This window comes from Dipodomys spectabilis, unplaced genomic scaffold, assembly GCF_019054845.1.
Source record: "Dipodomys spectabilis isolate Male_0828 unplaced genomic scaffold, ASM1905484v1 ptg000108l, whole genome shotgun sequence".
Taxonomy (NCBI): Eukaryota; Metazoa; Chordata; class Mammalia; order Rodentia; family Heteromyidae; genus Dipodomys; species Dipodomys spectabilis.
Genome location: NW_024870785.1, coordinates 14571403 through 14680354, shown reverse-complemented (window position 1 = coordinate 14680354; position 108952 = coordinate 14571403). Strand labels below are relative to the sequence as shown.

At 42.0% G+C, this 108952-nt stretch overlaps 2 protein-coding genes and 1 pseudogene across 8 annotated transcripts; all 3 read right to left on the bottom strand.

Annotated features, from left to right (window-relative positions):
* Positions 1-2273: 2273 nt before the first annotated feature.
* Positions 2274-22095, bottom strand: Ccnb2 (cyclin B2). The gene is made up of 9 exons (XM_042687705.1): positions 21930-22095; positions 19459-19581; positions 19242-19355; positions 12146-12316; positions 11880-12038; positions 9274-9510; positions 8598-8738; positions 3805-3915; positions 2274-2539 (listed from the first exon to the last, which is right to left on the bottom strand). The coding sequence occupies exons 1-9, from the start codon at positions 21951-21953 to the stop codon at positions 2429-2431; spliced, it is 1191 nt and encodes a 396-aa protein (XP_042543639.1). The 5' UTR covers positions 21954-22095; the 3' UTR covers positions 2274-2428.
* A 3259-nt stretch (positions 22096-25354) lies between these two features.
* Rnf111 (ring finger protein 111) lies at positions 25355-91944 on the bottom strand. 7 transcript variants are annotated; one of them, XM_042687666.1, is made up of 16 exons: positions 91869-91941; positions 86593-86687; positions 61578-62470; positions 53911-54037; positions 51174-51337; positions 48376-48570; positions 45741-46060; positions 42449-42707; positions 40873-40923; positions 37564-37912; positions 34707-34859; positions 32897-33023; positions 30585-30677; positions 29843-29938; positions 27460-27584; positions 25355-27032 (listed from the first exon to the last, which is right to left on the bottom strand). In XM_042687666.1, the coding sequence occupies exons 3-16, from the start codon at positions 62449-62451 to the stop codon at positions 26915-26917; spliced, it is 3051 nt and encodes a 1016-aa protein (XP_042543600.1). In that variant the 5' UTR covers positions 62452-62470; positions 86593-86687; positions 91869-91941; the 3' UTR covers positions 25355-26914. The 7 variants fall into 7 exon arrangements, with proteins under 7 accessions (XP_042543600.1, XP_042543603.1, XP_042543604.1 ...); XM_042687669.1 differs by having other exon boundaries at positions 27460-27560; XM_042687670.1 differs by having other exon boundaries at positions 34707-34832.
* LOC122114441 lies at positions 90805-98168 on the bottom strand (annotated as a pseudogene).
* Positions 98169-108952: the final 10784 nt, after the last annotated feature.

The window sequence follows — 108952 nt, the reverse complement described above, 5'->3', positions numbered from 1 at the left end:
AATGTGAACAACAAATGCTGGCGGGCATGTGGGGAAAAGGAACCCTATTACACTGTTGGTGGGAATGTACAACCATTCTGGGTGGCAGTTTTGTTGATTACTCAAAAAACTAGACATAGGAATGGCTTAGTGGTTAAGAGTGCTTGCCTAGCATGCATGAAGCCCTGGATTCGATTCCTCAGTACTACATAAACAGAAAAAGCCAGAAGTGACACTGTGGCTCAAGTGGTAGAGTGCTAGCCTTGAGCCAAAGAAGCTCAGGGACAGCGCCCAGGCCCTGAGTTCAAGCCCCAGGACTAGTAGAATAAACCAACAACAACAACAATCAAAAACTAAACATAGAACTTCCCACCCAGCCATTCAGGGCATCTACCCTGAATATTCCAAATCAGGTTACAGTAAAGACACTGGACATCCATATATTCATTACTGTTCTAGTCATTATAGCCAAAAGTACAGAAACAGCCCAGATACCGTACAACAGACGAATGGATCAAAAAAAAATGTGGTACATATACAGAATAAAATTTACTTATCAGAAAGCATGTCATTTTCATGAAAATGGATTTGGAAAAAATTATGCTCAGTCAGGCTCAGAGACACAATCAGCACATGTTTTCTCTCATATGTGAACTTGGATCTTAATTACACACATACATGAAAACAGCCTCATCTGCAGAGATATACACACACAGGAATTCAGGAAGCCAAAACACGTTTTCTTAGGGATGGGGTGTCCGGGGAGGGGAAGGACAGGCATGTATACATGAAAATGGAAAATGGATTCAGGTCACTTGAGAAGAGGGGTGGGGAGAAGATGGGAAGAATGAGGAACGGGGTGACAACCATCAAGATGCATTGCACTTATAAACTGACATGCCCCTTAAGTTTGCAATGTTTCCAAATTTACTTGACTGTTTTTCTCTTGGCACCTCATTGAAAAGTTTTGAAAGCCTTGGTTCTAAGAGGTTATGTTAGATTTTTCTATGCATCTACATTTGTGCTTGGAATCTGGGGCTATTTCCCCTTGAGAAAAAAATATTAAAGGGGTATACCTCGGTGAGGGAGTGTTTGCCTAGCATGCACAAAGGGTAAAAATGATGACAAATCACCACTACATGATTCAGTGTCCATATACATGCCTATGCCCACCACCACACTCCACACTTAAACCTTCTATAGCTAAGACAGGGCATTGGGGAAAGAAATTCCAAGTGTCGAGCCGGGTGCCAGTGGCTCATGCCTGTAATCCTAAACTACTCAGGAGGCTGAGATCTGAGGATCATGGTTCAAAGCCAGCCCGGGCAAGAAAGTCTGTGAAACTCTTATCTCCAATAAACCACCAGAAAACTGGAAGTGGCGCTGTAGCTCAAACAGTAGAACGCTAGCCTTGAGCTGAAGAGCTGAGGGACAGCGCTCAAGACCAGAGTTCAAGCCCCATGACCGACAGAAAAAAAAAAAAGAAATTCCGAGTGTCACCATTACTAGGAAGTGGTAAGTGCATTACCTTCCTCCAGCACACTCTTGGTCTCACCGTCCTCCTGAGCTCCTTTACTGGGTTATTTTGTTGACCATCACCCCAGAGAAATGTTCCTAAGCAGGGAATAGAGAGCAGGTGAGGAGGTCCTAAAATGTATCCTGGTATTCCTTGAATTTAAAATCTGTATAATAAGCTGGGTGCTAGAGGGGAAGCTCCTGCCCATAATCCTAGCTACTCAGGAGGCTGAGATCTGAGGATTGAGGATCGAAGACAGCCCAGGCAGTCAGTCCTTAATTAACCATCTGAAAATGGGAAGTGGAGCTGTGACTCAATTGGTAGCGCAACTAGCCTTGAGCAAAAGCAGCTCAGGGACAGCACTCAGGCCCTGAATTCAAGCCCCAGGACTGGCTAAAAAAAAATAATAATAGGGCTGGGAAATTGGCTCAGTGGTAGAGCGCTTGCCTTGCATGCCTGAGGCCCTGGGTTCGATTCCTCAGCGCCACATAAGCAAAAAGAAAAAAGCCAGAAGTGGTGCTGTGGCTCAAGTGGTAGAGCGCTCGCCTTGAGCTGAAGAGCTGAGGGACAGCGCCCAGGCCCAGAGTTCAGGCCCCACGACTGGACCCAAAAAAAAAAATAATAATAATAATAATAAAAAGCTCAGCTAGCATTCCCTGAGGACAGGATGCCACGAAAGCAATGACATCCATGCACTTATCCCTAAGCACTTTTGAGAAATTAGTCCAAGCAGGTGTCTGCTGATTTCTTTCTTTTGGCCTGGACTAGACACACATGGGAGGATCAATAGCTTTTATTTTTCTCAATATACAATTTAGAAAAAAAAAAAAAATCAGTCTGAGGAAGGGATTTTGTGAAAGAGGCCAGAGGATACTGTACAAAATGAAGAGTTCCAAAGTAGGGAGAAAGCATGGTGGGTGAAGGCTCAGAGGCCTAGGACCTTTCCACCAGGGAGGCGGCCAGGTCTTTGATGGTCTTGGAGTTCAGCTGAGGGATTGTGCTGATCTTCAGGAGTTTGCTGCTGGAGTACTTGTTCTTGATGGCCTGCGGAAGTCATTGGTGAGTAAGCACATGTCAGAACGCCATATTCCCACTCCTTAGTCCAAGTTAATTCACAGCTATTGAAATACAAACACCTGACTCACTGTCCACAGGCCCTGTGTGAGCTGAGATTTGGTGGAATGGAATATAGGCCCAGGGCAGTCCCAGGACGTCCTCTGCTCCGATTTTGCAGGTGTTTCCCATGAGATCTACACCACAGTGTCCAGGAAGGGGTGTGTGTGTGTGCGCGTGAGCGGGCGCGTGTGTGTGTGTGTGTGTGTGTGTGTGTGTGTGTGTGTGTGTGTGTGTCAGAGAGAGACAAAGAGAGAGGTAGAGAGAGAGGGAGAGCGAGAGGGAGGGAGGGAGGGAGGGAGGGAGAGAAGGAGAGAGGGAGAGGGAGAGAGGGAAAGGGAGAGAAGGAGAGGAGAGAGGGGGAGAGGGGGAAGAGGGAGAGACAGGGAGAGGGAGGGAGAGGGAGGGAGAGGGAGGGAGAGGGAGGAAGGGAGAGGGAGGGAGAGAGAGGAAGAGGAGAGAGGAAGAGAGGGAGAGGAGAGAGGAAGAGAGGGAGAGGAGAGAGGAAGAGGGGAGAGGAGAGAGGAAGAGGGGAGAGGAGAGAGGAAGAAGAGAGAGGAAGAGGGGAGAGGGAGAGAGAGAGAGAGAGAAAAAGAGAGAGAGAGAGAGATACTTGAACTCTAGGCTTGAGCACTGTCCCTGAGCTTTTGTGCTCAGAGCCACACCCCTACTTCTGGCTTTTTTGTGGTAATTGAAGATAAAGAGTCTCATAGACTTTCCTACCTAGTCTGGCTTTGCACTATGATCCTCAGATCTCAGCCTCCTGAATAGCTAGGATGACAGGTATGAGACTGGAAGTTCCAGCCCTCTTCACTCACCACAGCTTACTTTTAGTCCCTGTCATTGGAGCTGGGGTAAGGCCCTGAGTGACATCACCTAATACACAAGGCTCTACACGGCCATTTCCAGTGGCCCTCACTCTTCCAGTCCCAGGCCAGCTGGCCAGGCTGCCATTCCAGTGTGTCCTGAACCAGCCTGGAGTGAAGCCATTTGCTACTAGCTGACCACGTACCAAGCTAAGCTTGGAGGAGGCTAACCCTGACCTTGTTTCAAAGCGCATGTGCGATGCTTATGAGGGGTCCCTCTCCCCTGCTGTACCACAGAGAGAGTGCAAGAGCTGAGACTTGACCCTCAGGTTAATTACACACACACCCAGAAGGCAAGGCTGCCTGCTGCTTCACAGTCACCATACTCACGATGAATTTTGTTAAGTTCTCGTTGAGTTTCACCACGTTCTTGGCCATGTGCTGCATGACTTCTAATACTTCATGCTCCGTGTAGCCCGTGTAGTACTGCTGCTTTAAATTCTGAAACATGGCAAAAAAAGAAGCCCAGATGAGGGCTGAGAGACCACAGGCACAGAAGCCAGAGTGAGCAGCAAATCATGCAGGATGCGGGGCCTGAACTAACTCAGGTACCAGAGGTCCATGTCGCTATTTTAATTTTTATGTGTGTTTCAGGTTCTGGGGCTTCAACTCAGGACCTGGGTGCTATCCCTGAGCTTTTCTGTCCAAGGCTAGTGCTCTACCACTTACTTGAACCACAGCTCCACTTCCAGTTTTCTGGTGATTAACTGGAGGTAAAGAATCTATTGGACTTTCCTGCCCAGGCTGGCTTTGAATCACAATCCTCAGATCTCAGCCTCCTGAGTAGCTAGGACTACAGGCGTGAGCCATTAGCAGCTCAACATGTTGATACATACACACACATTTATATGCATGCCAGTTCTGGGGCTTGAACCCAGGGCCTGGGCGCTGTCCCTGAGCTTCTTTTGCTCAAGGTTAGTACTCTACCACTTGAGCCACAGTGCCACTTCCAGTCTTTTCTGTTTATGTGGTAGTGAGGAATCGAACCCAGGGCTTCATGCATGCTAGGTAAGCACTCTACCACTAAGCCACATTCCCAGCCTCTGCTGCCGTGTGTGTGTGTGTGTGTGTGTGTGTGTGTGTGTGTGTGTGTGTGTGTGTGTGTGTGTGTGTGTGTGTGTGTGTGTGTGTGTGTGTGTGTGTGTGTGTGTGTGTGTGTGTGTGTGTGTGTGTGTGTGTGTGTGTGTAGATTTTTTTTTTTAGAGAGAGATTACATAGGAATAAGGGTACCTCAAGTAATAAAGCTTTTGGACTTACTTCTGCCCCATAATGAAAAGGAAAGGGAAATGAGGTAGAGTGAAAATAAAACATGGTAAGCATGTTTCACAAATCAATCCCTTCATAATGCCAAGTGGTACTGAACCTAACACGGGCCCAAACAGGGGCTGTGATAGCCCAGGGATGCACAGTGGCAGACAGGAACAAAGCTCAGAATTAAGAGGAAAACTATGAGCAAAGTGCTGATGGCTCAGGCCTATAATCCTTATCAGGAGGCTGAGATCTGGAAATTGAGATTCAAAACCATCCTGCTTAGTAAAGCCTATGAGCCTTTATTTCTTTATTTTTTTTGGTTGGTTGTAGGGCTTGAACTCTGGGCCTGGGCGCTGTCCCTCAGCTCTTCCGCTCAAGGCTAGCGCTCTACCACTTGAGCTATAGCACCACTTCTGGTTTTCTGGTGGTTTATTGGAGGTAAGAGTTTCACGGACTTTCCTACCCGGGCTGATTTTGAACCTCAACCCTCAGATCTCAGCCTCCTGAGTAGCTAGGATTACAAGTGTGAGCCACTGGCACTGGGCTGCCTATGAGACTCTTATTTCAAATTACAAAAAATGCTGAAGTGGCACTGTGGCTCAAGTGGTAGAGCTCTAGCTTTGAGCACAAAAGCTCAGAGACAGCACCCAGGCTAGTACAAGACTGGTACAAAAAAAAAAAAAAAAGAGGAAACTGAGTTAGGTGCTGATGTCTCAAGCCTGTAACCTTAGCTACTCAGCAGGCAGGCAGAGATCTAGAGAATCATGGTTTAAGAATAGCCCAGGCCTGGGAATGTGACTTAGTGGTAGAGTGCCTGCCTAGCATGCATGAAGCCCTGGGTTCCTCAGTCCCCTATAAACAGAAAAAGCCAGAAGTGGTGCTGTGGCTCAAGTGCTAGCCTTGAGCAAAAGAAGCTCAGGGACAGTGCATAGGCCCTGAGTTCTAGCCCCAGGACTGGCAGAAAAAAAAAAAAAAAGCCCAGGCAGAAAAGTCTGCAAAATTTTGTTTCTAAGCCGGGCACGGTGGCTCACGCCTGTAATCCTAGCTACTCAGGAGGCTGAGATCTGAGGATCGCGGTTCAAAGCCAGCCCGGGCAGGAGAGACTGTGAGACTCCTATCTCCAGTAAACCACCAGAAAACCAGAAGTGGCGCTGTAGCTCAAGTGGTAGAGCGCTCGCCTTGAGCTGAAGAGCTGAGGGACAGCGCCCAAGCCCAGAGTTCAAGCCCCACGACCGACCAAAAAAAAAAAAAAAAAAAATTTGTTTCTAGAGCAATCAGCAGACAGCAGGGCTGGAGGCATAGTTCAAATGGCTGAAAGATAAGACCCTTGTGCAGGAAGAGACACAAATTGACTTTTGCTTCAACATTTGGTGATACAATTCTAAAGACTAACCCACTACCTTTCATATGCATGTTGTAACTGGCAAGCTCAACCACAATTTTGTGACATTCCCAAAAGAGATCAAGGCAACACAGATCTGGTCAGGAGGAAATAGTAAGATCATACACAAGTAGTATTGCAAAAATCAACTCCCAGAAGACCAGGAGCCTAATTGTTAATAGTCTAAGAGATCAAGACAACACAGTGAAGGTGAACTGGAAGCCAAGCATGATGGCTTCAGCCTGTAATCCTAGTTACGTGTGCCATTCCTGGGGCTTGAACTCAGGCCTGGACGCTGTAAGCTTCTTTTTTTTTTTGGGTCCGGTGGTGGGGCCTGAACTCTGGGCCTGGGCGCTGTCCCTCAGCTCTTCAGCTCAAGGCTAGCGCTCTACCACTTGAGCCACAGCGCCACTTCTGGCTTTTTTCTTTTTGCTTCTGTGGTGCTGAGGAATCGAACCCAGGGCCTCACGCATGCAAGGCAAGTGCTCTACCACTGAGCCACCTTCCCAGCCCCCGCTGTAAGCTTCTTTTGCTCAAGGCTAGCATTCTACCACTTGAGCCACAGCACTACTCCTGGCCTTTTCTGTTTATGTGGTACTGAGGAATTGAACCCAGGGCTTCATTTGTGCTAGGCAAGCACTCTACCACTAAGCCACACTCCCAGCACAAGATCAAGGTTTGAAGAAAAGTCTGTGAGACTTTTTTTTTGAGTCAATCAAGGGCTTGAACACTAGGCCTGAATGCCACTTCTGGTTTCCTGAGTGGTTTATTGTGGTTTATTGGAGATAAGAGTCTCATGGACTTTCCTGCCCAGGCTGACTTTGAACTGTGATTCTCAGATCTTAGCCTCCTCAGTAGCTAGGATTACAAGTGTGCGCCACCAGTGCCTGGCTTGTGAGACTCTTCTCTCCAGTAAACTGTGTTAAAAAAAGAAAAAGCTCAAAGTGGTGTTGTGGCTCAAGTGGTAGAGCACTAGCCTTGAGCTGAAGTATGTCAGGAAAGTCCTCAAGCCCTGTGTTTAAGCCCCAGAAGCCAGTCAGGCACACGTACAACCACAGTAGAAAGTTACAGAAAAGTCTTCCCATTCATTCTGTCTTCTATCCAACTCCCACAGAATATCAGTGTCCTTTTTCGTTAGTTCCTGTGTCCTTTTTGGAAAAGGAAGTAAACTATTTACATCTGCAGACTCCTTCACTAAGTGTAACTGTGCAGAGGAAGCCCCGCCCCATGCTGCCATGGCAACCTTGCAGCTAGGGATGTGTTTTCTGAAGCCCAAGGTTGTCTGGGTAAAAGGCTTTGTGATCCAGCCATGGGAGAGGATGACAGCAGGCTTAGGAAGAGCCAAATCCAGGCTGTCTATACCCTTTCCTCTCTTCTTTCTCCCTTATCTCCTAGCAGGAGATGAGTCTGCAGAGAATGAGAATTAACTGGCTCTCCCTTGACTTACATTCCCTCTTAGGATTTCCCTGCTTTGTAGACATGGGAGCTCCTCATCGGAATCCCAAAGAGACTTTCTATCTTAACAATCTCTGAGTCAGGTCTTGGCCTTGCTTTGTCCACTGTGCTGGACAATTCATCAGTTCTTAGTGGCTTTCCTCTTTCCTGACACCTCCACCATCCAACTGTTTACTATGGCATAGTCTGCAGGGTATGAATGGCTCCTGAGTGGTTTTGTTTTGGCCACACTGAGGTTTGAACTCAGGGCCTTACGTTAGTTCCATTTGCTTGCTTGGGTGGCACTCTACCACTTGAGTCAGGCCTCTAGCATGGCTTTTTGCTAGTGAGTTTGAAAATGGAGTCACAAAGACTCTTCTGCCTGGGCTGGCTTTGAACTGGGAGCCTCAGAGCTCAGCGTCCTTGAGGATCTAGGATTACAGGCATGAGCTTCTGGGTGCCTGGCAGGTCTTTGAACTTTTAACATTTCTCCAACCGCACTGTGAAAATGCTAATAATCATTATCCTCAAAATGCTCACAATTGCTAGGCACTGGTGCCTCAAGCACTATGATCCCAGCCACACAGGAAGCTGAGATCTGAGGATCAAGGTTGAAGCCAAATCCAAACAGATTCTTTTTTTCTTTTTGGTCAGTCGTGGGGCTTAAACTCTGGGCCTGGGGCTAACCCTCAGCTCTTCAGCTCAAGGCTAGTGCTCTACCACTTGAGCCACAGCACCACTTCCAGCTTTTTCTGCTTATGTGGTGCTGAGGAATTGAACCCAAGGGCTTCATGTGTGCAAGGCAAGCGTTTTACCACTGAGCCACCTTCCCAGCCCCACAAGGAGACTCTTAACCTCCAATTTCCTAGCAGAAAGCCAAAGTGGAAGTATAGCTCAAGGGATATAGTATTGTCAGCCTTGAGCAGAAAAGGCAGAGTGCACACAAGGTCCTGGGTTCAAGACCCAGTATCAGCCCATGTGCATGCACACACATAAAACTGGTCATTTATATCACGAGGATTGAAAATACAGCCTAATGTCCTTTTAAATCACTCACCCATTTTCCTTGGCCCAGCACCTTCTGCGACAAGCAGGAAGCTGCAGCTGCCACCTTAGAAGGGTGGTAATGCACCATGTCATAGTCCAGGAGAGTCAGCTCCATCAAGTACTTGGCTAAAGTGTGCTGTTCCACGTCAACCTGGAAGAGACAGGGAAAAGTCCCTGTGGTTATCACTGGGGCAGAATTCTAGGGGAAGGCTGAGGAAGTGGGTTCCGCTTCACTCTCATCCTTCAACAATTGCTCATGTCCACATCAGACAACAGACCAGATCCCGTGACCTTCACTCCTGATACCGCCAAGACGAGCACCAAGACTTCACGAAAGCAAGACATCGGCGGCTCACACCTGTAGTCCCAGCTACTGAGGAAGGGAGATCTGAGGATCAATGTTCAAAGCCATGCTGGGCAGAAGAAAAGTCTGGGAGACTCCGTCTCCAATTAGCCAACATAATGCTGGGCTAGAAGTGTGGCTCAGGTAGTAAGAGCGCCAAGCTGAGCAAGCCAAATGGGCCAACTTGAGATCCCAGAGTTCAAATCCCAGAACTGGCACACACACACACACAAAAAGGATAGATAGGAAAAAAGTTTCCTGATGCTCTCCCCAGATCAACCAATGCTTCTAGATATTACATCAAAAAAAAATAAAATAAAATCTTCAGATCTGAGGTACTTACCTCCCCGGCTTTTGATGCTCGCCTTAAGAAGTGGAGGGGTAAGGGCCGACCCAACTCAAACTTGAGTTCTTTCAAGATGAAGGTCTCCATTTCGCGGATCTGGGAGCTGGTGTAAGCGTTGTCTGTGATGTACACAAAATCTTCAATATTTGGAGAAAACATCTCCTCGTATTTGGAAGCCAAGAGCAGAGCTGTAATTCCAACCAGCTGAAGCTTCTTCCGACACACTGGCTGAACCTAAGTGAACACAGACATGTCTAAAAAAGTCACACCTACGACCATGCATATGGCTCACCCCTGTAATCCTAGAGACTCAGGAGGCTGAGATTTGAGGATCATGGTTCCTGGCTTGTTTTTTAAGTACCTCAGACTTTTATTTTGTACCTGAGACTTTTGTTCTTACTTCAGCAATTCTTACCAAAAATTACTGTACTTTCCATCCGATGGAGATTCTGCAGTGATAACCCAGAATCTCTGGCTAGCTAAGACTTTGTAATCTCTGAGGGTCATTAGTAGAATAATAGAACTATTATTATATTGTTTGGTCAAATTGGGATTTGACCTACACTCAAATGTTGACTTTAAATAAGTAAATCCTTATCTTCAAGGCTACCATTTGGTAGGTAGCATACCAGTAATTTATATCCAGTATCTCTGTGTAACAGTTGATAAAAATGTTCAAGATTACTTTTACATTCCTCTTTATATTCCATATTTTCAGTCTACCCACACACACACATATACTTGCTATTTTTTTCTTTTCTCTCTTTTTCTTTTCTTTTTTTGTGAGGGAGGGGGAAGGTAGCACTGTGGTTTAAAATCAGCCTCATACTTCTCAGGCTGGTGCTCTGCCACTTCAGCCATAGCCCCCAGATTTATATTACAAAGAAAACGAGCAAAAACAAACAAAAAACTGTGGGCTGGGAATGTGACTTAATACAGTGCTTGCCTAGAATGCATGAAGCCCTGGGTTCAATTTCTCAGCACCACATAAAAAAGTTCAAAAATGGTGCTGTGGCTCAAGTGGTAGAATGTTAGCCTTGAGCATAAGCAGCTCAGGGACAGTGCCTAGTCCCTGAGTTCAAGCAACAGGACTGGCCATAAACAAACAAACAAACAAATAAATAAATTCTGCCTAGAAAAAAATCATTCCTCGAAAAAATTTCTATGGTGATTTCAAGTCACAACTAGTTAACCAAACATCTCATTTTTTCAGATGAGGCAACCCTAAATAAATACCAAACATCAGAAATGGTACCAGTAGGACTGGAGAGCTGGTGTTCAAAGGTACTACAGGCTGGTTAGCTTGGACGCCATCTGCTGGTTTATTTCAGCTGAGGAAGATGGCTATTCAGTACACAGTGAGTACCCAGAATCTCAAACCCCAAAATTTTCTAACATCTCAAACACTGCATGCTTATATAGGATTCGCCCAGTAAGAAATTTCACACTTAACCCCAAGTGACATGTTGAAAGAAAACAATAAGAGCACTGAACATACTACATAAAGTTACCTTCGGACTTGCACACAGGGTGAATATAAATGAATATAGATTTAGACTTGGGCCCTGTTCCCAAACCTGGCCAAATAGCCAAATAGATAGCCAAATGCCCCAAACTCTGAGGGGGAAAAAAAAAAGTCTATGCTAGATGCCAGTGACTCATGCCTGTAATCCTGAGTAGCTACTCAGGAGGCTGAGATTTGAAGATCTTGGTTCAGAGCCAGCTTGGGCAGGAAAAGGCTGTGAGATTCTTCCCTGATTTTTTTTGCTTTTGTTATTTAATTGTTCACTTTATATATACATATACATATGTATATATATTTGGTCATGGGGTCTGAACTCTGGGTCTGGGTGCTGTCCCTCAGCTCTTCAGCTCAAGGTTAGCACTCTACCACTTGAGCCATAGCTCCACTTCTGACCTTTTTCTGCTTATGTGGTGCTGAGGAATCGAACCCAGGGCCTCAAGCATGCAAGGCAAGCACTCTACCACTGACCTACCTCCCCAGCTCCAAAGTCTGTGAGATTCTTATCTCCAAGTAACCACCAAAATGCTGCATGGAGCTATGGCTCAAATGGTAGAATGCTAGCCTTGAGCAAAAAACAGTTCAAGGAAAGTACCCAGTCCCTGGGTTCAAGCCAGGCATAATATTTCTGATAACACTTATTTCAAATATAAGACACTCAGTGTGTATGTTTCTCTCAGTCCTTGTCTTCAACTACTCTGAGCACCTGAAGTTCTCTGGCTTCTCAGATATTGACAGTTGAAGCCAGAAGCTGGTGGCTCATACTTCTAATCCTAGCTATTTAAAGGGCTGAGATCTGAGGATCTCAGTTCAAAGCCAGCCTGGATGGGAAAGTCCCTGGAGATTCTTATCCCCAATTAATCACTGGAAAACTGGAAATGGTGCTGTGGCTCAAACTGGTAGAGAATGAGTGTTGAGCAAAAGTGCTCAGGGACAATGCCCAGGCCCTGAGTTCAAGCCCCACAACGGGCCAAAAAGAAAAAAGAAGCAACAACAACAACAAAAAGAAATTGGTAGTTGCTTTTCCCTTCAGAGGAACCCCCGGCCCAAGTGCCATGTTCAACCCCAAATCCACACTGACCTGTAGAAACCGGTCCATGATGGCCACACACATGTAGAGCGTTTCCTGCAGCAGCCTGAACTTGGAGTGCACCTGCACCAGCCAGTCCACTAGAATGGCACGCATGCGCCCGTTGATATCTCGGCCATCCAAGAAACGTGGCTTGATGCATTGCAAAACCTGTTGGTGAAGATTTGAGAAGATGACCAAGTGGCCCCCCGCCCCTGTAGTGGCAGGCTGCCGAGGCTCCCTGAGGCTCGTGGAAGGCGGGGCCCAGGCAGACCCACCTCCAGCTGCCGCAGGTACTGGTAGATGTCCTTCACGTAGTCGCTGCACAGCTGAGGGTTCTCCCAGTCTTCGTTGTCAATGTCTTCGATTTTGCAGAGCAAAGCATCCGAAAAAGCTTGGCAGAGGTTCTCCTCCTTCATGGAGACCTCCTCAGGTGGGGGAGAAGACCCCTAAAGGAAAGCTCAGGGGATCAGTGCGTTCTCTCATAGATCTGAGAGCATCGTTAATAGCCCACCGCCATCGCTTCTGTGTTCTGTGCTATTATTTTCTCTCTACCTCGAGGCCAAGCTAAAATTATTCTGAAGAACCTCAAATACCAACATTCATCCTCACACAACAGAGGTAGTACTCAGCCAGAGGCTGGTGGCTCACACCTGTAATCCTAGCTACTTAAGAGGCTGAAATCTGAGGATTGCCACTGGAACCCAGCCCAGGCAGGAAAGTCCGTGAGACTCATATCTCCAATGAATTACCAGAAAAAAAGAAGAGGAGGGGAGGGAAAAGGAGGGGAGTGGAGGAGAGGGAGGGAAGGGAAAGAACAGGAACAGCAGCAGCTAGAGCTCAAGTCATAAGAGTGCTAGCCTTGAGCAAAAACACTCAGGGACAATGTCCAAGTTCTGACTTCCAGCCCAGGACTGGAACTAAAAATAAAAAGGTGTTCAATCAATGAAAGTACTTGACCACGTGGGTTCAGGAATTACTGGAGCTGATTACTTTAGCAGTAGCCTCCTTTGCAAGCATGGGTTTTTCAACTACTTTATTATATATTAAGAAACTAGGGGTTGGGAATGTGGCTTAGTGGTAGAGTGCTTGTCTAGCATGCATGAAGCCCTAGGTTCAATTTCTCAATACTACATAAACAGAAAAAGCTGGAAGTTGCGCTGTGGCTCAAGTGGTAGAGTGCTAGCCTTGAGCAAAAGAAGCTCAGAGATAGTACCCAGGCCTTGAGTTCAAGCCCCAGGACTGGCAAAAAGAAAAAGAAAAAGAAAACAAGAAAAAGAAACTAGCAAGCCAGGAACCAGTGGCTCAGCCTGTAATCCTAACTATTTAGGAGGTTGAGATCTGAGGATCATGGTTCAAAGCCAGCCTGGGCAGAAAAGTCCCTGAGAGACTCTTACTTCCAATAAACTACGCAAAACACCAGAAATGGAACTATGACTCAAAGTAGTAGAGTGCAGCCCTGAGCAAAAGAGCTGAGGGACAGCACCCAGGCCCAGAGTTCACAGACACACAGACACATGGACACACACATACACAAAGGAAGGGAAGAAGGAAGGAAGGGAGGAAAGAAGGGAGGAAAAAAAAAAACAAGTAGCAAGCCAAATGCTAGTGGCTCATGCCTATAAACCTAGCTACTTAGGAGGCCAAGATCTTAGGATCACAGGTCAAAACTAGCTTGAACAGAACAGCACAGAAGACTCATCTCTAATTAACCACCAAAAAAAAAAAAAAAAAGCCAGAGGCAGGGAAGGTGGCTCAGTAGTAGAGTTCTTGCCTAGCATACATGAGGCCCTGGGTTCAATTCCTCAGCATCACAGAAGAAGAAAAAGCCCGAAGTGGTGCTTTGGTTCTAATGGTAGAGTGCTAGCCTTGAGCTGAAGAGCTAAGGGACAGCGGCCAGGCCTAGAGTTCAAGCCACACAACCAACAACAACAACTACAAAAAGCTAGAAGTAGGGCTGTGGCTAAGTACTAGAGAGGTATCCTTGAGCAAAAAAACACATTCAAACCCCAGGACCAACACACTGACACAAACAGAGACAGAGAGAAGACAGACAGGCAGACAGACACACACACACATACACACACAAACAAAACTAGCAACTAAAAAAAGCAAAAAGGTACATTCAAGCCTATGAATAAAATCTGAGGAAATGGCAGACTTAGCAGTGGAAAGCCTGGGTCTTTATTTTTCTCAGCTGGCTGGGTGGTAATGAGAAAAAAATCACACATGTTAAAATTTTGTAATATTAGGACACCTATTCAGTAATGAAGTATAAGCTATTGCTTTGAAAAAGGAAAAAGAGGTACTTCTCAAAAATAAAACCTACCAGGGCACTAGCAGCTCATGCCTGTAATCCTAGCTACTCAGGAGGCTGAGACTGAAGCATGACAGTTTGAAGTCAGCTGGGCAGAAAAGTTTGCTGGACTCCATTTCCAAAATAGCCAGTAAAAAACTGGGCTGCAGACATGGCTCAAGTGATAAACCTTCAGCTGAGCCAGCAAGGTGAGCAAGTAATAGGCCCTGAACTCAAGCCTTGTTAATCAAACACTAAGGTCAATGATAATTTCCAGTCCTAAAGGGAGATAGTGTAACAGTCATCAAAGGCCTTTTAGTGTGTGCTGATACATACTTATTCGTTGAGATGGAGTCTCCCTTTTTGCCCACAGCTGCCTCAAACCACTACTCTTCCAAACTCTGCCTTCTAAGTAGCTAAGATTGCAGGATTAAGCCACAAAGCCTGGTCCTTAGATGCATTTTTTTTCTTTTACTAGTCCTGGGGTTGAACTCAGGGCCTGGGCACTGTCCCTGAGCTTCTTTTTGCTCACGGCTAGAACTCTACCACTTGAACCACAATGCTACTTCTGGCTTTTTCTAAGAATCAAACCCAGGGCTTCATGCATGCTTGGCAAGCAGTCTACCTTTGAGCCACCTTCCCAGCCCTTGATGCATTTGAATAAACACACAGCTTCGGCTTAACTTTTAATTTGGGCAGGACTGGGGTTTGAACCCAGGTCCTCGTGTTTGGATCAGCAGGCTCTCAACCAGTTAAGACATAATACCCTAGCTCTCTTTTGGTTTTCTAAATTTTCTTTCCTGTAGGGTTCCACAGTTTGCTAGGGCTAGTCTAGACTGCAACCCTCCTAGACAGACAGACAAACATGTGCCCAGCTTTGTACTGGTTGACAAAGAGGTCTCATGAACTTTTTGGTTAAACTGATCTCAAACCACAATCCTCCCAATCTCAGCCTCCCAAGCCACCTCACCCAGTTTAAGTTTAGCTTCCCTAAGGAAATGCCTTCGGAAACTTGCCCCAGGAAGGCAATCAGTGCCAGGAAGTTTGCTTAAAGGAGTCAAAGTTATCCTGCACTTTGACCACTGTCTCCAGTCTGGAAGGCTTGTGTACTATTCCAAAATGGAAAGATACAATAAGGATTATTTACCTCTTAGCTTAGAATTGCTTGAAAGCACACTTTTTGGGCTCCAACATAATTTCATTATTTTAAGATCCTTTCTAAGATCCCACTCACTTGTTTAGACAAGCATCTTAGCCCTGCAGGCTAACTGTACACGCCTGTCCAGGGTGGGCCACATACCTAGGTGGTCAATCATCAAAATTGTTCAATGAAAACCACATGTGGTGGTACCCACATATAATCCCAGCACTCTGGAGGCTAAGACAGAGGAGGATGGAGAATCCATAGAAAGTCTGGGGCTTCCATTTGTTAAGAAATAGACTTGGAAAAAATTGTATTAAGTGAAGTAAGCCAAGCCCAGAGAAACATAAGCCCCATGGTTTCCCTTATTTGCAATAACTAGTATACATCTAGGACAAGCAGAGAAAGTCAAAAGCTATGTACATATGACCATATAAGATGATGCTAAGCGAAATGAACCCCAAGAGGTTTTATCTTTGTTGCTGCTGTTTTTAGTGTACTTATACTGTACTGTGTGATTTTTTTTGTTTCGTTTGTATGTTCTTCCCCTATGGTATAACCCGTTGTCACTGTATTTGATTCTGGTGTCCTGCATCTTGTATATACATTTTTCTATTTGGGGAGGGAAAGGGAAATCATAAAATGCTGAAATAAGGATACAGGTTGACCCATTGTAACAATGAGATGTACAGGACACTATGTTGAAAACAAACTTTACAGCTTGGTGGGAGGGGTTGGGGAAAGAAGGGATGGTAGAGGAAAAAACAAAGGAGGGGGTAACAATGTTCAATAGGAAATGTTCTCATTACCTTACTCATGTAACTGTAACCCCTTTGTACAGTATCTTTACAATAAAAAAAAATTAAAAAAATTTTTAAAGGAAGTCTGGGGCTACATCCTGACACCTTGTCTCAAAAAATAACTAGCAAGCAAGCACCAACCAATCCTACAACTTATAAATGAGCCACACACAGAAAGACAAACACGGATCTCCCAGCTTGAGAGAATTTCAATCTCACAGAATTTGTGGGTACAGTGATGGTCCCAGAAGATGACAAATGGGCACCCCATTATGCTACATAGGAGCCAGGTGCTAGGGTGCTCTTACACAGCAATGCACAGTACACTTCCAAAAACAAGCTAGGAAAGGATGCTGAGAATACACCAGAAAATACCAAATTTGAACACCATACTATGTATATGCATTTCAAAACTTCATACAACTTCCCTGGATTTTGGGGGTTTTTTTACATCTAAGACTGGGACTCGAACTCGGTACCTAATGCTTTTGCTCATTGGTTCACACTATCAACTGAGCCATACCTCCAATTCCAACTTCCCCGTTAATAAGCACAATTTTCACATACCAGTGCATAAAACAAAATGTAGACATGTCACTCTACCTCTTCCTTTAAAAATGGAGGGACAAAGGGTGAACAAATGCAGCAGTGGTACTCACTGGACACTGGATAGACAACTTGTGGGTAGGGATGGGAGGGAAAAACTGGGAAGAGAGGGAAGGAGTAACAGTGTGTAAAAAGAAATGTACTCATGGCCTGGGAAGGTGGCTCAGTGGTAGAGCGCTTGCCTTGCATGCATGAGGCCCTGGGTTCGATTCCTCGGCACCACATGAGCAGAAAAAAGCCCAGAGTTCAGACCCCACGACTGGACCCCCCCCAAAAAAAGAAATGTACTCTTTACAAGATTTATGTAAGTATAACCCGTGTGTACATCACACTTATAATAACAAAAAAATTTAATGTGTGTATATGTCATATATTTTATAGTGAATTTCATATTAAATATTTAATATTAAATCCTGCTAGAATTACAGGCATGAGCCAGCAGTGCCTGGCTTCACTCTTTTTTTTTTTCTTTGCTGGTTGTAGGGCCTGAACTCTGGGCCTGGGCGCTGTCTCTCAGCTCTTAAACTCAAGGCTAAGGCTCTACCACTTGAGCCACAGCACCACTTCTGGCTTTTTCTGCTTATGTGGTGCTGAAGAATGGAACCCAGGGCCTCATGCATGCAAGGCACGCACTCTACCACTGAGCCACCTTCCCAGCGCCTTCACTCTCTTTTCATAGTTGTTTGATTCTTGATGATCAAAGTAACCAGAAACAGTAGTACAGGCTTATAATCCTTACATTTAGGCTGGGAATGCAGCTCAGTGGTAGAGTGCTTGCCTAGCATGCATGAAGCCCTGGGTTTAATTCCTCAGTACCACATACACAGAAAAGGCCAGAAGTGGTGCTGTAGCTCAAGTGGCACAGTACTAGCTTTGAATACAAAAGTTCAGGGATAGTCAGGCCCTGGGGGCTCATGCCTGTAATCCTAGCTACTTAGGAGGCCGAGATGTGAGGATTGCAATTCAAAGCCAGCCGGGGCAGGAAAGTCCATGAGACTCATCTCCAATAAACCAACAGAAAACCGGAAGTGGTGCTGTAGATCAAATGGTAGTGAGCTGAAGAGCTCAGGGACAGTGTGCAGGCCCAGAGTTCAAGCCTTATCATCATCATCATCATCATCACCATCACCATCACCACCACCACCACCACCACCACCACCAACAACAACAACAACAAAGTTCAGGGACATCACTCAGGGCCTGCGTTGAAGCCCTAGGACCAGCATGGAAAAAAAAAAAAAAGAAAGAAAATCGGTCAAAGAAATTATAAATAACAGAACTCTAGCATTAGCCAGGCATCAATGGCTCATACCCATAATCCTTGCAACTAAGCAAGCAGAGACCTAAGAATGATGCTTTGGAGCCAGCCCAGACAGACAAATCCCAGACACTCTTACCTACAAATAACCATTAAAAAGCTGGAAGTGGAGGGCTAGGAAGGTGGCTCAGTGGTAGAGTGCTTGCCTTGCATGCATGAGGCCCTGAGTTCGATAACTTAGCACCACATAAGAAGAAAAAGCCGGAAGTGGCACGGTGGCTTAAGTCATAGAGCGCTAGCCTTGACTGAAGAGCTGAGGGACAGCGCCCAGGCCCAGAGTTCAGGCCCCCATGACTGACAAAAAATTTTTTTAACAAGCTAGATGTGGAGGTGTGGCTCAAATGATAGATTGCCAGCCAGGAGTGAAAAAAAGCAAGTGAGAGCATGAGGCCCTATTTTCAGCCCCAGTAATAGCACCAAGAAAAAAAAAAAGTATTTTGGCTTTACATTTCCAAATCATGGGCTTCTAACTATGAGCAAGGTCATTTTTACAGTGGGTTATTTTCATCAAACTCACCAAATTTTACTCAGATCATTAGATGTGGTTATTATCATTATGGAAGGTGGCAAACTTAAATAGTGTATGTCTGTGTATGATTATATATACATACATACACACACACACACACACACATATATATATTTTTCTTTTTTGCCAGTCCTGGGGCTTGAATCCAGAGCCTGGGCATTGTCCCTGAGCCTCTCTGTGCTCAAGGCTAGAGCTCCACCACTTGAGCCACAGCAACACTTCCGTCCTTTTCTGTTTCTGTGGTACTGAGGAATCGAACCCAGGATTTCATGCATGCTAGGCAAGCACTCTACCACATTCCCAGCCCCCCCTTTCTTTCCCCCTATTTCCTTCACTGTTGCTTCAAATCATAGCTATAACTTTTGTAATCCTAGCTACTCAGGAGGCTGAGATCTGAGGATTATGATTCAAAGCCAGTCTGGGAAGGAAAGTCCTCATGAGACTCTAATTAACCACCAGAACACCAGAAGTGGCACTGTGGCTCAAAGTGGTAGAGCACTAGCCTTGAGCAGGAAAGCTCAAGGACAGTGCCCAGACCCTGAGTTCAAGCCTCATGACCTCCTTCTCACCCCTCTCAAACAAAAACCCCAAAAACTTAAAAGCAGAGTGCAGAGAAGTACCCTCCAGTCTAGCTGAGCCCAAGCCAGGCAATCAGGTGTGTTCTGTGAACTGGGAACTTCCTACCTTTGGGGCCAACATTTCCATCTGCACTGGTTTCACAGAGGCCGTAGGTTTCAGATGTTTGTTGACATTGGTTGCTTTGGCGGGTTGAATGGGCACTTTGGTGTTCTGAGCTTTCTAGAAAGAAGAGAGAAACACATGTAGAGCAAGACAGCCAAGCATCATCTTCGATGGCACACAGAGCCAGCATCGAGTGTCTGCACCGCCTCATGGCTGTTACCTTAGCTGCCCCTCTGGTGGTCACTCGATTCCCAATTTCTTCTAAAACCGTACGTCTAACAGTCACATGGCTCTTAGCTTTCAGATTAACACCTGTATCAATATTCTCCAACTCAGTGGACACCTAAAAAAAGTAGAAAAAAAAAAAAACAGAAAAAGAAACCCTGTTAATACAGTTTAAAAGACTTGGTTAATGTCAGATATTCCCCTTGAGAAATGTGTTGGGCACTGTGAATATGATCAAATTAGTTTGCAAAAGGAATTGAAGGTACATTTATTAGTGACTAACAACATACCTCTAAATTAGGCAAATTATTCATTTACTTTATCTATAATAAAGATCCTTACATTGCAAACCTTTTCTGCCAAAACTATTACAAGTATTCAAGTAGGCCAATAAAAGGATCTCAAAGGATTCCCAAATAAATGACTATCTCAAGTGGTGCTGTGGCTCAAGCGGTAGAGCGCTCGCCTTGAGCTGAAGAGCACAAGAACAGCGCCCAAGCCCAGAGTTCAAGCCCCATGACAAAAAAAAAAAAGATGACAAATAAATGACTGTCTCATATTACCGTAGATTTCTAAAGTCATCTAGCTAAAAGCTATTATATACAAAGACTGGTAACATGTATATTTAAGATAAAAACCAAAAGACTGTAACAAGTTATTGAACAGCCTGGTTGTTTAAAATCCCAAATTTTGAAAATCTAAAATAGCTTTGAATATTATATTGTTCTACACATTGGGGGTTTTTGTTTTGTTTTTTTGTTATGGTCGGTTTTGGGGCTTAAACTCTGGGCCTGGACGCTGTCCCTCAGCTCTTCAGCTCAAAACTAGCACTCCACCAGTTGAGCCACAACACCATTTCCAGTTTTCTGGTGGTTTATTGGAGATGCCCAGGCTGGTTTTGAACCACAATCCTCAGATCTCAGCCTTCTGAGTAGCTAGGATTATAGGCGTGGGCTACAAGCACCTAGCTACACATTTTTTTTGTGTGTGAAAATACTGTACAGAGGGGTTACAATTACATGGGCAAGATAATGAGTACATTTCTTATCAAGCATTGTAGCCTCCTCCTTTGTTTCCCCTTCCCATCCCTTCCCATCCTCCCCCCACCCATTTTTTTTTCAATTCAGAAATACAGATTTTAAAAATAAAGTGGCCATAGCATACACTCATACATTAAAGGCATTAAAACTGACTAGTTTTCATGGGCAAAATAGTTTTACCACTCAAGTTCTGGGAGAGTTGGAGCCATATGGGGGGAAGGCAGTTACATTTGCCAGGAAATGATCCAAATGACACCTCTGTGAATAGGGTGTGCTAATCCTAAGGAAGCTCCCAATAGCGGGTTTGAGTTGACCTCTCAGGACAGACAGGCCGACTAGGGAAAACTGGAGCCTTTCCTGAAAGAATTTGTCTTCATACAAGATAAATTAGCCACATTCACATAAAGTACACGCACACAACTTAGAGTTACAAGAAGGGGGTACTGATGCTGAATCATTTATTCAATGTTTAGGATTTGGATCTTGAAAGTCTCAGTGCTCAAATTTTCCAGCATTAACTGCCAATGTAAAAAAGGTGAAAGTACTTGGTTGAAGCCGGGTGATAGGTCTTAAGTTAAATTCACTTGGAACAGGAAACTGGCAGCTTTTAAGTAGCCTTGCAGCCAGGGCAATAAAATGCAGCTGTGTCAAGGCACTCTCGTTTTAAGCAAACGGAAAACAAAGCTAACAACTCAAGCCCACAGGAACAAGGTCAGGAATGCCAAAAACATTTTAATTTTTGCTAAGTAGATTAAGTCAGTCACCCTCCCCCTCGCCCCCTTTCCTTTGTGGGCAAAACCGGTTCAAGTTGCATGCATTATTAGTTCCTGCTCCGCCTTGAAGGGAGAAACTAATTTGTAAGAGGACAAACCCAGTAAGCAGAGCCTAAGGCGCAAAATTAAGTGGGAAACTCGTATGAAGCAAAACGTGAAAGCAATCAATGGCTGCTGCTGAATCAAACGAGGGAGAACACTTTATCTTCCGCCCATCAAATGTCCCGCAGCCCTTCTCCCAGCCCCCATCACAGATCCCACAGTAGATGAAGAGGAAACTGGGGGCGGGGAGGGGAGGGACCCCAAAAAAACCAAAAACCTGCGCTTAGCTCGGTCACTGTTTTAGGGACAAAGAGAGCCAAGATCTGGGATCAAGGGGAGCGTCAGGCCCCCTGCTCCCCAGGTTCGCTTGACAGACAGATGCCACCTCACTCTGCTTCTCCCGCCCGAAGCAGGAACGCGGGGGAGCCGAGGGGAGTGGATCAGAGACCAGCCAGGCGCCAGGCCCCGACGCCTGGGATCGGCTAGGCTGAGAGGAAGGAAAAGCTACCCAGCTGGGGCGAAGCAGCGACTGCGGAGGGAGGAGAAAGGTGGGGGAGGCGGTGCGAAGGCCCGGCTGATGAGGCGGGGGGTCTCCGGCCAGGCCCACTCACCGTCGGCCGTCGGAGCAGCGCCATGGGGCAAGGGAAAGGCGGGAGTGCCCGTCCTGCCCAGGGAGGGCCGAGGACTGGACCACGAAAACACGACTAGCGTGGCGGCGCCGTTGAGGGCAGCGCTCCAGACTCGCACCGCCGACCGCCGAGGATCTTCTGCGAGCGCTCCGCGTTTCAGGATTCAAATACCGCGCCGCTCGCGCCCCTATTGGGCAGCCTTACGCACGGCGCGCCGCTCTCATTGGCTGAGCTGGGACGCGTCATCTTATGCTGATTGGATGAAGTTTCTATACTTGTTTGGTTGTCATAACAACCAGATGGCTTTCCTCCCTTCCCCACCCCCAGTTGTGGGGGGGGGTGGGTTGTGGGTTGTTTTTTTGTTTGTTTCCTTTAGTTTTGCTTCTTCAATCTCTTTGACACAAACAAAAGTCGACTCTCATTAGGAAAGCTCAGAATTTTGACAAGCACTCATCAACGGTATCTTTCAAAGTTTATTGGGTGGATGGGAAATGGGATCTGTGGAACACATTTGAAATACCAACTCGGACCTTTATTCCTCTTGCAGAAATGTCGGCTTTAGGTTGGGTTGGCCTGGGTAGTGGCTCCATGAAAATGTGTGCTAAAGATGGGGGATTTATGGTGTTTACTCAAAATATTCCCAGCAGAAGCAGAAAGGAAAACCGAGGATTTGCATGTCTCTTGATTTAGCATCTAGTACAGCCGGAGCTAGTAAATATTTGTCCAATAAATGATCCTATGGCGTGTACAAGATTTATAATGAAAAACGAGGTGTGGCCTAGTCTTTAGCAAAAAGGTGGGAGAACAAAGTGCAAAGAAAAGTGGCTCTGGGAAAGAGAAGGTGACTATAGAACAAGACAGAGCTGGAAGTGGAGATGTCATGGTAATTTAGTGGTAGATTTGTTTCCCAGCACCTAACTTGAAAAGGAGAGAGAGAGAGAAGGAAAAAGCAAGCAAGCAAGCGAGCGAGCAAGCGAGCTGGGGCAGGCACTGGTGGCTCACACCTCTAACCCTACTACTCAGGAGGCTGGGATCTGAGGATCATGGTTCAAAGCCAGTCCTGGCAGGAAAGTCCGTGAGACTCTTTGTTTTTTTGGGTCTGGTCATGGGGCCTGAACTCTGGGCCTGGGCGCTGTCCCTCAGCTCTTCAGCTCAAGGCTAGCGCTCTACCGCTTGAGCCACAGCGCCACTTCTGGCTTTTTTCTTTTTGCTTATGTGGTGCTGAGGAATCGAACCCAGGGCCTCTGGCATGCAAGGCATGTGCTCTACCACTGAGCCACCTTCCCAGCCCCAAGTCCGTGATACTCTTATCTCCAATAAACCACTAGAAAAACCAGAAGTGGCACTGTGCTCAAGCGGTAGAGTGCTAACCTTGAGCTGAAGAGCTGAGGGACAGCGCCCAGGCCCAGAGTTCAGGCCCCACGATCAACAAAAAAAAAAAAAAAAAGAGAGAGAGGGGCTGGGAAGGTGGCTCAGTGGTAGAGCACTTGCCTTGCATGCATGAGGCCCTGGGTTCGATTCCTCAGCACCACAGAAGCAAAAAGAAAAAGGCCGGAAGTGGCGCTGTGGCTCAAGTGGTAGAGCTCTAGCCTTGAGCTGAAGAGCTGAGGGACAGTGCCCAGGCCCAGAGTTCAGGTCCCACATCCAGACCTAAAAAAAAAAAGAGAGAGAAAGAGAGACAAGAGACAGAGACAGAGAGACAGAAAGACAGACAGAAAGCAAGCAAGCAAGCAAGCTGTGGCTCAAAGTGTAAAGCACTAGCTAGCCTTGAGCAAAAGAGTTCAGGGATGAGTTCAAGCCATCAAAAAAAAAAAAAAAAGAAAGAAAAAGTATTAGGCATCCTTACAGAATAGTGTCTGTCTGTAGTGGGTCTGGAAACTCTGGGCCTGGACACCATCCCATAGATTTTTCACTAAAGGCTGGCAGTCTACCACTTGAGCCACGGCTCTACCTCTGACTTTTTTGTGGATGACTGAAATTAAAGAGTCTCTCAGATTTGTCTGCCTGTGTTGGCTTTGAACCTTGATCCTGAGATTTCAGCCTCCCAATTATTTATCTCCTACTAAAAGCCAACATTATTTCCTCTTCCCTTAAATCTAAGGTAGCCTTGTTACTTGTCTTGATGGACAAAATGAGATTAGTAATGTTTCTGGAATGCTCTAGATCTAGATTTATGTCTTAAGTAGCCTGACAATTCCTGTTCTCTTCCTTGCAGCCCTTAAAGGTCTAGCCTTTGTTAAGCGATGTCATTGAAAAAAATTGTTCAACAGCTGTCCTAGTTAAACCAAATGAAGCCTCTTGTACATGAAGATGGCTATATTAGACATTCTTTTCTAGAAGGTGGAAGAGGAGCCCAGACCTGTGGTTTGTTGCCACTGCTAGGTAACAAGTAACATTTACCTAGAGGCACTCCTGATCGCTTCCCCAAATAAGCAGTGGCCTTATCTTCTTGGTTTCCTAAAAGGTTACAGTTTAAAAATACTTTGCCCAGCCAGCCCACCTGGTGGCTTACATTTGTAATCCTAGCTACTTACTGAAGAGACTGAGACCTGAAGATCATAGTTCAAAGCCAGCTCAGGCAGAGAAGTCCACGAAACTCATCTCCAATTAACCACTCAAAAATCCAGGAGTGGAAGTATGGCTCAAGCAGTAGAGCACTAACCTTGAGCAAAAAAAGCTAAGGGACAATGCAAAGACCGAGTTCAAATTCCAATGCAGGTACACACACACACACACACACACACACACACAATTTTACAGTACTCAAACAGTAACAGTTATCAGTGAGATGTTCATTCTGACAGGGTCTTGTTTCATTCCTTATTGGTGCAATTAGCAGCAGTAGCTCCTGCACAGTGTTTTAAGGTTTGTGTCATAAATACTTGTTTCAGATTTTAAAATTAACTATAAGAAAACAACTATCAAGTACAAAATAGGTCGGTTTTTTGTTTTTTTTTTTTAAATCTGGACAACATCTGCACCATGATTATCTTCCTATCCTACTTGTAATCCATCCCAAGACAGGGACCCAGGGCAGTCTTACCTGGATCACAGGCTACTTTATTCATTTCCACAGTAAGGTAGCCAACATGGGTCATTCTCCCTCATTCTTCCTTGACCTTCATGATGCTACCTCCATGCTAGGCAAAGTGCTCCACCACTGACCGACATACCCACGCATCAAGTATACTTTTAAGACTGTTATTTTATATCTTCTAAAATATAACCCACGCCCCATCTGCACACACTGGTAATTACCACAGTGCATCACTTACTAAATATTAAAAAGGCACCATTAAATATTAACACCCAAATCATGCAAATATCAGTTTGAGCAGGAGTGCTGCTTATGACTTCCAAGATGTTTAATGTAAACTACTTAATAGAAATTAATTATGAAACACAAAGACAATAGAAATATAAGTTATTTATTAATCAATCCACTTACAAAGCAGGTGGCTTAATGCAAGCTTATTGACATCTTCACATATGATCCATGGGAACATGTCTTCCACATACAGACAGTGATATTACTGACTGGATGCATTTGCAATCTGGGGCATATTAAGCATATTTAAACAAATAAAATTCGGCTATCCTGTATATGAAAGTATCTTGATAATATGCATCCTGAAGTGGATTAAAACTTCCTCCAAAGGAGAAATGTTAGTATGTTAACTTAGCTTTATATTCTATATTATGCTGTAAATCTTAACTATAGATATTAAAAATTTTAAATCAGTGATCGACTCTTGGTAATGTCTGAAGTGGGATTCTATAATCATAGCAACAGTAGGTTAACAGTATAATTTGTGCCTCACAGTATCTGCAGATTTATTGTCTTCAAGTTTAAGAGAGAAATAAAACAAGAGACATGTAGATTCAGCTGACTTTATTTACCTTTAAACTAGTAAAAATCCCTTAAACGTGATCCCGGGGACCTTTAGAAGTTCTACCAATGCATAGATACCTGCCAAATGACTGAAATCCTAAATATTAACTGAATGTGATTACAAAATTAATGAAAGCAGATATCTTAACTACTCGTGCTTAGCAGAGGACTGAACAACTTGAAGTTCTACATGTCCTTTTCAATTTCCCTAAAATTTTTATTAAATCTGCAAGTATGTACAATTCAGCTAATTGAAATTAGTACTTAGTGTTCATCAAAGCTGTTTCACAGCAGCAAAAAAAAGAAAAAAAAAATCAGGGAAATAAAAAGTTCTAGATGATGTAGAAAAAGATAAATACAATCAGAACAGCAGTCTTAAATGTATGATATCAATATTCATCTCTATCTGCACTGTGCTGGAAGGAGAAGGATACACCAAGAAAATTTCTATTGATCACTCTGGTGATGTGAATGCCACCCACATCTGACTGATCTTGGTTTATATACTGTTCCCAGCATTAGGATGGTATTGAACTCAGAACTCCATATTGTAAATATACAGCAGCCATTTTGTCCTAATTAAGGAATGTCTTAATACACAATATTATCATTTTCGAGACAATCTTTATACATTAAACTAAAGTACATGATTGATTAAATTAAAGGTTAGTAATGGATAAAAAAAATTCATAATTCTCAAGACTTGGTACTAGGTAAAAAATAAAAAGACCACAAAATTCTACTTACTAAAGCAGCTAATCTTGCCTGCAAGTTTAGGGTCACAAGCCCATAATGTGTGCAAAGAAATGCAATACAAGGAACCATGCAAAAATACAGTAAAATGATACAGGAAAATGTCAAAATCTAGGAGAAAAAAAAAAAAGCTTTTATAAATACATCAAAATCAACTGTCTCCATAAGGTGTAGGTCTCGCATTGGATGTACCATGTAGCAGAGCCAGCACTCTAAGTTCAGTGCTTCCAAATCTATGCAGGTAAGTCATGCCATCTTTGGTTGACTGCAGTACCAGGAAGGATGAGAATGAGAGGGAGGGCAGGAGTCCTGAAGCACGATGTCAACTTTCACTTGGCAGCTGGGCCTCGATGTCCACTCTGCATATGGGGCACTTCTTGTTGGTAATCAACCACTGGTCAACACACACTTGGTGGAAAAGGTGCATACATGGAAGGCGCCTAATAATGGCAAAGAAAATAAAGGCAAAATTACTTTTATGACAATGGTGTGTGACATTTGTAATTATACATGGGATCATTCTGTAGTGTTTTGAAGTTCATTGTTAAATTAGAATTCTGGACAATATAATGTGAGTGACCAAAATAATTAATTGCGGAAACAAGTAATATAGAATCTGAATGAGTGTAAGAACAAGAGTCAAACTGATCATTATGACAACTTTTGGGGTAAGTTGTTTTGTTTGGACTGCTAGTGCAGCAGAGATGGCAGCACATTTCCACAGACACATAATATTAGAAACTTCTTTTGGGGTGGGGTTTGATCTCAGGGCCTTGTGCTTGCTAAACAAGCACTTTTCTTTAGTTTAAAGCTTATTATCAAATAGACTTGTAAGGTTTGAATGTTTAATAAGGAGTATCTAGTTACCTCACATCTTCACCTTCCTCTAAAATAGACAAACAGATAGTACACTTTTCCTCTGTGTCCTCCTCAGTCCCTTCTCCATCTTGTTTGCAGTGCAGTTTCCTCTGTGAGAACCAATCAGTTGTTACCTTATTAGCAGAGATGACATTATTGAACAACTGAGTAAAGTCTGCATTTATTTAAAAACAAAACACAACACAACCATATTCACAAACAATTTATATCTTAGAAAAGACGATCATGAATTAACGATGTATTAAGTGACTCAAATACTAACCCCCTCTAATAATCGGCAACAAAAGAAAAGCCAAATTCAATAGAAATGTGTTAGTCTGAAATCTACTACTATTATTTTTTTGATGCCCATTCTGGGATTTGAACTCAGGGACTGGGGGCTATCATGAGCTTTCTGTAGTGAAGGCTAGTGCTCTACCACTTGAGCCACCGCTCCACTTCCAGCTTTTTGCTGAGTATGCAGGACTACAGGCATGAGCCACTGGTACCTGGTTAAATCTATCACTTTTAATCTACACTAAGAATGATATATTCTACAGGCTATCTCTCCATCCCGTTATCAGTACAACTAGAGAAATCTCTTCTTTCTAATGAATACTTCAAACAACACTCATATTTAGTGAAAAGTGTATTTTGCTTAAGCAGAGAGAAGAACTTAAATTTAGTGGTATCACATTCATACTTTTAAAACATGACAAATACAAAGAACAACTATAGCCTCTATAGCATAAAGCACTGTTTCTTATAGGAACTTGTTTTAAATGTCCACTCTATTAACTTCCAGATATAATACAATACAAAAATGAAAAGTAAAATGGTTTACAAATGGCTCGTGTCTATAATCAGTATTTTTTTTTTTTTGGTCTGGTCGTGGGGCTTGAACTCTGGGCCTGGGCGCTGTCCCTCAGCTCTTCAGCTCAAGGCTAACGCTCTACCACCTGAGCCACAGCGCCACTTCCAGCTTTTTTCTTTTTGCTTATGTGGTGCTGAGGAATCGAACCCAGGGCCTCATGCATGCAAGGCAAGCGCTTTACCACTGAGCCACCTTCCCAGCCCTAATCTCAGTATTAAGGAGACTAAGATGAGGATCACGGTTCAAAGGAAGCCCAGGTAGACAAATCTGTGAAACTCTTATCCCTAATTAATCACCAAAAAGCCACAAGTGGAGCTGTAGCTCAAGTGGTAGATTGCCAGCTTTGAATGAAAAAGCTAAGCGACTGCACTCAGGTCCTAAATTCAAGCCCCACTACCACCACCAAGGAAAAACAAAACAAAAAAATGTCACCTCAGCACTCAAGTAGCTGAGAAGGCTAGCCTGTGCTATAGACACCAAGACTGCCAAAAAAAAACCCTACAAGGACTGGAGGCTACGTGGTTGAAGAAGTAGAGTACTAGCTATGAGCAGAAAAAGTCAGAACATCGAATGGCACTGGTCAGAAAACAAAATCAAGAAAAGAAAAAGGCTTATGAATATGGAAAAAAATGGAGTAAGTTGTTTTCTGTTGGTTTTAAAAATGAAAAAATACACATGTATTCTTTTTTTTTCTTTTTTTTTGTTGGTTGTGGGGCTTGAACTCTGGACCTGGGCGCTGTCCCTGCACTCTTCAGCTCAAGGCGAGCACTCTACCGCTTGAACCACAGTGCCACTTCTGGTTTTCTAGTGGTTTATTGGAAATAAGAGTCTCACGGACTTTCCTGCCCTTCCTGGCTGGCTTTGAACTGCAATCCTTAGATCTCAGCTTCCTGAGTAACTAGGATTACAGGTGTGAGCGACCAGCACCAGGCTATGGCTGTTTTTTCTGACTGGGAAAAATCTAATATTACAACTTGCTCCTTAAAGTTAATGCTATCACTTTTTTTTTTTTTTCACAAGTCCTGGACTGGGTGCTGTTCACTCAAAGTTAACCTTCTACCACTTTGAGCCACATCACTAGTTCCAGTTCTGTGGTGGTTAACTGGAGATAAGAGTCCCATGGACTTTCCTGCCCAAGCTGGCTTTAAAACACAATCCTCAGATCTCAGACTTCTGAGTAGCTAGATTATTAGTGTGAGACACCAACACCCAGCTCCCTGAGATTTTTTGCTCAAGGCTAGCACTCTACCATTTGAGCCAAAGCTCCACTTACAGCTTTTTGCTGGTTAATTGGAGATTAGAGTTTCACAGACTTTCATGCCCTGGCAGGTTTCAAACTATGATCCTCAGATGTCAGCCTCCTGAGTACATAGGATTACAGGCACGAGCCACTGGCACCCAGCTCACTTGTATTGTTTTAATGATAAAGCAGCTATTAAGACTCCATTACTCAAAAATTTGTAATATTGAATTCTGTGCATTTGGTAAAAGTTTGTAAGGTTCACAGGAAACCCTTACCTTTTTGTATTTATGTGGATATGTACATCTTTCAATTGTTCCCTGGGATGCTCCTCGATTGACATTTCCTAATCTTTCTTCCAAATGAATCAGTTCCTAGAAGTAAAGAATATCTAGTATTAAGAGTGTCAGTGATTATTCCTTGAAGAGAACTGTCAGCATTGTAAAAAAAAGAAAAATCCAAAAGAACAAAGCTAAAAACTTATATATTTACAAACCTACAAGTATGTTTTAAATAACCCACTACTGCTATGCAAATAGTATGTTTATTTGTTGCTATTTACTTATCTATTGGTATGTGTGCAGTACTGGAATTTGAACTCAGGGTCTTACACTTGATTTATATTCCCAGCCCATTAAATGACTGTTTATATAATTTTCAATAACAGTACATAGTAAGGCAAATAAAACATTTTCTTTTCAGTTTTTTTCTTGGTCAATTGAGGTAGGGTGGAGGCATGGCTCAGTTGGTAGAGCCTCAGCCAAAGATCAAAAGCATCTGGTACTAAGTTCAAGTTCAGATCTCAAACCCAAAAAAAGGATAATAGCATCATCATCATATGGCACTACATTAAGTCTCTAACACCCACAAGCAACGTCAGAAAAGCAGACATTTTACTGCTTTCTGAATACTAGGCAGTAATTGCCACAGTGTACAGAAACTAGCGGTGTATAGATAAACTATATAGTCTTTCTGCACTAAAGGGACCATGGTGAATGGCTCATTTGTTTTAGTACATACCTCAAAATTGCCCCTGAAAGGACCTCTGAATGAAGTTCCATCCAAACCTGATGAAATGTAACGTATGTGAGGATAGCCTGCCATGTCAGGAACCTATGTGTAATACAAGACAGACTAAATCAGTTCAGAAAGACTCCATTCAACTCACCAAATTCAACTGTTATAACTTCAACATCACTCCAACTAAGCCTTCTGTTACAGGGTTAGGTTCCTCTTAAAATATGAATTCTTATAACTCTTCAAACACAGAAGAAATAAAAGAAAAAACCTAGCTGTTTCGTGATTAAAAATGAACAATTTTCTAACAAAATGTAACTGCAAGGTAAGTTTTATATCTCTTCCTCTAGCTTCCTCACAGCAAAAAGAACATCTGCCAGCTTTTTAATTCTATGAAAGGCTGAGGTGTGTGTGTGTGTGTGTGCCCACGTGTGCGTGTGTGTGTTATGTGCATGTGTGCTGGTCCTAAGGCTTAAAACTCAGGGGCTGGGTGCTGTCCCTGAGCTTTTTTGCTTGAGGCTAGCATTCTACCACTTGAGCCATACCTCCACTTCTGGCTTTTTGCTGTATAATTAGAAATAAGAATTTCATGGGCTGGCTTCAAACCACAATCCTCAGGTCTCAGCCCCCTGATTAGCTAGGATTATAGTTGTGAGCCACCAGTGCTCTTATCAAGGTCAGTGGAAGTTTTATTAGAGTTTTCTAATTTTTTATCAGGTATATTAATAATCCTCATTGTTTTCAGATTCCAGTATCTGTACCCTTTGAGCCACAGTGCCACTTCTGGTTTTCTGGTGGTTAATTGGTGATGAGTCTCATGGGGGGCGGGGGCGTGCTTTTCTGCTTGAACTGGCTTTACACCATGATCCTCGGACCTCACCCTCCTGAGTAGTTAGATTTACAGGGTTAGCCATCAGTGCCTGGCACTTCCATGTTTATAGATAAATTTCCAACATTACTTTTTAATCTGCCTCTATTGAGATTAAAAACTTACTTTTAGCAGATGTACAGTTTTAACTGACTATGTGTAAAAGAACTTAAAATAAGTAGATAATGCCTTTTTTAATGTAATTTTATTGTTATTATTGAAGTGTTGTAGAGTAAGCTTTTAACCTTGAAATGGCTGATATTTCCATTATGACAGCTTTCCTTATAACCAAGATCAATACCAAGCAGACAACTAAACCTCCTAGACAACTCTAACCATCTCCTTAGCCTCCTTCACTTCTTAGATTCTACTTGAGGAGCATACTTATTTAGGAGCTCCTGGTACTTGGGCTGACTGCTAGCTCTTTCCATAACGCAACCTCTGCAACAGCAGGTCCAAAGCTGCTGCATGTCGCCTGTCCAATGAAGCTTCTCTGAAACTCCTGCAGTGATTCCACCCCAGACAGACAGAACCACTCCCTCTTCTGTCCCCATCTGTAACTGTGGGTATAGAAAATCCTTGGGACCCTATGGGCATATGGGGCCAAGAGAGCACTGCTGAGGAAAAACCACAAGTGCTCAAGATGCACAGACAGTATCATACCATGAACACTTGATTAACCATACCGCCTTCAACAAATGACAAGTTTTTGCTTTATCACTTAAGCACATTCTTTGCCATTTTTAACATAGGAGGCTCAACCATAATGTTTCCCTTGCACCTTTTGGAAGGCAGATTTTCATAAGACGAAGAGTGGGGAAATACACGAAACACACAACTGACTGTATCCAGAGACTGACGGCAAACTTCTCCCCATTAACTGAGGAGCTGTGTAATGTGCATGCAGGAATGTAAAATTCCTGTCTTACGAAATTTCATTTGATTTTATTATTTGACGACACTTGGTTATAACTGTGTGCAACAAATCCATAAGGAAGGCAAGTTTATAGTATTATGTAAACTCAACAATTTGTGCTAATAAGCTTTTTTGCTAAGCACTCAACATAATATCAACCAAATCTGAACCTGTTTAGTGAAAGGTGGAGAGTTCCTATTGTCCTTCTATCAATTAGAAGATGAAGAAGGAAAGCAGCAGCACAGATCCATTCTATTCATAAAGGAGAACATGTCCTAGTGACAGTAAATCATTGTTCCCTCACACAGAAAAGTTCCTTTCAGGTTATTTTATATATTAGCGGTACATTTTACAATGCAAATTATAAACAAAGATATGACTATATTTAATACCACTTTCTAGACCAACTTCTAATGAACAAGAGAAATTCTGAAATTCCATTAAGACATCGATAATATACCAAGGGATTTTAATAAGGCATTTAGCTTTAAAAAAAAAAAAAACAACATGCAGGAAGTCACAGAAGTGTACCATTAAAGGAAGAGCTCCTAGCTGCAGGTGGTGCAGTCGAGGAGGGGCGTGGTAGTGGGCCAAGTGAGGGTGCAATGCTCCAGGGGTGTATGTGGCCGCCGTAACGCCAGCTTCAATTCCCAGTTCCCTAAAAAAAGATGACAACAGCTCAACTCTGTGTTCTCCTTATGCGATCATTGTCAACACAACAGGGAGTGGATTTACATTTTCAGAAATAAAGTCTCTTAACTTACAAAGCTGTGAAAAATATGACTTAGTTAAAAAAAAAAAAAAAAAAAGTTACACTAACAATTTCAAATCTATTTCAGAAAATGAGAGCTTAAAAAACTCAATTTTGTGACCAAATGGGAGAAAACATTTGCACATGGTTTCACATATCACAAAAGAAGAAAATACACTGGCTCCTCCAATCTCTCCATCCTAAATGCTTTACTCTACTTGAGGAGCATAGAAAATAGTTTACTTTGGGGCTGGGAAGGTGGCTCAGTGGTAGAGTGCTTGCCTTGCATGCATGAGGCCCTGGGTTCGATTCCTCAGCACCACATAAGCAAAAAGAAAAAAGTCGGAAGTGGCGCTGTGGCTCAAGTGGTAGAGTGCTAGCCTTGAGCTGAAGAGCTGAGGGACAGCACCCAGGCCCAGAGTTCAGGCCCCACGACCGGACCAAAAAAAAAAGAAAATAGTTTACTTTGCTGGTGTATGTGAATGTTACAGATGTTTCCAGGGGTTTTGTTTGTTGGAATGGATATCATCTCTTGTGTTGTTGACATCCAGGATAGTTAGAATGGCAAATTCTTCTATACCTTATAAAGTAAGGTTAAACAATATTTTAGAAAGAATAAAACTGGGATATGCAAAATCCTTATTCATTCTGATTTTATATTCTGCCCCAAAGGTCATTGTAGCTTAAGATCTTAGTGACTGCCTATACGCAACGGATTCAATAGGAAAATTCAATGCAAACATTTCCATTTCTTTAGGATATATCATAAGCCTAAGAATACAGGCTGGATTGTTCTTGTGGATGGCAGAAGTTGAGGATGAAGGGTTGAGAAAGAAGTTGGGAACTGTAGAATCAGATTAAGGAGTTAACTTCAGGGAGATTTTGGTCAGCAGGTACAAAATTTCAGTTAGATAAAGTAAGTTCTAATGTTCTGTGCAACATGGTAGCTACTGCTAATAATTAATGGTATGGTTCAAAAATCAGTAGAGCCAGACACTGGTGGCATACTAATCCTAGCTACTTAGGAGACTGAGATCTGAAAGTCATGGTTCAACCAGTTGGACAGACAAAATCTGAAAGACCCTTATCTCCCATTAACCAGAAAGAAGCCAAATACTAGGGTGAGGCTCAAGCAAGTGAGCTGAGCAAGAGGGAGAAGTCTGGAGTTTAAGCACAAAATATAAAATAAATTTTAAAATTTTTCAGTAAAAATAAGGACTTAAAATTGTCATCTCAAAGAAATCATAAATTTCTGAAGTAATGGATATGCTACCAGCATGAGTTGATCATTCCGCAGTGTATACATGTACGGAATCATCATATTGTATCCAATGCACACTATTATTATTTGTCAATTCAAAATGGAATAAAACTTAAGGAGATGACTCCTGCTGGAGATGATTCCCTACTCTAGAACACAAGCTCCTATTCTTTTCTCTGGAGGCTTCAGCTTGTCTCATAGCTAAAGTGGGGACTGGGTTTCTTCACAGGACCCAAGCTGTTATAAGGCATTCCTCTCTACGAACGACTGCTTCCCCTAGTATTGTCAGAAGCTACTGTGCAGAGCTTTGAAATATACAAGATACTGACCAGGCAGATCTCTCTGGAGCCTGACGAGGATGTGAGGACATAGTCTGAGGCACATGAATATGGTGCCCGTGACCATAGTTCGGGTGCATCCTGTGGGGATGGGGTGGGGGCCGTTCATGTGCCCGCCTGGAAACACAGAACACAAAAAGACCACTGGAAATAAGTGAAGAATTGGTTATTCCTTAATGTATCAACAATTCTAGTGTTACTACAATGACTATCTACAGGCTAGTTCTAAAGTTAATTTGTAACAAGAAATTAAAAGCACCTATAAAATTATTTCATAGCAATGTTTGCAAATTACTAATTATAATAATTATCAATAAGTTAACTTTAATATAATGAATTTATTAACTGGTAACAAATTAAGAGCTTATAACCTCCTCCACAAATTCTCATTTATCCCAACATCTCAAATTTACATATAATCCTGGGAAAACAGCAATTTTAATATCATTTTATAAAGTTTTACAAGAGGTATTTTAATTAGGAGAATCATGGAAATTGAATAAATTAAAATTTTAAGTGTTTAACGTTTCAGTAAATGTCACCTCAACAACAAGTTATTTTATATACACATAATAAAGCAAGAAAATGGAAACTCTTATTTTCTTCACTTCTTGTTTTTTATTGCCATCTATTTTGACACTGAAGTCACCATTTGAGCTAGGTACCAATAGTTACTATATATAATCCTAGCTATTTAGGAAGCTGAGATCTGAGAATCCCAGTTCAAAGCCAGCCCTGGTGGAAAAATCCTAGAGATTCTTACTTCCAATAAGCCAGGAAAAAGCCAGAATTGTAGGCATGGCTCTAGTGGTAGAGTGCAAACTGTGAATAGAAAAGCTAAGCAGAAGAAGCATGAGGCCCCGAGTTCAAGACCCAGCCCAATACACACACACACACACACACACACACACACACACACACACACACACACACACACACACACACCAACTATTGTAAAGGTTAGAAATCTGAGACATTTTAAACCATATATATTGTTTTCTTAAAACATATGGTATATGCTAACATATCTAGGACCTTGTTTAGTTCCATTCACACACTATTCTGCATCTCAATTTATTATGTTCTCAATCTAAAGTCAGTCAAATTTACAAATACAAGTTGATCATAAAATTCTCAACAAAGAGCCAGACCAGATGGTTCATGCTCATAATCCCAGCTAGCCTAGGAGATGAAAGAGGATCTTGGTTCAAGGTCAACCCAGGCAAAGAAGTAAGACCCCATCTCAATTAATAAGCCAGGCATAGTTGCAATCAGCTGTGTTTTTAGTTACCTGGGAGGCTGGAATTCAATACACCCTACCTGAAAAAAATTGTAAAGCTAAAAACATGGAGTAGGGTTGTGGCTCAAGTGGTAGAGCACCTGCCTACTAAGTACAAGGTCCTTGTGCGCCTGTGTGCAAGACAAGGAACATTTTTGAAACATAGCTCAGTCTCAGGGACTCATTTTTGTAATCAAATTCTTTTCAATTCATTCCTAACCCTTTTGCAAATTTCACTTTATAGCCACTGGAGGATATGACTATTCACTTGTCAACTTCCTACATTAAGAGTTATTGTTTAGAAAGTTAGCAGTAGCCAGGTGCATATTCTGTATAAAACCTATTTAACAAAAGGAAGAACTCACACAAATGCTAGACCATTGATTAGATTAAGAATTTCATAAGCACTTTATGTAAAGGTTTAAAAAGTAAATTGGGGGGGGGGGGGTCTGGGATGTAGCTCAGTGGAAAAGTGCAACATCCAGTTTGATCCCCCAGTACCAAAAAAAGACACGACCAAAATCCGGTTTGACCCCCAGTACCAAGAAAAAACAAAAACAAAAACAAAAAAACAAACACTACATTTTTTTCATCTTTTCAGTCATGTATGATCTCTAATGTATAATTGCTCATCAGGTAGAAACAGCCAGAGATGACAAATGACAAAAGAAGGATCAGTTGTACCCCGTTTCCAGAAAACTTTATAGGTAGGTAAAAGTAAGGCAAAAGTTGTTTGTTCCAAATGAGAAAATTAGATGCTGATTTCACAATAGTGAATTCAGGTCATAAATTCAAAAAAGTAACAAGTTTGCCTATGATGTTTTCATGAAGTTCAGAGTATATTTAATATTACTTCTATGAATAAGATTATAATGACTTTTTTCTATGCAACTTTTTGGAAATTCTATTCTTTCCCCTCTCTGATCAGTAACATCAAATCTTCAGTATTTTTTATTTTATTCTTCTGTATCAATTTGTAGCACAATCATTAGTATATAGCAGAAATCAGCAAGGAGAGATTGCTGAAAGTGATCTGACTCTACTAAGTCATCTAACAAACTTTTTGTCAACAAGTGTAATTCAAGAAAAGACAAGGGAGGCCAGACACGATGGCTCACACCTGTAATCCTAGCTATTCAGGAGGCTAGGATCTGAGGAGTACCAGTCCAGGCAGGGAGCCTGTTGACAGACCCTCCGCCCTCCCCCCCCCCAAAAAAAAAAAACTGACAAAGGATGATTATAGTTAGCAAAAATCAATTTCCAGGCTAAGAACAGTAGAGTACCTGTCTAGCATAAAAAACGGCCTTGGGTTTGATCCCCAGCATTGCAAATAAATAATTTCTTAGTGAACCAATAAGTATTTTAGTATATTTACATTGCCCTCCCCCCACCCCCAATACTAGGGTTTGAACTCAGGGCCTTGCACCTGCTCAGTGGCTGCTCTACCGTTACCCTCAGATCTCAGCCTTCTGAGATGCTAGGGTGACAGACAATGTTGTAGCTTTAAAGATGAATGGAAACAAAAGGAAAAGTCAAGCTCCGTGCTCTTTGCAGAGACATGATACATACGTTGGATGCTGCATCATTCTCCTCCTCTGGACTTCCATCCTCTGCATCATTTCATGAGGGTGCAGTCTCTGTGCCGGAGGTGCTGGGGCTGGGAGATGGTGTGAGATGGGCTGGTGTGTAGGAGGAAGGTGCTGAGGGATTGGGGCGGCCGCAGTGGGTAAATGAGTTGGGGGTGGGGGGGCCACAGGATGAGATGTCGCATGAGAAGATATTTGAGAATGGAAAGCATGGACAGGATGAGGAATAACATAATCCACTGGAGGTGGGGGCTGAGTCTGAGGAGGGGGATTTCCATGAGAATGGGGGCAGGCAGAAGCTTGATGGTGAAGTGGTCTTGTCAAAGAAGCATCTGCAAGAAAAACCCTTCCGGTCAGTACATGTAATTTCACTTCATTCCCAGGGTTACATTGTAAGCTGTATTCAAACTTTCTGAAAAATTCTCGCTGATTACAAACTAAAAGTAATCCAGTAAAACATCTTTGTATACCATTCCTCTGTGGTGTCCTGCATATACGTGTATGTAGATACGTATATATGCTCAGAGCCTATTTTTGTGACATAAATTCCTGTTAGAAGGGATGGGTCTGAAAGATAAATATAGATTAAGAATACCCTTCCCAAAGGTTGTTATAATACTTCCATCAACAAACACTTAGGAATGTATTATTACTCCCATAAGATCACTACATTGTTTGAAGAACCAAGTATAGTAGTGCGTACTTGTAATCCAAGAATTTGTAATCCAAGGAGGCAGAGGCAGGAGGTCCACAAATTTAAGACCAGCCCATCAAAATCAGTTTAAGGCCAGTCTGAGCTAACATAGTAATAAGCCCAGTCTCAACCTCCCCCTACTTTAAAAACAAAAACAAATCTGAAAAAAATCTTTTATTAATGACTCACATTTCTTCTCAGAACCATCTATGTATCCTTAGCCATTTGTGATCTTCACCTTTTGCTTATTGATAGGCACTTACAGTTCACATGAAAGCTCTTTTCAATTGTTTCCTTTTTTTATTTTATTTTATTTTATTTTTTTGCAACACCCAAGTTTTCACTTCTCTGTACTCAAACGTGTGCTGAAGATAGAGTGCACTGAGAGAGCGGCTATCCAGTGGGTTTAAGGCCCTGGTCAACGCTCACCAATGCAACAACCAAAAAGAAAATTAAGCTTGGCTTTTGGGGGGTTTTTTTTGCTTATTTTTTGATAGTATCAAGGGTTGAACTCAGAGCCTTGCACTACTGGGCAAGCACTCTACTATGTGAGGCATATCCCCAATCCTATAATTTTTGGGTTTTTTGACGTGGGGCCTTATGATTTAAGATGTATCCCAGGCTGGCCTCAAATTTGCAATCCTCTCACTGTAGCCTCCTGAGTGCTGGAGTTACAGGCGCCTATACCACTATACCACAGCTTCAATTATAACTTTACAAATACCTTACTTTTCTGTTTGACTTGTTAGCTAAAGTGAGCCATGCTGAAAATTAACTGGGCAGAATTCTTCTTTTATTATGCTTCTATCTCCCCTGGACCCACGCTGTTTTACCGTGCTATATTAAGATGAAGTAGTCGTGGCTAGGAGCATAGTTCATGTGCCAGAGTACCATGCCTAGCAAGCATGGAGGCCTGAGCTCAATCCCTAGTACTGCAAAGAAAGTCTCCTTGATTTTACTGTAACGTTCATTCTATTAGGCAATATTCCTGATAATCTGGTATAAAGCTATAGTTATTTTTTACTTTGTTGCAGAATTTTCTTCAAGTTGTAACCAAACTGATTCATTCAGGAGCAGTCCAGATAACTGTATTTTCAAAGGAAGCCTTGTTAGCACTTATCTAAATATTACAAAAGACATAAATGTTCACAAATGTTACAAATTCTTAAAGTTTGTTTCCGAATGTGTTCACTTATTTAACTCTTTGGCTTTGGGGGGAGGGGTGACAAGGGCTGGAAATTTAGGGCCTTTGCGCTCCCCCTTGGGCACTCCACCAATTGAGCCACACATCCAATCTGACATTCTGTTGATTCACTGGAGATGGAATCTCAACGACTTTTCTGTGCAATCTGGTTTCAAACCTCAATCTTCAGATCGCAGCTTCTTGAGGAGCTAGTATTATCGGTACGAGCCATCAGTGCAGCTAGCCAACACTACACAAAACAGAATTGCTGCTGATATAGAAGAGTAGCATATTCTGCATTCTCATCAACCATTTCTATTCTTTTTCAGTTTTATTTGTAGGAACTTTTCCAAACATATTCTATTACTTATCAAGTATGCATAAGATAAAAATTTAAATGCTTCTGAAGTTGCTTTTATAAAGTTCAACATGCCACTTGTAGTTGCAATACTGTGTTACTATCTCATATCTAAATTCTCATAGGTTTATACTGAACGATTAATAATTAATAAGTAATTAATAATAAATAGCCTGTGCCACGCACATGGTGGTACATACCCATAACCTCAACACTTGAGAAGCTGAAACAGGAGAATCACAAGTCCTGGGTCAGCCAGAGCTTGCTCTATGTATCATCAATAACAAACAGACTTCTTTTTCTATCTACTATTGCACTTTCATAAGATACCAGAACATTTTAATGACAACATTTCAAGCAAATTTGTTTTATTACTTCATCAAGACCACACACATTGCAAAAAGCAAAGATTCTTTCTAGTTGCACTAGTACTACTGGTGTGTAAGCTACCTATAGAAGTCAAAGTTTCATAACTTAAAGACCATCAGGGTTACTGCTAGTTTGCTAACAGAAAGAAACTGAGGGTAAAGAGTGAATACTTTAGCTGAGTGCTGGTGGCTCATGCCTGTAATCCTAGCTACTCAGGAGGCTGAGATCTGAGGATCGTGGTTCAAAGCCAGTTCAGGTAGAAAGTCCAGGAGACTCTTATCTCCAATAAACTACTTAGAAAAAGCCAGGAGAGGCTCTGTGGGTAGAGCGTGAGCCTTGAGCAAAAAAAGGCTCAGGCAAAGCACCCAGGCCCTGAGTTCAAACCCCAGGACAGGGAAAACAAAAACAAAAAACAAAAAAACTAGTCAGAACTGGGAGACTGACCAGGATTTGTCTCATTTTAAACCCACTGCTCTACTACACACTACATACCAGCTTTCTCCCAGTACAATTTAAATGGAAAAAGGGTTTCATAACTCTGTGTCTCACATGTGAATGAAAAGGAAATATGGGAAGGGGGTTCCTATGCATATCTATTTTTAAAAACTTCACTTAGGAAAACAGGGCTAGAGCATGGTTATCACTCAAAATTTTTCTAATATAAGGGAATACAATTCAAATTTCCTACCTTCATTCTCATTCACAGACCCCCAATGAGGAGTATAAACTGGTGCAACCCCTTGGAGAGAAATTTAACAATATTTACTTGAAAGTTTATTTCTTTGACACAACAATCTCACTTGTAGGAAGTTATCCTATAGTTAAAACTCAAACAACTACAAGCAATTTAAATGCTCAGCAACAGAGGACTCATCTAATATACATACTGTGGAATATTATGCGAACGTTTAAAAAAATCAATAACGGAGAGAGTGAAAAAACAACAAATACCAGTGGGCTGGATTTTTATGAACTAACAAACATGGAAAGAAATCCAATGGACTGCTGAATTTAAAAACAGAAAACAAGAGGCAGAATATTATGTGCCACATGGTTCTTTTTTTTTTTTTAAGCATAGGCATGCATTTACAAAGGAAATTTCTCAAAGTTTTTATAGTAAGCTGAAAAAGAGTTGCCACCTCTAAGGAAGTAAGATTAGTGAAGTAGGGAGATTCAGCTTTTAACTTCTCATTTTACAATGTTCTGCAAAGTTTGAATTTTTTTGGAATGTACGTGAAACACTTTTATGATAAAAGTAAAAGTCTAAACCATTTTTATTAGAACATTTAAAGGGGAATGTTTTAATTTACTTTAGTCTATTATTTCTAAAGAGGAAAGATGAAAAACCACACAATTAAATTCTTAACACAAGAGAATCAATCAAAAATGAATAGCAACAAATATACAAAACAGCTTGTGTATGAGCTCAAGTTTCATGCAAAGAATTTGCCCAGTGGCCAATGCTTAGCAAAATGTAACCTGTTTCTAATCTATTGACCAACTTACACTTCCTATTTTAACTTGTATTATTAAGAAACCAAATAATGTACCACCAGTTTCATTATACAAACTCTGAGCTGACTCCAGTTCTGTCTACAGGGTGTAGATATTTTGAATCATTGGAATGGAGAAAGAAATTCAAAATATGTAATTGATATCACCCACTGCATTCAATCTGAACAAAAGACAAATTTCCCTGTCAACTTCCTGGCTTACCTAAATTTCCAGTAGTTATTATCAAAATGTGATTTAAGGTATTAAGTATGTACTAATTAGCTTATAACTGAACAAAGTGGTAAATAAGTTACATAGCCCAATGTTATTTATCATTTCTTATGGTATATAGTAGATTGCAATTTCTTTAGAAAAGCTCCACCTGATCCTATGGTAATAGCCTTCAACAAATGAATATACTAAAATCTTGTATCAATTGGCAAAGCATTCTGTCAAGGAACCCTATTATGCCTCAGATAACCATTTGAGAATTCTCAGACAAACTCACTTTACTAAACTTCTGCACATCTTCAGTTACTCCTAAAACTTTCAATCCTATAAAACTTCCTTTTAAAATAATGTTAAGGTATCAGTACACTTAAATTTCATTGATATTAGCATAGGAAAAACACATCCTACTCTTAAGCCAAATAAATACTAAAAATGTATGAATCAGGAGTAATGAAAAGATTGTTTCAGAGAAGACTGAACCACCCATAATGCTTCACTTATAGGGTTCTAGGTTCTTGACTCATTAAATTCATACTTACAAGGAGGTGGCATATAATGCCGACATGATGAGAGAGAGGGCTGAGGAGGGGGCTGGGGCTGGGGCTGAGCAACCATGCTTGATCCGTAACCATCTATCGATAATGGCTGGCTCGGGGCGGCAGCAGCAGCCTGGTGGCCAAAGATTGCAGCCCGAGAGGAAGAAACAGGGCAGCAGGGGTCAAATGCAGAGGCGCCGTGAAAGCCACCACTTCCATGACTTCTGATGCCACTGCTGCTCAGGTCTACTGGCAATGCCTGCTAAATAAGGAGGAACTGCATTTTATCTTCTTAAAGATTCAGCTATGCGTTGATTCATGTTATAGTATAGAGGTAACCTAGAAATGTAATCTAGAAAAATAAAATCTTCAAATTACCTGAAAATGTGGTTCTTAGTATGAAGACCTATCAAACACCAAAACAACAAAACAGCTTGGATTTGTGAAAATTGTAGTGGTTTGATACTAATATCCTAAAATCCTAGAATCATTTTGTTAAGTTAACCTTAGGATCATAAAAGGATGAACAAATGCTAACATTATTTTAATGTCATTTCTCTTACATTATCTGCGTTTTACAAAGAGAAAAGGAAACTTAAAAATCACTTAACATAATTCTCCTTTACTCCCAAATTCAAACCAGTAATTTAGGACTCTTTAGAAAGCAAATTATCACCACTAAAAATGTTGAAGGTCTGGGATAAACTTGTCTATCCCAAGTTTTTAAACCATTATCACAAGTTTTTGACTAAAAGTCTAATAGTAAAAACAAATCTTATGTTATTCAAAAGGGGGAGAGGCCCTTAAGATTATTCAGGTTAATAGTGAATTCGTTTCAAATCACTTAAAAAAAAGAAGTACAATATAAACTAATTTCTTGACTTAGGAATGTGATTGGGGAAAAGCACAATTGGGAAATTAAACTCAATATGCCACTCAGTCATACAACACAATCATGAAACTGTAGTATCTTTAATTCCTCAGCTTTCCAAACTGTTCCCAAACAGGTCTCAAGTAGATACTATATAATGCTCTCTCATGAGTGTGCAGCTCATGTAAGTATGGAAGTCTACATAAGTTTCAAACTGTTACCTTCAAAATCTCACTCTGTTCACCTTCACATCCATTTATCACCACAGAATGTCTGGAATCCGGCTGATTTTTCTCAAGTTTTATTTATTCAGAGATGTGTAAACATGTTACAATTATTTTATACTAGAAAAAAAAACTCTGCCAAAAATTAAATGGCTCAGGCAAAACGGAATAATCACAATTGCTTTATCAAGCCAGCTGTATTACTAATTCACCAACAGACTATTCGGTGAATATTCATCTTTGACAGCTCTTTAACCAGTGTGGAAGAGGGCACCTCCCACCTTGACACTGATCAAAATGCACTGTGCTCGTGTTGAATTGAAAACTCTATGACTACCTAAAGATAACTTTCTAAGTTAAGTTCTAGTAAAAGGATGACCTGACTCAACCAAAACATTATGAAAAATCTTATATTTTATACAAAAGGAAATTTGGGGAAAGGGTTCCTATGCATATGTATTTTTTAAAAAAACTTTCAAAGCCAGGAGCCGGTGGCTCACGCCTGTAATCCTAACTACTGAGGAGGCTGAGATCTGAGGATCACGGTTCAAAGCCACCCCGGGCAGAAAAGTCCACGAGACTCTTATCTCCAATTAACCACCAGAAAACTGGAAGTGATGCTGTGGCTCAAGCGGTAGAGTGCTCCCCTTGAGCTAAAGAGCGCAGGGGTAGCGCCCAGAGTTCAAGCGCCATGACCGACAAAAAAAAACAACAAAAAAAAAACCAACTTTCAAAATTTGTCCTCCTACTAGTAGTTAGCTTCATTTTATATTTAAAGGGAAAATCTCTCCTTCTTGATTTGATTATTTTTCATTGGTATAAAGACCCAGAAAAGACTATCACTGAAATGCAAAAAGATGGTACTGGTACTTAAGAAAGGTCAGTTGATACAGAGAAGCAATTGTTCTGAATTTTCCTTTTGATTTTTTTACTCCCATATTGTGAGTCAGAATTACAGTTTTTCCCTGAAATAACAACTTTTATTTCTTTGAACACATAATATCTAGATTTATACCGTAATTATATTACACAGAGACAGCTCAGAAAAAGGTGAAACAGCGTATGTCATTTACTTCATGTGAAAACTAATACAATTTAATACCATTTCAACATTTTAAGCACTCACTATAATATCAACCAATTTACTAAATTGTAACCATTTGCTGGTATTTCAATTCTCTACCTGAAAAACTTCATTTGCTCCTGAGAAACTGGGTTACAGGCTGACCTTTGAGAAAGCTGTTTATTTCTTGTATGATAACCAGTGAGTGGGAAATTGAAAACACCAGGATAATTTTCCATTTTTCATAAATTACATTGACATAATAGTTTTCACACTTTGAAATATAATTCAAAAGATCAGGTTGAATTGCATTTAGCTAAAATCATCAAAAGTAATTTCAGAGTAAAAAGTTAATTTTAGATACTCTCATTTTCCATATTCTTATTTATCTTATTTGCAGTAATTCAAAACACCTGAAACCAATAAAGAATTAAATTTTAAAAAGTCACAAATCAAGCCCAGTACTGGGGTCTTAGGCCTTAAACCTAGCTACTCAGGAGGCTGAGATGGGAGGGTTGCAGTTTGAATCCAGCTTGTCAGGAAAATCCATGAGACTCATCTCCAGTTAACCACCAAAAAGTCAGAAGTAGAATTGTGGCTTAAGTAGTAGAGCACTAGTCTTGAGTTTAAAAAAAAGCTCAGAGACAGTGTCAGAGCTTTGAGTTCAAACCCTAGGACTGGAACCAAAAAAAAAAAAAAGCTACAACTCATCAAATGAAGTTATTTTTGCATGTAAGAATGACTTAATGCCAGGTGCCAGTGGCTCACGGCTGTAATCCTAGCTATTCAGGAGGCTGAGATCTGAGGATCACGGCTCAAAGTCAGTCCAGGGAAGGAAAGTCCATGAGACTATCACCAATTAACCACCAGAAAACCGTAAGTGGCGCTGTGGCTCAAGTGGTAGAGCACTGGCCTTGAGCTGAAGAGCTGAGGGACAGCACCCAGGCCCAGAGTTCAAGCCCCATGACCAACCAAAAAAAAAAAAACAAAAAAAACAACAAAGAATGACTTACTTACTTTATAAAACTTATCATTAGGATTTTCCCTCTCTTCCTGAAGGGTACTGCAATTAAATAAGGAAAGAACAAGGGGAGGAAGGAGAGGTGTGGGGAGACTAATTCATCAAAATTCACTTACCTGGTCATGGTAGCTGGAACTAGAACTACTATTTGCTCCACAAGGTGCTGGGACTTGCGGAGGTCTTTCCACAGGGCAGGTAGGATCACTAAAGGAAGGAGAAACTGGGACAGCAGGGTGGGGGGTATGATGGTGGTGGTGATGATGTTGAAAATGGTGGCTGTGCTGCTGAAAGCAACTTGTGTGCGGGTGTCCTAATGCATGGTGATTCTGTGATGACCCTCCGCACGGTGAGTGCTGGGGACAGCAGGAAGGTAACCTTGGCATTGCAGGAGGGCCAGGCTCCGTTACAGCACTAGATGCTGTTCTCCTTGAGTCATCTTGAAACAAAACAAATGTAAAGAAGATTAAAATCACAATTTTATCTTATGTTTTTTGGTGCCAGTCCTGGAGCTTGGATGCAGGGTCTAGGCACTATCCCTTAGATTGATTGATTGATTGATGCTTGAAACTACAGCTCCATTTCTGGCTTTTCTGTTGTTGCTTAGTTGGAGATAAAGAGTATCATAGACTTTCCTGTCTGCATTGGCTTTGAACCATGATCCTCAGATCTCAGCCTGAGATCGTGAGTAGGTAGAATTACAGGCATGAGCCACCAGCAGACCTGGCTCAAATCACAGATTTCTCCACAAAAATGTAGGTACTGTGTGTGTATAAATGAATAAAGAATTAGGAGGTGTTCTAGTGATTTTGAAATGGTGGCATATGTTTAACATATATATCATATAATTCTGACTAGTGGTCTCCACCAGATTTTCCTGAAAGTCTATATTCTTCCGGAGGTTTCTTATTTATCATGGTATACAACTTAGGCAATGATCTTCTTTTCCAACCTTATATTATTATTAATTACCAATGAAAGTGGGTTTAAAAAGTTCTACAATGGATGTTTTCCATTATATTCTACAACACAAAGAATCTTCTGAGTACCCTCAAACCAAATAGTATAAATCCTTCCTATGTAATTCAGCCTGCTATGTACTTCTAAAATATCACCTTCTTAAGCCATAACCACTTAACTCAGTATCTGGCTGAGTCTTTTTCAACTCCAACATCCTTTTTTCTCTTCCTCTGGTCTCTAAAGTCAGAACCAATGGAATACAAAAAAATGATGACTCTAATACTTACAAGCTAAAATGTGTCTTATAATCTAATAAACTGGTATGTATGGTAGGGCAGAACAGAATAGAATTATAGAGACCTAGGTTCCAATTCTGAAGGTGAACACATACTTAAAGCCAAAAAGTAATTAACAGTGTAGGTTCAAATACAAGACTGAACTTAAAGTGGTACCTACCTCAGGTACAAATTTGGCTCCTAGCTAAATACATGGCAACTTTCCTGCCATTCGGAAGCTGTTCATTTCTCAAACAGGCTTACAACCCAAAAAGAACTATTCTGCCATTCAAGACTTATTGTCCAGTTAGAGGTGTAACTCAAATGGCAGGCAGAGCCCTAGCCTAGCAAGTACAAACCTCTGGGTTCAATCAACACCACTAACAAAGAAAAAAATTAAAATATAAGGTTTCTGATCAAGTAAATAAAATGCTTCCTTTTATCATTAAAATTAAGCCATAAAGGGTCTACTGAAAATGAGATAAGTAGAAACCTCTACCAGGGAAATGAACTTCTTAACACAGTGACCAATATATTGTTGGTTAATGTGTTTTCAGGGTAATTTCAGGATGTTTCCTGCGATACATACATATTCATCCATCCACTTAGTAAATCTTACTCATAACAATGGTCCAGTAAATGATCTACAAGAGGCAATACTATAAAAAGGCAATGTAAGATACAGACATGAAAATGATAAAGTCCTGCCGAGTTCTGGTGGCTCATGCCTGTAATCCTAGCTACTCAGGAGGCTGAGATTTGAGGATCACAGTTCAAAGCCAGCCCGGGCAGCAAAGTCCATAAGACTCCTATCTCCAATAAACCACTAGAAAGCCGGAAGTGGTGCTGTGGCTCAAGCGGTAGAGCGCTCACCTTGAGCTGAAGAGCACAGGGACAGTACCCAAGCCCAGAGTTCAAGCCCCACGACTGACAAAAACAAAACAAAACAGAAAAACAGAAAATGAAAGTCCTGTACTTTAAAACAACGTATAGTGTTATCTGCCTTTGCTATTTATTTCTAGCAACTGGAAACATGCCTGTATAATATAGGTGGCTCAGTAAACACTTGTTAAGTTCACAAGGGAAAAGAGGCATGGATACGTGCTTGCAGCTAAGTGTCTAGGAGAGAGAGACTTCATCTTTGGCCCTTAAAGGAAAAAAAAGGTAGTTGGAGATATACAAAAAGTTCTTATGAAGATATTCTCCTCATAGTCCTGTGATGTACAAGTTTTAAATTTTGATAAAATCACTTAACTTTTTCTTGGCTGTTCATGTATTTGTTGTCAGCCATTTTTTCCCCTCAATCTGTCAGCTGGGCTATAATACTTTGGTCACATAAAACACATAAATTCAAATACAAAATCATACTAATTTTAATAAATAGTACTTTGCTTTCACAAGAAGTTTATAAAAATGTCAGAATACATTCTTGCTAATGTAGCTAAAACCTTAAGAACATAATACTTTTCCTAACAAAAGTAACCACAGAAAGTCTCCCAACACATGCCTTTTTACATACCCCCTGCAGAAGAACCAGCTGTACTATTGCTTGTAAGAGTAGCTGAAGTCTCTGCTGCTGTGGAAGGCTGGCTGCTGGAGACAGCGGGTGCAGTATCAGAGGCTTGCTCAGAGGTAGATGGGTTTGAATTGTTAATGGAAGCACTAGTAGTCTGTGAGTCCGCTCTTGCAGAAGTGGTTGGTACTACAGTAGGCTCTACAAGATACAAAATCTCTACTCAGCATTCATTACACAACAAATTAAATGAACTTAAGACATACAACATATTATAAAGAAAGCCTCTTTACAGGGCATGGGGATGCATTTCTGTGACTTCAATACTTGGGAAAAGCAAAGAACAAAGTCAGATCAACAAAGTTCAAGGTCAGCTTACATAGTAAGCCCCAGACCAGCCTGGTTACACAAGACTGTGTCTCAAAGAAAAAGTAAATAAAATAACAAAAAAATTAATGAGAAAGAAGAAAGCTCTTATTAAGCTAAACAGCAACATCCAAGCAACATATTATTCATATATACAACTATATTTATACAACTACTAATATATACAACTATAAATATAACCATATATATACAACTATAAATATGAGCTATAAATATAACTATTACACTACAAAAACTCTATACATATATATACAATCAAGTAAATTAGGTAATTTAAAGGTTTTTCACGAACCTTTAACACCAATAGCTCAGACCTAAAATCCTACCCAGGAGGCTGAGGTCTGGACGATTAAAGCCAGCATAGGAAGAAAAATGTGTAAGACTCTATCTCTATAAAAACATAGAAAGCTGGGCAGGAGTTGTGGCTCAAGTGACAGAGTACTAAGAGCAACCAAGTAAGTTAGCAAGCCTGGGGTTCAAATCCTAGTACGAGTACACACCAAAAACTTTTTCAAGTAAGACAAGGCAGAATGCTTGCCTAGCCTGCTTGAAGCCATAGGTTCAATCCCCAGCAACAAAGAAAAAAAAAAGGTTTTCAGGAAAATTCTTAAGTTTTCTGATCTATCACAAAAAGCAGTAAAAGTTCCTCTGCTATGTAAATAAACATGGCTACACTATTAAAACAACTTTCTTTTTCTTTTTCTGGTGTATATGTATGCCTGTCCTACGGCTGGAATTCAGGGCCTAGATGCTGTCCCTGAGTTTTTTGCTCAAAGTTAGCAATCTATCACTTGAGACACAGCTCCACTTCAGGCTTACTTGGTAGTTAATTGGAGATAAGTCTCACAGACTTTTTTGCTTAGACTGGCTCCTCAGATCTCAGCCTCCTGAGTAGCTAGGATTACAGGTGTGAGCCACTGACTTACAGCCAAACCATACTTTCTTAGGCCCAGTATAAATTCTATTGCTTAGAAGGCAATTCTAATTTACCACTTCAGTATGACTAAGGATATGTTACTTAAACACTCTCTATCTCAACAGTCCATGGGGAAACAATTCTGTGAATTTCCTTCACAAACTGAAACTACCCACAATGTATTTCTTTCACATGATCCTTTGTAGCAATCCTTTAAGGGAAGGTGGCTGAGTGGTAGAGCACTAGCCTTAAGCTGAAGAGCTGAGGGACAGCGCCCAGGCCCAGAGTTCAGGTCCCACGACAGGACCCCCCCCCCCAAAAAAAAAATTAGCTGTGATTTTTAATATCTATTCTAATCTCATGAAAATACCTGTTTTTAAGTTTTTGTAAATGTAAATAACCATATAAATAAAACGTGAGTAAAACATTCATGAGTAGTAGTATTCAGCAGTACTCTTAACAAAAAATATGAACAAGTTAAAATCTAAATATCTGGGGCTGGTAATGTGTATCAGTGGTAAAGTGCTTGCCTATTATGCATGAAGCCCTGAGTTCAATTCCTCAGTACCACATAAACAGAAAAAACAAGAAGTGGCACTGTGGCTCAAGTGGTAGAATGCTAGCCTTGAGCAAAAGAAGTTTAGGGACAGTGCCCCAGCCCTGAGTTCAAAGCCCAGGACTGGCAAAAAAAAAATCTAAATATCTAAATGATTGCTTAAAATATTTCACTTTAAACTATATTGAAAATGAATTATACAATCCGTGGATGAGGATGGAAGGGAAAAACTGGGAGAGAGCAAGGAAAGGGGTGACACTGTCCAAAAAGAAATGTACTCATGCCAGGTGCTGGTGGCTCATGCCTGTAATCCTACCTACTCAGGAGATTGAGAGCTGAGGATTGTGGCTCAAAAGCCAGCCCAGGCAAGGAAACACTTATATCCAATTAACCACCAGGAAATAGGAAGTAGAGCTGTGGCTCAAAGTGATACAGTGCTAGCCCTGAGTTCAAGCCCATAACCCCCTCCAACACACACAAAGAAATGTATTCATTATCTGACACATAACTCTAATCCCTCTGTACATCACCTTTATAATAATATTTTTTTTAATTTTTTAAGATATTTCACTTTAACCGGGCACTGATTGCAATCCTAGCTACTCATGAGGCTGAGATCCAGAGGATCTAGGTTAGAAACCAGCCCAGAGAGAAAAGTCTTAAGAGACCCTCCAATCTCCCAATTAACCAGCAAAAAGCTAGGGTAGAGGTATGATTCAATCTCCCAATTAATCAGCAAAAAGCTAGGGTAGAGGTATGATTCAATCTCCCAATTAACCAGCAAAAAGCTAGGGTAGAGGTATGATTCAATCTCCCAATTAACCAGCAAAGAGCTAGGGTAGAGGTATGATTCAAGTGGCAAGAGTGCCAGTCAAATAAATACCAAGTACAAACCCTGAGTTCACATCTTGATATAAAAGATGTTACTCCATTTTATCAACTTACCATCTTCATCAACAGTAAGGTCCACAACTTCTGCTGCGTTCTGCCTCAAGGGCTGTATAACAGTAGAAATTCGACTGCGGTTTCGTGGCTCCTGTGTCCGCCCTGTATGAGAACTTGAACCTTGGCTCCAATGAGACCTGGAGTGCCCCAGGGTTGAACGAGACCTTAAAGGATACCAGTATCTTAGTAAATACAAATAAAGGACTGATGTTGTAGTTACTCCTAGAATCCATAGGCCTTTCCTATAAAAATGAGACCTTCATACAAGATTTATGAAAAGAAATAAGGGTAATAATATTTTAAATCACTAGCACAATGCCTGGCACGCAAAGTTTGTTGAATTCATTCATGAACTTATTAAGCAAAGTATATAATAAAATATGGCTGAGAATGTGGCTTAGTGGTAGAATACATGAAGCCTAGCATACATGAAGCTCTGGAATCGATTCCTCAGTACCACAAACAGAAAAAGCCAGAAGTAGCACTGTGGCTCAAGTTGTAGAGCACTTGTCTTGAGCACAGAGAGGCTTAAGGACAGTGCCCAGGCCCTGAGTTCAAGACCCAGGACCAGCACACACACACACAAACACACACACACACACACACACACACACACAAATGCAATGTTAAATCAATCCATAAAAAACATAGGATTCTGTTTCTTTTATTTTGAGTATTCACCTGGATTATAACAACTGTTTACAGTATTGTGTAAACACTGTTATAGTAATGCTCAAAATGATTCACCAAAAATCAAGAAATTTTAAAAGAAAATAGGAACATGGCAATCCTAACTATTTGGGAGTCTGAGATCAAGAGACTCAAATTCCAGTCATCCCAGGCAGAAAACAGTTTCAGAGAGTACATCTCAATGGAAAGAAGCTGGGTGTAATGGTATACAACTGTCATCCAGCTACGACAGAAAGGGTTAAATAGAGGGACAGAGGTCCAGTTGCACCTGGGCAAAAAGCAAGATCTTATCTCCAAATTAACCAGTGCAAAATGGCTAGAGGAATGGCTCAGCAGTAAAGCACCTGACTAGTAAGAAACTCATGGTGTGCATTTAATAATGTCCACATGATGTTGCATGGTTACCCCAGGCTGGATTTGCAAAAATTAACTTCAAGATTTGTAACCTAAGCTAGTAAGTTAGTACTGTCCCAAAATAATAAAAGAATTAAAAAGGCATTAGCAGAAGGACTTACTATTTTGGTAGACATAGGAAACATCTCTAGTTTGAGCTGCTTTAAGTTTATTAAGCTTTATTATGTGATTGTTGGTATGAGGAATTGAACTCAGAGGCCTCACACTTACCTTGTTTGCTCAAGGCTGGAATTCAACCATGTGAGCCACATCTCCAATCATTTTTTGCTGGTTAATTGAAGATGAATTCTCCTGGGCTTTTCTGCCCAGGCTTGCTCTGAATACTGATCCTTAAGTCTCAACCTCCTGAGTAGCTAGGATTACAAGTATGAGCCACTGATGCTCAACAATGTATATGAAAGCTAAGAGTGTAAGACTCTGGTTGGAAATGAAATGTGGCTTTAGTAGTAGAGTGCCCTGGGTTGAAGCCCTGGGTTCAATTCCTCAGTACCATATACAAAGAAAAAGCTGAAAGAGGGGCTGTAGCTCAAGTGATAAGAGTACTATCCCTTGGGGGTGGGCGGGGGAGGATGGGATGGGAAGGGGAAACAAAGGAGGAGACTACAATGCTTAATAAGAAATGTACTCATGGGCTGGGAAGTTGGCTTAGTGGTAGAGCGCTTGCCTTGCATGCATGAGGCCCTGGGTTCGATTCCTCAGCACCACATAAGCAAAAAGAAAAAAGCCGGAAGTGGTGCTGTGGCTCAAGTGGTAGGGCACTAGCCTTGAGCTGAAGAGCTGAGGGACAGTGCTCAGGCCCAGAGTTCAGGCCCCACAACCAGACCAAAAACAAACAAACAAACAAACAAGAAATGTACTCATTATCTTGCTCATGTAATTGTAACCCCTCTGTACAGTATTATCACAATAAAAAAAAAAAAAAGTACTAGCCTTGAGCAAAACAAACTCAGGGACAGGGCCAGGCCCTGAGTTCAAGCCCCAGGGCTAGCAAAAAAAAAAAAAAAAGCCCTGAGCTCAAGCCCAATATTCCCTTACACCCTTACACACACACACACACTCATTTGAGTGAAATTCATTTAATTAGATGAAATTAGTGTGAGAAGACTAAAAGTTATTACATGCATCTTCACTTGGTGATATTTCTATTATCACAAATTTTACTAGAATCAACAGATAATACTTTGTAATAATCAGGTAACAGAATGGGTAATTTTTACATCAAGCTCGGTATTTTATGTAGCTTGTACTGTCCCAATATTTATGTATTACACACATCTAAATTCCAAAGGAAGTTGTTCTCTGTATTAGGAAACAATTCTTTAAAATACCAAGCAAGTTAGTTTATGTAGAGCAATTATAGTACTTAAAAAAATACTATCCCCCTAAAGAGTCTAGTTCAAATGGGCAGGAATAAGGTTATACAACAGTGTATCTTTATTTTATTAAGTCCCTACCACTAGATCAGTCTAAAACAGTCTGGTGCTTTGAGTACAGAGTTACTCTAACTAGATTTCTAACAGCATTGTCAAGTGGCAGAATGTCTGCCTAGCAACTGCAAAGCCTTAAGTTTAGAGCCTAGGGCTGGAAAAAAAATTGTGAATGTCACATATACATTAAGGAATTAAAATCTCACCTGTAGCTTTCTCCCACTGTAACGATTTCCACTTCACTGTCAGTTGAGGTAACATTGATTTCTTCATTGGCAGTGACCTGGGGGGCGAAGGAAGTTTCTATCACCACAACATCTTCATCAATACTTCCTGCAACAAAAGGGGAAGCAAACAAAACATTTTAAAAGGCATCTGTTTGTCAGCTAGCTGCTAAGGGGAAAGTTCATTTTTACTTTTGAAGACTGTGAAATTCCTACAAAACTAAGAAAGAACAGGTATACCATGATTGCTTTTGCATAAGATATTTAGTGAATTAGGCTGGGAGGGTGGCTCAGTGGTAGAGTGCTTGCCTTGCACGCATGAGGCCCTGGGTTCAATTCTTCAGCACCACATAAGCAGAAAAGGCTGTAAGTGGTGCTGTGGCTCAAGTGTTAGAGCGCGAGGCTTGAGCTGAAAAGCTCAGGGACAGTGCCCAGGCCCAGAGTTCAAGTCCCAGGACTCACCCCCCCCCCCCCCGGGCCAAAAAAAAGATACTAAGTGAAGAGTTCTGAAGAAAGAGTTAGAGGCACTGTAACTTCAGAAACGGTAAATGTAAATGCAAAGATCACAAATGCTCCCATTTGTGCTTTGGGTATGGCTTAAGCACTGGAGTGCTTGCCTGGTAAACGCAGGCACTAAATTCAAGGCTCAATACGGCCAACAAGAATAACAAAGACAAGAGGGGGAGGAGGAGGGAGATGGGAAGGGATGGGAAGGAGAAACAAAGGAGGAGGTAACAATGTTTGATAAGAAATGTACTCATTACCTTGCCCATGTAATTGTAACCCCTCTCTATGGTATTTTCACAATGAAAAATAAATAAACAAATAAAAAATAAAAGAATAACAACGACAGAAGTGGGAGCAAAAGCAACTTGTAGCAGGAAGACACTCTCAAATAATAACCAGAGCCCAGACACTGACTGGTTATGATACTGAAATTAGTTTACGTAAACACTCTGAGCTTTGGAATTGGAATCAACTCTAAATTCCAAATGTTTAATGTGTAGTTGGCAAGTCTTTTTAAGTTTGAAGTTTCCGTTTCTTGACTGGGCTGGATGGCACAAAGAATATGTTCACAAACTAGAAATGTGTACTTAAAAGTAGGTGAAAGAAATTGAAAGAAACTGAAAGAAATTGCAGAAGACACTAGGAAATGGAAAGACCTCCCATGCTCCTGGATAGGCCGACTTAATATAGTAAAGATGGTGATACTTCCAAAACTAATATACAAATTCAATGCAATTCCTATTAAAATCCCAATGACGTACATCACTGAAATACAGAAAACAGTCCAAAAATTTATATGGAACAACAAAAGACCTAGAATAGCCAAAACAATTCTAGGGGATAAAGACAATATGGGAGGGCTATCCATGCCGAACTTCAAACTCTACTACAGAGCTATAATCACAAAGACAGCATGGTACTGGCACAAAAACAGACCCGAAGACCAATGGAACAGAATAGAAGATCCAGATATAAATCCACAGGCCTACAGCCAGCTGATATTCGACAAAGGAGCCAAAGACATACAATGGAAGAAACACAGCCTCTTCAACCGCTGGTGCTGGGAAAACTGGGCAGCCACATGCAGAAAACTAAAAGTGGACCCCAGCCTATCACCATGCACCAACATCAACTCAAAATGGATTAAAGACCTTAACATTAAACCTGAATCTCTGAAACTACTGCAGGACAGAGTAGGAGAGACACTTGAACTAATAGGCACAGGAAGGAACTTCCTGAACAGAGTCCCAGGGTCACAACAAGTTGGAGAGAGACTCGACAAATGGGACTACCTTAAAATAAAAAGCTTCTGCACAGCTAAATCTATCGCAACTAAGCTAGAAAGACAACCAACTAATTGGGAAAAAATATTTACCAGCAATATATCAGACAAGGGGTTAACATCCTGTATATACAGGGAACTCAAGAAACTAATCCCTCCCAAACCTAACAAACCAATTACTAAATGGGCAAGGGAGCTAAAGAGGGACTTCTCAAATGAAGAAATAAAAATGGCAAAGAAACACATGAGGAAATGTTCATCATCCCTGGTGGTGAAGGAAATGCAAATAAAGACAACCCTGAGATACCACCTTACCCCAGTCAGAATGTCCCACATCCACAAATCAGCCAACGACAAATGCTGGAGGGGATGTGGAGAAAGAGGAACCCTATTACACTGCTGGTGGGAATGTACACTTATACAACCACTTTGGAAAGCAGTCTGGAGGGTCCTTAGAAAGCTAAAGATTGACCTCCCTTACGACCCAGTCATACCACTTCTAGGCATCTACCCTGAACAACAGGAACCAATATACAAGGACACGTGCACCTCCATGTTTATTGCAGCACTGTTCGCAATAGCTAGGATATGGAAACAACCTAGGTGCCCCACCACAGATGAATGGATCCAAAAATTGTGGTATCTATACACAATGGAATATTATGTAGCCATTAGAAATGACAAAATAATGGCATTTGCAGGGAAATGGATGGAGCTAGAAGGAATCATGTTGAGCGAGGTAAGCCAAGAACGAAGAGACAAACGGTACATGGTCTCCCTCATAAGTGGATGCTAAATCCAAAAGGTTAGGTGATACGACAAAACTAACAGGACTTAAGAAACAAAGAACTCCCGCTCATCTGGTTGAACCACTACTAAATATCCTCATGCTGCTGATCACAAATATGGTATATAACATGTGAACACTGTTATATATTACAGACTGTGGTAGACAATTTGCTCCAGGGAAGTTAGAATGAACTTGTGACTTTGAAATTATGTAATCATTTAATCACAATCAAAAAAAAAAAGAACCTCGGGGAAGGGAGGGAGGGAGGGGATGGTAGGGGGAAAAAAAAAAAAAAAAAGATAATCTATAATTTACCATATTAAAGATCACTTGAAATAAAAAAAAAAAAAAAAAAAAAAAAAAAAGTAGGTGAATATACTGGGCGCTGGTGGCTCACGCCCGTAATCCTAGCTACTGAGGAGGCAGAGATCTGAGGATCGTGGTTCAAAGCCAGCCCGGGCAGGAAAAAACATCGTGAGACTCTTATCTCCAATAAACCACTAGAAAACCGGAAGTGGTGCTGTGGCTCAAGTGGTAGAGCACTGGCCTTGAGCTGAAGAGCTGAGGGACAGCACCCAGGCCCAAAGTTCAAGGCCCATGACCGACCAAAAAAAAAAAAGTAGGTGAATATATGCACTCTATGACTTGAGCCCTGTCCCAAGAAAATACTGTTAATATTCTTCATAGGAAAAATCTTAACCACATATTGCTTGTAAAGTTAGTGTTTATACTGACAGGTGACAGTAATGAACTCAGAAGAATGATTTTGTTTTTCAGCTATGTATGTGTGTGTATATGTCTGCTGAGACCTAAGGGTAGTGGTTTAAAGCCAGCCTGGGCAGGCACGGTTCTAAGAACCTTATCTTCAATTAACCAGCAAAGAGCTGTAGCACAAAAAGTAGAGCACCAGCCTTGAACAAAAAAGCAGTGCCCAGGTCTTGAGTTTAAGTCCCATACCAAAAAAGAAAAAGGAATGAGCCAGATAGCAATAACTCACATCTATAATCCTAGACTACTGGATTACAGTTCAAAGCTAGTCCAGGAGGAAAATTCTGTGAGGCTTGCCTCCAAAATAACTACCAAAATGCCACTGGAGTGTTATTCAAAAGGTAGATTAGGGCTGGGAAGGTGGCTCAGTGGTAGAGCGCTTGCCTTGCATGCTCGAGGCCCTGGGTTCAATTCCTCAGCACCACATAAGCAAAAAGAAAAAAGCCAGAAGTGGTGCTTTGGCTCAAGTGGCAGAGCGCTAGTCTTGGGCTGAAGAGCTGAGGGACAGCGCCCAGGCCCAGAGTTCAGGCCCCACGACCAGACCAAAAAAAAAAAGAGTCTCACAGACTTTCCTGCCCAGGCTGGCTTTGAACCAGTACTGTTAAGAATGAACCCAAAATAGTTTGTAAATCTAAACATATGGAATCTGACATTACAGGTACAATTGGCCAGGATTTATTTGGAAGCTACTGCGATTATGCTTTTATAGTATATACAACACAAAGCAAATGGGTATTTGATATTAAGAACAAAGGATTTCAGCACAAGTAAAGAGAAAAATTAAAATTTGAATTAAAAACTAATCCTTGCTTGAAATGAAAATATTCACTTAAATTAACAGTTTATCTATTTCTAAAATATTTTTTTTTAAAAACCATAGTCTTGATATATAGCTCTGGCCAGCCTTGAACTCTGACCTCTAATGCCTCATCCTCCTAAATAAAGGAATTACATACATGTGCTATCACACTCATATCTTTCTAAAATCTTTACTTCTTTAGCTCAGCTCTTTTCAAGCCAAAAAGACCAGGCAATAAGAAGCCAGAAGAGCTATAGTCTCTAAATACCAATCCCCAGTAAAAGTAAGTCAGGACTACTTGAAGAAATAGCTGTTCCGGTCTAGAACAGGAAATGTATATATAGCATGAATCTGAATCATCTTGTCTGTACATTAGATAGTTCCATTTTTTTTTTTTTGCAGGTCATGGGGCCTGAACTCTGGGCCTGGGCGCTGTCCCTCAGCTCTTCAGCTCAAGGCTAGCACTCTACCACTGGAGCCACAGCGCCACTTCCGGCTTTTTCTGTTTATGTGGTGCTGAGGAATCGAACCCAGGGCCTCATGCTTGCAAGGCAAGCACTCTACCACTGAGCTACCTTCCCAGCCCAACATTAGGAAGTTCTAAAGAAGTATTAGGATTGCATCGTCTGTACCGTAACTCCTACAACTACTATCCCAATATTAATTCCTGCTTTTGTAATGTTGTCTTCCTGAATGTCTTTTCCCTGTGCTGCTTTTCTTTTTCCTTTTTGGTAGTACTGGGGTTTGAAACTATAAACCTCACATCTGCTAATAAGCAGGCACTCTACTACGTGAGCCATTCTACCAGCCCCTTTATGTGTTGTCCTTTTCAAGATGGGGGTCTCACTTCATGCCTGGTCTGGCCTGGGCTCTGAACTACTACTTGTGCCTCCCATCTAGTCATCATATTTCCTCTGTGGCTTTGAATGCCAGCCACTGGTTGAGATGGAGTCTCTCAAGGTTTTATGCCTAGACTGACCTTGAACTGTGATCCCTCAATTTCTGCCTCCCAAATGGCTGTGATTACAGGCCTGAGCCTCCACACTCAGTTTTGTATTGTCTTTCAAAGTACAGAAGTTCTTCACCTGGAAAAAATTCAACCTGCTAATTTTTTAAAGTTTATGATTTTTATATCTTATTACATCTTTCCCTCACATAAAATAAAAAAGATTTTCCCTGGGAATGTGCCTTAGTGGTAGAGTGCTTGCCTAGCATGCATGAAGCCCTGGATTTGATTCCTCAATACCATGTAAACAGAAAAAGTCAGAAGTGGTGCAGTGGCTCAAGTGCTAGCCTTCAGCAAAAGCAGCTCAGTGCCCAGGCACTGAGTTTGAGCCCCAGGATTGGCAAAAACAATAACAAAAACAAATTTTTACTTGCAGGTCAAAAAAAAACCCAAAAAACAATTTTTAGATTTCATGTTTTAGGTTTACAAAGTATTTTAGGTTCATTCTTAACAGTACAGGTATGAATCAAAGCTAAAAAAAAAATTTTGGGAGGTGGTGGGATGGGTCCGGTTGTGGGGCCTGAACTCTGGGCCTGGGCGCTGTCCCTCAGCTCTTCAGCTCAAGGCTAACGCTCTACCATTTGAGCCACAGCGCCACTTCCGGCTTTTTTTTCTTTTTGCTTATGTGGTGCTGAGGAATTGGACCCAGGGCCTCATGCATGCAAGGCAAGCGCTCTACCACTGAGTCACCTTCCCAGCCCCCCCCCCAAATTTTTTGTTTTTATATAAATAGCCAGCAGGATTTATTTAAAGGAACATCTTTTCTCCACTGAACTGCCTCGGCCATTGCTGAAAATGTTCTATTTTTAGTATCAATTTCATACTGTCATCAGTGCAATTTTAGAATAAATGCTGAAGTGAGGTGCTATAAAAATAAATAAATAAAATCGCTAGGGTGGTTATTCAGAGAATACAGAGTACAAAATGCTCACAATGGCCAAGGATGAAATCATCATTTTGATGAGCATCAAAAAAGAATATTAAACTGCAGCTCTCCAGGTGTCAGTCTCTTACTAGGAGTGAACCACTGGAGCTGAGCTGGGCCAAGATCCTGTCTCAAAAATAACCAGAGCAAGTCGGGCACCAGTGACTCACAACTGCAATTCTAGCTACTCAGGAGGCTGAGATCTGAGAAATGCAGTTCAAAGCCAGCTCAGGTTCCTGAGTTTCTCATCTCCAATTAAACACCAAAAAGCCAGAAGTGGAACTGTGGCTTAAGTGATAGAGCAGTAGCCTTGAGCAAAAAAGCTAAGGGACTGTGCCTAGGCCCTGAGTTCAAATTCCAGGACTGGAACAAAACAAACAATAACCAGAGCAAAAAGGACTATAGATATGGCTCAAGCAGTACAACACTGCCTAGTAAGCATGAATCCCCGAGTTCAAGCCCCAGTATCATTTTTAAAAAGCTAGTTAACATATTACAGAAGTATAGAAAAGAATATTTTTACCTTGAATCAGCAACTCATCTAAAATATAATCTAATCATGTGGGTTGTGAGGCTTGAACTCTGGGCCTGGGCGCTGTCCCTCAGCTCTTCAGCTCAAGGCTAGCACTCTACCGCTTGAGCCACAGCGCCACTTCCGGCTTTTTTCTGCTTATAGGGTGCCGAGGAATCAAACCAAGGGCCTCATGCATGCAAGACAAGCACTGTACCACTGGGCCAACTCCCCAGCCCCAAATGATTATTCTTAAAAAAAAAAATAAAAAAATACTGACCTTACCCTAAGAATTTACCTTGGAACTAGAGTCACAGTTTAATATTGCAGATGAGTTTTTACATGGTTTAAAAGTAAATTGTCACCTAGGTACTGGTGCCTCATGCCTGCCTACCTACTCTGGAAGCAAAGATTTGAGGATCACATTCCCAAGCCAGCCCAAACAAGAAAGTATGAAACTCTTATTCCAATTAACCATCAAAAAGCAGGAAGTAAAGGTATAACTCAAATGGGAGAGTACCAGCTTCGAAGAAAAAGCCAAGACAAAACAATGAGATCAAGCCCCAGTACTGCACCAAAAAAAAAAAAAAAGTTAATAGAACTTGATACTACTTTTAAAAGAACCGGAGCATGATGGCTCAGGCCTGTAATTTTAGCTGCTTGGGAGTTGGAGATAAAGGCATTGCATTTTGCGGTTAGCTTGGCCAAAAGAAGCTCACAAAACTCTTCTCAACTAATGATAGGCTGTTATCCCAGCTACAGGGAAGTACAATGGCTGGCAAGGTAGTGCACGCTTGTTATTTTCAAGGACACTGGGAAGTTAAAATAGGAAGATCCTAGGCACGGCCAGCTTGGGAATAAAGTGAGATTCTACTTAAAATTAAGCAATGAAAAAGGGGCTCAAGTGTTAGAACACCCACGTAGCAAGCACAAGGCCCTGAGTTCAAGTCCCAGTTACAAAAAAATAAAAATGTCTGTCTCAAATGCACTAAGAAACAGAAACAGAAAAGTAGGTACAAGGGCAATACAACAGATTTTATGTTTTACTTAAAGCTTCTCACCTGAGGGAGCAGCTGGGTTGTTTTGGTGGTTTTCACTGGCAGAAACGAACAAATCCTCTTCTCCTTCGGTTGATGAGCTGGAAGAGGATTCACTGCTGAGGTCATTCTCACTGGAACTACTAGAACTGGGTAACAATGCATATTTTTTTCGGGCTAACACTTCCCTTTTTTTCCTCTGCATTAATATCCTCTCTTTCTGTTTCTGTGTCCTCTGTGAGGAATTACTTTTTATGAATCTTTTTCTGCATGGAAGTCTCCTTAATGAACTGCTGTGGAAACAGGGTCTTTTCATTAATAATCCTGATACGGTCTCTGTCTCAGTTCGAGGCCACTTCTGGGACCGGGCACTGTGACTTCTGGTTTTTGTACTCAAAACAGGCTGGGAATGTCGTACTGAGACTTCTTTATCCTCATCTGAAGTCACAGTATCAGAGTCTCCAAAATGCAGACTAGATGAAGGAGAGGACAGACAATCACTGAAAGACGAGTCATGATCATCTTCACTTGCTGTTTCTAGGTGTTGCCTCAACCCTAGGATTCCCTGATTTTCTTTAACACAATTCTGCATATATGAGGGGCCAGCCTGCTGGCTTTTGCGTTTTTTCCTCACACTTTTTTCTCGTTCTTGCTGGTTCCCATTCATGTCCTTCTCTTGTTTCTGAGGATCATCACACAAGTGAGAGAATTCATTCCCCACTTTACTATGAATCATCTCAACTCCTGAAGGAAAACTTTTTGCTGCCCCAATGGGCTGTGGGGGCAAGAGGATCCCTTTTAGACTCTCCTGTGTCTTTGGTGCATCAGAAGGAACTTCACTCTTCATATCCACGTTTAAGATAAAGAGCTTGTTACATTCAGGAGTCCACTGACACATGGGAAACTTTAAGGCAGGCCTAGAAGATACAATTAGATATGTGAAATAGTTTAACATGCTTTATCATATTATCTAACTCAAGACTTCCAAAATTCCCCCTAAGAATTGCCCTAGCCACTAACTAATCAATTAGGTATGAATCATTTACTGCTCTTGTAAAATATTTTTCTCTAACACTTCTATGATAATTTGGAGATAGGTTGTAATGACCATGGAAACTTGTATTAACCTAAAGCTGGTCTTGTAAAACTTGCTAGCTTTGACAATACAACATACTTAATCAAAAAGCAAACAATTTCTTCAAAGCTAATTTTAATAAATCATAATTCAAAAGATCACCACTGGTCTTTTGAATTTAATTCCACCACTGAAATCAGTCTGTCAAGGAGACACTAGCATTCCCATGTTCATTCCAGCACTACTCCCAATAGCCAAGAAATGGAAATAACCTATGTACCTATGTGGTCTCTACGTACACTGGAATAGCAGTCATAAAAAGCATGAAATCTTGTCATTTATGATTATATGGAAAGAAATGGAATAAACCCGGGCAGAATGGCAAGTACAATATGAACCTAAAAGGTGATCTCAGAGAAGATGAGAGTAATGGTTTCTGGAGGATAGGGAAAAGTAGCACTCTACCAATATGTACAGGTTTTATTTCTTTATATGATTTAAAAGAAATTTATCTTAAAACACATTAAAAATAAAGTACAAAAAACTTCAACACATTTTCCCTTGTTATAATATTTTAACAAAATATATTACTTTTTTTTTCTTTTTTAAAGCTTTTTGCAGCACGGTGGTTTGAACACAGGGCCTTGTGCTCACTAGGCAGTCTTTTTACCCTACTTTTCTCCTAAGCAAATTAAATATTGTCCGTACATTTAGATGTGTGATATAATGGATTACTGTAATGATCTGGTATGGTACAGCCTCTTTGTCCTATAGTTCCTCCTTTCACACTACTGTACTCTCTAATAAGTATCTGAACTGTGATAGACAGGAGGACACAATTACATTTCAGTTTCAGAAAGATTAGATACAAGACCATGAGTTGCTAGAGATCATTCCATTAATAAGCAACACAATAGGAAACAAAATCAGACTTCCTAATCTAAGTGTATCTAAACCAACTGACCTTGAAAATTTTGATTCACTGGACTGGGAATGTGGCTTTAGTAGTAGAGGGCTTGCCTAGCATGCATGAAGCCCTGGGTTCCTCAGTACCACATAAGCAGAAAAGGCCAGAAGTGGCACCATGGCTCAAGTGGTAGAGTGCTAGCCTTGAGCAAAAGAAGCTTAGCGACAGTGCCCAGGCCCTAAGTTCAGTGCCAGGCCCAGGACTGGCAAAAAAAAAAAACAGAAAACATCTATTTCAATGTAATCCCACAACTACAAGAGGTGAGCAATGGAAAAGTAGTAAGCATTAAGATTCAAATGGAATGTTCATTAGAATGGCAGCTAATGGGACAAATGGAGAGCAGTACTAGGCAAGGTATGAAAATCTCAATGATGATAATATATTTTTGTTTGTGCCCCAAGGCTTCACTAATTTTCCCTGATCTCCAGACTTAATGGATCTTCTGCTTCAAATTTCCAAGGTGATGAGACCACAGGAGTGTGTCACCAACTGGGTTAGCCTATTTTTTAACTAAAGTTTGTATTATATATAACATACACACATTCTCAGTTTATAGTTAGTGAACTTTCACACAGTATTTATATAAGCAGCACCCAGATGAAGAAACATCAAGATCCCAGAAATCTTCTTGAAGTCACCACCACCAACCAAGAGTTGTCACCACTGTCCTAACTTTAATAATGCATGTAATTTGCCCTCAATACTTTTAAATCACTGCCAAGAGAGAAAAATCATTATTTCTGCAGCAAGCTTTTCCTTCTCTAAGGACAGCTATCAAAATACATAATCTTACAATATTATGATGCAACTAACTATATTATCAGAACAAATCACAGCAAAATGAGCAATAGCCTCAACCTACAGAAAGCTATTAAAACACCTATTTCCTATTACTATTATTATTATTATTATTTACAAGGATAGGTGGTGCTGTATTCCAAATCAGCCACCCAGGCCCATGTAGAGCTGAGAGCACAACTGGTGATAAGTTAGGAGCACAAACTGAGTGACTAATGTAATGACAGTGACAAAGCAGGAACAGGCAAGACATTCTAAAATGTTTCTCAATATGTGAAACTTGAAATTCTCATTATTACAGTTGCATTTTCAGTGCATCACACTGTTAACTGAAAAGGACTGAAAAGAGCCAAAACTGGAGGCAGAAAAAAAGGTTACATATACAGTGAGAAAATACAAAGATAGATAATAAAGACTAGCAATTGGAATACAAGCATGAAACTCAGAGACCATAAAAGAACCATCAGGACTTTGGATAAGAAACAACTACTTCTCCAATTCTACTGCAACTGAGTCATAGTTTTCTAATAATCCCTTTAATATACATGCAAATACTCTTAAGAATATATATCAGATCATATTACACTACTAGTTAAAAATCCTTCAGAGGTTTACAAATGGTTAATAAAAATAAAATCCCAACTAAGCACTGATCTGTTATACACTGGGAAATTATGTATGATTCAAGGAATGGTTATAGGAAAATCATTCAGTTGTGTCATATTCCCAAATTACTACTGGGAATTTTGCAAATCAACATATTTACTATGTTAAAATCTTCAGCAATAATGAATTTAAAAACTGAGCACATAGATGTCCCAGGATATGTATGTGTATGCATGTTTTCTCCATTTCTTGTGACACAAAGAAGAAAGAAAATCTATTATTTAAGAAGAACAACAACTAAGTAGTACTTCAAATCACCAAAGACTACATTAAATACTACAATTATCTAAGTGGGAATTAAGACAAAACACTAGAATTAAGTCACTTGTTCTTAATACCAGCTAGATATCTTTGGTCCCAACTTTTAGTTTGGTGCTGAACCACAGGAAATCATCTTTTTGGGAGCATAAGACAAACCTCTGTATCTGTGTGTTAAGGAGTGTCTGTATCCCCTGTTACAACCCAATAGGTCAAAATGTGACTACCAGTCACATTATTCTGTCATGTGTCTTAATTGGTAAAGTGCCTGTGTCTAGTAAGCATGAGCTAAAATCTCAGTACCTTTTTTTTAAAAAGCAGGTTCACAGAGACAAACGGCACATATTTTCTCTCATGTGTGGACATTATATGTAAAATTATAAACATACATAAAAACATCAATTTAAAAAGCAACATTCTGAAGGCTATTGCTAAACCAAGAAGAAAGCTAAGAAACCAAATTTGTTGACTCCCTGATCTTGGATTTTAGCCTCCATTAGAGAAAAAGTCAATCTGTTTTATGAACTGATACACAGTGCAACACATTCTGAATATGTATGCTACAATGTTCCAAGTATTATAAATACAGAGATAAGTAAGACACAGAGCAGATTAAGAAGTCTCGTGGCGATGGAAACAAATCAGGAGGTAAGTAAAGTACAGTATAATAGTACAGTTTATTATAAACATATGCGCTGAAACAAGTAGGAGTAGAAAACTTTATCTAGTTCTGAAGAGGGGGGATATACCAGGAAAGGTTTTTGAGGAAGAATAAAAGGAAAGAGTGAGGCTGGAAATGTGGCTTGGTGGTAGTCCTTGCCTAGCATGCATGAAACCCTGGGTTCAATTCCTCAGTACCACATACACAGAAAAGGCCAGAAGTGGTGCTGTGGCTCAAGTGGTGGAGTGCAAAAGAAGGTCAGGGATGATGCTCAGGCCCTAAGTTCAAGCCCCCAGGACTGGCAACAAAAAGGGGGGTAGGGCTGGGAAGGTAGCTCAGAGGTAGAGCACTTGCCTTGCATGCATGAGGCCCTGGGTTCGATTCTTCAGCAACACATAAGCAGAAAAAAAAAAGCCGGAAGTGGCACTGTGGCTCAAGTGGTAGAGTGCTAGCCTTGAGCTGAAGAGCTGAGGGACAGCGCCCAGGCCCAGAGTTCAGGCCCCACAACCAGACCCCCCCCCCCCAAAAAAAGGAGGGGAGGGAGAAGGAAATTTGATTGCCCTACTTTCTGTGGGTAGAGGCTGCCTGAATGAACCATGTATTTAGTGGTGAAATATAACTAAAAATGTATATAACAAGTTACTGGGAGAATGAAAGGGAAAATAGGATCTGACAGTTTATTTTTCAAAGGCATCATTCAATCTCTATTGGTCTAGAATGATTACTGTTGAGAAGGAAAGGATAAATTAGATGAGTTTGTAGGATACTTTTCATCACATAAAAGCCAGACAGAAATTCACTGAATTACAAAATTCCTGGGAATTCATTCTAACTTCGTAACAGAAGAGAGATCTACTAGATATGCAGCACCACGTTCTACTTTCATCTCCAACACTGAACTAAGCCCCCTACCTCTCCCATCAGGCAGCTCTCTCAACTTCATTTACGTTACAACACACTTAAAAGTTAAAAACAGATGTGGAATCCAGCTGTCTTCTATGTAGCTTGACAGTAAAGAGATCTACAAAAACACAAAATAAGGCAGGTCCTCTGTTGTTTTGGTTTGGAAAATATCTCATTAATTATATGTGTTTCTATGAAAGGTTTTTACAATGGTCCATAATTTAATTTCAAAATTAATTATATTCTTATTAGAAAATGAAACAGTATGGATCAACCCTAAAAGTTGTCTAGAAATGTATAGTGCCATCAGCACTGAGATTTATAATTAAGAATTAACCTGCAACACATATTGCAAAGTGATTTTGGCTATGATTTCATGTTAGGACATAAAGACAAGGTTCATCTTCAAAATGACTCAGTGCTGAAAAAGAGCTGAGCCTGAAGTAATCATACAAACTCAGGATTAGCAAAATTATGTAAAAGTAAAAATGTTAATAAAACCCTTATATATTATACTTTAATAAAGTGAGTTTACATACAAAAAAGAACAGAGAAGCTAGCTGGGCACCAGCTATTCCTAGCTACTCAGGAAGCTGTAATCAAAAGATCAAGGTTCAAAGCTTGTCTAGGCAGAAAAGTCCTCAAGACTCCACCTCTAATCAACTAGAAAAAGCTAGACTGGTGGCATAGTTCTGGTGATACAGAGCTAGACAAACAAGTGGGAAGCCTAAAGTTCAAACACCAACTCCAAAAAAAACAAACAATGGGTGGGGAAAATGGTAGAGTGTTGACTGGAATTCATGAAGCCCTGGGTTGGATTCCTTCCTACCACATAAAAACAGAAAAAGCCGGCAGTGGTGCTGTAGCTCAAGTGGTAGAGTGCTAGCCTTGAGCAAAAAGAAGCATTAGGGACATTGCTCAGACCCTGAGTTCAAGTCCCAGGACTGGCAAAAAAATAAACAAAACAAAAAGTAAACAAAAAACACATAGGGAAGAAGTGTTGGTTTCATTTAGCTTTAGTTTCTGCTTTTTGTTTTTGTTGTTGTTTTTGCTTTTGTTTTTGTTTTACTAATTTGCCTAACATCAAACCACTATGTTAATATCCTGAAACATTCAATCACAAATACTCCAAGTTCAGGGCTGGGAAGGTAACTCAGTGGTAGAGTGCTTGCCTTGCATGCGTGAGGTCCTGGGTTCGATTCCTCAGCACCACATAAGCAGAAAAAAAAGCAGGAAGTGGCACTGTGGCTCAAGTGGTAGAGCACTAGCCTTGAGCTGAAGGGCTAAGGGACAGTGCCCAGGCCCAGAGTTCAGGCCCCACGACCAGCAAAAAAAAAAGCTCCAAGTTCTAATTTTGGTATAGGTCCATAGCAAGGATATATAATCTTATCAGATTTCTGTCTCAGACTCTAAGTTTTTCTTCTTTATTTGTCAAAATCTAGAAATTTTGGCCATGAGACTCTTATCTCCAATAAACTACTCAGAAAAAAACCAGAAATGGCACTGTGGTTCAAGTGGTAAGAATGCTAGCTTTGAGCACAGAGAGGCTGAGGGACAATGCACGTGCCCTGAGTTCAATGCTCAGGACCAGCCAAAACAAACAAATTTTATTCTATTTTACTTTCACAAAGTGTTCAGAGAAGAAACAGAAGACATAGGCAAACAGAAAACAAAGAGTAAGCTAAGAGATTTAAAGTGCACTGGTACCAAGACTGTGTTTTTGGATAAGGATATATTACAGGGCTGGAGATGAAGCTTAGTGATTTAAACACACACACACACACACACACACACACACACACAGAGATGAAGCTTAGTGATTTAAACACACACACACACACACACACACACACACACACATACACACACACACACACACACACACACCTCGTCTAGCACACACACTCTGGATTTGATCCTCAGCAAGGCAGGAAAAAAATTCAGAGATTCCAGAAATGATTTTCAATAGGAGTACCACATAACTGAAAAGGAATAACTTTTTGAACAAACAGAGATCAAACAACTAGAGAGCAATATGGAAAGATATGAATCTCAATCCCTACCTCTTAGCAGACATAAAACAGCCTGAAAGGGATTAGAGACCAAAACCTACAACTGTAAAGCTCCCAGAAGAAAAATTCATGTAAGGGTATCATGAGCAAACACTTCATAGGCCAGAAAAGCACTAACCAAATCAATGATTTCTAATTGATTAACTAGACTATCAAAATCATTCTTCAAAAGCTCAAGTGAGAAGTGGTGCTGTGGCTCAGTGGTAGAGCACTAGCCTTAAGCTGAAGAGCTCAGGGACAGTGACCAGGCCCAGAGTTCAAATCCCACAACCAAAAAAAAAAAAAGTTCAAGTGGTTGAATGCCTGACAAGAAACAAAGATAAATAAGCAAGTTAAACATAGAAAAATTATATAATATACATGTAATTTAGAAGTATCTATATACACATACACCTCTCTAATATGAAAACTCCTATTTTGCTAAGATAATCCCACAAAAAAAGATTTTTAACAGACATTTCTCAAAACATACAAAATGTTCAGAACCTATTATTGGAGAGGGACAAATTTAATGAATAAGCTATAAATGCACATCCAATAAAAAGCTAAAGGTAAAAAGAAGCAAACCCATTCTGTCCAGCAATTGGAACTCCACACGTATTCTTGGACAGCTTTTAATAATATAGTAGTAACCCCATGCATGTCATTCTAAATACATATACATGAAAACATGAATGAATGCCCACAGCATCGTAGATTCAAAGGGTAGCAGACAGCAACCCTAGGGAACAGCTGATACATGTAACAATGTGGATCAATCTCAAAAGCATCAGGCTTCCAGATGGGAAGTAGATACAATTTACTCTGTATGATTCCATTTATAGAAGGGTTTTTGTTTAGCTTGTAGCATGTACTCAGTGCTTAGGGAACTTCCCTTAGCTTTTTTGCTGAAGTTTGCTGCTCTACCACTTGATCCATGGCTGCATTTTCCAGCTTTTTGCTAGTTAATTGGAAGTAAGAGTCTCACAGACTTTTTCTTCTTGGGCTGGCTGGCTTTGAACTGCAATATTATACATAAAGTTTTAGTGCCAAGAAATCTAATCTATAGTGTGCCAAGAATAACACTTGGGCGGGGCTGGGAAGGTGGCTCAGTGTAGAGCGCTTGCCTTGCATGCTCGAGGCCCTGGGTTTGATTCCTCAGCACCACAGAAGCAAAAAGAAAAAAGCCAGAAGTGGCACTGTGGCTCAAGTGGTAGAGTGCTAGCCTTGAGCTGAAGAGCTGAGGGACAGCGCCCAGGCCCAGAGTTCAGGCCCCACTACTGGACCCAAAAAAAAAAAAAAAGAATAACACTTGGGCTAGGCACTGGTGGCTCACACCTATAATCCTATTCAGGAGGCTGAGATCTGAGAATCGCCGTTCAATGCCAGGCAGGAAAGTCTGCCAGGCAGGAAAGTTTGTGAGACTCTTATCTTCAATTAACCATGAGGAAACAAACAACCACAACCACCACCACCACAACAAAAAGAATCACACTTGGGGCTGCTTGGGGCTGGAGGTAGCTGATGGCAAAGAAATATAAAGGAACTTTCTAGAGTTACGGAAGGTTTCACTTGGGAATTCATTACGTAGACATATACATCTGACAAAAATCATCAAACTGTACAGTAAATGTTTACCTCATAGCTGGTCTTTAAAGAATAAGTTCACTATAGAAAAGCCCAGATGTGGGGCTGGGAAGGTGGCTCAGTGGTAGAGCGCTTGCCTTGCATGCATGAGGCCCTGGGTTCGATTTCTCAGCACCACATAAGCAAAAAGAAAAAAGCCGGAAGTGGCGCTGTGGCTCAAGTGGTAGAGCGCTAGCCTTGAGCTGAAGAGCTGAGGAACAGTGCCCAGGCCCAGAGTTCAGGCCCCACTACCGGACCCAAAAAAACAAACAACAACAACAAAAAAAAAACAAAACAGAAAAGCCCAGATGTATAGATAAAAAAAAATACACATCTAGGAGCTGGTGGCTCATGCCTGTAATCCTAGCTGCTCAGGAGGCTGAGATCTGAGGATCACAGTTCAAAGCCAGCCCAGGCAGGAAAGTCCATAAGACACTATTCTCTAATAAAACTACCAGAAAACCAGAAGTGGCACTGTAGCTCAAGTGGTAGAGCACTAGCCTTGAGCTGAAGAGCTCAGTGTTAGCACCTAGGTGCAGAGATCAAGCCCCACATCTCTCACACACACACACACACACACACACACATATGCTGGGAATGTGTCTTAGTGGTAGAGTGCTTGCCTAGCATGCATGAAGCCCTAAGTTTGATTCTTTAGTATATACAAAACAGGAAAGAAAAAAAAAAAGGCCAGAAGTGGTGCTGTGTGGCTCAAGTGGTAGAGTGCTAGCCTTGAACAAAAGAAGCTTGGGGACAGTGCCCATACTCTGTGTTCAGTCCCCAGGACTGGCGAACATACAGCTTTTTCTTTCTTTAAGAAGTAATATAGAATTGGTGAGTTCCTCAATACTGGAATTTCTTACTGATTTAAACACCAACACTGCTTTGACTTTTTTTTTTGGTCATGGGGCTTGAACTCTGGGTCTAGGCCTGTCCCTGAGCTCTTCAGCTCAAGGCAAGCTCTCTACCACTTGAGCCATAGTGCCACATCTGGTTTTCTGGTGGTTTATTGGAAAAGTCTCACAGACTTTGTGGCCGGGGCTGGCTTTAAACTGTGATCCTCAGATCTCAGCCTCCTGAGTGGCTAGGATTACAGGCACTTGGCCACTGTGGTGACTAAGAATCACTTTGTCCCAAATTTCTGAATTTGAAAAACAGAAATATTCACCCCAATGGGTTGTTTTCAATATCAAACAAAATAATATATGTGCATGACGTTCGCTTTTATCATTGTGAGTTTTCTGTTTTGTTTTTTTTGGTCAGTCATGGGGTTTGAACACAAGGCCTGGGCACTGTTCCTGGACTCTTTTGCTCAAGGCTAGAGCTCTATCACTTTAAGAGTCTTACCGGGACTTTCCTGCACTGGCTGGCTTCAAACTGTGATCCTCAGATCTCAGCCTCCTGAGTAGCTAAGATTAAAGGCATCACCATTGGCACCTGGCCACTGTGGTTTTTAAAGTTGAAGATTGGCTTGTTTTTAGGGGGTGAGAGTAAGTGGGATTTCAATTCTCTAGCTATATATAACTTAATTTCATGTCTTATTAAAGTGGCAAAGCTCAAATCCCTCTTTGAAAATAAGACCAAAGGGCTGGGAAGATGGCTCAGTGGTAGAGCACTTGCCTTGCATGCATGAGGCCCTGGGTTCGATTCCTCAGCACCACATAAGCAAAAATTTAAAAAAGCCGGAAGTGGCGCTATGGTTCAAGTGGTAGAGTGCTAGCCTTGAGCTGAAGAGCTGAAGGACAGTGCCCAATCCCAGAGTTCAGGCCCCATGACCGGACCCCCCCCCCCAAAAAAAAAGACCAAAATTCAGAGTTAACACCTAAAGCAAAAGTTGCAATGGCAAAATAAATAAACTAAATTAGAAAACAAGGATCTAATTTAGGAAGCAATACTGTCCAAGGAAACAATTTTCTCCTAAGTCTAAATACTTTAAATACAATTTATTTTTGTTTTATGTAGGTCAGTGACAATATGCAACCTAGACAAAATTACTTAACAAATATATTCTAAAGTGAGAGAACAGTGTTAAGAGAAAATCAGGAAGAACTTTTGGCACTTAATGAAAGTAAAAACATACTGGTAGACATCATAAAGTGAAAAATCATCTGAGTTCTGGAGATGATGCTTGCCATTCCACTGACTGTATGAACAAAAATGACTAGAATGAACAAAAATGGAAGATGAATGCTTGCTGTTTTCTAGTTGGTCTGACTTTTCCTATCTCTCTCCTGATAGGAGCATCTAGCTGGGCTGTCTGAAGGTGACATCTGTTTATCTTCCCAAGTCATGGACCATAAACACAAGCCTACTAACTTCACCTGGTGTTTAACAAGGAAAATGTGATTTGTTCCAACACAAAAGGGAAAATAAGAGTTGTTGAACTACGAGACACTCTATGTCTCCATTTTTACATAAAACTTTACAGTTTTTCAAGGTTATTTTTTAACTAAATGCCATTTTTGCCTCCCTTGGATCAGTGTAATGAGACAAGTGAAAGAAAAATTCTTATAGCAAGAACTACAAGTTGCAAGCTGATAAACAATTCTGGAATACTACTTGGGAAAAACAAAGCTGTATTATTCTGTATGCTAACATCAGCTCCTTTAACCTTATTTTGTTTTTGTTTTGTTGCTACCACTCACTGCTCAAAAGAAATGATTAAGAAGAAACTAAGTATATGGCTCTTGAAAGTTCAAGGCCATATTCCATAACTCAAAAAAACAACAAAGGGGCTGGGAAGGTGGCTCAGTGGTAGAGGGCTTGCCTTGCATGCATAAGGCCCTGGGTTTGATTCCTCAGCACCATATAAGCAGAAAAAGCCAGAAGTGGCACTGTGGCTCAAGTGGTAAAGCACTAGCCTTGAGCTGAATTGCTGAGAGACAGTGCCCAGACCCAGAGTTCAGGCCCCACAACCGACCAAAAATAAATAAATAAATAAAATTATTATATTATCTTTCCCGAGGATTCCATGTTCTACACGGAAAGTGCTAGTCCTAGCACTCATCTGGATTCCTGTACATATGTCTGTTCTAACAGTTACATATTATTTGTGGTGAGTCATTAAAGTTTTGGTTTCAGTATATATAAATGAAGTTCTTCCACAGGGGAAAATCAGAAAAGAGACAACTGAGGATCAATGAAGATAAGGAATAATGCTGGCTTCAGCAGCACATACACTAAAATTGGAATGATAGACAGATTAGCAACCCTGTACAGGGATGACACACAAATTCATTAAGCACCCTATCTGAAAAAGAGAAAGAAGCAAAAAAGAAGGAAGAAAGAAGAAAAGCTATTTCACAATCCCAGCTACAAAGAAGTAATAGGAGCACAGTTCCAGGCCAGCCCCAAGCAAAAACATTAAGACCCTCTCTGAAAATTAACTAAAGCAAAAAGGGGCAAAGTGAAGCTTAAGTGATAGAGTGTTTACCTAACAAACACAAGGCCTTGATTTTAAAACTATAGTACTGCCCAAAAAATACAGGAAAGAAAAAGAAAAAAAAGAAACGTTTGCTAATTCAAGATTAGTAGGTTGTCCAAACTTTTTCAATCCCAAGCATCTTAGATCAAAATAGGACCAAGAAATGTAACCTAGATAACAGAAATTAATTCTATAGATTACTAATATTTAGACATACAGAATATCACTGATAGTTCATTATGTATCACTTGTTGTTTGTAAGTATTTGTTGAAAGTACCATTGTAGGTACTGCCTTGAGCAAGTCAGAGAAAAATCTTTGCTCTCATGGAAACTTCATGCAAAGGAAAATCAAGCAATCAAGATGCAATTTTATTTATTTATTTTTTGATCGGTCATGGGGCCTGAACTCTGGGCCTGGGCACTGTCCCTCAACTCTTCAGCTCAAGGCTAGTGCTCTACCACTTGAGCCATAGCACCACTTCTGGCTTTTTCTGCTTATGTGGTGCTCAGGAATTGAACCCAGGGCCTCATGAATGCAAGGCAAGCACTCTACCACTGAGCCATCTTCCCAGCCCCTCAAGATGCAATTTTAGAGACAAATATAGGGCTAGGAAGGTGGCTCAGTGGTAAAGCACTTTCCTTGCATGCATGAGGCCCTGGGTTCGATTCCCCAGCACCACATAAACAAAATTTTTTTTTAAAAGCCGGAAGTGGTGCTGTGACTCAAGTGGTAGAGCACTAGCCTTGAGCTGAAGATCTGAGGGACAGCGCCCAGGCCCAGAGTTCAGACCCAACGACCGGACCCCCCCCCCAAAAAAAGAAAAGAACTAAATCATGAGAATAAACTACTAGCCACACAGAAGTGAAGCCACAATTCTGCAGAATGAGTGATTTTGACAGAAGAAAATGAGACTACACAAAGAACTGAAAGAAGGGTAATGGCACAAAAGAATCAGAAAGGGTCTAAGGCCAGATCAGATAAGGACTACTAAAAACAAAAACAAACCCACCTCATCTCAACAAGGTAATGGTAGCTCATACCTGTTTTCCTAACTACTTGGGAGGCTGAGAATGGGAGGATCGTGGCTTGAAGCCAATTGGACAAAAAGTTTGTTAGAGTTTAGAGTCCTCAGCATATAGCTGGACACACAGGTACACATGGCTCTAATCCTAAGGTACACAGGAGGCCGAAAGAAGGATCAGAGTAGAGTACCCAAAAAGTCCAGGTAAAAAAGTACAGACTCCCTCTCCACCAAGGAAAGTTGAACAACTATGCACTTGTGATAGTGCATAGAGACAGATTCCAGCTTAGGCATGCACTTGGGGCAGGATTTGAGACTCTATCCTAAAAATAACTGGTGAAAAACTGGGCTAGAGGCATGGCTCAATGCTATCTCACAAATCTGGCAAGCATGAGAATAAGTTCAAACCCTAGTACATAATAATGATAATGATGATGAGGGGGAGGAGGAGGAGGAGGAGGAAGGTAACCCCTCTCCAGGGAATTGAGGTTTATACAAGTTGAGAGACTGGCCTGAGGTCTGATAACAAAAGCCTGGATGTAACGTACCTAATATTGCTGGACAATTGACGATGCAGGAGAAACTGTCCAGAAGTGTAAGAGCTGATTCTTAAGAACATGACTTAAAGAACAAGCAGCAGGCATAGCAGAGTTATGACAGGAAGATAACCAACCATATTCAATTCTTTTTTTTTTAAGTGATTTCATAGAAAATACAATCAGATTCATGATAATAAATTTTATAGGTATTCTCTAATAATATCTTTACCACATGGTTTTTGTTCTTGTTGTTGCTGTTTGCCTATCCTAGGGCTTGAACTTGAGGCCTGGGCTCTGTCCCTGATACTATTCTCTACCAAAGTATGCAGTTGTAAAATTTTGTAAAAGCAAAAGCACCAAATGTGTAAAAACTGTTTGTTCACATACTTAAACATAATTGTATCTCTAAAGTTAGGAGTATGGCTGGGAAGGTGGCTCAGTGGTAGATCGCTTGCCTTGCATGCATGAGCTCCTGGGCTCGATTTCCCAGCACCACATAAGCAAAAAGGAAAAAAGCAGGAAGTGGTGCTGTGGCTCAAGTGGTAGAGCGCTAGCCTTGAGCTTAAGAGCTGAGGGACAGCGCCCAGGCCCAGAGTTCAGGCCCACAACCGGACCCCAAAATAAATAAATAAATAAAATAAAATAAAGTTAGTAGAGCCCAGTTCTGTGATAGTAATACAACTTGATCCTGATAACACTATCATGACTATGAAGAGAAAAAAGTAACATTTTGTTTAAATATGGTAAATTACATATCTTTACCACAAAATGCTTCAAATTCCTACTAAGCTGAGCAATTTTTTTTAAATCCACAACAAAATAAGAAGCTAGCAGTAGGTAAAGAAATGGCAACAAATGAGCTGGGATGTAGCTCAGTGAAAAAGCACTTGTCTAGCTAACTGCCACATCCTGGGTTCGATTCTCCAATACCAAAAAAAAAAAAAAAAGAAAAGAAAAGATGAAATGAAACAAACATCCTATCATTTGACGAGCAGGAACTCCAAAAGATGAGAATAAGAGAAATCAATGGCTATGAAGCTGTCAAAGATTTAAGAATATTTATAATGTATATAATATGATACAAGAATATTTCCTTGAACTAAAGGAAATCACAGCCTTGCTACCTTTGTCTTCCAAGAAGGCCATTTACCTCCTAGCTCACACCATTCTGGCCCCAGCACCTCTTAGCTACTCCTGCAAGCAAGAACTGCTGTTACCTCAGGCATGCCACTGCTAGTCCAGCTACCCAGAGTGCTTGCCACCACATACCCACAGACTCACTCATTTCCTTTAGGTCTGACTCAAATGTTTCCTTCTCCATGAGACCTTCCCTGACCACTTTGTATTTTAAAACTCAATACATTTGTTTAAAAATTGTGGAGGGGCCGGGCGATGGTGGCTCACGCCTGTAATCCTAGCTACTCAGGAGGCTGAAAGATATCTAAGAATCACCTTTCAAAGCCAGACTGAGCAGGAAAGTCCATGAGACTCTTATCTCCAATAAACCACCAGAAAACCAGAAGTGGTGCTGTGGTTCAGGTGGTAGAGTGCTAGCCTTGAGCTGAAGAGCTGAGGAACAGCGCCCAGGCCTAGAGTTCAAGCCCTACTATGGACATACATACATACATACATACAATAGTGGAAGGCTGAGAATACGCATGCCTGAAGCCCTGGGTTAGATCCCTCATACCATATAAACAGAAAAGGCTAGAAGCGATGTCGTGGCTCAAGTAGTAGAATCCAGCTTTAAGCAAAAGCAGCTCAGGGACAGTGCCCCTCAACCCCTAGCACTTGAACTTGAGTTCAAGCCCTAGGATTGACAAAAATAAACTAAAAAAAATAAAGAAATAAAAATTATGGAAAAGCTGGGAAGGTGGCTCAGTGGCAGAGCACTTGCCTTGCATGCCTGAGGCCCTGGGTTCAATTCCTCAGCACCACATAAGCAAAAAGAAAAAAGCCGGAAGTGGTGCTGTGGCTCAAGTGGTAGAGTGCTAGCCTTGAGCGGAAGAGCTGAGGGACAGTGCCCAGGCCCAGAGTTCAGGCCCCACTACCGGACCCAAAAAAAAAAAAAAAAAATCACGCAAACGTTTAGCCGGGCGCTGGTGGCTCACGCCTGTAATCCTAGCTACTGAGGAGGCTGAGATCTGAGGATCGCGGTTCAAAGCCAGCCCGGGCAGGAGAGACCGTGAGACTCCTATCTCCAATAAACCACCAGAAAACCGGAAGTGGCGCTGTAGCTCAAGTGGTAGAGCACTCGCCTTGAGCTGAAGAGCTGAGGGACAGCGCCCAGGCCCAGAGTTCAAGCCCCATGACCGACAAAAAAAAAAAAAAAAAAAAGAAAAAAAATTATGGAAAAATAAAAGGAGAAACAAGTAAAAACAAAAAGTTAACCTTGTGCACTGTCTTCTTTCTCCAATTCAATTATTTCTGTAATTACCACCTACAAATCTTTCTTTTGGATCCGGTAGTGGGGCCTGAACTCTGGGCCTGGGCGCTGTCCCTCAGCTCTTCAGCTCAAGCTAGCACTCTACCACTTGAGCCACAGCGCCACCTCTGGCTTTTTTCTTTTGGCTTATGTGGTGCTGAGGAATGGAACCCAGGGCCTCAGGCATGCAAGGCAAGTGCTCTACCACTAAGCCACCTTCCCAGCCCACCACCTACAAATCTTGTATGCTTTCCCACTAGAACAGAGACTGTTTTGGCCATGATTTTGGTCCCCAAAACTTAACCTGGCTAGTATTCACTAAAGATTTACTGAATTGATATTTTAAGTAATTTTAAGACTGCAATGAGGCTGGCTATATAACTTAATGGGACTACTCTTGCCTATGCCTATCATACACAACCCCAGGCTCATTGCCCGTACCACAAACATGAACATGCACACGCGCAAACTGCAGTGGAACTACAATGAGGCAGAAGGGATAAAGGGGGAAGTGTGAACACATCTGCCAGAAGTTAGAAGACTTACAACTGGTTAATTCTCTGGAGAAGCACTGCTCAAGTTTGGCTTGTGAAGATTCTTACTCTTGTGAAGACTCTTAACTCTAGTTCTTGAAGTCCTGGGGTGTGGACTCAGGGTTTCCCGCTTGCTAGGTAGGTGCTCTACTATTTGAGCCCTATTTCCAGACCCCCAACTTTGACATTGTTGAACAGAAATAACAAAACCACAGACCTATTTTTTTTTTTTGGTCGGTCATGGGGCTTGAACTCTGGGCCTGGGCACTGTCCCTCAGCTAGCTCTTCAGCTCAAGGCGAGCACTCTACCACTTGAGCTACAGCGCCACTTCTGGTTTTCTGGTGGTTTATTGGAGATAGGAGTCTCACAGTCTCTCCTGCCCGGGCTGGCTTTGAACCGCGATCCTCAGATCTCAGCCTCCTGAGTAGCTAGGATTGCAGGCATGAGCCACCAGCGCCCGGCTCCACAGACCTATTTTGAATTCAAGATTTCCTTTAAGTCTGATTTCATAGATGAAAGATGTCTTCTATTGCCTCTGTACTGAACTTATTTTGACAAACTGTTCTGATTAAATTGTAAGAAAACCCAGCTTTGTAAAAAAAAAAAATTGGGGGGGGGGGGGGGTGTCTGGTCATGGGGCTGGAATTCTGGGCCTGGGCGCTGTCCCTCAGCTCTTCAGCTCAAGCTAGCACTCTACCACTTGAGCCATTTTTCTATTTGAAAAAGAAAGCAGCACACTGATTGATCAAGATGATTCATTACATGGCAATTCCTTTGTATAACTACTTTAAAAATGGAAATAAAAAAAGAATTAGCATTTTTAATAACTTTCTCAGGTAATAGTGGACATTATTTACACTTTACCTCAAAACTTGACAAACTTTATAAAGTACAGTTGAAATGTGAAATCTGAAACTATTATCAGTGAAACCTTTCATGTTGTTTCAATAAAAATGTATTACTATATTTTTCATTTTCTGAAGATCTTTTATGTATGCATAACTTTGTAATATCATGCATTAGTCAAACCTGAAAAACACCCAATTATGCAATATTCTCAAACACCAACACATTTCATAATCAGCAGAGTGTGTGTGTGTATGTGTCCAGATGCTGTGACATATATTTCTTAATACAAGTTACTCGGCAACCTGCGTCAGGAAGATCACATTTAAAGTCAACCTGAGTTAACTTCGAAAGACTGTCTCAAAAAATGTAGTAAAAGTTGCTCGGGGTATAGTTGACTGGTAGAGTACTTGCCTAACATATGTGACATCCTAGGGTCAATCACTAATACACAAAAATAAATTTTAAAAATAAAAAATGTATAGCTAGTACCAGTGGCTCACACCTACAATCCTAGCTACTGTCAGGAACCTGAGAATCATGATATGAAACCAGGCATGACAGACAAATCTGCAAGAGACTAACTTCTAAATAACCAGCAAAATACAACAACTGGAGGCAATGCTCAAGTGACAGGACACCAACCACAGAGAAAAGCTGAGACTGAGAGGTGAGGGGGCCAAGCTCCAGTGTGGACACTAAATAAATATGCAAATATGTATTTGTTATTATCAAAAGCAATCTCACAGAAAAGCTCTGAGCAACTATTAAGATCACAGTCTTTCAATTTTGATTGTTTTGTTTGAAAACTCAAATTCTCTCTTGGAAATAGATTGTATCAGTTGCTTTCCTTGAAGTTACAGGCTCACTTCATGTATATTAGAAAAAACATATACAAATACCCAAGTTTGTTTTTTTTTTCAGGCAAAAGCAACATTCCAAAAAGAAAAAGAAGGACCTGTTTTTTACTCCCATCACAACTTAGTGACACAAGTCCGGGAGTATTACACTCTGGTGTACAGAAGCACCTTACAGCAAACATCCCCATGTAATGTCACACGCAGTACTTATAACAATGCCTTTAAGGGACAAGATTACCGGACTTTACTGCTTATAAACAGTATTTTTGTTTTGTTTTAGTAGTACTAGAGATTCAACCCAAGCTTCAGTAAGCACTCTACTCCGTGAACTAGGCCTTCAATCCTTCAGTTTGTATTCTGTTTTTGAAATAGGGTTTTACTATAGCTTTGGTCTCAAACTTGTGATCCTTCTGCCTTCTTCTCTGTGGCTGAGATCAGTCATGAGCCACCACACCTGGTATAAAGGGTATTCTTAAGTGAAACTGGCTCTTTTTTTTTAATAGTGTATGTGTAGTAATCAAAAATTTAAAGATTGTTGGTGCAGCTCTGCCACTTTCTTGGTCCATACTACAGCTGTTTCAAAAATACCACTGCAAATGTCAACTAATGCTGACATTTGTCACACAGCAAAGAAGAACTTGGTATTATTATGAAAGTTTCAACATAGCAGACCTCCCACACCCAAAGACCTCCTCAAGAGTCCACATACCACACTGTTAAGAACTGCTATTTTTAGCCAGGCACCAGTGGCTCACACCTGTAGTCCTAGCTACTCAGGAGGCTGAGATCTGAGAAACGAGGTTCAAAGCCAGCCCGGGCAGCAAAGTCCATGAGACTCTTATCTCCAATAAACCACTAGAAAACTGGAAGTGGTGCTGTGGCTCAAAAGGTAGAGTGCTCTCCTTGAGCTGAAGAATGCAGGGACAGCGCCCAAGCCCAGAGTTCAAGCCCCATGACCGACCAAAAAAAAAAAAAAAAAAAACTGGGGCTGAGAAGGTGGCTGAGTAGTAGAGCACTTGCCTTGCATGCATGAGGCCCTGGCTGGGTTCGATTCCTCAGCACCACATATGCAAAAAGAAAAAAGCCAGGGGCTGGGAAGGTGGCTCAGTGGTAGAGCACTTGCCTTGCATGCCTGAGCTCCTGGGTTTGATTCCTCAGCACCACATAAGTAAAAAAGAAAAAAGCCGGAAGTGGTGTTGTGGCTCAAGTGGTAGAGCACTAGCCTTGAGCTGAAGAGCTGAGGGACAGCACCCAGGCCCAGAGTTCAGGCCCCATGACCGGACCCAAAAAAAAAAACAAAAAACTGCTATTTTCTGAACATACCTAACAAAATAGCAAGAGGAACTCTACCTCCAAAAGAATTGGGTAGTTAAAAAAAAAAAAAAGTTGAACAGAAGCTTTATTTTCCCCTGTACCTTGTATTTTGTTAACTTGATATCATTTGCATTACTTAAAAAAAAACAGATCTGGGCACTGGTGGCTCACACCTGTAATACTAGCTACTCAAGAGGATACTAGCTACTCTGAGGATGACAGTTCAAAGCCAGCCCAGGAAGGAAAGTCCAAGAGATTTTTTTGGGAGGGTCCGGTCGTGGGGTCTGAATTTTGGTCGTGGGCGCTGTCCCTCAACTCTTCAGTTCAAGGCTAGCGCTCTACCACTTGAGCCACAGCACCACTTCCCGCTTTTTTTTTCTGCTTATGTGGTGCTGAGGAATCGAACCCAGGGCCTCATGCATGCAAGGCAAGCACTCTACCACTGAGCCACCTTTCCAGCCCCCAAGAGATTTTTATCTCCAATTAACCCCCAGAAAATCAGAAGCAGCACTGTGGCTCAAGTGGTAGAATGGTCACTTTGAGCTAAAGAGCTCAGGGACAGTGCCCAGGCCCAGGGTTCAAGCCCCACAACTGACCAAAAAAAAAAAAAAAAAAAAAAGCCAGGCAAAGCTACTGAGAAGTCTGGGATCAGAGAACAACAGTTTGAAGCCAGCCCAGGCAGAAAAGTCCATGAGACTCTTTCTGCCTGAGCTGGCTTTGAACCAGGACTCTTAGATCTCAGCCTCCTGAGTAGCTAGGATTATAGGTGTAAGTCACAGTGCCTTGACTCTCCAGGAGACTCTTATCTCCAATTAACCACCAAATAGCTGGAAGTGGAGCTGTGGCTCAAATGGTAGAGTGTTAGACTTGTCCAAAAGTAGCTCAGGAATGGTTCCTGGGCCCTGATTTCAAGGACAGGGCTGGCACACACAAAAACAAAGGGGAAAGAGAAAGGGGGGGAGGAGAAGGAAGATGATAGGGCAGGGGGAAAGGGAGAGGGAGAGGGAGGGGAAAGGGAGAGGGAGAGGGAGAGGGAGAGGGAGAGGGAGAGGGAGAGGGAGAGGGAGGGGAGAGGGAGAGGGAGAGGGAGAGGGAGAGGGAGAGGGAGAGGGAGAGGGAGAGGGAGGGGAGAGGGAGAGGGAGGGGAGAGGGAGAGGAGATCTAAACTGACATCAAAAGTAAATAAGCAGATGGGACTGGGAAGGTGGCTCAGTGGTAGAGCGCTTGCCTTGCATGCATGAGGCCCTGGGTTCGATTCCTCAGTACCACATAAGCAAAAAGAAAAAAGCCGGAAGTGGCGCTGTGGCTCAAGTGGTAGAGTACTAGCCTTGAGCTGAAGAGCTGAGGGACAGCGCCCAGGCCTAGAGTTCAGGCCCCATGACCAGACCCTAAAATAAAATAAAATAAAAAGTAAATAAGCAGAGCTGGAAGCTGGGAGCTCATGCCTGTAATCCTAGCTACACAGGAGGCTGAAATCTGAGGATCTCAGATAGAAGGCTAGTTTGAAGCCAAGCCTGGGCAGTGAAGTCTGTGAGATTCTCATCTCCAATAAACTATTCAGAAAGAGCTAGAAGTAGGACTATGGCTCAAGTGGTAGAGCACTAGCCTTGAGCAAAAGAAACTCAGGGACAGCACCCAAACTCTTAAGTTCAAGCCCCATGATCAACCAAAAAAAAAAAAAAGTGAATTAAACTGGATGCTGGTGGCTCATGCCTATAATCCTAGCTACTAAGGAGGCTGAGATCTGAGGATCACTGAAGCCAATCTTGGTAGGACTAGCACCAAAAAGAAAAAGAAAACAGAAAAAACAAAGGTAGAGGGCTAGGAGCATAGCTCAAGTAGTACAAAACCTGCCTCATACTGGGTGGATTTCAATCTCCAGTACCAAGAGAAAAAAAGTAAAGAAAAAATGCATGCAAGGCTGGGAAGGTGGCTCAGTGGTAGAGCGCTTGCCTTGCATGCTCAAGGTCCTGGGTTCGATTCCTCAGCACCACATAAGCAAAAAGAAAAAAGCCGGAAGTGGCGCTGTGGCTCAAGTGGTAGAGGGCTAGCCTTGAGCTGAAGAGCTGAGGGACAGCGCCCAGGCCCAGAGTTCAGGCCCCACGACCGGACCCAAAAAAAAAAAAAAATGCATGCAAATATTCTACTAAGAAATAGGAACACAGGACGTGGAAGGTAAAGGTAAGTAGTACACGTGCTTAGCATGCTTGAGGATTCTGTGTTCAATATAAAATGCCACCCCAAATTTTTTTTGAAAATTACTTATGAAAAAAATGAACAAGGCTAGGCCCCAGTGGCTCAAACTTGTAAGAGGAAACTGAAGAGACTAAGGTCTGAGGATCCAGATTCTATTTCAAAGCCAACCCATACAAACAAATCCAAGAGACTCTTATTTGGTAAAGTAGTAGAGCACCAGCCTTGAGCAGAGAAAGCTAATCAAGAGCATGAGACCCTGAATTCAAGCCCCATTATCAGCACAATAAATAAATCCATGAACAGATAAAATTTGTTTCAAAAATAAGTTCAAAATGGGGCTGGGAAGGTGGCTCAGTGGTAGAGCACCTGCCTTGCATGACTGAGGCCCTGGGTTCGATTCCTCAGCACCACATAAGCAAAAAGAAAAAAGTCAGAAGTGGCACTATGGTTCAAGTGGTAGAGCGCTAGCCTTGAGCTGAAGAGCTGAGGGACAGCGCCTAGGCTCAGAGTTCAGGCCCCATGACCGGACCCAGAAAAAACAAACAAACAAAAAAAAAAGTTCAAAATACTGTTTAGGTTTAAAAATAAAATATAGAGCCGGGCCGGTGCTTCACGCCTGTAATCCTAGCTACTCAGGAGGCTGAGATCTGAGATCTGAGGATGGAGGTTCAAAGCCAGCCCAGGCAGGAAAGTCCATGAGACTCTGATCTCCAATAAACCACTCAAAAACTGGAAGTGGACCTGTGGCTCAAGTGGTAGAGCACGAGCCTTGAGCTGAAGAGCACAGGAACAGTGCCCAAGCCTAGAGTTCAAGCTCCACGACCGCCCAAAGAAAAAAAAAAAATTAAAATATGGGCAGGGTGGGTGAAAAAAATAAATATATATATATATATAAATATATAAATATCCATGCATTAGTCAAAGAATAACCATGAAATAAACCAAAATGCAATAGCCACTTCCTGTAATGATGTGTTGATAAGTTTCTATTATATATGAAATTTTCAAGTTTTTTAAGTTCATTTAAAAAGCTAGATAAAACCAGTAATTTACTTCAGGACACTTTGAAAGGTGGACATAAGGAGAATCACAGTTTAAGGCCAGTCTACACAAAAAATTAGCAAGCAGTCAACAATTAACAAGCTGGGTATATTGGTATATGCCAGCCATTCTAGCTACTCAAGAGGTGTAAACAGGAAGACTGAGGTCCAGGCCTGCTTCAGCAAAAATACAAGATCCTACGAAAAAGAAATAAAGCAAAAAGAGCTAGGGGTGTGGCTCAAGTGGTAAGTATAAGGCCCTGAATTTTTTTTTTTTTGGGGGGGGTTTTCATTCGTGGGGCCTGAACTCTGGGCCTGGGAGCTGCCCCTCAGCTCTTCAGCTTAAGGTTAGCACTCTACCACTTGAGCCTCAGCCCCACTTCCAGCTTTTTCTGCTTATGTGGTGCCGAGGAATTGAACCCAGGGCCTCATGCATGCAAGGCAAGCACTCTACCACTGAGCCACCTTCCCAGCTCCTCTTCCTTCTATTTCATATGACCACAAGACTATATCAGAACATAACTCAATAGTTATTTGAAAAGCGGCAGTTAAGAATAAAATAGTTGGGGGCTGGGAAGGTGGCTCAGTGGTAGAGCGCTTGCCTTGCAATGCATGAGGCCCTGGGTTCGATTCCCCAGCACCACATAAGCAAAAAGAAAAAAGCCGGAAGTGGTGCTGTGGCTCAAGTGGTAGAGCGCTAGCCTTGAGCTGAAGAGCTGAGGGACAGCGCCCAGGCCCAGAGTTCAGGCCCCACAACCGGACCCAAAAAAAAAAAAAAAAAAAAGAATAGTTGGGACTAGGAAGGTGGTTCAGTGGTAGAGTGCTTGTCTCGCAAGCATGAGGCCCTGGGTTCGATTCCTCAGTACCACATAAGCAGAAAAAGCTGGAAGTGTTGCTGTGGCTCAAGTGGTACAGTGCCAGCCTTGAGCTGAAGAGCTTAGGGACAGCGCCCAAGCCCAGAGTTCAGGCCCCTTGACCAACCAAAAAAAAAAAAAAAAAGAATAGTTACTTTAATATAAATGTGTAGCCCAAAAGCATCTACCATATTTTTCCCTCATTCTTCAGTCTTCATCTCTAAAAATCATGGACACTTTCCTACATAGTCATAAAGCCACTATGATCTTTATCAACAATATGGGATCTCTTGCAGGGTTTTAAAAATGACTTTCTAGCAGCCAGGCATGGTAGCACATGCTTATGAATCCCAGCTTAGAGGCAGGAGAATCCAGAATTCAATGCCACACCCTAGGATATACAGCCAAAGCCTTTTTTTTTTTTTTTTTTGGTCGGTCATGGGGCCTGACTTCTGGGGCCAGGGCACTGTCTCTCAGCTCTTCAGCTCAAGGCTAGTGCCTACCACTTGAGCCATAGCACCACTTCCAACAGCCAATGCTTTTCAAAAAAAACTTCCTACCTACCATGTACAAGGTCCTGAGTTCAAGCTAAATAAAACAACAACAATTTTTAAACCTAAAGATTGTGAACAATTGGTTTCTTTGAATCTGAATTTAAACAAGGCCAACTTGAATTAGGTTCTAAAACATAAAATGTTCTTACTATATTTACATCACCGATCAACAATTATGACAAGCCTGAGACAAATCAAAAATTGATTTACATGCACAGATTGTCAGAATAAGACGCAAGCTAATGTATCTTCTACCTATAAGGACTCATTCTCCCTTAGTCATCATGGCTGATTCTTCCTACTTGCTGGGATCACCAGTCAACTTTTACCTCTAGAAGATGGCTAGACTTAACCATCTGATCCACAGCAGAACTCCATTTCCATTCATCATCCATAACAGGTCTTATTTTCTCCAGAGCACTTACCACTAACTGAAACTACTCTGTCCAGTATGTTTCCACTGAACAGCACATCCACTCCACAAAGGCAGAAGGCTTTCTACACAGACCAGTGACAGTGCCTAGAACGTGAGACATTCATTAAATACTTAGTGAGTAAGTAATAATGTAGGTCCTGTATTTAAAATGTTAAATTCAGCTAAGGTTTTTTCATTTTGTTTTGTTTTGTTGGCCTTCAAACATTTATAACTTTCTCCTCATCTAATGGTAACTTTTGAGTACCTATAGAAACCTGGGGACAAGTTCCCAAGAATTTGTGGGATGGTTAGGCACTGGTGGCCAAGCCTGTAATCCCTAGCTAATAAGGAGACTGAAATCTGAGGATCACAGTTCAAAGTCAGCCCAGGCAGTTAAGTCTGTGAGACTCTTATCTCCAATTAACCACCAGAAAACCGTAAGTGGTGCTGTGGCTCAAAGTGGTATAGTGCTAGCCTTGAGCAAAAGAGCTGGGAGAGGAAGGAGGACCGGACAGTGCCCAAAGTTCAAGCCCCACGACCATTTAAAAAAAAAAATCTGTGGAATGTAAGAAAGACCAAATATTCAAACACAGAATAATCTCAGTAACAATGACAGATTTCTCCAAGAAAAATAAATTATGCAGGATGATTTAAAGAACATTACCAAGTTGGATGCAGTGGTTCAAGCCCTGTAATCACAACTATTCAAGAAGGCCAAAAGTGAAACCTCAACAAACAAGCTGGGCATGGTGGTTCACCCTGTAATCCCAGCTATGTAGAAGATGTAGAGAGGATAATCTTGGTCCAAAGTTGGCCCAGTGAAAAAGTAGGTGACTTTTTTCAGGAGACCCCTAAAAAAAAACTAAAGTGAAAAGGGCTAAAGATTTGGCTCACATGGTAGAGCTTGACTAGCAAATGCAAGACTCTGACTTCAAACCACAGTCCTCCACTACCACCAAAAAAAAGAACATTACCAGGAGTAATTACAAGTTTAATTTTTAGTACATTTGAGGGTATGAATGTTTGAATTGGGGGGGAGGGGGTGGCATCCTGGGGCTTAAGCTCCGGGACTGGGCACTGTCTCTGAGCTTTTCTTTATTCTCAAGGCTAGTACTCTATCACTTGAGCTATACCTCTACTTCTAGCTTTTTGGTACTTAAGTGGAGATAAGTCTCACAGAATTTCCTGCCCAGGTTGCCTTCAAACCGCAATCCTTTCTGAGTAGCTAGGATTATACACATGGGCCACCAGTGCTCAGCTTTGGAATAATATCTACAATGAGCAGCAGTATTACCTAGAATAAATATGGCTTTATCATAGGTTCATATATATGCATATGAATGTATATTTATGTACATGGTGAAGAAATTTACACCCTTCCTGGAGATTTGATCATGACAAGCACAACATGAATAGCTACTAAAATACCCAAGTCAAAACACAACACATTAAATTTGGGACGTAGAGTAAACCAGAGTAATGGATCCTACATATTCTTTTTTTTTTTTGGGCCCGGTTGTGGGGCCTGAACTCTGGGCCTGGGCACTGTCCCTCAGCTCTTCAGCTCAAGGCTAGCACTCTACCACTTGAGCCACAGCACCACTTCCGGCTTTTTTCTTTTTGCTTATGTGGTGTTGAGGAATCGAACCCAGGGCCTCATGCATGCAAGGCAAGAGCTCTACCACTGAGCTACCTTCCCAGCCCCATCCTACACATTCTTTAACAACAGAGAAAGCTACAAAGCTCTCAGGAGGGAAATTCATAGATCTAGTGTACAGCAAGCAAAGCTGGATCTAAAACCTAGATCACTTGTCTCTAGCTCTAGACTGTGTGTGTGTGTGTGTGTGTGTGTGTGTGTGCGCACGCGCGCACGCACTCTGGCAAGTGGCCCAAGTGCCTTGAGCTGAAGAGCTAAGGGACAGGGCCCAGGCCCAGAGTTCAAGCCCATGACTGATCTTCCCCCCCCCTCAAAAAAAAAAAAAGTCTCATGAACATTCCTGCTTGGGCTGGCTTCAAACAGATCCTCTGAGTCACTAGGATTTACAGGTAGAGCCAATGGCACTGGGTTTCTATACTTTTGTGAGAGATAATGTGGCCCACAGAATGTTAATGTTAAGTTACAGCATACTTAAATTATTATCATTTTTATTACTATCACTTTCCCCCCTATTGAAATCCTAGGCCACTGGTGGGGTGGAGGGAAAGTCAAAGCAGGGGTACATATAATTATTGGTAATTTGTGGACCTACCGAAAACTGGGACAACTGTTACTGAGGATATATGGGATGTAAAAAAGACACACAAAAGGAATAAGACATTCAAGCATAATTCTGTACTTTTGCTGAACAATAAATTGCAGGTTGTTGAAAAAAAATTGTAAGGGCTGGGAAGGTGGCTCAGTGGTAAAGCACTTGCCTTGCATGCATGAGGCCCTGGGTTCGATTCCTCAGCACCACATAAGCAAAAAGAAAAAAAGCCGGAAGTGGCGCTATGGCTCAAGTGGCAGAGCTCTAGCCTTGAGCTGAAGAGCTGAGGGACAGTGCCCAGGCCCAGAGTTCAGGCCCCACGACTGGACCCAAAAAGAAAAAAGAAAAAGAAAAAAAATTGTAACACTGAATTCCCTCCTTAGTCAAATAAAAAGAAACATCTAAACATCTACAAAGCTTTACTCAATGAGGTTTTTATTCCTCAGTTCTTAAAGTAAAAACTACCTAGGAGAATCTGGTGTATTTCTCTTCATTACTTTATACAAGTAAATTGCTAATCTCACCATCTAAGCATCAGCAGAGTTATGTCTCAATTATCTGTAGAATTGAAGTACCAAAGTGAAGCCCACTGAGGTAGAACCTCTGCCAGAATGTATTTTTCACTGAAACAAAACAAAAATTTTTAATGAGGTTATTTTGCTTATACCTTGCTTCAAAAACCAACTCTATGCCACTTGTCAGTGGCTAATGCCTGTAATCCTAGCTACTCAGGAGGCTGAGATCTCAAAGATCACAGTTTGAAGCTAGCAGGGGCAGGAAAGTTGATGACACGCCTATTTCCAATTAACTACCAGAAAACTGGAAGTGGCCCTGTAGCTCACAGTGAATTGAGCACTAGCCTTGAGTGAAAAAACTCCAGATGCACCCAGACCCTGAATTCAAGCCCCACAATTTAAAAACTGAAAGACTCAAAGCCTTGGTGAAATGGTATAGCTCTGCAGTCCCAAGCCTCCCAGGAGACAGAGGTAGGGGGATCACTTGAACTACAGAATTCGCCGCCAGCTGGGTCAACAGATAACTCATATCTAAACAAGAACATCTAAACAAAAAAACAAAAAAAAATGACCAACACACATCAACCAATAGGATAAAGTGACAAGGTATATCACTCCTGTATATCAAGGAAAGGCACTCTAATTTTTGCTACAATATTATTCAGACAAATTCAAGGACTCCCTAACTCTTGAAATACTGGTGAGCCTGCAAGGAGCTGGTGACTCACGCCTGTGATCCTAGCTACTCTGGAGGCTGAGATCTGAGGATCGCGGTTCAAGGCACGTCCTTGACACTCTTAATCTTCAATAAACTACTCAGAAAGCCGGAACTGGCTCTGTGGCTCAAGTGGTAGAGCACTAGCCTTGAGCTAAAGAGCTGAGGGACAGAGCCCAGGCCCAGAGTTTAAGCCTCATGACCGATCTCCCCCCACCCCCTCAAAAAAAAAATACTGGTGAACCACTTAGGTGACAAGCAAATGAGCAGGAGAGCGATAAAAAGTCATTTGCCCAAAGTTAAATGTCCAGAAAAGTTAAAAAAAAAAAAAAAACTCAAAGCTTAAAAGCAATTTAAGCTTCTTTGGAGCCAACTGGGCCTTCTTTCCATTCTCACAAACATCACTAAAGACTATTGTTTAGCACTGAAACATTGTTTCTCTTGTCAGGTATACTTTATTTAAAAAAATAGTAACAGAGTATCAAAATTGTCACTCACATTGAAGTAAACTCAGTACGGAAACATCTCAAAAATCCCACGATAACTTCCACAGGCAAACACACACACACACACACACACACACACACACACACACACACACACACACACACACACACACACACACACACACACACACACACACACACACACACACACACACACACACACACGAAAAGGAAATGAAACCTCGGCTTTTTCCAAATCTACTTTTTTTTTAAGCTGAAGAGGGTCCCTGAACACAAGATCTAAATAAAAGTTTGGATCCAAAGCTGCAAGAAATAGGGTGAAGTCTATGTCAAACTGGCGCACGGTCACAGCCCTACGGGAGCTCTCAATTAACGCTGCGAATAAATCAATCAGGAAAAGCTCCCAACAATACAAAGGGTGACTACCCTCCCCCCCTCCCCTCCCCCCTGCCCCCCCCACTACCAACCACCCACAAATTAAACGAAGGCCCTCTATTTCCTGGTCCTTTGGAAAACGTGAAAAACCGAACGAGCTGTCAAGATCCTTCCTAGAACCGAAGAACCCGACCCTCCCTCTCGATTTCGGCACTATAACCGGACACCTATCCCCCACCCCCCCACCCCACCTCCGCTCTCCAGCAAGGGCCGGTGATAAATTATCGAGGCACAATAATGGGTGCGACCCAGCTTCTCTTTCTCTTAATGACCCGAGGAGACCCCCCCCCCCCGCCCCCCGACCCCGGTGCAGAGCGGACGCGCCTCTGGGTTTCGGCTGTTCGGCGGACTCGGTTTCCTTGATCGCAGGAAGGGAGGGCGATGGCTGCTGCCTCCCCGTGTGCACCGGGCGGGACTTGGCGCCCTCCGGGTGGCGGGTCCCGGGTGACCCGCAACGTTCCACGGTCGGGTTCGCGCTCCCACGCCTCGGCCCGGGTGCCGGGGACTCCGAGAGAGAGGCGGACCGGGGTGTGTGTGTGAAGGGAGGAGGGGTGTGTGTGTCGCGGGGGTGGGGGGGTCCCTTCCCTCTCTCCTTCCCTCCCTCTCCCCCCTCTCTCCTTCCTGCCTTCCCCTCCCTTCCCTGGAGGCTGTGGGTGTGTCGGCGACCCGACGCCCGGGCTCCGACACAATGAGACGGTCCCCGGGACCCCCGCCGTTCCCCCACCCCACCCCACCCCGCCTCGCGGCCGTCCCCCCCCCCGCCCCCGCCCGCGTGCCCGCCCGCGCCGCCCCCCGCCCCACGCGGCCGCGGCCCTTCCTCCCCCCCCCTCCCCGCCCCACCCTCCCCCGGAGCGCGCACGCGCGGCCCGGCGCTCCCCTCCCCCCCCACCACCGGGTTCCCCCCTCACCTCAATCATCAGCCGCCCCCTTTCCCGGGGATCGCTGACCCGGGAAGGAGGACGGGGAGGGAGAGTCGGGGGGCGGGCGGAGCGGACGTGGGAGCCGGCGGCCGGCGCCGCAGAGCCCGGCCTCACAGGCCCTCCAGTCACAGGACCGTCTGTCACCGCCACCGAACTGTACGTGCGGCGGCGCCGGGACACGGCCCCGATGACCCGGCCTGGGCTGCGAAATGCTCGGCTGGATCTCACTGGGCCTCCCCTCTCCGAAACCGGGGACGTCTGTGTGCTGCGCGCCCGGGGCACCTCGACACCATCGCCGCCGCCTCTGCCGCTCTTCTCCGGCCCCTGCCGCCGCCGCCGCCTAGCCAATCCCTCCCCTACGGCGAGCACGACACTTGCGCGTTTACGACGCGCCGGAAAGCGAGGCCGCCATAGCTTTACGCCTCTAGGAACAACTGCTGGTTTCTGCGCTTGCGCAGATCTTGGGGGTCCTGGCCGCTCCGCCTCCTGGTTCCCGGACGCCCCCCCCCCCTCCCCTCCCCGCCCCTCAAGCCCCCCTTTGTACTAGTTTTTCCATTCGGGCGGTGTTACAAAGCTCGTTTATCTCATTTTCTTTGGTGATGATGGGCGTCCTATCTAGGCATAATTCTGACTACATTTTGGTTAATTTTTTTTTTTTCCCTTGGCTAAGAAATTACAACTGCAGAACTACTGCTTATACTTAGGGTGCACTTAGGAACATGATACTGGTGCCACAAATTACATCCCAATGATAGGATTGCGACATTTCACTGTGAGGCTGAATTTGCTTCCGGAATCAGGCGAAAATAGTTACTCTTGAGTGTGATCTTAAATTTTTATTTTTAAAAATTCCGTAGATCACAAACGGTTCCTTATCAAGACTGGGAGAAGGCGCGAGCGGGCACGGGCTTCGGAGTCCCTGAGACCGTCTTTCTTTCAAAAGCCCGCGACGTCGCTGAGCAGCTGCCTGTTTTGTATATCTCCATCTCCTGTTTTGTAAAACATGGTATTGCTGGAAAGGGGCTCTTGTGAGATTAAATGAGGCAGTTTATATAAATCTCCAAACATTAACTTACCAAGCGGGTGTTAGATAAATATCTCTCCTCCTGTGTCATTTTTTTCTTTTTTTGTTAACTTATGATTTTCAAATTATTTAGAAGAAAAAGTATTGTAAGAACCTTGGACCAGGATTTACTTCAACCCTTCTTACTCCCTCACCTGGACTCTACCCCCATGGTTTTAGCTTAAGGCCTCATGACTTCTCAAACCAGTATTTCCATCCCTAAACCTTGTTTGTTTGTTTGTTTGTTTGTTTTTCCTGGAGGTTTTGACCTCCAGGAGGTCAAAGCACCAGCCATGTCTGCCAACTGAATACTCGAAATGTGACTAATACAAACTGAAAGTTGTTTTAGGCAAAACATATACATACACTTCCTAAAATTTTTAAATGTTGATTAGTTGATAAGACCATATTTTGAATGTATTGGCTTATTCGTAGTTCTTGAGATGATTCCCACTCATCCCCATAGGACATTTGACAATATCTACAGTGATTTTGTGTTGTCACGATTCAGGAAGGATAAGACATCAATTGGGTAGAAGCCAAAGGTGCTGTTTAATGCCCTACAGGCACAGAAGAGCCTCCAGAACAAAAGATTTCTCTGGTCCAAAATATTTTTGTTTGTGTGGTTGTTTATATATTAAGGTTATGGGTTTTCCTTGACATGGCCTCATATATTCCAGACAAGTGCTCTATTGAGCTACATCCTCAGCCCTGTTCCAAAATGTTTGAGTTCAGAAATCCTATTTAAATAAAATAAAGTTCATATCACTTTATTTTTTTTAACGTGGTTACTAGAACATGTGAAAGTATATTTTATATCCTACTGGATACAAGCACCTCTTCTACATTGTATCCAAAATAAATAATGTAGACTTCTATAAGACTGTTTTTCTCTAATTTCATATTTTTTTATTTTATTGTAAATATGCGGTACAAAGGGGTTACAGTTACATGTGTAAGGTAATGAGTACATTTCTTGTTGAACATTGTTACCTCCTCCTTTGTTTTTCTCCTACAATCCCTTCCCTCCCCCACAAAATTTCATATATTTTAATTATAGCTTTATTATTGGTAAGTAATTGTACAAAGAGGTTACAATTCACCATGTTAGTTTATGAATACAATGCGTAATTACTGATCTTGAAATCCAGAATTCTAAAGTGTTCACCTCTGCTAAAAATAAGAAAACATCCAAGTTTCTGGTCATTAAGAAGTTAAACCAGGGGGCTGGGAAGGTGACTCAATGGTAGAGTGCTTGCCTTGCATGCATGAGGCCCTGGATTCGATTCCTCAGCACCACATAAACAGAAATGGCCAGAAGTGGCACTGTGGCTCAAGTGGTAGAGCATGAGCCTTGAGCTGAAGAGCTCAGGGACAGCGCGCAGGCCCAGAGTTCAAGCCCCATGACCGAAAAAACAAAACAAAAAATGAAGGAGTTGAGGGCTGGGAAGGTGGCTCAGTGGTAGAGTGCTTGCCTTGCATGCATGAGGCTCTGGGTTCAATTCCTCAGCACCACATAAGCAAAAAAGAAAAAAGCCGGAAATGGCGCTGTGGCTCAAGTGGTAGAGCACTAGCCATGAGCTGAAGAGCTGAGGGACAGCGCCCAGGCCCAGAGTTCAGGCTCCATGACCAAACCCCTCCTCCCCCCCCAAAAAATGAAGGAGTTGAAAGCATGGGTCAGTTGGTAGAGTGGCAGCCAATGAGCAAAGCAAAAGCATCAGGTACTGAGTTTGAGTCCCAGGTTCAGAACAACAACAACAAAAAAACACAACTGGATATTGGGGTTGGAAGGTGGCTCAGTGGTTAAGTGCTTGTCTTGCATCCATGAAGCCCTGGGTTCGATTCCTCAGTACCACATAAACAGAAAAAGGTGGAAATGGTGCTGTGGCTCAAGTGATATAGAGTGCTAGCTTTGAATTTAAGAACTGAGGGACAGCGCCCAGTGCAGAGTTCAAATCCCATGACTGACAAAACAAAAACAAAAACTGGATAACCTCCAAAGTCTCAGCATTCTAACATTTTGTGTTTTTCATGAGATCTCGTTAGATTTATGAGAACCCTGTAAATAGGACAGTCTCAGGTGTCATTGACATACTGGTTAATTTCTTACAAATTCAGAACCGGAAGATGCTTCTATGCATTTGTATGTAATGATTCACAGATCATGCAACGTTTTCCAAAAACCATTAAAAGATTCACTGAACTATCTTAGTGTTCATTTAAATGTATTAAGGGTATCTTGACGGCGATTCTGGGTTACAGCATTACAGAGAAGGTGCTTGGTTTAAAGCCAAAGCACTGATGGTTTACCTGTAATCCTAGCTACTCAGGAGGCTGAAATCTGAGGATTCAGGTTTTAAAGTCAACCTAGGGAAACAAATGATCTCCAATTAACCAGCAAAAAACTGGAGCTGGAGGTATGGCTTCAGTGGTAGAGTGCCAGTCATGAGGGAAGAAAAAAAATGCTAGGTTTAAAGTTTACACAGTACTTTTAAAAGACTGATATATTTGGGGACTATTTGAAAGCAAGGATGTAGAAGATGGTGAAAGAGAATGAAATAAAACTTCCTGGATACTAGAAGGTGACCTAAAAATTTTTTTGAATACTTGATACTTCTGGTAAAACTTTAAATTTTGGTTGTTTCTGTTTGCTTGCTTGCTCATTTATTTTAAGGTCTAGGAATGGAACACAGGGCCTACGCACATTAGGAAAGTGCCCTACCACTAAGGTATACTCTCCAGTCTTATTTTTAATTTTTTTATAGTCACCATTAATATTTCAGAAATCTGGATTAGAGATTTTTTTTAACCAATGTCATTTATTTGAAATTGAAAGTTGATTTTTTTTTTTTTACACAGTGCAAGACTGATTGGTACGCATGATTAAGGTGATTAAGGAGGTAGGGCAGGGATGTCATCATAGTGGGTACAGGCCCCCATGAGTTCAAGCTAGTCACTTACCAGGAGGACTCACCATGTGGGATATATCAGATGCCACAGCGATCAAGGATGAGGTGCTTTTCAGCATCTGCGTCTTCAAACTCATCGGCACTGAATTTGGTAAAAACCCCTCTTCTTTAAGATGTAGATCTTCTGATGGCCAGCCAACATGACCCTGGCTTTGCGTAAGGCCTAGATCATGTGCTCTTTAGGCTGCGGGTTGATGTGGATGGACATGACTACAGGGCCAATGTGAACCCTTGGCATGATGCCCTGGGGCTTCCCCAAGGCACCTGCATACCTGTTTAGAGATTGTCAGTCTCAGCACAGGGCAGCATCTTGTTAATACAAATGATGTGGAGAGGATGGAGCCTCACTGGTCTAAGAAAGCCATCTTTGCCATAACTTTTTGGCACAAAATGGACGGCCTTCAAGGTGTTGTTTGTTATAGGATCGCTGCTCATATTCATCTGACACTATGGGACCACAAAGTGGGAAATCATCCACCTTTACTTGCTTCTGTACCAATCAAATATGAGATCTTGGCCTCAGGGATGCCCCGAGAAGAAGGTAGAGCCAGCGATTCACACAGACACCCCAATCTTCAGTGGCCTGCTGAAGGAAAAGCTTAGTTGGCTTTGAGGCTTGAACTCAGGGCCTGGGCGTTGTCCCTGAGCCCTTTTGTTCTACGCTGGCCCTGTACCTCTTTGATCCACAGCGCCACTACCAGTTTTCTGGTGGTTCATTGGAGAGAAGAGTCTCACAGACTTTCCTGTCCCAGGGCTAGCTTTGACCCATGATCCTCAGATCTCAGCCTCCTGAGTAGCTAGGATTACGGGAGTGAACCACCAGCCTGGCACTTAGTTGACTTTCATCAATTGGTTGTTGTTGATGATGTCCAAACTCTGAAACCTTATTCATTGAAATTGTACAGATAAATTACCACCTTTCCATCCTGAACCCTACTATCCAGTTTAGGATTGAGTTAAACTAGGAAACAGTGCCACCTACTGAAGCAAAATTATTTAAATATCTCAACATTAAATTGATTATTTTTTTCCCAGATTCCTCCCCCTGAGGGAAAAAAAGAGAAAAACATTTAAAGACAAAGGCTCTTCTTACAGCAAATGCTTTTTTTATTTAGCTAAATTTTCCCTTATAGTGAGAGAAAACAGACTGGTCACCAGTGTTTTCCAGTCTCACCCACCACCACCCTGACAAATGATAAAGGAATTAAAGAGATACAAGCCAGATACCCACGGCTCACACCTGTAATCCTGGCTACACAGGAGGCTGAGATCTGAGGATCATGGTTCAAAGCCAGCCCCAGTAGAAAAGTCCCTATGAGACTCTTTTGTTGTTTGTTTGTTTTGGTCAGTCATGGGGCCTGAACTCTGGGCCTGGGCGCTGTTCCTCAGCTCTTCAGCTCAACGCTAGCACTCTACCACTTGAGCCACAGCACCACTTCCAGCTTTTTCTGCTTATGTGGTGCTGAGGAATCGAACCCAGGGCCTCATGCATCCAAGACAAGCAATCTACCGTTGAGCCACCTTCCCGGCCCCACTATGAGACTCTTATTTCAAAACCCAGAATTAGAGCTGTGGCTCAGTCATAGAGTGCTAGCCTTGAGCAAAAGGGCTCAGTGAGGGATCCCAGGCCCTGAGTTCAAATCCCACAACTGACAGAGTGGGGGGGTTGAGGGGAGAGAGACTCAAGTAACAAATAGGAGTAAGTTTCAGTAAACAAATTATTCTAAAACATCTGGAAGACAAAAATTAAGAGACTTTTCCACTTCAGTTGTAGAGTGGAAAGAAAAAAGCCAAATCCTATACTCCAGTCAGAAGGGGCTGTGCCTGGGTTAATGGAGCCAGCTATATTAATGAGCAAGAAGCTCCTGTGAGCAAGCTGCACCTGAACCAATGGGTGAGCAGAATCAATGAGCAAGGTGCACCAATGAGCGAGAAGCTATGCCTTGAAGAAACCAAGAGAGGCCAGGGAGTCGGGAGGACAAGAATACAAAGGTAGAAATGGAAAAGAAGAATTCTAAGTTTCTGTGTGGCAAAGACACACCTCCTCACATGTCTGCCACATGAAAGTGGCATCTAGGCCTTTAAGTACTGGCTAAAAACAGTGGCAAGGAGTGCTGCAAAGATTGAACTACTTGAGAAGAACTAGAGTAGCTGGAATGACAAGTTGCTTTTGACTCCGTGTAGGCCCCACCTGCCCATACCTGCCCAGCGGTAGGCAGCACCCCCATTAATGCAGACTTCACACTCAATTTTCATGCTACTTCATATATATGTATACACACACACACAGAGAGACAGAGACAGAGACAGAGAGAATGCAAGTCCTGGGGCTTGGGCACTGTCCTCTCTGCTCAATGCTAGTGCTCCACCACTTGAGCCACAGTGATACCTCTCCCTTTTTCTGTTTATGTGGTACTGAGGAATTGAACCCAGGGATTCATGCTTGCGAGGCAATCATTCTACCACTAAGCCACATTCCCAGCCATATTTGTGTGTGAGTATGTATATGTGTATATATTATTATTATTATTATTATTCTGGTGGTACCAGGGTTGGAACTCATGGTCTCAAACTTGCTAGGCAGGTGCGCTACCACATGACTCATGCTCCTAATCCTTTAGTTGTTGGTGGTGATGATGATGATGGTGGTGGTGGTGGGGTTTTTGGTTGTTCTTTTGGAGGATTTTGTATGTTTTATACTCAGGAAGCTGAATGAAGCAAGAGGAACACAAGTTCAAGTCCAGCCTCATTTGAATTTAGACTGTCTATGAACAAACAAGTTAATGTCTCTTTCTCTTATTTAGCACTTGTTTTTGTCTTTTGTTAGTAAAGAGAAGGTCTTGCTATGTTCCCCAGGCTGGCTTTGAATGCTGGGTGGGCATGAGTAATCCTCCTGCTCTAGCCTCCTAAGTAGCTGTGCAAGATCCACCATGCCCATGCCCATGCCCATGCCTGTCTCTGTGTGTGTGTGTGTGTGCGTGTGTGTGTGTGTGTGTGCTTAGTTGGAGATAAGAGTCTCACAGGCTTTCCTGCCTGAGCTGGCTTCAAACTTGATCCTCAGATCTCAGCTTCCTGAATAGCTATCATTACAGTGTGCTCTAGCCGGGTGCTTAGCTCCTAGCTCCTAAGGAGGCTGAGATCTGAGGATTGTGGTTCAAAGCCAGCCCAGGCAGGAAAGTCTGTGAAACAATTATCTCCAATAAAACCACTAGAAAACTGGAAGTGGTGCAGTGGCTCAAGCGATAGAGTGCTCGCCTTGAGCTAAAGAGCGCAGGGACAGCTCCCAAGCCCAGAGTTCAAGCCCCATGACCAACAAAAATAAATAAATAATAAATAGTGTTCCACCAGCACCAAGCCCAGCTTGTCTTTTTGAGGATAGCCATCCAGCAAGAATGAAACAGAAATATCATACTTTAGTGATAATCTTAGAAATTATCACCATCCATCCTATGTATTGAAATCTGATGTTGCCTTTATTAGTCTCCTAGGCAAGAACCTATAAATGGCTTAACATTTCCCACATATATACCCTCACAAATACCCCATTTGTATTTCAATCATGCAATATAGTCCTTTATACCCTCACAAATACCCCATTTGTATTTCAATCATGCAATATAGTCCTGCAACATTTAATCCCACAAGACATTATTCTGGCTCTGCAGGTTCTCTACCCGTCCACATGATTTAGATTTAACCACATAATTATCATTTTCTTTCTTTGAATCTTTAATGTTTAATGAAGGTTTTATCTTAGGCTCATCTAAGCTACACATAATTAGCATTTTCTCTGGTTTCTCTTGTTTTCTTGCATCTCTGATCTTTTTTGCAAGATTGCTTTATTTCTGCATGATGAACAACTCACAAACTATCCTTTTGTTTTAATGGTTATATGCGGTTGGCGATCTCTCTCTTCCTTTTTCCTTGAACATGTATTCACTTGTCTTCATTACTGAAACATTTCTAGACCAGATGTTTCTTCCTCATGATACGTTAGAGGTATAATTTCACAGACTTTTTTTTTTCTAGTCGGTCATGAGCCCTGAACTCTGGGCCTGGGCACTGTCCCTCAGCTCTTCAGATCAAGGCTAGCGCTCTACCACTTGAGCCACAGCACCACTTCCGGCTTTTTCTGCTTATGTGGTGCTGAGGAATTGAACCCAGGGCCTCATGCAAGCACTCTACCACTGAGCCACCTTACCGGTCTGGGACTTTTTTTTTTTGCCAGTCTTGGGGCTTGAACTCAGGGCCTGGGCACTGCCCCTGAGCTTCTTTTACTCAAAGCTAGCACTCAACCACTTAAACCACAGTCCACTTCCAGCTTTTTCTGTTTATATGGTACTGAGGAATAGAACTCAGGGCTTCATGCAAGCACTCTACCACTAAGCCACATCCCCAGACCAATTTCATTGACTTTTGAAGGCACTGTTGTCACTGAACTCCAAAGTTAATTTCATTGTAGCTCCTTCAAAAGAAACATCTTTTTTTCCTGGCAACTTTGAGACTTTTCTTTGTCTTAATTTGCTATATATTATGTATTATGTATGTTCCTCGAGGGCTTGAACTTGTGTTCTTACCTTTTTCAGCTAAAAACTTCCATTTGAACCAAGTTTCAACTTTGTTTTTTTTGTTGTTGTTTGTTTGTTTTTGCTGGTAAATTGGAGAAGAGTCTCTCAGATTTGTCTGCCTGTGCTGGCTTCAAACCTTAATCCTCAAATTTCAACCTCTCATGTAGTTAAGATTACAGATTGAGCCACTGGTGCCTGGCTGAGGTTCTATTTTGATTTGCCTACTTGCCTATTTCATTTTTTGTTGTTGTTGGTCAGTCATGGGGCTTGAACTCTGGGCCCCCTGAGCTCTTCAGTTCAAGGCAATTGCTCTACCACTTGAGCCACAGTGCCACTTCTGGTTTTCGGTGGTTAATTGGAGATAAGAGTCTCTTGGACTTTCCTGCCTGGGTTGGCTTTGAACCGTGACCCTCAGATCTCAGCCTCCTGAGTAGCTCAGATTATAGGCGTGAGCCACCAGTGCCAGATGAGCCATTCATTTTTATTAATTCAACTTGAATTTTGTAGAGCTTCTTTAAACAGTGGACTATTGAGCTTGCCTCTTCAAAATTTGTTCCTACCTTTATTCTTTCTCTACCCTACCAAACAACAACAACAACAAACCCTCTACTTAATCATGTTGGATCTTCTTTCTGCATGTGGTACATGTATTACTGTTGTGTGTGTGTGTGTGTGTTGTGTGTGTGCACACGCGCGTGCATGTATGCTTTGCTAGAATTGAACCTGGAGCCTCAAACATGCTAAGCAAACTGTGAGCTACAGCCCCAGCCCCAATATTCCTATTTTTAACCCCCTCCTCATTACATCTAGACAGTTTCTTTTGAGTTTTATTCCAGCCACCAAAGTTTTCTCTCCAGCTATGACTAATCTAGAATTTTTTATGATGTTAAATGTTAACATATTAATTGTTTTTATAAAGTCTGTGTCTGGTAACTCTACTTCCTGGACTCCTGTGCTATTTGCTTTTTCCCCGTTGATTCTCACTTGTGGCTGCTTGTCTCTTTGTGTGTCTCTTTATCTTTAACTGAGTTCAGGATATGGTGCTTGAGATGATATTTACAGTCATAATCTGTAATGAGGTTAACTTCCTTCTCCAAGGATTCCGGCTTCTATCTAGCAGTAGATCAATGGTAAACAGTGCAAGGCCTAGGTGTGTGGTTTCCAGAGCAACCATGTGCTATGAGGGAAGAAAGCAGCCCACACTCTTTCTTTCAGAGGACAGATCTTCCCCCATCCTTCCCAAAGTTCACTGCACTGCCATCTTTGTGGACCAACTATCATTCCTTCAGCCAGACCAGAAAGGCTTGTAAATGTAGCTTAATGTCCCATTGCCTCCTCAGGACTGATACATAATCCAGGACAAATATGCTCCTCATGGCTTCCTTCTGGCTGTGGTCCTAGGCACATGACCTGCCTTCTAATTCCTCATCAAATTGCTACCTGTTTTATGACTTCAAATATTCGTATGTTATCTGGATTTCTTTAGTTATGTCCAATAGGAAGGCAAGAAAAAATGATCTCCCTGCATGTTTTAATTACAGACCTTCTGCCTGTATTGTCTCTTCCTAATTGTGTATGCTACTTCATCTATGCGTTGATCTCTCAGAATTGTTAACTGATAAAATTAGACATTACAGGTATTCTTAGCCAAAAGGCTGAGAAGTGACAACATGTTCTAGTTTTGGTAAGATCTCTCTTTTAAACACCAGATATGTATGTTCAACTACCTATTTAGTCTCCAATTGGATGTCTCATAGGAACTCCAGGCCCAAGAGGTATAGAATCATATTTATATCTATGTGTCACTCAAGCCCTATATCTGATGGTCTATGTTATTTCCAGCATTTTATTTCTTTCTCTGACCCATAGTAGGGGAAAAGAATATTCTAAAATTTTTGTCATATTAGATTTATGGAAAAAGAATCAGAGTATGAGAAATTTCCCCAAAGTCAAAAATCAGAATTTAAAAATCTAGGTTTAGATTTTAGTGTCCTGCTAATATGGAATAAAACCAGCACATCATTGTCCACTTCAAAAACTTGAAAATCACCCAAAATATTAGGAACAATAGTTTCCAGATACGGAGAGCAGGCAGCATGAATCTGTGCTGCTGAGAAAAGAGAAACAGGAGAAGCAAGTCTTCAAATGTTCCACACCACAGCTGAAGAGTATCTAGGCTGCTGCAGAGAAAGAAATAAACCAAAATCATTGCATGGAGTCCATAAGGTAGAGGATCCAGAGGTGCCCAGGGAGCTGCAGGGCATATACAACCTGAGATCAGTTAGCTACACAGGGAGGAGAGGAAGTTTGCAAGAATTGCAGAGGTGCCCCTTAAGTCTGTGACTAGGGACTGATCTCCACATACAGATCAGCAAACTATTGAGGAAAAGGAAAGTCATCAGGTAAGAGGAGGCAAAGCATTTCCAGAGCTCACACAATGCTGTATATTCTATTACCTACAGGAGAAGACCTGTGAACATGTGGGTGCATGGGGCCAAGTCATGAAAAAGGTACCTCATTGATGGGGACAAATTAGGCCTGCTGGATACATTCTCACAAAGCTTAAAAGCTAGCCTCAAAGAGGCCAAGTTTACTCCAAGTACCTTAGTGAGGCTCCAGAATAAAGTCCTAACAAATGGACCATTATACATAATCCATCTTCCAGGAATGAAAAATTCAGTCTCTGTGGTCCAAACAAGATGGCTAAGCTCACAGAGGTGCAGGAAAACAAACCCATAACCAGGGAGAAAAACAATCAATAGAAAAAAATCAAGAGAGAACACAGATGATATAATCAACAGACAAGGCTGCTGAAAGTTGCTTTAAATATATGTCATTTAATCAAGAAAATATTGGAAGGATTGAGGTGTAGCATTAACTGTAAAATACCCCCTGGTACACTAGACTAGTACTACTGGGTAAAAGAATCGCAAACTGAAAAATAAAACTTTAGAAATTATCCCTGTTGTGCTAGGCAGGAAGGACACAAAAACAGGAGGTTATGGTTCAAGGTTGGACTATGAAAGAGAAAAGAATAGAAAATAAAAGAAAGGGTAAGGGAAGGAAATAAAAGGGACAAAAAAGAAGAAAAAGGAAAAATTAACAAGACCTTATATTAAAAAAAAATAAGGGGCTGGGAAGGTGGCTCAGTGGTAGAGTGCTTGCCTTGCATGCCTGAGGCCCTGGGTTCGATTCCTTAGCACCACATAAGCAAAAAGAAAAAAAGCCAGAAGTGGTGCTGTGGCTCAAGCAGTAGAGCGCTAGCCCTGGGCTGAAGAGCTGAGGGACAGCGCCCAGGCCCAGAGTTCAGGCCCCACGACAGGACCCCCCCCAAAAAAAAAATAATAAAAAAAATAAAAATAAATAAAAAAATAAGCCCAGGGATTGGAGGCATGGGTCATTGGTAGAATGCCAGGGCCACTGCAAGGTCCTGACTTCAAACTTTAGTACTTTAAAACAAACAAACAAAAACAGTGGAGTGTGGTGGTGTATATGTTGGACCTATCATATTCCAAGGGACCTCTGGGTAAAAATAAGACCGTATCTGAAAAAAAAAAAACAAAAAAAACTAAAAAAGAGTTAGAGTACCTGCCCTCAGGCAGATGATCATCAATTCAAACTCCAGTACTGCAATAAAGGAAGGGAAGAAGGAAGAAAGGAAGGGAGGGAGGGAGGGAAGGAGGAAGAAGGAAAAAAATGCTTCAGTAAACAGAAAATGATACCAGATGGAAATTTGGATATACATAGGGAGATGAAGAGCATCAGATATAGGAAATAGGGAATTAGGAAGAATTTATATTCTTCTTTTATTTCTTTAAAAGATGATTTACAAGCTAGGCGCTGGTGGCTCACACCTGTATCCAAGCTATTAAGGAGCTGAGATCTGAGGATTGGCAGTTCAAAGCCAGCCCAGGAAGTAAAGTCCATAAGATTTTTTTGTGTGTGTGTGAAAATACTGTACAGAAGGGTTACAATTACATGGGGCAGGTAATGAGTACATTTCTTTTCTTTTCTTTTTTTTTTTTCTTTTTTTGAACTCTGGGTCTGGGCACTGTCCCTGTGCTCTTCAGCTCAAGGCAAGCGCTCTACCGCTTTAGCCACAGCTCCACTTCTGGTTTTCTGGTGGTTTATTGGAGATAAGAGTCTCACAGAGGGGCTGGGATGGTGGCTCAGTGGTAGAGCGCTTGCTTTGCATGCATGAGGCCCTGGGTTCGATTCCTCAGCACCACATAAGAAAAAAGAAAAAAAAAATCTGGAAGTGGCACTGTGGCTCAAGTGGTAGAACGCTAGCCTTGAGCTGAAGAGCTGAGGGACAGCATCCAGGCCCAGAGTTCAGGCCCCACGACTGGACCCCCCCGCCCTCCCCCCCCCCCCCCCCGCCAAAAAAAAAAAAAAAAAAAAAGAGTCTCACGGACTTTCCTGCTCCGGCTGGCTTGGAACCGAGATCCTCAGATTTCAGCCTCCAGAGTAGCTAGGATTACAGGCGTGAGTAGCTAGGATTACAGACGAGAGCCACCAGTGCCCTGCCTATGAGTACATTTCTTATCAAGCATTGTTGCCTCCTCCTTTGTTTCCCCTTCCCTTCCCATCCCCCCCTCCCCATTTCTGTCCTCCCTCCATGAGACTCTTATCTTCAATAAACCACCAGAAAACCTGAAGTGGTAGAGAGCTAGCCTTGAGCTAATGAGCTGAGGGACAGCGCCCAGGCCCAGAGTTCAAGCCCCATGACTGACCAAAAAAAAAAAAAAGAAAAAGAAGAAGAAAAAAGATGATTTACTTTCTGGCTGGGTTTTGGGATGCACACCTATAATCCTAGCATTCAGGAGACTAAGACAGGAGAACCTTGATTTCTGAGGCCAGCCTGGGCTAGGTGATGAGACTCTGCAAATGAATAAATGAATAAATATAAATAAGTACATAGAGCTGGGATTGACATTCAGTAGAAGAATACTGGTTCAATCTCAAACATGAAACCATATCAAAAACAGAAACTTGATAGTAACAATATATTGTACAGCTTTTACACATGCAAGTTGAATGTCCAATAAAGGATGAGGCAGAAATAGGGTGCTAGTGGCTCACACCAGTAATCCTAGCTACTCATGAGGCTGAGATCTCAGGATCATGGTTCAAAGCCAGCCCCAGAAGGAAAGTCCATGATATCCTTATCTTTAATTAACCACCAGAAAACTAGAAGTGGAGCTGTGGCTCAAAGTGGTAAAGCACTAGCCTTGAACAAAAGGGCTCGGGGACAGAGCCCAAGTCCTGAGTTCAAGCCCCAAGACTGACAAAAAAAAAAAAAAGAGGCAGAAAAAGAAGAATTTTGTTAAACAGTCCTGCTTGTTAAATAGTTCTTACTCTATATTTGAAGATGGACCTGTGCTAAGTTAAATATTTTTACTATAAACATTAACTTAACCAGTAAAAATACAAAAATAAAAGGAACAGCTAATAAGAAGACAATGAAGATAAAATGAAACCATTGAGTCTTTTTAATCCAAAGAAGCCAGGAAAATGGAGAAAGGAGCAAAGGACAGAACCAGGCATGGTGGGACACACCAGTAACCCCAGCTAGTAAAGAGGCTGAGCCCAAGGCAAGCCCAGATTAAGGTAAGCAGGTAAACTATCTGATAAATAAAACAAAAGAGCTCAAGCAATAGAGCACTTTGCATGATTTATACGAGGCCCTGGTTCAATCCTCAATAGTACAAGAAACAAAACTAAAAAAAAGTAAGAAAGGATTAAAGGAAAGGCATGAAAATGATATAGGCTAATAATCAGAAAAAAGCCGGAAGTGGTACTGTAGCTCAAGTGGTAGAGTGCTAGCCTTGAGCTGAAGAGCTGAGGGACAGCACCCAGGCCCAGAGTTCAGGCCCCATGATCGGAACCAAAAAAAAAAGAAATCTGAGGGCTGGGAAGGTGGCTCAGTGGTAGAGCGCTTGCATGCTTGAGGCCCTGGGTTCGATTCCTCAGCACCACATAAGCAAAAAGAAAAAAGCCGGAAGTGGCTCTGTGGCTCAAGTGGTAAAGTGCTAGCAATGAGCTGAAGAGCTGAGGGACAGCGCCCAGGCCCAGAGTTCAGGCCCCACGACCGAATCCCCCCCCCAAAAAAATCTGAAATGGTTATGAGATAAGCTAATTTCAGAGAAACTCATGGAAAACAACAGACTATTAAAAAAATCCTAAATGTATATGCATTTCATAATGAATATTCTCAACAAGGGTACCTGGTACACTAACAAATCATATAATATTCTGAGTCATAGCTGGGTGCTGGTGGCTCATGCCTGTAATCCTGCCTTCTCAAAAGGCTGAGATCTGAGGATTGCAGTTTGAAGATAGCCCAGGAAGGAAAATCCATGAGACTCTTATCTCCAACAAACCACACAGAAAAAGCCAGAAATGCTGGGGCCAGTGGCTCACACCTGTAATCCTAGCTACTTAAAAGACTCAGATCTGAGGATCCTGGTTCAAAGGCAGCCCAGGCAGGAAAGTCCATGAGACTCTTATCTCCAATTAACCACTAGAAAACTGGAAATGACACTGTAGCTCAAATGGCAGAGCACTAGCCTTCAGCAAAAGAAGCTCAGGGATAACACCCAGGACTGGCAAAATAAAGAAAAAAGAAAAAGGAAAAAAAAAAGAAAACTGATTTTGAGTCATAAAACAAGTATTATTAAATTCAGAATGATTGAATTCATACAAAGTATGTTCTCACTATAGTAGAATTAAAGAAGATAACACTAGGGGCTGGGAAGGTGGCTCAGTGGTAGAGCGCTTGTCTTGCATGCTCAAGGCCCTGGGTTCGATTCCTCAGCACCACATAAGCAAAAAGAAAAAAAAGCCAGAAGTGGCACTGTGGCTCAAGTGGTAGAGCACTAGCCTTGAGCTCAAGAGCTGAGGGACAAGTGCCCAGGCCCAGAGTTCAGGCCCCATGACTGGACCCAAAAAAAAAAAAAAAAGATAACACTATATTTAGAAATGACTAAATTTATAAATAAATGATAGGTCAAAGGGAAATTTAAAAAGGTTTTAAGTGAGAAAAATAAACTACAATGATTCAAACTTTGTGGCATGCCACTGAAGCTGTGTTTTCTGGGAAACTCAGAGCATCAAATATTTACATATGAAAAGAACGTTTTAAAATCAGTGAACCAAACAGAAAGCTCAGGGAAGGAGAGAGAATGAAGTCATGTGGGTACCAGCTTATGGGCTGAGGGAATTAGGACAAGTGCTGGGTCCTGGTTAGCACTGAATCAGAGGTGCCCAAGGCTTTTCTCTTCTAAGGCAGCAAGAACCTGTTCAGAAAATTTGCATGAAGCCCCGCACCAGTGGCTCAGGACTGTAATCCTGGCTGTTCAGGAGGCTGAGATTTGAAGACTGCCTTCAAAGCCAGCCCAGGTAGAAAAGTCCCCATGAGACTCTTTTTTTTTTTTTTTTTGTCAGTCATGGGGCTTGAACTCTGGGGACTGGGCACTGTCCCTCAGCTCTTCAGCTCAAGGCCAACACTCTACCACTTGAGCCACAGCACCACTTCTGGTTTTCTGGTGGTTTATTGGAGATAAGAGTCTCATTGGACTTAACTGCCTGGGCTGGCTTTGAATCATGATCCTCAGATCTCAACCTCCTAAATAGCTAGGATTATGGGCAAGAGACACCAGTGCCCAGCTCCTATGAGATTCTTATCTCCAATTAACCACTCAAAACCTGGAAATGGTGCTGTGGCTCCAATGGTAGAGGGCCAGCCTTGAACACAAAGAGGCTCCGGGACAGCACCCAGACCCTGAGTTCAAGTCCCCTGACCAACTAAAAAAAAAAAATGGGCTGGGATGTAGCCCAGTAGCAAAGCACTTGCCTAGCAAGTACAACATCCTGGGTTCGATTCCGCAGTACCAAAAAAGAAAAAGACAAAATAAAATCCCAGCTGGGTGAGAATAGTTTAGTCGTATAATCCTAGAAAATGTTGAGATCTGGAGGATCAAGGCTTAAAGCCAACCCAGCAGGAAAAAAAATCCTTAAGTCTTCATCTCCAAAATAAAAATGTGGTTTGGAGGCATGGCTCAACTGGTAGTGCTCCAGCTGTGGGCAAGGTAGCCATGAGAACTCAGGTTTGCTTCTGAATCCTCTTCCCACTGCTGCTATTTGAACCATGTTTCTTTCCTTCTATTGTTTCAATAAAACTGTATTTACAACCTTGATAAGAGCACTTCTCATATTTTATTCAATTGGCCCAATTACTCTGTTCCTCATTCTAAATGTGATTCCAGAAGGATAAGTCCTTGGTTTACTCTTCTTCTTTTTTTTTTTTTTATTGTGAAAATACTGTACAGAGGGGTTACAATTACATGGGCAAGATAATGAGTACATTTCTTATCAATCATTGCAGCCTCCTCCTTAGTTTCCCCTTCCCATCCCTTCCCATCTGCCCCCCCAACCCCCCCTTGGTTTACTCTTCTGCATATAAATGTTTAT

What these genes read in the sequence shown, in the direction of transcription:
- Ccnb2 (XM_042687705.1), bottom strand. Translation starts at nt 21,953, where the DNA reads ATGGCGCTGCTCCGACGGCCGACG. An exon ending in AGTACCTGCGGCAGCTGGAG is followed by an intron (nt 12,039 to 12,145) that starts GTGGGTCTGCCT and finishes CTTCACCAACAG; the next exon opens with GTTTTGCAATGCATCAAGCC. An exon ending in TCATGGACCGGTTTCTACAG is followed by an intron (nt 9,511 to 11,879) that starts GTCAGTGTGGAT and finishes GTGTTCACTTAG; the next exon opens with GTTCAGCCAGTGTGTCGGAA.
- Rnf111 (XM_042687667.1), bottom strand. Translation starts at nt 62,451, where the DNA reads ATGTGTCAGTGGACTCCTGAATGTAACAAGCTCTTTATCTTAAACGTG. An exon ending in CCTTACTGTTGATGAAGATG is followed by an intron (nt 48,571 to 51,173) that starts GTAAGTTGATAA and finishes TGTATCTTGTAG; the next exon opens with AGCCTACTGTAGTACCAACC. An exon ending in GCTCCAGAGAGATCTGCCTG is followed by an intron (nt 33,024 to 34,706) that starts GTCAGTATCTTG and finishes ATCTTTTTTTAG; the next exon opens with GGAACTGGGAATTGAAGCTG.